The following is a 128,516-nucleotide window of genomic DNA, read 5'->3' as shown; positions in this document are numbered from 1 at the left end:
GAAACTTTTCCACTCTTCAATAGAAAAACTCATTAGAGGTCCGGGAGGTGATGGAGAAATGTATTTCTGCTCTTTTTAGTCTACATTTTGTAAAATATATATCTCTTTTGTAGCCATGCATCAGATGAGTAACGTGCAGTTTTTTCATTTTGGATCATTAAACTTTTGTTTGTGATGACTGAAAGGCAGCTGCTCAATGCAATGCCTGTTTGATAGATTAACACAGCTTGTTTGTCATAAAAACACTTACCAGAAATGCTGTCACTGCATAATTACACATGACTGATGCCTCTTATAATGTATTTGTAATAGTTTTGTGTAGCACTTTGCTTTAAAACACCATTACATTTGTTATTATGGAAGTTCCAGAACACAAAGTCCTAATTAAAGCAGTACAATCATTTGTGGCACTAAAGCGTTCAGATGGATCGATCCTGTAGATTGCTCCCATGCAAGCCAATTAAAGTCATTGAAAGAGAAGAGACTGCTACAGAACGAACTAAACTCTCTTCAGTCCACAAACAAGGACGCAATTCATCTTCAACTCACGGGCATTGTAGTCAAGGATAGATTACTGTTAGAAGGCTTTTGAGCATTTCGTTGTTTTTGAGTTCGCTTAACTGAAATTGTAATATCCAAAAGAAACAAGATTGACTTTTAGTCTTTTTGCCCAAATGTAACTTTGTTTTTTCTTTAAAGAACTGTTCTTTGTTTTCCCTTAAAATCATGTTATCCTTGAAAGGAATTTTCTGTATCATAAGTATTATCTTTTGAATGAAATAACTGACCTCTTCTTTCTAGAGCTTTTACCCTCTGATCATCAGGTTCAAAGGATTTGCAAAAGCTTACTCTTCTTATTTTATACAGACATTTCATTTTATTTTATCTTATTTTATCCCTATACTTACCTGACAGATAAGTGTCTCTGTGAAAGATGGAGTGGTCTGTGCACATCTTACAGCATCATTAGTGGATAAGAATGTGTGGATTAATCATATTCTAATGCAAAACCAGATGTGATACTGTATAGGCTTGTTGTTTACCTTCTAATTCAATGACCATGATAAAGCTTAGTAATTACTATTATAATCTTGCTTTTTTATTATTATTATTGTTTGTCCATCTTTGCCCTGCCTTCAAAAATCACATTCAAGAGATGATGTTTTGATGTATCATTTTGAAAAGCTATAGCTTATTTCTGATGCAAATTTATGTAAATTATGCTTTTTTGATTCAAACCAAAGAAATCATGTTTTCCTCCACTTTATTCAGATATGGTTACTTTTTGACTTTGTATCATCCTGTTAGTTTGGCTTCTTCAGGCCGCTAATGACTGTATTTGTTTTTCCAGAGCAGTTTGCATTAAATTATTCTAATGAACTACAGGTGCAGGTGATGTAAAAAAGTATAATTTATGCATGATATATTTCACTTGTTTATACTGATTCTCTGGTGCTACGGTTAATCTTATTTAGGTTGATGTATGTGTGTGTGTGTGCGGGGCGAGTGTGTGTGTTAAAGTCTGGATCAGGTCAATTTTCTAAGATCGGGTTGTTATTGTGAGGGAAAAAATCTGTTATTAAGTTTATACCATATACAGTGTTCTTCAGTAATGAATTTACAAGTTTGCATGTTTTATTCCTGAAACAGTCTATAATGAATCATCAATTGTATTAACTAATATAAAATGATTATTTGGTAAGATAACTTCCATATGTCCATGTAGATTTTTAGTCGGAAAAGGTGTTTCATTTTTGAAAAGGCAATTTTCATTTCTGTAACTCTTCTTAATTGTAAAATACAATATGACTAAGATTTTTAAAACCTTCATTTTTTTGTAGTAATGCACTTACAATTGACTTAAAATAAAATTTTGTGCTAAAAACACTTTTTCACCAATTGTGCATATTTGTCTGTTGAACTATTCTGTGGAAAACAACAATGCAGTCACTTGTTTTTAAACCCTACATGAGGGGAAATTGGTTTCTGTTGTAGATGACAATATGTTATAGATGCTGTATGTGGATTTTAAGGTGTACTGAACCTTACATGATTATGTCCCAATAAAATCGTCATTCTGGAATAGTTCCTTTTCGTCGATCTGTATTTATAATTATCTTGAAAATGACCTTAAAATATGTAGTGGACAACCAAGTAAGTTAACTCCTAATTTTAAGATAAAAACAATCAAAATAAAACTTTGTTTACCTGCTTGTGATTGTGACTATAAATTGACATAATTGTAAATGTAATTTCAATTATTGAAATAACTTACATTTTTTACTTCGCCCCTGAGATTTTAAGTTGACGGGGTTCAGCGGACAAAAGAGTTCAGGAATCCATTCTGTTTGGTATGCATGTGTGGATTATACTGTAAATGCATTTTAATATATCTGAAAAACAAAGGCCTTCCAAAGACATATGTATGGATTTGTTTGTTTTTTTTTTTTGGAGAAAAGAAAATGTAAGAAAACTGAAGAAGAAGAATTAGGGTGTATGAATACATTATGAACAATGTATTTACTGATATTGTATGAATATGTCATGTAATCTACAAAAAAGTAACTGTAATCTGACTATTTTAAAATGTAATAAATTACAAGTACCTTATTTTTCGGACTATAAGTCGCACCTGAGTATAAGTCGCATCAAACCAAAAATACGTCATGATGAGGGAAAAAAAAAGATATATAAGTCTCACTGGACTATAAGTCGCATTTATTTAGAACCAAGCACCAAGAGAAAACATTACCGTCTACAGCCGCGAGAGGGCACTACATGCTGCTCAGTGTAGACTACAGGAGAACTGAGCAGCATAGAGCGCCCTCTCGCGGCTTTAGACGGTAATGTTTTCTCTTGGTTAATTTTTCTTAGTTCATTTCTCTTGGTTCATGTCAAATTAATTTTGATAAATAAGTCGCACCTGACTATAAGTTGCAGGACCTGCCAAACTATGAAAAAAAGTGCGACGTATAGTCCAGAAAATACGGTACTTTTTTTCTGGAATCTGATTATGTAATCCAGATTACATGTAATCAGTTACTATCCAAACTAACACATAATCAGGCCTCCTGAAATGTCAACATGTAAATTTTCTGTGACTAATTGTATAATATTATGTGGTTTTATCTGCAGGCATGTTTGACAGAAACCTCTTATTAAAGCTTTTCAAGATAAACTGTAGCATGGTGGTGAAAAGCTTTTATTTCATACTGTTGTAGGATCGTTCTGTTGGCATAGCTTAATGTCTGGCACCATGTCTAAAATTGGTCTTTACAATCACATTTGATGAAAAAAAATATTTGTATAAAAAATAAACACTTGCAGAATTTTTATTCTATGGCATGTAGTGGTCTGGAAATGATCGATTATACCAGTTTGTGGCCCAGGAACTCAAACATCAATTTCCAATTAATTTATTAATCTGCGTTTTACTGTAAACCATCTGAAAGAACAAACACATTTACTTCTAGTTTATGTACAAGGTACAACAAAAGCATGTGAATTGGATCCACCATCAGGAGCTGCATCCGTATGTCTCTATACATCTGTCACGTTTGTTTCTCTCACCGTCTGCTCACCATTTGAAGTTTCAGAAATGAACTGGCTGATGATGTCTGTGATGAAGATTTCTAGAAGGTTTCTTTCTTTCTGTTCATGGACCCTTGAAGTTGATAGACTTCTTCCCGCCAACCATGTAAAGAGGTTGAGGCCTAAAGCAGTGTGAAGGATCACAAAGACCAGTGGCGCCCGGAGGTCCTCTGGCTCCAGGGGTTCCCGGGGTCCCAGGCACACCGGCCTCTCCTCTGACACCATCCTGACCGTCCTTACCGATGCCAGGCTTGCCAGCTGCTCCTGTTTTATGAAATCAGATTTGATAAGGGAGAGTTTTGAAAATGTTTCATTGGGTCTTCACTAAGAACTGAAGTGATTACTATGATTAGCGGAAAGTGTTTCATACCTTGAGGTCCGGGTTCTCCGGGAATTCCTGGAATTCCAATTCCATTATCACCCTTGTCACCTTTTTGTCCTGCATCACCTACACAAATACAGTATCATTAGACAGTAAGTCTATCACATTGTGACTCTCCATAGACAAAACACAATCTTACAGTATGGCCCAGCAAATGTATATATACACCGTATAGCACATTTCATATACAACAAGTTTCACACACACACACACACACAAAATAATAATAATAAAAATAAATAAAGTGACATCAAATGATTCATAGTGTATTAAAAACTAAAAGTAATGGCACTGACCTCAGTCAGATAATCATCATCAGCATCAGATAATATTATGGTACTTTATGTTTACATATTTGGTGTGTACCATAGTATTACACTATAGTACAGTAACATTCAAACTTTTAGTGTCAGAAAGATTACTTTTTTTAATGTGTTTAAAATAAGTATTTTATGCTTACCAAGGCTGCATTTATACATTATGAAATATTATTACTATATATATATATATATATATATATATATATATATATATATATATATGGTATTTACCGCCGACTGCACTCACTGTACAACAGCCTCGGCTTGTGAGGACAAAAGAACTGCAATGCTAAACATTCTGGAGGCTGCTACCCTTCAACGACCAGCAAATGATGGAAATCAAGGTGTGCTCGCAGTTTTAGCCTGTAAATTCTGCCTGAGGCCAAATCCACTAATGAAATATCATAAAAACATCTGATTCTTGCAGGGGAATTCAGCTGTGCAAATTATGTGATTTTAAGGAAGCACAGCATACACCATTAGCTTGATGTGGATTGCCTAAGAGGATATTTAAAAATGTGGTCACCTACTCAAACTTCCCATCTTTTTAAAATCTACTAGTTGGTAAGTTGCCTGAATGACTAGTAAGTGTTAAGGAAGCACTGTAAAAAAAAAAATAATGAAATATTATATTCATTAGTATCATTGTAAAATTGCTACTTTCATATTTTTTAATTCATATATATATATCTGTTATTTAAATTTTAGTGAAAAGACTTTGTTAAAGTTGTGGCCATTTTTTGGTGTGTTTTTCAAATTTTTATTAATTATTATTATTATTATTATTAAATATATCTGTCGTTTTTATTTCTTAATTTCAGTTTTAATTTTAAGATGTTTTAATACATCAAGTACATGAAAATGAGAATTGCTGCTTTAGCTGAAATTAAATAAGTTTTAGTGTTTGTATATTTCATTTCAGTTAAAGTTTATTATATATATATATTTATATATATATATATATATATATACCCTGATACACACAAACTTTTTCTTTCTTTTTTCACTTTTGGACTTTATTTATTTATTTATTTTTTCCCATTTAAATTTGGAAAGACTAACAACGATATTTACCATTATTACTGAATGGTAAGTTAACTCAAGGATTAACTGACTAATCAGAAAAAAAAAAGTTTATTTTAGTTTACTAGTTTATTTTAAGCTAGTAAAATAAAATAAACAATTTGCACATAATTATCATAGTCCTCACAAAATCATAGATTATCCATGGTAACACAAATTTGGCAGATTTTGGCAATAAATAAATAAATAATAATACAATTATTTCACTGAATCTAAATACTAATGTCACAAAAAATGAGATGCTATGCAATAGCTAAAGCTGCAGGTAAAATAAAATAATTAATTCTGTTTGGAAAACAGGATATGGAATAAATTCCATGTCTCTGAAAGCATAAAAAGCATGATGCAGCTCATTTAATCTTAAGAATTCATAGGCAATAAAAAACAAACAAAGACATTAACTGTGCTCACTGCATCATCGAGAGACACTAATTGGAACCTTAAAACATGTTTTGGAAAAATCAGAGGAAGTGAGAATCAAACCAACGTACCTTTGGCTCCAGGTTTTCCAGGAAGACCGTAGTATCCTTGAGGCCCCTTGTGGCCCATGAGACCTCTGGGTCCTGCTTCTCCAGCAGGACCTGCTGGTCCTGGTGGTCCAGGTGGTCCCATGAGTCCTGGAGTTCCAGGGGCTCCAATGCCAAGAGGCTTATTGGCTACTTCCTTCTTGTAGGCATCTAAATGCTCTGTTTGGTACAATACAACATTATACGTTAGTTACATTTACCATATATAAATTTATATATAAAAATAATAAAGTCAATGTTTTTGTTTTAAAGTGATTAATAAAGATGTCATGCCTTCTACAAGAGCTGAACAAATCTCACGGATCTTCTCATCATTCATCTTAGGCCCCTATTAAAAGTAAATTGAGGACAACATCAGCAACAACTGCAGAGCAAATATTTCTAAAGATGGAACGTACTGTCATTTCAAAACTGAACAAAGCAATGTTCTCACAGGTAGACCTCTGGGACCAGGGGGTCCTAATAGTCCTCGTTCCCCCTCCAGACCTCTGGCTCCCTGCGGTCCGGTCAGACCCTCATGGCCTGGCTGTCCTGGACGACCGTCAGCTCCTGTAGCTCCTCTCTGGCCTTTCTCTCCACTCTTAGATGACACAAGGAGGAAGGAGAAACAACAACAAAAACTAGATCTGCATTTCTTAAAGGAAATGTGTTCAAGTTTACATAAAAAGGTGAGTTTAAAGTGGAGTTTAGATTTGAAATTTTGATTCTGTATAAATGTCTAAATCTATATATATATACATATTTATTAAGTAATTAACATGAAAAGAATTAAAAGATTACTGATAGATTATCTAATTAATAGATTAGACATGCATTTATATTAAGGGAAAAAATTGAAAATTACTTCATGAGTGAAATAATTTATAATCTATTATTGATTGATTTTCTAAACTAATAGATTTGAAAATAACTTTTTTAGTCTTCTACAACCTAAAACTCCAATAATATATGAGTGTTTATGAAGGCTTACCTCGCCCTTGATTCCAGGAATACCTGGAGGCCCCTGTAAACCATTATTAAAAACCATCAGATTACTGTACACATACTGGTGTATCATAATTAAAGGGTGCAATGGTATGCAGCTATAAATATGACGAACCTGATCTCCCTTCACGCCTGGTTCTCCTACAACACCTGGATCACCCTGCAGAGCGATGAGAGGAAATATAAAATTACATGGTATTCATACAAGTGCAGGGAGCAACAGCCATCTAAACGGTCACTGAGTACTTCCATATTTACCTCACTCCCTTTGGGACCAACAGGACCCATTGGGCCCTTAAAAAAAAAAAAAAAAAAAAAAAAACATGCTCATAAACAGCGAGCAATAATACGTGTCTGTGTTATGATTATTACAATGAACAATGAGCACACCTGGTCTCCTTTATGACCTGTGTGACCCTTGATTCCACGAGGGCCCATGAGTCCTAGGTCACCTTTATCTCCCTGAGGAAATAGTTAAGATAATGAATACTCATGCATGCACTGTAATTACGCTCAATTGAGAAAGTGGTTTAATTGAATGAGTTAGATGTAATTTTATACAAACATGTTGTGTCCCAAAGTTGCACCCTATAATGTATCTGTTCTAAATTAGTATTAGTGCATCATATATCATTTTATATAAAAAAAACTATGCAAATAGTGCATGATGACTGCATGACTGAATTACTGCATGCTTTTTTAGCAAATATTGCCCATATTGTCCAACAGTGACTACTGTATATAGCAGCATTTCTGTAGGTTTTATGAAAGAAAATGTAGAAAACGTTTTAAGACCAAGGAAAGAAAATAAAAATGAATAATTGTATGATAGCAATGCTTAATTTAAAAAAAAAAATCAATTTCCAATAAATCTCCATTACTTTTTAATAATAATAATAATAATAATAATAATAATAATAATAATAATAATAAAACTCTTGTTTTCTGAAAAATTTATCAAAATGAAGCGTTTATGATTAAAACAAGAACAGATATCTGCCAATAGGCTAAAAAAAAAGACTTAATTAAAAGTGAAAAGTTTTCATCCCCCCATTTTTTAAGCATGAACTCACTTTGTGTTAAAAAATCTTAACTTAAGGGTGTTTAGATATCTGTACTAGAAAGCAAAACACAAGTACTGTGGAAGATATCATTTTTTTGGAGAGCATGCAACATTTAATGCCATAACTTTATGAATTTAGCCTTTCGGGTTGGATTTAAGACCCTTTTAGTCCTTCATTTGTGGAAGAGGAGTATCAATACACTATTTTTTTTTTTTACTTGCACAGTGTACCGTCTTTTCCATCTCAAGCAGAGTACACATGTTTGATGCAGAGCTTTAGTATGCAAATTGGGACACAACCATTTAAGTTCCGTCATCAGACCGACAGGTTCATCCATGTGTCCAACCCACCTGGATTCCCTGCGGGCCCACCGAGCCGACAGGACCCTGTTTTCCTGGTTCACCCTGAGGACGGAAGTTTGTTGATTTCTTCAATACAATGTTTAAGAAATTACTATGAATTTGTAGGCTAATCTTTTTTAACCAATGGGGGAAAAATAAATAATAATAAAAGTAATAATAATAAAATTATATATATAAAATGCACATTGAAGAAAAAAAAAGATATTTATTTATATGTTTGTATTATGCTTTTATTACAGAGGCTCCTTTGGCTCCTGGAGTTCCATCTTCTCCTGGTGGTCCAGGTGCTCCCTGTATATAGAATTTACATACAACAAAATATAACAGTATCTTAAATATATATATATATACAGAAAGAGACACACAAAAAGCTGATTTCGTAATACTTACAGCTTTACCAGGAAGCCCAACTGGACCAGTCAGTCCTACAGCGCCAATTTCACCCTGTAAAAGAGAGAGCCATCGCATGTCATGCATCACTGTTTTAAAATTTCAGTGAGTTTCAGCATATATTATTTTTCATGGAAACAAAGTTTTACCTTTTGGCCTGCAGGCCCCACGAGTCCATGTTTTCCTGGTAAACCCTGAATTTGAGATGCAGCATTGTTTAGCCAAGGTTAGTTGCAGATTACAAATGAGTGAAAATCTCTTTGCTTGTTAACTGTATTTGCATTCAGAGTATCAGCAGCAGGAAAAGCACATAATAAAACATATGCACAAGCTGATTAACTTACTGGAATTCCCACAATTCCTCTGACACCGATGGCTCCGGGCAGACCATGTTCTCCCTGTCGAGCAGACAGAAAATAACAAATGTGTCTTCATTTTTTTTATCATTCAACAAGACAGAATCTGCGATATGCATTTTACTAATCAAACTGGCATTATTCAGAATCATAACAACTGTATATTTACTGCAGTGCACCAGGTACACACACTAAAAATGGTCATCATAACTTCACCTTCTCTCCCGGAGCTCCTGGTGCTCCATCAGATCCATGCTTTCCTGGCTCACCCTACAAATAAACAATCTTTATCATCATTATTATTAAAGTTGACATTTCAGATAACTCTTCCAGTAACATTTCATAATAATTATTACAGTGACGCTGAATGTAAAGGTCATTTTGAGCATGAATCTGATCAGTCAGACACTCACAGTGTCTCCCTTGGCTCCAGTAGCTCCTATCTCTCCCGGGGCTCCAATCGCACCCTTAAACAACACATTACAATACTTCAGAAAGAATCAGTAAACATTAAACAATTTTATTGATGGCTTTTTATTGCATAGTGTTTTTGATTAGGGTAGATCACATGGACAACAATAACTCACATCATCTCCTTTAGGCCCAGGATGTCCCTGTCGCCCTCTGATGCCTTCAACACCCTGTTAAGACACACAAATATTATTATATTAAACTGTATAAATCACAAAACTAAATATAGACGGGTTTCTAACACTAAACTGGTTCTTTTGCCATAAATATCAGATGAAGTAAGACTTAGATTCTACATTGATCCTTTGAAACCAGAATTTAGTTCAGAACATTTTGATCATATTATTATTTATTATTTTTTTAATTAATGAAATACAGCTCACGTACTGGGGATCCTGGTGGTCCAGTAGGTCCTGGGATCCCGTTGAATCCAGGAGGACCCTGCAGACATAAAACACACAGGCTAGCTATTATAATATTATACCCACCCTTGTTTTTTTGTCCTGCGTATATTATGCTCACACTTTCAATCTGTGCAATCACCACAGACGTTATTTGATTGGATGCATTGAGCTTTAAACAAATGCAGTTATTATTTCATGCATTGATTAACCTGGAGGATATTGCTCGGTAAGCATTTCTCTGATTTCTCACTCTTTCCTAGTCTGCTTCAGATGAAGATGTTGTAAGTCTTACCCGATCTCCTTTATCACCATGAGTTCCAGGGAATCCAATTGGTCCTCGCTGACCCTGTATGGGAATTTGTTATTATATATTTATTTTTCTTTTTATTACTTGTTTTGTGTATAATGCTTTGCCAATATTGTATGTAAAGACAAACATGCCATTAGAAAACTTTAAATTGAAATTTATTTTCTTGGTCACAGCTGATACTGAAAACACGCCACACTCTATAAAGTATAAACAAATGAACATGTTTTCATACATCATCTCCTGGACGTCCAGGAGGACCTGGCTCTCCAGCAGCCCCTCGCTCTCCCTTTAAAAAAAAAAAAAAAGAAGAAAATGACTATGATGTTTGTTGATTAAAATCTCAGGCGAGCTTGTGTATCGATGCTTCTTGGTTTTATCATTATTAAGATTAGAGCAGTCTTACCTTTACACCTTGGGCACCCAGCAAACCATCCACACCTGGAAGACCTCGATGTCCCTGGCACAGATATTCAGTTTAATAATACACTCATTCATTACAGAATTATCAGTATTAACATAGTAGTAACATTCTTCAGAGAGCAAAATGTATAGCACATTGACTCTTTCTGGAACAAGTAAACTAAACCTATTTAGAAACATTATTGCTAATTTTAAATTTGTTGTTAATCATTTATTGTTTATTTAAAGCAATACTTCAATGTTTTAAATTTTTTGATTTTTACAAATATATTTTGACATTTTTGGAATTTTTAAAAAACATTTGAACTCTTGTTTTAAGAGCTGGAATTAGGTTTGGGGACTCACCTTCATCCCTGGCAGACCAGGCAGTCCCTGCGGTCCAGCTGGACATGTTGTCTGGCACTGCTAACAAAATGAGACACACAAATGCATTAGGTCCATTCATCATGGTTAAAATCGAGAATTCAATATTTTCTATCCAGCCCTACAAATTATAGAGCAGATATCGTGCACTTTGACATTTTCCAAGTTCTATATGTCGCATACTGATTCTCTTTGTGTTGCAAGATCTAGGCCCTTGCCAGAACTTAGGGGCAAATGATTTTTTAATAGTATTGAACATTTCTTGAATGATGATGTGCAGGTTCTGAGTGTCCATGTGAAACATGGATATTATTAAATCTAACGATCACTCACAGTCTCCCCACTTCCCTCAGGGTTCCCAGCACCTTGTGGCCCCTACAGACAGCAGAATGACAGCAGTGTATTTAGATTCAGACACACACACTCAAACAAAGCCCCTTTTAAAAGCCTCAAACGTTACAGCATTCAGAACAGATCTGTGTGAAAGCTCTGCAAAAAAGACACAAAATGTCTTGGAATGTATAAAAACAAAAAGTGAATTTGAATATATAAAAGATAGGTAATGAGCAGAACTTCAAAAGCCAGAATTGGATTTGTGTATCGGTTTGGTAACTTACACGATAATGCAGTATATCTAGTAAATAGTAAAATATTTGAAGTAATCTAGTAATATTTGTACAACATAACTTACTTGGGGGATGGAATGAAAAATATACAAATTTGTCAAGAAAGTTGCAGAAATGTGTCCAAAATGTTACCTTAATATCTCATGGGGTAAACTAACTGTAAATAACAAATACTTGTACAAATAACTGCATAGTCAAGTGTAATTTAGTTCAGTTAAAACAATTATTTTCTGCATTTTCTACATTGTCCAAATTTCTACCTTCTTTTTTTTTTTTTTACTTTTTTTTTCAATAAAAACATACCCTGTGTATATATACCCATGCATTATACTATGCATACTGCATATAGGCACACATTTTGATGTAAATTTGATGTAAATTGAATTAAGCCCATTGCAGTAGTCATTTCTTGTTAATTGCAAGAATGCATTTGAAATATGTTAAATGCTAAATATGTAAGTGGTCTTACTGGTAATCCTGGAGGTCCTGGTGGGCCTGGGAGCCCAATTCCTCCTTTTGGTCCAGGAGGACCCTGGAAAATTGGATACCATAAAGAACACTTTAATTGAGCTAACAAAATCATTCGACATTGCCATGACGAGTTACATTAAGTATGAAAAACTAATTATGATGCTAAATACACAGCAAAGGTGGAATAGAAGCATAAAGAAATAAAGGCGGAATAAAGGCATTTAGGTGTCTTTACACAGACTGTTTAATGCTGCTCGGAGGTGGCATACATGCATTTACACAGCAATGATAACCATTCACTTTGATACTGAGGGCTGAAGTGAGTAAGAACAGGCATAATTTAGTCAGGCTTTTATGGAGCATTACAGTACGTCTTCTGAGCAGTCTTTACACTCTGTGCTTAGCTGTGTAGAGATGCTTTTGTACAGTATGTGTATTAGTGCATCATGTGGTGCTTCAAAATGAATACTGACCTCTGGTCCGATGTTTCCCTCGTCCCCTGGAGTACCAGGCTTACCTGGGAGTCCCTGCATGAGTAAAAAAAAAAAGAGTGCTAAAAAGTTTAAATGTAAAATTAAAATCTTAGATTAAGACATATCACAGTAAGACCAGGTTTTTCACATACTGGAGGCCCAACAGTTTCTGGTCCCTAGAAAAAGAAAACACAAAAGTCAAATCTTCGAAATTAATCATTTGTCTAAAAAAAGGCATTGTAAGATAATTTTTTTTTGTAAGTGAATAGAATCAAAAATAATAGAAAACAATGATAAGACAACACAATGTCAACAGAACATGAACACATTTAGCATTGAAGGATCTGACTGTTTTCCTACAGGAAGAAAAGACTCACGGGGGGTCCGGCAGGTCCAGGGAAACCAGGGAGACCCTACAGAGCCAACAAAACCAAATGTTACCCCAATGAAATTAACTCACAGTCCCATCTGGATTTCACAGTATTTTAATGATCAAAATGACTGATTTTGTGTTGAGAATTTTCAGAATTGTTATGTAATCAGGATGCCACATTTTTTTTTTAAATTATGTATAACGTCTCGGTTCCCTGAAGAAGGGAACGTCGGTGATTGACGAATATGGGATATCGCTTCGATAGACCAATCTACTTCGAGTGTAAACTAAATGAGCCAATGCACATTGGCAAGCAATTATTGCATCCAGCTGCCCCTGATCACTGTGTGAGTATAAGAGAGCAGCAGGTGCAATGCATACCAGTTTTTCGCTGAGGAGCCGAGCCGGGGACCCGGCAGCTCAGCGGCAGTACAGCAACCATGGCGACGGGACGTGGCGTCTCCGTTCCCTCCTTCAGGGAACGAGGGTTACCATACGTAACCGAGACGTTCCCTTTCAGTCGGTCACTCTCGACGCCACGTCGGTGACCGACGAATATGGTATCCCTATCCAAGCACCATGGGTGCTGCCCCTTCCAGTGCCCTGTGCGAGCCGCCTGAAGTTTTCAATGAAAGAAAGCAGAGTTTTCAATGAAAGAAACTTTAGGTCAACTGAATGCAAAGGCTCGAATGGGCCCTGCTGTAGTGATTTAAGCACTAAAGACAGGTCCCAAGAGGGTATACAGGGGGGCTGGGATGGATTTAACCTCCTGGCCCCTCTAAGGAACCTGACGATGAGGTCATGCTTACCATAGACTTCTCATTCATGGGGTCATGGTACGCAGCAATAGCAGCAACCTGGACTTTGAGGGTGGAGGGAGACAGCCTTCGCTCCAGCCCTTGCTGCAGAAAGGACAGCACGACCGCAATCGGGCATCTTCGGGGGTCTTCTCGGTGAGAAGAACACCACTCGATGAACAGGTTCCACTTCAAGGCGTAAGCATGTCTCATAGATGGTGCTCTTGCCGAAGTGATGGTGTTTGCTACCTCTTGGGGTAGGTCACCTAGAACCTCCGCGTCCCATCCAGGGACCAGACATGGAGTTTCCAAAGGTCTGGACGCGGGTACCAAATGGTGCCCCATGTCTGAGTCAGTAGATCCTTCCTCAGCGGAATTGGCCAAGGAGGGGCTGTTGCAAGGAGCACTAGTTCGGGGAACCAGGTCCGCTTGGGCCAATACGGTGCTACTAGCAAGACTTGCTCCTCGTCCTCTCGGACTTTGCACAGTGTCTGTGCGAGAAGGCTCACTGTGGGAAATGCATACTTGCGTAGGTCCCGCGGCCAGCTGTGTGCCAGTACGTCCGTGCCGAGAGTTACCTCGGACAGAGGTACAGAGAACAACTGGCAGTGAGAAGTCTCTGGAGAAGCAAACAGGTCTACCTGAGCAGCTCCGAACCACCTCCAAAACAGCTGGACCGTCAGGGGATGGAGTCGCCATTCTCCTGGGATCATTGCTCGAGACAGCTTGTCGGCTGTATGACTGAGCAGGCCTGGAATGTGAATGGCACGAAGTGACCTCAGAACCTTCTGACTCCAAAGGAGGAAGTGGTGGGCGAATTGGGACATGCGACGAGAGCACAGACCACCGTGTTGGTTGATGTACGCAACAGTCGCAGTGTTGTCCATTCGGACCAGCACATGATTGCCTTGTAAGAGACCTTTGAGACGGTTCAAGGCAAGGTGTACTGATAGCAACTCTAGGCAATTGATGTGCCACTGCAGCTGCTGGCCCGTCCAAACCCCTGAGACTGCATGCCCGTTGTAGGTGGCCCCCAAGCCGGTGGTGGAGGCATCCGTGTAAACCACAGCATGCCTGGAGATCTGCTCTAGGGGCACCCATGCCCAGAGAAATGCAAGATCTGACCACGGAGTGAGGGTTTGGCGACAGGCCGGTGCAACTTGGACCCGGTAGGTCACTCGGGACTCGGCCATAAAGCCAGTGCTGGAGCGGTCTCATATGTAATAGGCCGAGCAGTGTAAGTGCTGCTGCGGCCGCCATATGCCCCAGGAGCCTCTGAAAGAGTTTCAGTGGGACCGCTGTCCTGCTCTTAAACATATTCAAGCAGGCTAGCACCGACCGCGCACGTTCCTCTGTGAGGCGTGCTGTCTGTTCGACCAAATCCAACTCCATACCGAGAAAAGAGATCCTCTGCCGCGGTGAGAGTTTGCTCTTTTCCCAGCTGACCTGAAGGCCCAACAGGCTCAGGTTCCGGAGCACCACATCTCTGTGCTCTTACAACTGATCTCGTGACTGTGCTAGTATCAGCCAATCGTCTAAGTAGTTGAGAATGCGAACACACTGCTCTCTGAAAGGAACGAGAACTGCCTCCGTGACTTTCGTGAAGACACGGGGAGACCGGGACAGCCCGAAGGGCAGGACCTTGTACTGATATGCCAGTCCTTCGAACGCAAATTGCAGAAAAGGTCTGTGGCAGGGAAGGATGGACACATGAAAGTACACGTCCTTCAGGTCGATCGCTGCAAACCAATCTTGGGGACGGACGCACCCGAAAATGCGTTTCTGTGTCAACATTTTGAACAGTAGCTGATGGAGGGCCTGATTCAAAACTCGCAGATCCAAGATCGGTCGTAATCCACCGCCTTTCTTGGGTACAATGAAAAACAGGCTGTAAAACCCCATCCTCATATTGGCTGGAGGGACCGGCTCTATCGCGTCCTTCGCCAGTAGGACTGTGATCTCTTCCCACAAAACAGGGGCATCGGACGCTTTCACTGTAGTGAAGCGGACACCGCAGAGCTTGGGGGGAAGCCGGGCGATCTGAATCGCATAGCCGAGGCTGATGGTTCGCAGAAGCCAGTGAGACGGGCTGGGTAGCGCTGACCAGGCGCTTAAAAACCATACAAGCGGGACCAGCGGAACCACAGCCGTACCCGCAGTGGGGCAGCGAGTTCCGTTGGTTGCTCCACTGGATTGGAGGTGCAAGAGGAGTGGTGGTCTCCAGAGGGTTGGTTCCCTGCGGGGTTTGCCACCACTGTGACCCTCAAACCACCCTCGCTACTGCCGGAAGTGGTTCTCATCTGTCGGACGCCAGAACGAGCCCCAGATCGCGACCGTGGCAACGGAACTCCGCCCCCCTGAAGGTAGCGGAGCCTGGTTCGCAGCTCCGAGATGGTCATATTCCCGCAGTGAGAACATGACTCATCCACGAAAGCCACCTCAGCGTGCTTGACGCCCAGACACGTGAGGCAGCAATTGTGACCATCACCCGTTGCCAGAAACGCACAGGTGAACGGCATCCTTATAAGGACGATCCATCGTCTTTACCAAGACGCACCTGTGAAGCTCTTTTAGAGAAATTTGCTCTTTAGGAAATGCTCTTTTAGTGCTGAGGCGCACAGGGGAATTGGCCGCTTGCAACACGACAGGGGTAGTGCAGCCTGAAGTGTGCAATCCACTCGACACAGGAACGACCGCCGCTGAAGCGCCGTCTCGCCAACACACCAAGCTTCCGAGAGCGTGCTGAACTCGTAGTTCACAGCAGACACAGTTGAGCAGAGCGATACTAACGCTCGGCTCCGAAGCGAAAAGCTGGTATGCATTGCACCTGCTGCCCTCTTTTACTCACGCAGTGATCAGCGGCAGCTGGATGCAATAATTGCATGCCAATGTGCATTGGCTCGTTTAGTTTACACTCGAAGTAGATTGGTCTATCGAAGCGATATCCCATATTCGTCGGTCACCGATGTGGCGTCGAGAGTGACCGACTGAAAGGGAACAATATAGACAGATGAACAGTAGTCATACATAAAAAAATAAAAATAAAATTAATAAAAATGTTTAAAGTGCTCTTTTTCTTTTACAACAAACACATCCCACACTCAATTGTCTCATTCATATCTTTTTTTTTTATTATTATTATCATCGCACAATTTTTAACTATATATATATATATATATATATATATATATATATATATATCAAGTTTTTAGGCATTTTGGATGTTCATTTACACAAAATTATTGTCTCTGTGTAAATTATAAAAATACAAATTTGTCTTTGTGTCATGCATGTGTGCATTACGTGTTCAGTCTGTAGGTATGTGCACAGGTGTGCAGTGTTTCTTTAAAGTGAGCATTGCCAACTACTGGCCTATCATGAATAATATAGGATTTCAGTCATTTTCGTGGATCCTTGTGAACGGGGATAGTTTTGACAACACTATATGGGAAACTTAAAAAACACAAAGGAAAAACTTTTCTATTTTTAATACATCATTGTCTTGAATGTACCCTTATATGTCAATAACTTTAAGTAGTACTGTCTTTTTTGCAAATATTTATCAACAAATCACAAAAAGTTACATTTTATTGACTTTGCATTGTGTTTCAAGATTGCTGAATCACAAAAACCGGAGGAACTGAACTCCATATTCAGTTACCAGGTTTACCTCTTAAACTCTTCACAACATAAATTTAAGCAGAAAGTTACAGAAAGATGTCTATTAGGATCCCTTACTCTTTCTCCCACTGGTCCTCGTGGTCCCATAGGGCCCATCGGTCCCTACAAACATATAAAAAGATCATATAAAAAGATCAATCAATTACCACCATAGTGATTCATTTAGCTCAATGTTAGTGTAAATATAACAGTTCGTATAAAACTGTAAAACAGATTTACAGATTTGCAAATCTGTAAAACATTGATTGCATCACTGGTTTAGGTTGTGTTATTAAGTGGTAAAGGCTATGTGTCTCAGTACTAACCAATGGTCCCGGCGGCCCCTGCAGTCCCCTCTGTCCCGGCAGTCCAATCTCTCCTCGATCTCCTTTACTGCCCTACAACACACACAGAGAAAGACAAAAAACAGCTTTATCATCATTCAGCAGCGACTGCAGCCGTTGCTTATATACGGTGGGTCTATGCTAACTTAATTAGCCATGCAGGACTCCTCTGTGCATCTGTCCTCATCTGATAGGACCAGAGTCAGATCTGAGCAGCGTTTGACCTATTTATGACAGATGATTGTGCAATTCAACCACACTTTCCCTTAATATATATTGACCCAAGAAGCTGGACTGATTGGGTATTTTTCAGATCTGGCAACCTGTAAATGCATTTTCTGATTAGGAGTTATAATACAAAACTTTTTATTAGGTATAACATTCAAGTTCAATAAAGGCATTATTCAGTCTTACTGAATAAACTTTATTTTAGTATAATGGAATTGATATACTACAATATATTTTATAATACAGTTCTCAGAAAACTCAGAAAATCCAGCATCCCAGAGATCTCTCCACTATTATTATGAGCACTTAAAAATATATATATACTCTTTTTTTTACTCAAACATATACTCTTTTGTAAATATATATATATATATATATATATATTTTTTTTTTTTTAAATAAGACCATTATCCTTTTGTATGCTACAAATATTCATATTGTGTTGCCTACTTTTTTTATATACATATTTGACATTTTAGTGTGATTTTTCATTTGAGTGTTTTATTCTATTCTTTTATATAATCTTTTTAGCTTAATATAAACTATTTTTAGTGGTTTATCTTTTAATAGTATAGATTATTATATCACTTTTATAATCTTTATATCTTATACGTATTTTATTTTTATATAAAAAAAATGTATATCAGATTTTGTATCTTATTTGTGTTTTTCAAATATACACACATGTTAAAATATCCACAAATGTTAAAAATCGTTCGATCCCAAATGTTTGACCAGTAGTGTACAATATTGTATCGCACTGGACTTTCTGGTCGCATTTATTTAGAACCAAGAACCAAGAGAAAACATTACCGTCTACAGCCGTGAGAGGGCGCTCTATGTTTTCAGTGTAGACTACAGGAGCACTGAGCAGCATAGAGCGCCCTCTCGCGGCTGTAGACGGTAATGTTTTCTCTTGGTTTATTTCTCTTGGTTCATGTCAAATAAATTTTGATAAATAAGTCGCACCTGACTACAAGTCGCAGGACCAGCCAAACTATGAAAAAAAGTGTGACTTATAGTCCGGAAAATACGGTATATATACATATACACATATATATATATATATATATATATATATATATATATATATATACACTGGTATGTATATATATATATTTGTATATATAAATTTATATATTTATGTATATATGTATATATACCGTATTTTCTGGACTATAATATAATTAATATATATATATTAATTATAGTCCGGAAAATACGGTATATATACATATATACATAAATATATGAATTTATATATACAAATATATATATATATATATATATATATATATATATATATATATATATATATATGTATGTGTATATATGTATGTGTATATATGTATGTATATATATATACATATATAAATATATATATATAAATATATATATATATATATATATATATATATATATATATATTTATATATATATATATATTTATATATATATAAATACACAACCCACAACCCTAGGGTTAGGAGTCAAACTCGTGGTCTAGTGGTTAGAGAGTTTGACGGCAATACCACGAGTTAGGTGCCCTTGAGCAAGGCATCGAACCACCAACTACTCCCCGGGCACCGCAGCATGAATGGTGTGTGTGTGTGTTGAATGCAGAGCATGAATTCTGAGTATGGGTCAAAATATATATATACATATATACATGAAGTATCAATAACATGAAAATAATTATTCAGTATCTCAATTTCGATATGTTTATCTCTATCCCAAACTGGTGTAAATCTTGTTGAGCATGACCTCCGGCAGAGTTTAAGAACAATGTCTTTTTGAAGATGCTGGAGATGAAGATGTTCCACACTTACCAGAGCTCCAGGAGTGCCCGGAGTGCCTGGAATACCCTGAAGAATAGAAAAAAAAGTAAGTCTGTGAGAAAGGACAGAGGTGTTGACAAAAGAACTCCTGCCTTCCTGAAAAAGAGAATAAATCCCTAATGAACTGCAAAGAGACCAAAGAAGACCAAAGAAAGAGGCGTTTCATTAGTCTGTGCTTAAGACTGAACTGATGAAGTTTAAGGAACAGCTCAGGTGGAGATTCACACGTGACTTTTGGTACAGGAAAAACTCTGGAACATATTAAATTAACTAATAAATAAATAATAATAATATGAAAAAAAAAAAACATTTTCCATCATTATATATAATACACATCAGATAGCCAGTGAACAGACTGTTGGCAATTTCTCATATGAACATCAAGAAGTCTTTTAAAAATATGTATTAGTAAAATATTTGTAATAAGCAGAAAGACTTGCATCTCTCCCATCTCTGCCAGGTTCTCCTTGGGGTCCACGAGGCCCCTCAGGACCCTCAGGACCAGGGGGACCAGGGATCGGCTTGGGATCCGGCTGTCACAGGTTGAAGGAGCAAAAGAAGGAAAATGATGGGTAAAAATAAACAAGAACGTTTTAGAATTCATTTGATGATTTGCTTTACCAAATATAATCAATGTTTCACTGAACTCCAAAATCAATAACTGGAAAGGCTGCAAATAATCTCTCTCCCCCAAGGACCATACAAAATTACTTTAACACAACAAAGAATAAAATATAAATCATTGGCTCTCTGCTGCCAACTTCCCTCTTTATTAGCTTAAGCTTCAAGTGAGCTAAGGAACAACACATTTAGAAAGTCATTTGGATAGTTAAGTACAATTCCCAGAAAAATTCTTAATAAAATAATACATTATTTACTTGGTGGCATATAAATACAGAAAAGAGCCTTGTTTTGTTGATTGCAGTAAGTATAGCAGGTAGCAAAGCATTGCAGTAGATTATTTGCTCAAATAATAATTTATTAATTGATTAAAAAAAGAAAAACAAAGTAAAAAATAAAATCAAATACCTCAGCATTGGCATACATCTGAAGAAGCAAGAGAGAGAGAGAGAATTAAGATTATTGCAGAGTTAGTGAAAATGAAAGCCCTTCACCAAAAAGAGAAAGCACACCTGTAGATGGCGCCACAACATGCGGCCTACGATACCGCCCCGCCGGCCAACTCATCGTAGAACAAAGCAAATGCATGAACGTTCACATTAATGCCAAATGTTCACAGCACATATATTAGAATAATACTGCATGTTGATTATTTATGCAGAATTGTAAAAAAAAATATACAAAAAATTTACTTGTACAATTATATTTGCTATTTCATGCTAAAAACAAATTTCAGGGATAGTTCACCCAGAAATAAAAATTCTGTCCTTATATGGGTTTCTTTCTTCTGTTAAGCACAAAAGATGATATTGTGAAGAATGTCGGCAACCAAACTGGTAGCCGTTAATTTACAAAGTGGGGGGGGGGGATGGGGGGCGGGGGTGCCGAAGTCAATGGCTATGCTATTAACTGTTTGTTAACCCCCATTCTTCAATCAATCAATCTTCTTCTTTTTGTTTTCTTTTTTTTTTACCAAACAGTTGATGGTAGCCATTGCATGGAGAAAAAAAATACATATAAACGATGGAAGTCAACGGCTACTGTAAAAATTTTTGGTTACTAACATTCTTCAAAACATCTTTTGTGTTCAGCAGAAGAAAGAAATGCATACAGTTTTGGCAGCTAAACTCAAGAGAGAGTAAATGATGACAGAAATTTTATTTTTGAGTGAACTATCCCTTTAAACCAGCCTCAGGTGGTTTTATGATCTTAGCTAGCAAGGTTTGATCGTTTTAGAGGAGTTTTGAGTGCTTGATGATAAGGGTAGGAGACCAACTAACCACTTTTCAGTCTTTTAGCAGGTAACCCACCTGATTTTTTATGATTAGGTGGTTAAGCACAAAAAAAAAAGACTGTGATTGGTCAGCTTTTCATTTAAGACAAAACGGGAATAAAAGCTAATAGCTAATGATAAAAGCTTAGTTACCTCCGACTGAGGAAGTTCGGTACAGCTCTCTCTCTGAGCTCTCTTTGGGTCACAGTGAATCAGCATCCACTGCAACTCAAACTGAAAAAACACAGAACAATCAAGTTATTTCCTTACTTGACTACATAACTGAATCCTAAACTACAAGGATTTTCTGATTTACATTTAACAGAATTATAGGTTTTCAGTTTTACTTCATTGTAAGATGTGACTGACAGCACTATCAGACATATTTTTATTTGTTCTTTGGAAATGAAGTGACAAGGTGTCGAGGTCCTACAATCTGGTAGTTAGGCTCATTGACTGTCATATCAGTGTGACAGTTACACAGACTGACAGTCACATTTATCACAGGTAGAGACTGTAACAGGATGTGATGGATTTCACAATAACCGTGACCATCAAATACAGTAGAGATCCACTGCAAAACCCAAGCAAAAAATAAATTAACCCTTCCAAAACTTCAATCTTAGAAAGAATTAACCATTTCAAAACTTCAATCTTAGAAAAAACTAATACTTTCAAAGAGAGAATTAACCCTTACAAAACTTCAATCTTATAAAAAATTAATACTTTCAAAGAAAGAATTAACCCTTGCAAAACTTCAATCTTATAAAAAAGTATTACTTTCAAAGAAAGAATTAACCCTTACAAAACTTTAATCTTAGAAAAACAAAAACTAATACTTCCAAATAAAGAATTAACCCTTACAAAAATTCAGTCTTATAAAAAATGTATACTTCCAAATAAAGAATTAACCCTTGCAAAACTTCAATCTTAGAAAGAATTAACCCTTCAAAAACTTAGAAAATAACTTCTTAGAAATAACTAAGGTTTACATTTCAAACATTTCTGTTAAAAGCACACTATTCACATCATAATGGATAATTATTATTAATAACTCACTAACTAAATAAATAAATAGCCATTTTTATACATGATTTACATGCAAATCTATTTCATACATATACAAGGTTTTATATGTAAAACCTTTTAGCGCACCTTTAGGAAAGTTACATATTTTAGCAAATATTGAAGAATGAACTGGTGACTCTTACCACTACAGAGGTGTTGGGATCAGAATCCAGTCTTCCGATCAGAGTGTCTCCCTCCGTGCTGACATAGCCTTTCCTCTTGATGGGTTTCTGGTCCACCGGTTGACAGTCCACGTAGAGCGTCACCAGCTCCTTCTCCACACCAACCATCACTTTGTGCCATTTAGTGTTGAAGAGGACAGAAAGGCCTGGGAAGGTGACGGTCTGCACGTCTCCTTCCAAAGTGGTGAGGAAGAACTCCAGGGCCTGCTGGTCTCCATTCAGACGCATACCTGCCTGCTTCAAACCGTCTTCATCCACCACCTGCCAGATGTTCCACACCTTGTTGATGGTGTTCTTGATCATCCGAAAGGTGGTCATGAAGGAGTACTCATCCGGGAAACCCCTTGGAAAATTCAGCCTGGTGGGCAGCAAATATGGATATATGTTGAAAATATGTTTATACTTTAAAGTAAAATATATAGCAAAATGAACAAAGTGTTAAATAAATAAAAGATGAATAAAACATTAATTTCTAGTGAAGAAAAACGTTCTGAAACTGGTTTTACATGTACAATATGTACATATGTTTGTATATATATATATTAATCTAAGTGAATATTGACTAATGGACTGTGGTTTGGTGGCAGTTATAGGATAGGAAATAAAATAAAATAATGAGCAAAATAAATACAAGATAGAAGAAAATAAAATACAGTGTGAATTGACCTTTAAGAACATTCTAGTGATGAAAAAACAAGGTTCTGATACCTGTTTTAAATTTTAGACATATTTTAATATTAATTATTATTGAGTTATGATCTGTGACCGGGTTGTTTTAGTGAAACTAAAATAAACTGGAATTAATAGTTCCAAATGAAATAATAAAAGAATTAAATAAAAGATAACAAATGGTAAATTTGTTACAATCATTCTAGTGATTCATTTCAAATATGAAAAAAAATGGCTATTTTAATAACTAGTAGCAAGTACTGTACAATTGTGGAGCATTTCTCAAGAATTGCAAGAATTTCTAAAAAATTCAATGCAAATTCTTACACTATTTAATGTTGCATTGATAGGTTTTTAAACAAAACTACTTCTGCAAATTCATAATGAAGTTACTATCTTGTTACGAAGCATCTTTTTATAAAATGGATCTATTACCGGTAAGAATAGTAATTCACCTCCATTACTGTCTGGTCATCAAGGGAATAGCCCTGCATTATGCATAGAGCAGATCGGCTTCAAGTTGCTCTGAGATTAAACTATGAATGCCAAATAGATCAGAGCCAATTCCACTTTCATCTTCAAAGCCTGTGTGTTGTCCATGAGTTATTTCAAAGGGACGGTGCTAGCTTTCATTGCACTGTGTTTAAGAATCAGAGGCCGGGCTGTAGACAGTGACTGAACACCACAGCATCTGAGAATCAATTACCTTGTCCGGTTTTACACGCACCCTCTCTGGGCTTGACCCGTGTGGCGTTTTAATGGGCAGAGGTGCTCTGTGGGAGATGTTCTTACAAATGAAGCTAGAGCGCCCTTTAAGCAGCTTGTAAATGGATCGAGGCAAGGCCAAAAATATGGAGTTTCCTGTTAGCTAGTAGAATAAATGAGGGCCACTGTTTGGAATAATCTCTGTCTCAAGAAATCACTTTCTCCAGTTCCATTTGTAAGCCATGCTCTCCACAATAGATATTAGCACTTCAAAGTCAGACACTCAGAGTCCATTTCAAAATTTGCTGGGTAGTATCAGTTAGATAACGATTTCCTTTTTGTTACAGTAAAGTTGGACTCTATTAATAGAGATTAGTGTTATCCTTGTCTTTCATGTTCATGCTTGTTTTACAAAGATGCATCCCCAGTTGCAGTCACATTAAACTATTTAAAATGTAACATATTTTCTTTCAACTGCATTTAAATGCAGTTATGTCCACAGTTAAGTGTCTGAAAATTTTACGTTCAGTTCACACTTCCTCTCTCACATCAAAATCCACCGTTATATCAGTTCAGAACTGACACTGAATATTTATTTGTAAATGGTGCTTGACCTGCATATTCCTCTCCTGATTCAGACTGGATGACTTTTTTTGACTGGAGAAAACAATATTATGGATAGACGACTCGCACTTTAGAGTCATATGTCGACTTGGACTTTAAGTTTCAAATTTAGATTTTTAGTTTTGGTTTAAGACTTTTATTTTTAAACTTTTAGTTTATAATCTGACCCAATAATTCCTCCATATAGCTGGAAGCAATGGTTTGAAGTTAAAAATGTCAAACACAACTTTTCGCCTCACAAGACATTAATAGATGGACTGGAGTGGTGTGGATTACTTTTGGATTATTGTGATGTTTTTATCAGCTGTTTGGACTCTCATTCTGACGGCACCCATTCACAGAGGATCCACTGGTGAGCAAGTGATGTAATGTTATATTTCTCCAAAGCTGCAGATTTTCATTTTTGGGTGTACTATTGCTTTAAGCATATGAAGTAAAAGTAAAAGTGACATGTAGCCAAGTATGCTGTCCCATACTTGGAATTTGTGCTCTTCATTTAACCCATCTACGTAGATGCTCACACAGCAGAGAGTAAAATAAATAAATAAATAAATAAAACAAACCCTTTACAACCAAACTGAAACATGACAATTTGTGTCAGCGAAACTGATTGTATGGGGTGTCTGGGTATGCAGCGTTCTGCTTGAGCGGATCTGCATGGGTTCAGACAAGTCAGTTTTTGCATTATTAGAAGCTGACTGTTCAGAGCCTGATAACACCTGTCTCTGACCTGTAATAATGTAACACCTGAACAAATTCCATTTATGTCAACAAACTTATGCGTGTGTAACATTTCTAGCTTTAGTTCATGAAGTGCACTGATACACATAAGATGTAAGTGAAGTTATATGAAGTTGTATGTGTGTTTCATACCATTTAAACATGTAAATAAACTATAGTTGTATAGTTTGGCGAGCAGTCAGGTTTATTGTTACCTGGTTGGGATCTGGAAGTTGGCCTCTCGGTCGAGTCTGTATGCCACCTGGAGGGGTGTGGATCCTTCTACCTTTCTGACGCCCCTCATGGGTATGACATCCAACTGAAACTGTGTGATCAGATCAAACCCTGCCACACACAAATACACTCTTTAAATACTCAAAAATCCTGAAGCAGCCATAATGGAATTTCTATTACAAGGTAGAGTCAATTCTGATCAAATAAGTGTTCTTTGTGCACAATGTATATAATTTGTTTTTCCAGATAAGATCTTTAGGATTGTCTACAATGTCATTTTGTAAGATAGATAGTTCAGACTGTCCAAATCTGAACCAAAATTAGCCGTTTAGACAATTTTCTTTTAATTTATTTAAAAAAAAAATTATCCAGAAAGCTTAAAACCTAATAATTTCTGGAACAAAATCTTTTTAAAAGTCTGTCCTAAAGCCTAAAATCTACTAATTTCTGAAACAAATACAAAATAAATTAGTTTTTGCTGTCTGTTTTAAAGCCTAAAATCTAATCATTTCAATTGCAAATTGTAAATGCAATTTACAATAAATCTCATTTGATTCTGATTATATCCGTATTGTAATACAAATGCCATTAGCATTTGTGAGAAATTCATGCAATAAATGATTTAAACCAAAATTAATATGCATTTATGTACATATCCTGTCCAAAAACATGCATTAGGTCTCTTAACATCTGTTTACTTAATTGCATTTGATCTTGCTTACTCCCTGTTTCCAGTCTGTGCACAGAGCAGCACATGTTTGTGATTTGAGGTTGCAACCTCTGCATTATTTGTTAAAAGCTAAAAGAGTCACAACCAATTAAGATCTTGCTGAGTTAGAAGTGTTTCCACTGCAGAAACTGGCTGGCCAGAAACCAAAGTTTTATTTGCCTCGTTTGAGATCTAAAGATGTCTTAAAATAAGGCGACTATCAGCCTCAGCATCTTTACCTAATAAAACAAACAGTGTTGTGCTGCTGCGTATCCTGCATACAGAAAACTACTATTTATAGGTAAACAATGATTGAATGAAGAATGTTTTTAATGATAATAATGCATAAAGGATGGTGGTTAAATATTTATACTAACAGTCATGAGAAGTGCTCTAGTGTGCAGATATATTTTTTAAAATAAAAGTGCTGGACATCTTTTAGATAACCAAAAGGTTTTAATATTGGATATGTGTACTGCATATATATATATATATATATATATATATATATATATATATATATATATGCAATTTTTTATACCATGCAATATGTATAACACATGCAATCCTCAAAAGTCTTTATTTCATGCACACATATGATGAAAAAAGTTCACATTATGTTTTTCAGAGTGGCTCAGTTTTACCTGGAAGGTCATCTTGTCCATTCTTCATGGTTGGGCACACTGTGTCTCCATCTAATCTGTTCAAATCCAGCTCTGAAAAAATCATAAGTGACATGAGTGTCATTTCAGGCCTGTCTGCAGTGACAGATCACCAGAGAATATGCTCAGATTGTAAAAGAGGTGATGTTCACCCAACTTATAACAGAAGGCCAATTGTACCACAAACACATACCTTTTACAACATAATAATAATAACAACAAAAATAATAATAGTAGATTTTTCATTCATTTTGGTAGTCAAATGAAATAAAATATCTGACATAATTTTCTATTTCAGATTTAATTATAAAATGCTAAATAAATATTATATTTGGATTTTAATTAAATTAAATATACCTAAATGATAAAAGCTTGAAATAATGTCAATCATAGTTAGAATAGAGATAGCATACAGCAAATTTGATATTTTTTATAAATACAAGAGACTCTTGAAAAATATTAGATACAAAATGATATTTTAAGTTGTACATGCATTATTTAAATATAAATAAAATACATAACTTTTCACATTTATTTGCATATTACTATTTTCGTTAAGCTAATGAATGCAATGCCATTCAGCGCACTCAATCTATATGATTTTCTAACCAAAAGAGGGAGTCATAATCAGCGCAAGCATAATTTTAAGGCCATACAGTATGTGCACGGCTGAATATAAGACATGATAAATGTGTCATAATTACAGAGAGGAAGTATTTTGTAGATGTTATGCATTATGGATGTACTGTAAGTGTACATGTGTGGGCCTGCAGGACAGCTTGCAGAAGGTCAGACTGACAATCATCTGTGCTCATTTGTATTAATCTAATGTAAGTTCACAACGGGAAAACAAGTGTGACACTCCATCCATCACAAGGACAGTTTCCTCCCATGAACATTAGATTTCGGCTCTGTGAGTCAAAAGAGGCCAAAACTGCAGTGCAGGAAATCATGAAATAACGGACGTGAGAAGGTGGAGGGGCTTGATCAGCTGACGCAGCGCTTTTCACAGGTAAAGTATGAACAGACACACTCACATCTGGAACTTCTTGAAAGCCTGAAATAATCAGGCACTTGCGAGAGGTACCAGAGTAAAAAAGGCATTCTCTTGAGTTTTTACAGTGCTGTTTTTCCGGGCACAGAGACGTTTGGGAGCACTTTAAACCCTCATATCCTCTTGTGTCATTTTAAAACCACCCATTAGCGTAAATGAGGGACTAAGCCGAGACTCCTACCACAGTTTTCATGCAGTCGCTTACACACACGTTTATACTAGCTGGTAGACATGTACAGTGATTCAATGAGGACCACACACTGATCAAAACAAAACAACTGTAAAGGTCACATGACAGGGGTTAAATCACTAGAGGTTGGTTTGGTGTTATCGCTATCGCTATCGCTATATTAGACTGATTTATCCAAGTATATCAAGAGTCGTGGTACTATTTTTAAGTCAAATGAAAGTATATTTGTCATAATTTGGGTCTATTTAAATGCTCTTTTGTGCTTTATTAGCATTCAGTAAAACGCACACATTTGTTGAAAAGATGAGCTTATTTCTTCAACTGAACAGATTTGGAGAAATGTAGCATTCCATCACTTGCTCACCAGTCGATCATCTGCAGAGAATGGGTGCCATCAAAATAAGAGTCCAAATAGCTGATAAAAACATCACAATGACAATAATAATAATAACGTCTTGTGAAAAGCTGCATGTTTGTAAGAAAGAAATCCAACAAGACATCAGCTTTAAACTGTTATTTCTAATAGTCCTCAACCCATAATATTGCTTTCTCATCTTAATCAGGAGAGAAATACATTTTAAACATATATGTTGGAGGATTTTGATGAGGACAACAGGAGATGGACTTTTTCCACTGGAAGAAGCATTATTATTGATTATGGACTCGCATTTTGGCCAGAAGAAACAGTTTGAAGTTAAAAGATGTTAACAGATGGACGTGTTTTTATCAGCTGTTTGGACTCTCATTCTGACGGCACCCATTCACTGCAGAGGATCCACTGGTGAGCAACATTTCTCCAAATCTGTTCTGATGAAGAAATAAACTCATCTACATCTCGGACGGTTTTATTGATTTCTCATATCCGTCTGAGATGCATTATTGCCTGACAAACCACAACAATGACTAAAAAACAGGAAAGAGAAAGGCATTATGGAATGAGTAGCATTGTAATTACATTTTAAGACCAGTTTAAAACTCTGGGACGCATTAAACACCAACCATTCTTTTGAGAAGATACTCACGAGCGAGAGCCGGTGCACAGAGCAACACGAAGACAATGAGACGTGTTAAACACCCTGCCAATGTCCGTCGCCAGACCCAGCTCCTGCCAGAGACAGACATCATTTAGACTCACAAAACATCATTATCATATAAAACTAGCACATGTTGCCAAATATTTAGCACTTAGGAAGAAATAATGTAGAAGATGAACATCTAAAACTATCACAGAGCAATGCTGAGAGCGAGACAGAGACACTGAGCCACCTGTCTTCTCTAGCATCCTCATGTGTGTGTTGTTTTAAATTGGCTAGAGAGGCACAGGACGGAGATACTGTGCTACAGTAATGATGAGTCATTCTCTTGGGTCAGAGGTACAGACACACAATATGCACCATCTATCCACAGCATCACACATACACCTAACCCAGTCCGTCCATAGGACACATAGAGTCATTCCACTGACTGGACTTTTGCAAATATTATGCATACAATATTCTGCTACCGGACAGATTTCTGAAACAGATGCCCTGAGAATACACAGCAGTCTCTGTAACAGCACAAACCAATCGGCCTACCCATCAGTCATTATGTGTTTGAGTTTCCTGACATTAATTCATTACAAATATCTGCCTCAAAAGAAAGACTGAGACATCAGAACTTGTCATGGATGTGATTAGGCGCATGTCAAGATCTGAATGACATCTTTGAGTCAATAATAACTTACATTTCAGTCTATTTCTCACACAAATGTTCAAACATTTAGGGTAATAAACAATAACATTGTGAAATAATATTACAATTTAAAATAGCTGTTTTCTATTTAAATATATTATAAAATGTCATTTATTCCTGTGTTGTCAAAGCTGAATTTTCAGCATCATTACTTCAGTCTTCAGTGTCACATGAAATATATATATATATTCCCCCAGGATTCTTAAAAGGATAAAAAGAACAGCATTTGAAATCTTTTGTAACACGATACATCTTTACTGTCAATTGCGATCAATTTGTTGCATTTTTAATGAATGAAAATTATTATTTTTTTAATAAAGAATATAAAATCTTACGTAACCCAAACTTTTGAATGGGATATAATGCTCTTATAAATACATGTACAATGCAACTCACATACACCCTGTTAGGACTGTCAAAATGATCCTCTCTCTCAGCGTAATCTCAATCCCTTGACAAATGGTTTTGCTTTGCAAGCAATTGTTCTATTATACAAAAATAACAGCTTGTATTTTTCATTTTCAGCTGTTGAGGGAGAAGCGTATGTGAGGGTGACAGAGCAATGAAACACAATACAGATAATTATACAACTTCAGATCTGTGATGTTCATGGTCATTAAGAGAAATAAATGAGAGAATGTGCATATGAAGGGAAACAATCCACTATAATGTGAAAGTAGAGAGTTTTGTGTGAGAGTGTGTGTGTGTGTGTGTGTGTGTGTGTGTGTGTGTGTCTGTGTGTCTCACACATATGGCAGTGGCCCCTGAGCTGTGCTGGCTTTGGTGTGTGAGCCAGATTCCCTGGCAGCTTTCCTGATCACTCACAGTGTCTTAAAGTATCCCCAACCCTCCCTCTCTTATATGATAGTTATGGCTCTCAAAACTGATTTTTACAGAAATAAAAATTATTAAAACTGAAACCACCTAGAGACACCTATTTGCTATGATAATTTCTATATATATATATATATATATATATATATATATATATATATATATATATATATATATATATATATAAATATATATACACACACACACACACACACACACACACACAAAACTTGGAGAGAAAACTATTTCTAGACATCAAGATGTTACTTTGTGATCATGGTTAGTTCTGCAAACACTTTAAAATGTTCTTTTCAAGGACTATAGTGTAAAAAAGCATTATCATAAAATAAGTAAATAAATAAACACTGTGAACATGAGCCATGGGAGTATCATTTAACTAGATAATATGGTAATCTTTTAATACTTAAATTTATGAAATTAAAATAAAAAAATGTAAATTAAATGTATGCATTTAGCAGACGCTTTTATCCAAAGTGACTTACAGTGCATTCAGACTATCAATTTTTACATATCATATTACTTAGTCCTAATATCCACTATGTACTATTATGCATTATATTACATATTAGCGTCTCGTACATATTATCGGTATTGTCGTCTGAGACCATCTGCTACTGCAGGTTTCTCTGTCTTATACAGTAGTGGGTGAAGCTCAGATTAGGAAGCAGGGCTATCTAAATCTTGGAGTTGATCCTGCTGACACACTCGTAATCCATGTGGGGAGGAATATCTTCTCCCACTCAGCCATCATCAGGCACAAACGTATTAGGGAACGCTCTGGAAATCACAAGCTGCTGACAGATCATAGTATAAGAGATCAGCAATCAGCAACAGTGTAAAAATACCAGGAACTCTGAGTGATTTATACAGCATCTGACTCACTCAACATGAGCATCATCATTTCCACTCATAAAAAGCTAGTAAATTTATCTGTGAAATGTATACACTTTCTTCCTTCCTTATACTTTTATGCTTATAAGCAGGTAAAAATAATTACATAGAAAAATGTTGAGTAAATTCCCTTACAAAACTGTGGCATGCAGTCACAGATCAGATGGCAATATTATGGTACTTGTCCAAAAAACCATTAACAAAAAACATGGTAGTACCGTGGTACTTATTTGGAAGTGCTATATGAATATGGTTTGTGGATAATGTTTGTGGTATACCATTTATTAATGTTCTGTGCAGTGTTCCTAAACCCTTTGACCATGGAATTTACATAATGAAAAAAAAAATTATAGTGCTTTTCACTCGCAAAAAAAGTAATTTCAATATATATATATATATATATATATATATACACACACACAGGACAGGCCAAAAGTTTGGACACACCTTCTCATTCAAAGAGTTTTCTTTATTTTCATGACTATGAAAATTGTAGAGTCACAGTGAAGGCATCAAGGGCTATTTGACCAAGAAGGAGAGTGATGGGGTGCTGCGCCAGATGACCTGGCCTCCACAGTCACCGGACCTGAACCCAATCGAGATGGTTTAGGGGTGAGCTGGACCGCAGACAGAAGGCAAAAGGGCCAACAAGTGCTAAGCATCTCTCGGGGAACTCCTTCAAGACTGTTGGAAGACCATTTCAGGTGACTTCCTCTTGAAGCTCATCAAGAGAATGCCAAGAGTGTGCAAAGCAGTAATCAAAGCAAAAGGTGGCTACTTTGAAGAACCTAGAATATGACATATTTTCAGTTGTTTCACACTTTTTTGTTATGTATATAATTCCATATATAATTCCAAATGTGTTAATTCATAGTTTTGATGCCTTCAGTGTGAATCTACAATTTTCATAGTCATGAAAATAAAGAAAACTCTTTGAATGAGAAGGTGTGTCCAAACTTTTGGTCTGTAATGTATATATATATATATATATATATATATATATATATATATGTGCATAACTGTAAAAATATATTTACGACAAAAAACTCTCACAAGCTGATTAACTGAGGAGCTAACATGTGGCCTCATGTGTTTAACTTTTTCATACTGCAAACAAACACACTGAAATATGAAGAATATAATCAGATTTGTGTTGGGATATGTGATTTCCCTGCTAGGCAACTGCTGTTTTCCTGAGCAAACCAACTGCTGTCTTTCATCCAGATGTTGAGGGAAGTTCCTCCTCAACTTTCATCTAAACTATAATTACAAAGGCGCTTAGAAGAAAAGAAAATCTTAAATGAAAAGATTGTGATGGCGGAAACATTTTATCTTTATGGCACAAACAGAGAACAACCTGCCTTGAAAACTCAAAGGCAAAAAACACCAATAGAATAACACAAAATGCAGTTAAGGCTCAATTTAGGTCCTAAATAAGTGTATCACACACCTAATGCACTAAAAAGGTGCAGGTGCAGGTCTTTTAAATTCTATGCCAAATTACGTTCCTCACAGCCTGTTTTACAAAGCAACTCATCAGAGGGAAATAGTCACACCAAGGTGTTTTAAGATCTTTTCCATGTTTTCATAAGAGTCACCATTTGTTTGAGATCTTACCTGCTCATGCTTAGGTGAGGAGCCATTTTTTTCTGTCCCTCAACAGGGATGTAAGAGTCTAGATGGATGCAGAAGTTTTGTCCTTTGGCCCAGAGATGCGTCGTCCCCCTCCAGTCCTCTCCAGGGCCTCTCTGACTGAAGACGACCTGTGCATGAGATGCCAAACTTTTAGGACACATTAAGGGTTTTTTGCAAGGGCAACCTGGCTTGGTTCCTGGTGCCTGATTGGCTGGAAGAGCTCTGAGGGGTGGTAGCAAGGCTTTTTTATGACTGATGTTTAAGGGAGACATTGAGCCTTGGGCGTTACGAGCACCTTTTTTCATTTCTGCAGCTAATAACATATGTGGAGCTGCGGTAATTCTGCTAATGGGGAGCCCTACTGCAGAGAGAGCCTGTCATAAACACAGTTAGATTGTGTGTATGTGATGCTGGTTAAAAAAAGTATTTAACATCCCACCTGGTTGACAAACATTATTCAGAAATCATACAAATGTGTGAATAAATCTGGGCTTATTGCACTGAGGTTGCACATACAGGTAGAGTAGTTGATGAAAAATCTGGGAAGGTAGTGTTCTTTAAAGGGTACATAACATACACAGTTTCATCTAATGTCATGTTAATCTTGAGTACCTATAGAGTAGTACTGCATCCTTCATATATCCAAAAAGTCTTTAGTTTGATCATATTTATAAAAGAAAAATAAAGCTTTCCAATTCTCTCCGGAAAAAGCCGAGCTCCTGGAGGCGTTATGTTTTCATACTGATGTTTCTTGTTGTTTCCATTAACCTATATTCACTTATGTGCTGATTTCCAACACGACTGAAATCTGATGCAGTTGTATTTACATGAATGGGGTCTTTTATCACAGGGACGGCTCCATGTTTTAAAAGCAAAAGATGTGCAAATCCAGCGTCGACTTGGGCCTTGTGTATAAAACATTCGTCACTCAAATGACCAGAACACACAAACGCACTTGATACACTCCGTTGCTGCCCTGGATAAACAAACTGCATCCCCTGTTCATGTAACGCTGGGTTCTTTGAGAAGCTGAACATGGTAAACTTTCCCTCACATCCAAAAACACACTTATTTTGAGACATTCTTGAACAAATCCTATGCAGCGCTACCGACGATTTCCCAATGAAGCACGTTGATGGGTGTCTTGTTCTCCTCTGGTCGACGTGTGCGCGGGCGCGCTTTTCCGAGTTAAATGCTCATATAAGGACTTCCACTATCATCTACGTCATTAAATCCACGATCTAAAAAAAAACAGTAAGATTTTCAGCACAGAGATTCTCAGTCATTCTTCTAAATTATTATTTTTTAAACTTTGGCCCTGTTTAGCATTAGAATCCATCTCTTTAACACTGTGAACAACTCTGAATAAACGAAACACTATTGTACCCCCCTTTAACAAGGCTTCAAAAACCAAGGTTTTCCAGTGAACATGTAGGTTTTTTTTTTTCTTTTTTGATTATAAGGGGAAAATTAAATTAAAGCTAGGTAGCTAAAAGCATAAACAGCTGCTTTTATTTAGTTTTTAATACATTCAAATAAGCAAATGTGAGCATTGTTTGTCCATGCAAAACTCACTGCAATGATCTTTTTACTGGCTACTAGGTAGGGTTGCAAAGGTGTGAAAATTTTCCGGAAATTTCCAGAAACAATCCAAAATTTCAAAAAAGAAAATCTGGAATGTTTCTGGAAATTTTCCACCTCTTTGCAACCCTTCTACTAGGCCAAACAAGACCTGATATTCTAGGATTTAGATCTAAGTCTATGGCTTTTCACTGTTTTTATTACAACTCACAAAACACATAAGTCCAGTTGCACAATATGATATATAATACATAAAGTTGCCTTGGCAACCACCATTAATTAACTAAACTGACAAAATGTCTGTATATTGTCACACTTATAATAATCGCTTTAAATGAGCTTCTGCCTAAAATTAATTCATGTTAGCTAACTGCATGATTCTATTATTTTGAACTGTTCATTTGTGAAATTAACATTACTTGGACACATTCACATCACTCTAAATTGTTATGCAGATGCATACAATTTCTGTACAGCTGCTTTGAAATTATGTGTATTGTGGAAGTGCTATACAAATAAATCTGAATCGTATTGAACTGACCAAAATATCTAATAAAAGAATACAAGCAGAACTAAGTGCTGAAATTCCATGGTGCTTTCAGAAGATTTCAGTGGGCACAGGTTTCTGGTTGGAGCCACTGATGATCACTAATGCTGAAGGATGCTGAGAGAAATCTGTCAGATGGGACGTAGTGAATAACAAACCTAAATGTATGTCCAAAATATGGGCAATTTAAGCAATAAAAGCAGAAAAAAATAAATAAAAAAAAAATAAAAAAATATTAGACCCAAAAAGCTGAGGGATAAGAAACGCAGCAGCGGTGCCAATATTTCTCAGCAAATGGTGACTAACTGTGAGGGATGTTGAGGTACATCTAACAGATGGGAAATACTGCATACTGCAACCAATAAAGCATTTGTATGTTTATATTAGATTAGTCAGACTGGTTTTTGCTTTACTGTCCTTATTGGATTATAAATAAAAAGACTATTTAATAATAGACGAGACACAGCAGAGACTTAAGAAATGCTCTCAAAAGAAAAGGAGATTGTAAAGTCACTGTAAAACGACTGTGAAATCGATCTGTGTAGACTTGCATGAGCTCCCTCACTATTAAGGTCTTGCCTCGCAGCTTCGCCCTCATCAGAGGAGGATTCTGGGGAAGTAAATATTAATGACATCAAAGCTGGTTTATGAAAGTGACTTGCTCACAGGCATGTCAGCCACAATGACTTCTGTTACATCAAATGTGATTCATACCTTATGAGAGGACTTCAGGGTATCGCCGCAGGGCCAAGATAGAATCTACATTTCATCTTACAGGATATTTAATTCAACACCACCTTCATTCACTCTTTCAAAACCAGTTTTATCTGTTATAAAAGTATAAAAGACTGTGAAAAGCCCTTAAAAAAGTTATAGCACCAGCTTAAAACAAAGAAATGCTGAAGCATGCATCATGTCCTCATAAAACACACGTTCAGACTGTCATGAAACATCTGGATAGCTGGTCTTTAATTAAAGATTTTAGACACCAGACAAGAAACTTAAAGAATGTGTGAACACTGCAAAATTAATGTGTCAGACTTTCTTCTCCTGTACCTATAGGGAGACATAGAAGAAGCAATGCTGCTATTACATGTGTGGTGGTGACTGAGAGCATGTGTGGTCAATCAGTCCAGAATGACAGCGCCTGAGGATAGGATTGAAATAGAATACTGGCATACTGCGTATGCATATTAACATGTAAAAGGTATGCATTACACCGTGACAATATAAACTACTGTTCAGTGTGGGGTAAAAAAAAAAAAAAATTCTTTATCTGATGACAGACGACTGAAGGAGACCTGTTTGAAGCAGACATTTCCATACAATTACCCCCCAAAAAACATGTTAAAATTGCATTGAATATTACTTCCACACTGGTAGGACAAGTTGCTGCAGTGCATTTTTCCAGCTGTGTACTGTGCATTTCAGCCCATATTCTATGTATACAGAAAATATACATATAATTTACAGCATATACTAAATATGACAAAAAGGGCAAGACAGCACATGTAACGTTTGAGGGGTCATGGTATTTGGTTATGTTTCTGCAATAACACTAACCTTAGCATTTATGGTTTCCTGTGTGCAGATACAATTAGGAAGATACCGGTTCAAGACCAGATGTTACAGAGTTTACATAAGCCAATCTGCACACCTGCACAGTCTGCTACTACTCAGAAATGCAGAGTTATTGTGAAACTTTGAAAAACACTCCAAAGTATGTATATACGGTACTGTCTGCACCGTTACAGCATCAATATTTGATCGGTACACACAGCGGGTAAGGTGACATCCACGTTCACTGGCCGAAACAGACCCGCATGCTTTTAGTGTTTTAGTGCATAGCACACACACTGTTTGTTTAAACCAGCAATATGAATCCAATGAATGCTAGTTAACTTAAATATGTAATCTGATTATGAATAGCAGAGATTTAACAGTCACAGGCAGGTGATCCAACCTCAAATTATAAATCTATTATTTTAGGTGCATTTATGTATTGATTGGTTGATGGCCCTGCTTAATTTAAAGCAGCTTAATTAAATATCAGTCCTAATCTTAAACTGTAAATGCAGAGACACATTTAGTGTGTTAAACAAGGGTAAAGCTGACTTATCTCACATTTATTGACACTGACGTAAGCCTGTACGCATAGTGCATCTGAAAACACAGAGCACACATCCATCACTTATTATCATGCATCCAGCCCCAGCCTCAGAAAGAGAGAGAGAGAGAGAGAGAGAGAGAGAGAGAGAGAGACCAAGCAAGTGGCGCTGCAGCACTTAGGCAGATTGGACATCATCACTGGAGGTGGGAGAACGCAAACATGCTACCGCAGCACGCAGGAGCTGAATGATCACCATGGCAACAACAGCATCAGCATCAGTACCAGAAGCAGCAGCAGCAGCCGTGAGCCGCTAATGTCCGTGTCAACACTGAGACCTGCTCCGGCTCTCTACACACACTCTCTCCCTCTCAACTTAATGACATAGGATCAAAGCGGGTGCGCGGATCACGCCTTTAGGTTGTGCAGCAGCGCCGTCGCACAGGCAGGTAAGGTGACGGATGTTTACGCTCTTTCTTTGTTATTGTTCATCAGTGTTTGGCTCAAATAGACTGTGGACATGCTTTTAACTGGTGTTTCCTAATGACTGTCTGGTAGGTTTGGTCTTTAAGCCGCTCTTAGATGGACAGGCAGGGAAATATTCCATTATCCGGCATAAATCCCTGTTTGGAGCATATTGGATGCATATTCTGCCAATGCAACATGCCAGCCATCTGGCTCCATCAGAAACACCCAGCACTGTATTTCTAAAAGACAACAACACATTTGAAGCATGTGACATTAATGTTGACTTGAACAGTATGCCGTGTGCTGGACACCAAGGTTTGGAATGATTTGATTTAGGTGCATGTACACTAATTCGCTTTCTGCTCTGTTAGAGGGCTACTATGATGGGTCAGACACAGTTCAATCAAAACCTGAAGGAACTGTTTAGGCATATGAATCAAGACAAGGATTTGCATGATGCAGTTTTGTATTACAGTGAGGAGAATTTGTGGTCTTCCTTCATGTATTTGATTGTAAACATCTCTTCTAGCTCTCTGAGAGATTTCATGTAATGAGGTGTTTCTAGCAGGGCTGAACTGACAAAAACAGCCTGCTGAAGACTCAAGAAACTCCAGCTTACAGGAGCTCACTAAAACCACTGGAGTTTTACTCAGGAGTTATTCAGCATGGGACTATTTCACAAGATCAACAGATCTAAATTCTTCTAAATGCATAATCCGAGCTGAAGAACTGGAATGGCGTGTATCTGTGAAGGTCAATAAATTTGACATTCACAGCGTCGTCTTGGCAAGCTGGCTTTGGATCTATTATTCCAAATTACTCATCTTGTGTAGAGGAGACTTAAGAATTCAGCTCATGGCATTTGACTCAGCCTGGCATTTACAGGCGATGTGAAATCTGGAATAATCGGGACTGTTAATGAGCGCTGCAAATAATGTAGTTGGACCGTATAGATAGTGACATTCAAGTGCAAAGTTGCTAGTCCTGCAGGGGCCTGAACGCTTCTTGGCATGTTTAACGGATGGGTCCTGGGCTTGCCGGAGGACACGAAATACCCCAGAGGCTTGCATGCTCTAACCAATGTGATAAAACAGCAGATTTTCCAGCAGACTTCCGATCGGCCAGGTCTGTCCACACTGCTCCAGGCGAAATGTACAGGATGATCTTGTGGAAATGCTGGGAGAAAGAAAAACAGACGAGTTTAGTAATTGTAGATCATCTAGAAAAAAAATCTACCCTTTTTTTTTTTAAGAATCATATAAATGATTTAAGAATCATTTATATGTTTGGCTTTAGAGGTACAGTTGAATTATTCTGTGCCCTGTGATTTAATGACAAACCAAACCTCCCATCTCACCCAACTCCACCCAGTCTTCTGTTTGTATGTACCAAAGTAGAAGCTTGTGACCTTTTGAGTGTCACAGCCAGCTTACTTGGGAAAAAGACTACACTATTATTCCATACTATTATGTAGTCTACTATTTTGGAAGGAAATAGCATGCATGAATGTACTGTATGTTGACAAACTACAGCATTAAATGTTCCAGTTTAACAGCATTATTCATTGCCGTTCCTGCCGACTGTATTGTGTCAGCTGATGTGTGCCGTCTAAAATGTTGTTGGATGTTTCCTGAGCAAAGTCAGCAGTTTTTTAAGCTTTTCTAGGCTGAATCACTGAACAAGTTGTTGCATATTTGTCTTTCTTGCCATGGCCATGTGGAGGCTAAGGTAAATTTATTATGTTTGGTTTTATTCTATATCAGTTATATTCCTGCATTGTGAATTGATTAATTTTTAAAGTACACAAAGGCTGTGCTGTATTAAAATACATTTTAATGGATTTATAAAATATATACATCTCAGAAATATTACAATGAGCTCTGAGTGAACAGGAAAACACCATGGAACCTCTAAACTGAATGGAAGAAAGCATTTGACTTACCAAACGGCTTTCTCTCTCTCTCTTATCTGTGTGTGTGTGTGTGTGTGTGTGTGTATTTATCAATTTCAGCCATGACTCAAATTTTGACATATTTCATTTTTGACAATCAATTCATTTATTTATTTGTATTATTCATTCACGTTTTATTTATATTTAATTATTATTTGTTATTATTAAAAAACGTGTGTAGTATATATATATATATATATATACATATATATATATACATACATATATATATATATATATATATATATATATATATACATATACATATACATATATATATACATATATATACATATACATATACATATATATATATATACATATATATACATATACATATATATATATACATATATATATATATACACATAGATATACATATATATATATATATACATACATAGATATACAAATATATATACATACATATACAAATATATATACATACATATACATATATATATATATATATATATATATATATATATACATATACATATATATATATACACATACATATACATATATATACACATACATATACATATATATATACATACATATACATATATATATATACATACATATACATACATATACATATATATACAGTGTTGGGAAGGTTACTTTGGAAATGTAATAGGTTACAGATTACAAGTTACCCTATTTAAAATGTAATAGTAGTGTAACTTTTTTAATTATTTTAATAAAGTAATGTAACTAATTACTTTTGAGTACATTTTGATTACTTTTATAAATTTCTAATGAATGTTAATTTGCAACTGTTAATCATCTTCAACCATTTTACACCATGCAGGTTTAACCTTAACAGTAGTGCTCAATACTGTCAGACTTCCATCATTCTTCATCACCTGAATTAAGATGATCACATTTGAACACATCCACCACACAATCAGACTTTAGTACTGCCTTTTACTTTGAGATTGATCTGAAGTTCAAAGCAGATTTAAAATCAAAAGAAATAGTTTATAGATACTGTTTTTGAAACCAAATCTTTGCATAACTACAGGCATCTAACTGCATCTAACAATGGTTTGGGGAAAAATAGTTAATAAAAAAATAAAAGCATATACATCAACTCAAATACGGTTATCTAATAAGCATGTGTCCTATTTTGTGTTCTAAACTCCTGAAACATTGGTGTCTTTCTGAAACACTGCTGTCTCTTTGTATATGATATGATGATAGTTTCTCAAAATAAGTAAAAAATGCTCATGAAGTGACTGTTCTAGAGATTTATTTCCATGAGGGGCGGACTGGGAAAAAAAATAGGCTGGGAAATCTCACACTCATACACCCACAACCCATTCTGAAACATGGACAACCCTATTTTTTTTTTTGGACCTGACATGAAAAAGATTTGAATCCTTAGGTTGGGGACATGCAACGTAATTAAGAGTTCTCTCCTGAACTGCACCTTCACTTCCATTATCCACCCATCTCTCTCATGACTTTAATAGTAATTTAAAAATGAAGATTTTTATTTGACTTTTACCATGTTTTGTAAGTGCAATTTTGTTTTTTTGGCAAATTAATTACCACTTGTATTTATTTTTACTACAAATTCCATAGTTAAACCACGGTTAGTGCCATACCATAGGCTACATTTATTTTCCTAAGGGTTGTGTTTTTGTATCCACTAGCTCCCCCTAAACTTATGATAAAATATGATGATTTGTCTGCTAACTTACTACTGTAACATTACAAAAGATAATAATGACGTCGTTTATACAGTATTTTGAGTGATTGCGAGCAATGTGCTGCTGCTGCTTGACTAAGTAAACAAAGACAAAACTACAATAGCATCTTTACAGATGAAACTGACCTGCACCTGAAACCCTGAACAGAAGTGTCGCTTCTCTGCTCCAGCTGTGCGCTTACACAGTTCACTCTGGTCTCTATCTCTCGCATTGATTACTCTGAGTCTGATCCGAACCGTTCGGCGGAGGCGCGGAGAGCACGCGAGCCCAACCATTGCCAGTCACGACTGACCGATTCATGATTTATTAGAGATTTAATTATCGAATGGCGGATTCGGAAATAATCGCTTTAGTATATTCGGCCTGCAATTATACAATAACAATATTAAAGTAGAAGGCCAAATCGTCTGCCAGGCCACCGGGTATAGTCCCGGTATTCCCGATGTCCAGTCAGCGCCTGATTTCCACAGACAGGCAGAACGTGCAGGATTCATATTCAGTCTTTTTGCGGCTTAATATTCACAGACATCAGTCCATATCGGGTTTTGATTCAAGTGTACTGACCTACTTTTGATTTATTCGTCCAAAATGCGTTATAGGCTGAATTCCATTTTTATGACTGGATTCTACGAATGTGTTTTCCGCGTCTCGGAGATTATGGGCCATATGTCTTAGTGAAATTTGGGAAAGAAATAAGCTGTATGTGGATGTGTGTAAATATTCAAATGTAATCCTCTTTGTAATCGTTACAATTTTCATAAGTAACTGTAATTTAATTACTAATTTTTTCTTAGTAACTGTAACTGATTACTGTTACATTTATTTTGTAATTAAATTACGTAACTCCGTTACATGTAACTAGTTACTCCCCAACACTGTATATATACATATACATATATACATATACATATACATATACATATATATATATATATATATATATATATATATATATATATATATATATATATATACAGTACAGACCAAAAGTTTGGAAACATTACTATTTTTAATGTTTTTGAAAGAAGTTTCGTCTGCTCATCAAGCCTGCATTTATTTGATCAAAAATACAGAAAAAACAGAAATATTGTGAAATATTATTACAACTTAAAATAATAGTTTTCTATTTGAATATACTTTAAAAAAAATAATTTATTCCTGTGATGCAAAGCTGAATTTTCAGCATCATTACTCCAGCCTTCGGTGTCACATGTAACATCCAGTCTATCACATGATCATTTAGAAATCATTCTAATATTCTGATTTATTATGAGTGTTGGAAACAGTTCTGCTGTCTAATATATTTGATGAATAAAAGGTTAAAAAGAACTGCATTTATTCAAAATAATAAAAAACATTCTAATAATACTGTATATATTCGAATAATATATTTTCTTTACTATCACTTTTTATCAGTTTAACACATCCTTGCTAAATAAAAGTATTGATTTTATTTTAAAGAAGGAAAGAAAGAAAAAAAAAATTACTGACCCCAAATAACTGACCAGTAGTGTATATTGTTATTACAAAATATTTATATTTTAAAAACATAGCTTCTTTTTTTTTTTTTTTTTTTTTTTACTTTTTATTCAGCAATATATACATATATATATATATATATATATATATATATATATATATATATATATATATATATATATATATATACATTTTCTTTATTTTCATGACTATGAAAATTGTAGAGTCACAGTGAAGGCATCAAGGGCTATTTGACCAAGAAGGAGAGTGATGGGGTGCTGCGCCAGATGACCTGGCCTCCACAGTCACCGGACCTGAACCCAATCGAGATGGTTTAGGGGTGAGCTGGAACGCAGACTGAAGGCAAAAGGGCCAACAAGTGCTAAGCATCTCTCGGGGAACTCCTTCAAGACTGTTGGAAGACCATTTCAGGTGACTACCTCTTGAAGCTCATCAAGAGAATGCCAAGAGTGTGCAAAGCAGTAATCAAAGCAAAAGGTGGCTACTTTGAAGAACCTAGAATATGACATATTTTCAGTTGTTTCACACTTTTTTGTTATGTATATAATTCCATCTATAATTCCACATGTGTTAATTCATAGTTTTGATGCCTTCAGTGTGAATCTACAATTTTCATAGTCATGAAAATAAAGAAAACTCTTTGAATGAGAAGGTGTGTCCAAACTTTTGGTCTGAAGTACATTTTCTGAAGGTGAAGAACCTCCTGACTTTTTGTTAACAGTGGGGAAAATATTTATTTAATATTTATTTTATTAAGTTCACCCACTTACAAAGAAATAAAGGGTCTGTTATTTTTATGTTAGGTTTATTTTAATGGATAGAGAAAGAACACCAATCAAACATCCAGAAAAAAACACATTATATAAAGGTAAGAAATGTATTTGTATTTCAGAGAGTGGAGTAGGGGTTTGATCCCCTACCAACCAGCAAGAATTCTGGCTCCCACAGATTGGTTATGTGCCCATGTGAAACACAGATTAGTCCTGTCACTTTAAGAAGTTACTCCTAATGTCAGCTCGTTAGGTGTATAAGACACCTGTCCATACAATCTGTATCTTCCATTCCAAACTATCTCACCACCACGTGCAAGACCAAAGAGCTGTCAAAGGATGTCAGACACAAGATTGTAGATCTGCACAAGGCTGGAATGGGCTACAAGACCATCAGCAAGAAGCTTGGTGAGAATGAGACAACTGCTGGTGCGATTATTTGGAAATGAAGAAATACAAAAACAACATCAATCAGCCTCGGTCTGGAGCTCTGTTCAAGATCTTGCCTCATGGGGTAAGGATGATCATGAGAAAGGTGAGAGATCAGCTCAGAACTACATGGGAGGAGCTTGTTAATGATCTTAGACAGTTGGGACCACAGTCACCAAGCAAACCATTGGTAACACACTATGCCGCAAGGTCCCCCTGCTCAAGAAGGTGTAGCACACGTGTCAATTAATATTGAACTTGTTACTAATATTCACTATAGGCCAGTAGGTTCGACTATGGAGGTGTAATAACGACAACACTGGTTAAATAATAAAGTAAATCTTTGTATTTAAATGAATGATTGGAAGTAATGGTTGATATAAAATAAATAAATAAATTGAAATAAATTAAATAAACAATTTGTGACAGTCTTTTGATCAATATCAAACCACAGTTATATGGATTCAATTCACAATCAATGAACAATTTCACTTGACTCTGTTCGTTCAATTAGTTGGATATACCCTCTAGGCTATAAGAATATCCTAAATTACTACACCTTCAAAATCAGTGTCAAATACAACCCTATAATCCTTTACAAATGGTCACAATTGTAAATGTTGACAACTCACTGAATCACATTCAACAATAAACTCAACCGAATTGAACAAAATACAAACAAATAGTTCAGTAGCCAGCAGCTCAATGAATCAGTTCAAAAGGTTGTTTGAAAAGTTCAGTTCAAGTTCATTTAGAGGCTCAGATTCAAAAATTCGTTTCGGAAGATTCAATCCAAAAGATTCGATTAAAAAAGATTCAGTTCGTAGAATCCAAAGTTCCTTAGAATCGTAAAATGATTCTATAGTTTCAAAGAAAAATCTGTTGTGCAGAAAAATAAAATACTCTTTGAGCAGTCTTTCAAAAACAAAGCTCAGTCCTGTTTAGAAAAAAACTATCAGGCAATCAGAACTTTCCTACCCGAATCCACATGTGTTGATTTGAACTCAAATTTGAAATCATTCAATGTTCATCTCACTGGGAAGGCTCGCCATCTTAGATCGTTGCGCCGAAATGAACGCAGTTCCAGCAGGACAAAAAAACCCGACCAAATCCAAAGAAAATAGATCATATAAATGTCTCTTTTTCAATCCTCTCTGTCGATCTAAACTTTTACAAAAAGTTATGCTGCTGCTTGTCTCGCAGTAACGCAGAGAATGTAAAATGGCTTCCCCCATACAGAACTAACGTGGTGGGGCGGGACATCAACAATAAATCTCACGTAATTGGACAATCATTAAGATGTCAATCATCACACTGAAATGCGTTTTTTTTGATTTTATCATTTTTCTTGCACTCTTTAATAATTTCTGGTTAGTTTTAACAACTCTTTATTTAATTCCTTTTTATAATTAATTTGTTTAATTATAAAGGGTTACATTCTCCCCTCTTAAAGATAAGCAAGTCTCTTTGCGTTTTGTCCTTTACTTGACCCTTCAGTAACTCTTGGGCAGCACTAAATCAGTTATAGGTATATCAGCAAGACTCATTGAATTAACTACTGCCTCACTCAATGACTGGAACAAGTTTTGGACTACTGAGGTAAGGGGATTACCCAACTGTGGGTAATGGAATTTCTTTGGAGGTTTTTGGACCCTGTTTGATCTTCTTAGATTTTGATCTACACTTGATCTTGCATATGCATTAACTGGTTCTGTTTCTTCTTCCAGATCTTGAGCATCCGTGGATATATTTTTTTCCTCCTCATCACCAGTTGGATCGGATGAAGGTAAGTATCCTCCTCCAATTTCATTTCCTGTTGGTATAGTTTCTTGTACGTCAGGATCTGCAGGTTCATACATTTCTGTCACCTCTCCTAAACTTTCATCCAGTGGGAGACTGTTAGCTGGACCGTTCACAGTCTGGGGTAATTCTGTTTCATGAGGTAGTTCTGGCTCCTGAGGTAAGTCAGATCACTGAGGTAAGTCTTTTTCTTTCCCATCAGCCGCTTTTGACTTCGCGGTGTCATATGCATAGATAATCTTTGTTTTTCCAACAGGAATTCTACTGAATATGCAAATTTCATCCTCTGAATCTGATTGTTCCTCATTTAACAGTTCTCTCTTTCTTTGGCTTTGTGTCTTAGGCTTGGAGATGCTTACTGGGTCGGGAACACTCTCCTCAGAAGAAGTAAGGAAACCACAAGGTAATAATAGATCCCTGTGCAACACTCGTAGAGGAACATCCTTATCTTGTGGACGAACTTTATAAACTTGCAGGTCTCCTACTCGTTCCACTACTATATGGATAGTAGATTCCCACTTGTCTGCGAGTTTATGTTTTCCCCTGATTCGGACGTTCCTCACTAGGACTTTATCTCCCACTTCAAGAGTTGACTCTTTCACTCGTTTGTCGAATCTGTCCTTATTCCTTCTTGCAGACTTTGAAGTGTTTTGAGTGGCGATTCGGTAACTCTCCTCAAGTCTGGCTTTGAGACTTTGAACATATTTGGAATGCGACTCATGGACAGGTTTTTCTACGGGTAGCCCAAAGGCTAAATCGACCGGTAGTCTGGGTCGCCTCCCAAACATGAGCTCATAAGGCGTGAATCCAGTTGTCTCGTTTTTTGTGCAATTGTAGGCGTGCACTAATGGTTTCACAAAGTCGTGCCAATGTGACTTATCCTGTTCCTTCAAGGTACCCAACATGTTTAGGAGTGTCCTATTGAAGCGCTCAACGGGATTACCACGAGGATGATAGGGAGTTGTCCGTACCTTGTGAATTTTTGCCATCTTGCAAAGCTCTTTGATGAGTTTGGATTCAAAGTCGGCTCCTTGATCACTTAGTATCCTCTCCGGGAAACCATAGTGGACAATGAATCCATCCCAAAGGCACTTAGCCACAGTCCTGGCTTTCTGGTTGTTGGTGGGTATGGCGACCGCATACTTGGTGTAATGGTCCGTCATGACAAGTACATTCTGGACATTACTTCGGTCTGGTTCGATGGAAAGAAAGTCTATACAGAGCAACTCAAGGGCCCGTGTAACCTGGATGTTGACCAAGGGGGCAGATTTCTCTGGCAAAGCTTTCCGCATCACGCACCGTTCGCAGGTCTTAACCTTCCTCTCAACATCAGCACTCATCTTTGGCCAATAGAAGCGAGAACGGACAAGGTCGAGGGTGCGATCTACTCCCATGTGGCCCATCTGATCATGCAGGCTCTCCAGCACCATAGCACGGAACTTAACAGGTAACACCAATTGGTAAGTTGTTTGATCATCCCACTGCCGTCGTCTGTACAGAATTCCATCTTTCAGTTCCAAGCGGTTCCACTCCCTCAGCAACAAGGAAATGTCTGGACATTCATACATCACTGCCCGGCACGGCATTTGACCTTCTTCCAGGTGACTGATGACTTGGTTCAGAATCACATCTTCCCTTTGTTCACGTTTCAGGTCTATGTCAGTTAAACCGGGTACTGCAGACTCATCTTCAGTCAGGTCTTGAGTAAAGCAACCAGGAATTGCATTCTGCTCCATTGCCAGGGACTCCACTAGAGCATGAGGAGTTTCACATCCTTTCTGAACCAGATGCTTGTCCCACACAGCTTGTACAACAGCACAGTCCATGACAAAACCTTCATCTCCACCCAGATGCTTGGCGGCGAATTGCTGTATCCGTTCAAGTTCCTTTTGTGATACCATGTCATTTATCAACTCGCCATGGGGACGTCTTGATAACCCATCCGCATCTTGGTTTTGCTTCCCTGATCTGTAGGTCAGATCAAAGGAGAAAGTAGCTAACACTGACAGCCAACGATAACTTATGGCATCAAGCTTTGCGGAAGTTAGGATGTAAGTAAGAGGATTACTGTCAGTTATGACAGAGAAGTGATAGCCATACAAGTAGTCAGAGAATTTCTCGGTCACTGCCCACTTTAAAGCAAGAAACTCCAACTTATGGGCAGGATATCGAGACTCACTTCTGGAAAGACCTCTACTGGCGAAAGCTATGGCTTTTTTCTCCATCTTGCTCCTGATATAATGCAGCGCCAAGACCTATGGTGCTCACGTCTGTGTGGAGGATGTAAGGTAAGGTCGGGTCTGCAAAACCAAGCACAGGTGCACTAGTAAGTTTGGAGATAATTGTGCTGAATGCTTCATCACAAGCAGTTGTCCATCGGCTCCCAAATGACTCTTTTGGGTTAAAATAGCTTCCTTTCAACTCACTGTTCATGGTCTTACAATTCAGTGGGGCATAACCAGCAGTTAATTCATTTAGGGGTTTCACTATCTTGGAATAATCGCGGATGAACCGTCGATAGTATCCCGAAAATCCCAAGAATGATCTAAGCTCCTTTAGGTTCTTTGGTTTTGGCCAGGTCTTAAGAGCACTGATCTTTTCAGGATCTGTCTGGACTCCTGTCTCCGAAATTATGTGGCCAAGGTACCGGACTGAAGTTTGGAAGAACTTGCATTTTTCTGGGGATAACTTCAACCCATACTCTCTTAGTCTTCTCAGTACTTTTAGAAGCCGTTCTTCATGCTCCTCAGGGGTCTGGGAAAACACTATTAAGTCATCAAGGAACACCAAGACCTCTGTGAGATGTAGATCCTCCATACACTTTTCCATTAATCGTTGGAATGTACTTGGTGCACTGGTAATTCCTTGAGGCATCTGATTAAATTCCCAAAATCCTAAGGGACAAGAGAAAGCAGTTTTGTACTTGTCAGACTCCTCCATTTCTATCTGGTAGTAACCAGACTTTAAGTCCAGGACAGAGAACCATTGAGAACCTGTCAAGGCTGAAAAAGACTCCTCAAGGTTCGGCAAAGCGTAGGAATCCTTCACAGTTTGTGAATTAAGCTTCCTGTAATCCACACATAGTCTTACGTCGCCATTCTTCTTACGTACGACTACGATTGGGGATGCAAAAGGAGACTCAGATTCACGGATGACTCCTGACTCTTTTAACTCTTGCAAATGGCGTCTGACAGCAGCCAGGTCATGAGGATGGATAGGGCGTGCCCTTTGCTTGCAGGGAGTTTCGTCAAACAGCTTGATGTGATGCTTTACTTTGGATGTTCGTCCAAAATCAAGGTCATGTTGCGCAAAGACATCAGACATATCACTGAGCTTCTTACTGATCCTATCCCTCCACTCTTTGGGCAACGGTGAGTCGCCAAAGTCAAAAGTAATCACTGCTTCCGAACAGCTCTGACCAGCAGGTACAGATTTCACCTCGCGTTCTTGAGGGATGATACTCTCGATGGCATGCATTTCAGCAACCACAGCATTTGGCTGCAGGACTACATCCCGATGAGACTCATTCCGTAGCTGGACATTCAGCTTTTGCGTTGGAAACGATGGCACTTGAACTACACCTCTTTGGAAAAGAACACCCCCAGGAAGGGAAGAGTTTGATGGGGGCTCCAGAAGAACACATTCATTAGTGGTTAAGCACTCCACATTTGCTTTTCCACAGAGAGCAACTGTCTGCTGTGCTGGAATGACGACGGGCTCCTTGCTTTGTAGTCTCACCAGTCCAAGGCATCCATTGGCATTCTGTTTATGCCGTAATTCCAGAGTTTTAAGCACAGCACAGTACCCGTATCGTGGAGAATGGTTTTCAAGGATATTCAAGTCAGAACATTTAGTATACAGAGAATCAAGCGTATTCATTCCGATTAAGACTTGAGATTGTTTTTCAGATTTGAAGTCAGGAACGACTAGTGCCAGTGTGGAAATTTCAACCTCAGATCCGACCATGTCTTCTGGAAAAGTTATTGGAATTTCTACATATCCTTTGTATGGAACTGGCTGACCATTTGCTCCAGTGACCTCAAGCAGAGGATTCAGGGGCTTAATGGGATGATTAATCAAACAAGCTTGGTAGAAGGACCAAGGAACTGTGGTCGCCTGCGACCATGTGTCAAGTAAGCAGTGACATTCAGTACCTGAAATGTTGACTTGTGCTGTACACTTGGATCCGACCAGACGATGAACACGGAATTTGTGGTGTGGAGTAGATTTGTGGTGTGGGCCTGAGTTTATTCTGGGGGGACTACTTTTAGGTTCACTAGTTCCAGTTTGTCCCGCAACTGGAACTGTTAGGCGTTTAAAGAAGCTGTACCGACATGACTGCTCTCTTGATCCCACTCTTGTTGCTTCAACCGCAGTTCGTTCCTTTTCTTTTCAACTAGCCTGGGGTTCGGAGAATTTTCACACGTAACAGATATGTGGCCATCTTCACCACATCTGAAAGAGTAACCAGGGCGTGGTCTGGATTTCGTGACAGGATCACCGGTTGACTTGAACGCTTGTTTGACAAACTCAGGAGTGGTGAAAGAGGGTGATGTCTTATGCTTGGGTTTGACAGTCTTTCTGGGCTTTGGAAGAGTCAATGAAGTTAACTGTTCCTTTAACTCAGCTATTTGCTTCTTCAACTCAGCAGTCTCAAACAACAACTTTGACTTGTGAGGGGATATGCTTGCAACGGCAGTATCTTGGCTATAAGCATGAGCAGATCTAGGTAATGTTTGTGGTTTCTGCTTAGAAGCACTGATGTGGCTTTTCATGCGCACCCATTTCTGTGCACTCTTGCCTTCTCTGGTTCTAAGGGAACGTAGTAAGTCTTGGAACTCGATAGGGTCGTCTCTACGAGTTTCGAGACGAAGCTCAGCAATAAGGATGTCATCCCAACAGCCTCTGGGAAACTGCCGCAGAAGATGATGGTTGGCCTCAGATGATTTAATCCCACCTCCTCTGACTGCCTTGCTCAGAGCAACTTGAAGCCTTTGGAGATAGCTAGATGCTTTCTCTCCCTCATTCTGAAATGTGTTCATGAATTTTGAGAACAACTCATCACCATCATCAATTGCACCATAAGCTGCATCAAGCACATTAAGGTAAGCTCTGGGAGAAGCACGGGGCCCTAAAGACTTGACAATATCAGTGGCAGGAGGTAAGAGACTCTCCATAATTCTCCTTACTCTTTGTAAGTCAGACACAGAAGGGTCATCAAAGAGTAATTCAACATTACAACGCCAAGTGTCATAATCAGATTCATTATTGGGCTGTGGAACTCTGCCTGAGAATGGACGGAGCCTAACTACAGCAGTGGATGGAATTGTTGCAGCGACTTCACTCTTAACGATATGCTCCACAATAACTTTCTGCACCTCAGCAGGATTGAGCTGAATGTGACTCATGGTACCTGACAACTGTTTTTCAGACCTTGGCAAGTCATCTTGATCAAGTGTTGGATCATTGAGAATGGAACGAGGACTCTGGACATTCCTCTTGGAGGCATTCTGCTCTTTAGTGGAATTTAACTCATCAAGCGCAGACTCATCTGCATCCACCTCATCTGGAATTAAGGAGCTTGAGATCTGAGAGAGTTCTTCTCGTAGCAGAGCATTGAAGGATTTTCCACTTTGCTTAGCAATGGTTCTCAGGGTGGATAAGTAAGAGGTTGTGGCACCAAAACTCTCCTCACAAGAGTAGACACTGCTCAGGGCTCTTATCTGGTAGGTTAAGCTTGGGTCGCCTTTATCTGTGTAGCTAAAGGGTAGCAAGGGACTTATTGATTCAATAGCTGATCCATAGTTGTACTCTACAATGGAGTGGCCATGGTACTTGGACTCAGGATCGTTAATGGGAAGGACCCTTGTGATGGAACCATGACGTTTTAGAAGATCAAGGACCTCTTCATCCTCAAGAGTGTTAATTGGTCCACTTAATAGAAAAGCATTTGAAATTTTTATACTTTCCTTCTGTACTATTTCCATGTTCTCAAGGTCAATTTACTTGCCACACTAATAAACTGATTTGAATGTCTCTTTCGTCTATTTTTGCTCTTTGGATGTTAAGTAGGAGTAAAGCTATTAATTACACCTCCTGGCTGGCTCGCCACTAATTATGTAGCACACGTGTCAATTAATATTGAACTTGTTACTAATATTCACTATAGGCCAGTAGGTTCGACTATGGAGGTGTAATAACGACAACACTGGTTAAATAATAAAGTAAATCTTTGTATTTAAATGAATGATTGGAAGTAATGGTTGATATAAAAAATAAATTGAAATAAATTAAATAAACAATTTGTGACAGTCTTTTGATCAATATCAAACCACAGTTATATGGATTCAATTCACAATCAATGAACAATTTCACTTGACTCGGTTCAATTAGTTGGATATACCCTCTAGGCTATAAGAATATCCTAAATTACTACACTTTCAAAATCAGTGTCAAATACAACCCTATAATCCTTTACAAATGGTCACAATTGTAAATGTTGACAACTCACTGAATCACATTCAACAATAAACTCAACCGAATTGAACAAAATACAAACAAACAGTTCAGTAGACAGCAGTTCAATGAATCAGTTCAAAAGGTTGTTTGAAAAGTTCAGTTCAAGTTCATTTAGAGGCTCAGATTCAAAAATTCGTTTCGAAAGATTCAATCCAAAAAATTCGATTCAAAAAGATTCAGTTTGTAGAATCCAAAGTTCCTTAGAATCGTAAAATGATTCTATAGTTTCAAAGAAAAATCTGTTGTGCAGAAAAATAAAATACTATTTGAGCAGTCTTTCAAAAACAAAGCTCAGTCCTGTTTAGAAAAAAAACTATCAGGCAATCAGAACATTCCTACCCGAATCCACAGGTGTTGATTTGAACTCAAATCTGAAATCATTCAATGTTCATCTCACTGGGAAGGCTCGCCATCTTATATCGTCGCGCCGAAATGAACGCAGTTCCAGCAGGACAAAAAAACCCGACCAAATCCAAAGAAAATAGATCATATAAATGTCTCTTTTTCAATCCTCTCTGTCGATCTAAACTTTTACAAAAAGTTATGCTGCTGCTCGTCTCGCAGTAACGCAGAGAATGTAAAATGGCTTTCCCCATACAGAACTAACATGGTGGGGCGGGACATCAACAATAAATCTCACGTAATTGGACAATCATTAAGATGTCAATCATCACACTGAAATGCGTTTCTTTTTGATTTTATAATTTTTCTTGCACTCTTTAATAATTTCTGGTTAGTTTTAACAACTCTTTATTTAATTCCTTTTTATAATTAATTTGTTTAATTATAAAGGGTTACATTGGCACATGTACAGGCCCATTTAAAATTTGCCAAAATCATCTAAATGATTCAGAGAAGGCTTGGGAGAAAATGCTGTGGTCAGATGAGACCAACATTTAGCTCTTTGGCATTAACTCGACTCGCTGTGTTTGGAGGAAGAGAAATGCTGACTGTGACCACAAGAACACCATCCCTACAGTCAAGCACAGAGGTGGAAACGTTATGCTTTAGGGCTGTTTTTCTGCTAAGGGTACAGGACGACTTCACCGCACTGAGGGCAAAATTAACGGGGCCATGTACTGTAAAATCTTGGAAGAGAACCTCTTTCCCTCAGCCAGAACACTGAAGATGGGTCATGGATGGGTCTTCCAGCATGACACTGACCCCAAACATACTGCTAAGGTAACAAAGGAGTGGCTCAAGAAGAAGCACCTTAAAGTCCTGCAGTGGCTTAACCAGTTTCCAGAACTCAATCCTACAGAAAATCTGTGGAGGGAGCTGAAACATCCAAGTAGCCAAACGACAGCCAAGAAACCTTTAAGGATTTAGACAGGTTCTGAAAAGAGGAGTGGACCAAAATTCCTCCTGACCTGTGCAAACCTGGTGACCAACTACAAAAAAGGTCTTATCTCTGTGCTTAACAACAAGGGTGGGTGTGTGTGTGTGTGTGGGGGGGGGGGGGGGTAGGCTATACGTTAAAATAAACCTACTATAAAAATAAAAAAAATATAAGTATTTATATAATTATAAATATAAGTAGCTTAATTATTATTAAGAGTGTCCCAATTTTGTTCAAGTAAAGTGCCATTAATATTTGCTATGTTCAATTACAAACACACAGGCTCAAATAGACATATGCACGCGCACACACCCAAACACACACACAGACAGACGGACACAACCTGACAGGCCCATAAGGCTCTTCACTCTTGCCAGAATGAAATCATACATCACTCACAGCAAGCCCATGGTCTGTAGAATTGATTAAGCACACTAGTCAAGCTAGTGTCTTCAGTCAGCAATAGATTTATGACTGCAAACAAACACACACTTACACAAAAATATTGAATATAGCTGGAAGTGAACTCTTTGAAATGAGGGTTACAATTCCATCATTTTGGCAAATCTCTGAGAAATTTGAGTAATTCAGTCCCACTGCATTCAGTGCAGTGAACATTTAACAGTCCAAACACACAGAGAGATTCATTTCACAGACTTCTTTCTGCTGTGTGTGTTTATTTCCATTAAAGAGGTAGTGAACTCAGTTAAACCAATATAGTTTCATCATGTTATACCATTCCGTTATCTAAATATAATTACACGAGTAAATCTTACATATATGGATCTTGTATAGCATCAGTCAATCGAGCAGATTAGTCAGGTTCTTAGTTTCTTTCACAAACTATATTTGATTACGTTTATTTGGCTTATGTTTTTACTTTAATTCATTTTGTTCTATATTCGTTCTAATCTGTTTATTAATTTATCAAATACATTTACCCAAAGCAACTTAATATTATTCTGTTATATTCTATATGTATTATTTAGCAGAAGCATTTACACAAATAACATAGTATTATATATTTATTTATTAAGCAGATGAATTTACACACAGCAACTTTATATTATTCTATTATGTTCTATTTTATTCTATATTTATTTACTCATAACATCATGCAATTTACTTTGGGTTATCCCTTTTAGGCGTTTGATTTTACCGGAAACTAAGGGGACAATTTAGCAAATGCATTTACACAAATTATCTTTTTAGAATTCCATTGTTATATTTTATTTATATTTAATCATTTATGAAACGCATTTACCTAAAGCTATTTTTTTTATTATATTTTATTCTATGTTTATTTAGTATATGCATTTACTTATAGCAACTATACATTATTGAATTGTTTTGTTTCATTCTATATTTATTGACTAGATGTATTTACCTAAACAAATATGATATTTATTAATTTAGCAGATGCATTTACTCAAATCAACTTTATATTATTCTGTTATATTCTATTTTATTCTATATTAATTTATTTACTACATGCATTTATCTAAAGCAATTTCATGTTATTTTACTATATTCTATATTTATCCAACAGATCATTTTACACAAAGCAACTTTATATAATTCTGTTATGTTCTATTTTATTCTATATTCATTTATTTACTACATGTATTTACCTTTTCTAATGTAATTTTAAGTTAGCTGATGCATTTATCCAAATAATTTTTTTATATTTAATTTTATTCAATATGTATTTCGTATGTGTGTATACATATTGCAACTTCATATTGTTCTATTGTTTTGTTTAATTTTATATTTATTTATTTACTAGATGCATTTACTTAAAGCTGCTTCATGTTATTCTACTATATTCTATATGTATTCATTAAGCAGGTGAATTTACCTAAAGCAGGTTTCCTCCAATGCACTGCAGAGTTTATCCCCAACCCTGATCAAACTCACCTACCTGTGATTTTCTTACGATCCTGAAGATATTGATTAACATGCTCAGGTGTGTTTGATTAGGATCAGAGCTAAACTCTGCAGGAAAGTGGATCTCGTGGGCCAGATTTGAGGATCCCTGACCTAAAGCAACTTTATTCTATTCTATTCTTAGGTACAAATGTCTGCATGAGTACTGCGTGTTTCAAATTATGCATTGGTACCCACAATGTCCTCTGCTTCTGCTCCAACAGCTGCAGAGGTCAGTGCTCTCTGGCCCGTCTCGAATGGGCTCTCTGGATTTTGAATAGGGCAGTGAAGCCAACACGATGGAACATTGTGTCAGTTAACGCAAGGGCAGCATTTCAAAGGAAACATATTTTTCATTTCTTAGCATCAGCTGCCAGAGGAAGGTGACTGCGGCTCCAGAGCTGTTAACCTTTAGCCGGCATACCGAGCACTTAACCACTGAAAATAGCCATCTAATTCTACGCCACACTCGTTCAGTTCCCGCCTCTTTATTATTTCCTTTTCCCACTCCATCTGAACGCCATTCCCATCAATATTTCATCAACATTTTTGTGCTCCCCATCACATCTGACGGTGGATTTCCTGTAGTTTTCCTTACTACGGCTCATGCGGTTTTGAACCATTTTAATCAACTCTGTTTATTAATAGGAAGCTGTCACATGGCGATGCACTTACTGCTACATGAGAGGATGCAAAAACAGGGATTTGTGTTATGATTGAGCTCTTGGAATTCTTCTGTAAATACTGTAAAAAAAAAAGAGTGTTAGGTACATTTATCTGATGTATTTATTATTATTATTATTTATTTGTTTACCTTACTACAGTACAGAAGAACTACAAGAAGTAAACAGTGTTTGAAACTTTCCCTGCTTGTCTAAACATCTAGCTGACATCTGCCTCAGCCAATAGTGTTAGAGTTTTCAGGATAGCAGTTTTATTTTATTCTGGTCATTATTTTTATCAGTTGTGATGCTAGTGGCTCCAAAACAAATCACTTCAGCTTTTTTGAAGTTTTTAATAAATATTTTTTTAGTAAGCTCTAATCTAGATTTTTTTTTTCTTTAAGAAATTGTAACAATTGAAAATATAGATGACAGTTCAGTTCTTGTAACATGGCAATTATTCTGATATGATCTTTTTCCATTATCAGGAAAATCAGATAGATACAAATAAGGCGAAAAAATAAAGCCAATGTTTCTATTATATAAACCCCTAGGAGTTTTTGCACTGCAACATTATTTTCAGGATAATTAAGCAAATTTTACCCCTCATTTCTCATTAAAATAATGAGTCGGATATTGCCTTTCTCAGCATTTTTAAAGATGATTGTCATTGCTGTAATATACTCATTTATTTATTAAAGAAGAAATATTGTTTTCCTATTTTTTCAATTAAAATTTGTTTTGAACGAAAGAAAGGAAGCATAATAAATGCTGACATAATGCATACAGTAATATATATATATATATATATATATATATATATATATATATACATGTATATACACACACACACACAATAACTGGACATTGATCTTGGATGAAGGCCTGTCTGTTTTTTACTGCAATAAAGACAATTTGAAAGAGAATGAGTAATAAAGATAATGAAGGACAAACAATCAAAGAAAGAGGCAAAAAGACAGTTAAAATGTGAATGCTAATAATCAATTCTGAGTATTGCTCTCTAAAACACTGATTCTGGAAAAGAAAATATGCTCCTAAATTCCAGCCATTCCTCTCACGTCACAGACACTGGACTCACATCACAACCTGTTGTGTGAGAAGAAGCCATTAGATTTGATTACTGCCACACACTCACACAGGTTCAGCCTCAGCTGCGGCATCTCTTAGATGGATGGTGTCATAAATATGATTTGGGATCACATCCAGAAATGCCACTGCTGTCATCCGTCTTGGAGCCGCGCGTTATACATTGGTTTGCCACAGAGCAGCACATCGGGATCTCAGAACAAATATTCTCTGGGATGAGTCACAGCCTGAGTAATTAGAGATAGCGTCTCCGAGTCACATGTGTTCATCCGGCTCTTGAGTCACTGGATTGTGTTCATTGATGTTACCACGGTAAACACACTCCCTCACAATTGGCAAACGGCTCGGCTGACAATGGAACCGCAACACAGAGAGTCCTGAAAGAGAAATGCATTCTGAGTTAGATAAGACAATGCAAGCCTTGATGTGTTCAGCTGCAAATGAACATTCCTCTGTCTCTCTAGGTGATGGAATAGATGATGTCGGAAGTACAGGGCACTGTAGAGTTCTCGCTGGAGCTGCACAAGTTTCACAATGTGGATCTCTTCCAGAGAGGGTAAGACTGTATTCTTCTGTACGTCTAATGAAGGCTCTGTTACGTGTCTGTTCTCTAAACAGCCAGATCAGGAAGGGCACATGGTAACAGGATCACGTATAAAAACCAAGAGCCACTTAGAATCAGTTTAATTGTCACATTCCAGGCAAAGCTGACAATATTAACTTTTTAGTAGATATATGGATGACATAAGTATTCTTTGTTAAAAAACGCAGTAAGAGCAGTAATATTGTAAAAAAAATATTATTACTATCAAAATAAATATTTTCTATTTGAATATATTTTAAAATGTAATTTATTCCTTCGATCAAAGCTGAATTTTCAGTATAATTACTCCAGTTTCACATGATGAAATCATATAAATATGCCGATTTGCTTCTCAAAGAAAAATTTCTTATTATTATCAATGTTGAAAACAGCTGTGGTTCTTAATATTTACTGTTATATATATATTTTTCAGGATCATCTGATGATTACAGTCCTACAAAAGAACAGCTTTTGTAACATTATACATGTCTATACTGCCACTTATTATCAATTTAATGTATAATTAAAGTATTAATGTAATGCAATGCAATACGTTTACAGGAAAAGAAAACGCTGCTTTTTGTGCAATTTCATACTTTTTAAAGGTGAAGCGTATGATTTCTGAGCCATTAGTGGTAACACACAAAATTAGAAATCTGTCTGAGCAGTCTGATTGGCTCATACATATTCACCCAACCAATGGTGTGAATTTGGGGTGGGGCTATCTGTTTGACCAATAGCAGACAATAATTTTATTTGAAAACAATATATTTGGTACCTCAAGTTGTGCAATAAAATTACACACTTTTCTAAATGTGGATCTTACACCAATTTTAGGATGTTTAATATATATATATATATATATATATATATAAAGACTTCTATAACTGGCATTATTCCCATACATACATGCACAAATACAAACTATTTCTTGAAGAGAGAATATTTAATTCTAATAAAATAAAGACATTTACATATTTGTTTAATGCCAATTATTTTGAAAACAACCACCATACTAATGTCAATGCAACCATTGTACACATTTATCTGCACAGAAAACAGAAAAAACAAAAAGTTGTCTGGGCTGCAAATGTCTAAAGTCGTGTTGTGTGCATTGTAGACAGCCTCTCTGACTCTAAAAGGAGCATTGCTTGTTTCGGTGCATCTCTTACTTGTGCCGATTGGATGTTTTCATTTACATCTCCCTGCTAAGACCATGAGATGTCACATGAAGGTGTTTGTTTCAGTGGAATGGTAGAATAATGACTGAGTTTTGTTGTTTTTGTACATTATGTTCCTGTCATTGGTTAAAGTCAAATCAATCACAGTCAGCAGGTGAAGTCTACAGGGAATTCAATGACTTTTCAGGTCACTGATTTTTAACTAAGCAGCATACAGGGATCTGACTAGGAAGTCATTTGAGATTCAGGGACAAAACTGTGCTTCCATGACCTTTATGATTCTGCTGCCATTCTGTTTGGTGCTAGTCCAGTGTTTGAGATTCAATAACATTGGCTTGTTATGTGCACGCCACCATTCAAAAGTTTGGGGCTAATCACTTTTAATGAATACAATGCATTTTAGCTTAATAAAAGCTTGTTAAAATAAAAAATAAAAAATCATATGTAAGTATATATTACTAAATATAAAACACATTAAAAATATATACATTAAATATATATTAATAGTTAGTGTACTTTTTAGCGTTACTACTTTTTAGTGTACAAAAAGGTGATTAAAAAGAGTAAATCACACGATTTTACTTGGATTCTTTTCATTATACTTCATCTAAAATGTAACCATCTTAAGGTTAATTGAAAAACAACCTTCAACCACCAATTTAAAGACAACATGAAAACATGTTTTATCCTATCTACCGAATTTAATAAATGCTCCTCTTTTTATTGTAAAAAATGTTGGACATTTGATGGAGGCGAATAAAAAATGCTATTAGTCATAATTCATGTTAATTGTGGGTGTTAACTGTGTACATTAGCATTTAAGCATAGTTTATAAAAAAAAAACATTAAAACTGAATGAAAATTTAACTACTAATTCAACTTAATAATTTTATAACACAAAAGGATGGCAGCGGAAAGTTCTTGTTGTCTTGAAGAACTGGGTAGTGCTAATGCAAAACTTGCAAGTTCAATAAAGTTTCTGAAAAAAAAAAAAAACTAGAAACACTATAGAGACTCCCAAGGCACATCTACAGTAGACCCCTGTCTGTCAGTAGATCTAATGCAGTATTAGCTCTCTATCCTCCACTGTTTTCCTGACAGCTGTGTGAAGAAGGGGTTGCGATGGAGGTCAGACATAATGTTGAGCTCAACCCATCTGCTCTGAGATTAAAGCAAGGCCATTGGCTGAAACATCAGCTTTGCAGAGATTTGTCTGGCCCTTCCCCCCTCCATAAAGCAGAAAACTCTTGTTTGAAATAATCCCCACAAGACACACACTACACTCTAATAAACTGTTTGTTTTTAACAGCCCCTGTAGTTCCTGCTTTAAAGAGAAGCTAACAATAGAACAGAGCCGACTGAACAGATAGATCTTTAGCCTATATATGTCTGATGGAGCCAAACAGCATGTGTTATACTGTAATGAGCCCTGAGCATCTGTTTGGGAATGAAGGACTCGCTGGGCAATGGTTTACTGGTGTGTGTGGTATTGGTTTAAAGAATGTGTGTGGATTTGATGAAACAGAAAAGAACAAATTCAATGCAGATTTCTTATATTCAACAAATCACTGACATATGACATCTAACATAAGCACAAATGTATACTAGCTGAAAATGCTAATTTAACGACCATGAAAAAGTCTTTTCAAAAAGGTTCTCCATTAAACTGAACTTACACCGAAATTTTCAAGCTTTTAAAAGGACACAAAAGCATCATAAAGGTATCATTAAAGTAGTCCAAAAATATATATATATGGGGAAGTCAAGGCCTAGTGGTTAGAGTTTGACTCCTAACCCTTAGTTTGTGGGTTCGAGTCTTGGGCCAGCAATACCATGACTGAGGTGCCTTTACCAAACCCCCAACTGCTCCTCAGGTGCTGCAGCATAAATGGCGGACTGCTCCGTGTGTGTGTTCACTGCTGTGTGTGTGCACTTTGGATGGGTTACATGCAGAGCACAAATTCTGAGTATGGGTCACCATATTTGGCTGTATATCATGTCACTTTCATATACTATATTCCAAGTTTTCTTAAAGGGACAGTTCACCCAAAAAAAAATGTAAATTATGTCTCCATTGACTTACACAGTATGGAAAAAAAGAGGAGAGAAAAAAAGGAACAATGGAAGTAAATGGGGACAATCAACTACAGTATTTGGCTATGCATATTGCTTCAATATCTTTGTTTTCTTTTTCTGTTCAGAGAAATTCATACAAGGCTGTGATTTAATAAGTTGAGTGATTTTTTGAAGTCATGTTCAGTGCTCTGTACATTTGTGAAGAACAAAACAAAATGTTTCTCAAGGCCCAAAAAATATCCTTAGACTCCAGAGGGTTAATTAGTGCTAAATAAATTTACTAAATTTATTTTAACTGTGTTCGGAATCCATTTGCATTGACTTTGTTAGATTAACTAAAACTAACAAATGTATGCATTTCTGAGTAAAGAGAAATACATGAAAATAAGCAAGATATATATATAATTATATATATTTTTTTTTTTATTATTATTATTGTTTCCACTGCACTGACATTAACACAGTTATGTTCACTGAATGAATTATCTAACACTACAGTCATCATCCAACCATCTTACAACCTAACCACAAGCTCTACTCTCCAGCACTATGATTACTACAAAAACTTAAACAACAGCAAAACATGTTTTTTTTTATTCAGCAGCGATCTCATGTATTTCAGAAGTTTGTAGCTTGTTTAATGCTGTATACTTGTTTAACATGTGCTACAGACATTTTAGCAGGTGCGATATCATTTGAAGCTTCTGCTACAGCATATGCTACACACATTTTAACATGCAGTGTAAACAGTCTACCACATTACATCGCATATCATGCAGATGATTTGTTTTAGCATCCAATCAAATGGTCTGTAGACGTTTCGGCATGAATTGCAGTCTTGTTTAGTACATGTCATAGATGCGGTGAAGCTTGTGGATGTTGTAAATATGTTTTGATGTGTACTGTAGACATATTTAGAATGTACTGTCAACATACTGTGTAGATGTTCTTGCCAAGCTCAGGATGACCCGACTTAGTTCAGGATCTCCAGGGAGCTGCAGTATGATCTGTGAAGTGCTTCAACATTTAACATGCATCTGCAATCACTTCACTGGCAAAGGTGACCTTTGTACAATCCCCCTGATGGAGTATGGGCTGTCTGAACATGCTGACGAAGCTTTCACATTTCATTCACCATCATTATTTATGATTTAATAGAGATTCACTGCATTAAATTTTACACTGACTAGATCAACGGCAGTTTGTTTTGATCTTGGTCAGTGTAAGTGCTATAGGAACATGCATTATATCCATTATTTATTGCCATTTTGTCCTGAAAGGATTAATAATTCAGGCACATTTGAAGAGGACTTCGCCACTACGGCAGGGAAGAAAATGCCAGTCTTTTATTTTGTAACACAGGTTTGGTTGTTTACATGAGTTCAAATGACCAGATTTCAGAAACATTGATGGCATAAATGTATATGAAACTGAACAAATGTGTTCCATCTGTAATGTGTTCGGAGTTAATGATATAAATTAACATTTTTAAGTGAACTATTGCTTTACACAAGAAACAGTTAAGCCAAAAATGGATGGTTTTAAAGAAGCCAGTTAAAAGGACTTTAATTGTTATACATTCCACAATTTCTAAATTTCTTAATATGTCCAGCAACTTTTTATCATGTGTTTAGTCTACTCAAAAATGTCCTGAAGCTGGTTGCCTTGAGTTTAGGAGTTTCTCATTGCAACTGGACCATTTTAAAACCACCAAACCACCTAGAATTATTATTATTATTATTTTATTTTCTCAGACCCAGTGTTATTTGTGCTGTTGATCGATTGTTTAACTGCTATTTTGTATGATGATTATTATTATTACAACTGATTTGCAATCCAGTGCCATTTCCATTTTGTAATCCGTGAATGTAATCTATATTAATTGAAAACTTCTCTGTCGATTGCAGCTTCTATCAGGTGAGGGCAGGGCTGCGTGTGTCCTCTCGGGTTCCCCACAGAATAACTGCCACAACACCTGGATACACAGGTGAGAACCTCTCCATATATCCACGTGTGCAGCATTAATATGTCAAACAACAACACATCTAGTCAGTTAGCAATGTCAGCTTGTGTGTCTAGATTCTTTTATTTTATTAGATTAAATATTTTTAATGGTGGTGGTTTAGATTCATGATGCATTATCTGAGAGAGGTTTTTAAACTCTACTTTGAGGAGCTGCATATCTAAATTCATTCCTAATTTAAACTAATTCAGCTTCTTAAACAACAATATTTGAAACAATTACTGTCAAACATTAAATCGCTTGCTGTAAGCAATGTTTCTGTTATTACGCACAATGCATTTGTTTGTGAGTACTTGTTTTGCTGGATGCAAAGTGATATATGATACAGAATAAACCACTTAGATAGAGATAAGTCTTTCTGAAACAAAAACACAGCCTTTAGAGTACACAAAGAGAGAGAGAGAGAGAGAGAGAGAGAGAGAGAGAGAGAGAGAGAGACAGAGATAGAATTTACTATCTTCATTCAAGGCTCTTTTTTCAAGTCGGACAAATAATCAGTTATGAACTAAAATATTCTGACACTTGCTTTCAAAGTCAAATACAGATCAATGACCCCTTGATTACAAACATAGCCACTCTATGTAATTTACCCCTTTAATTGTGTCTTGTTCTGTGTCTAACTTGCATTCTTCACATTCTCAGCAGCACACATTCTGTGCTCAAAACATATTTTATGCTTATTTTTATGGAAACCTGAAGTCAATCAGCGATACGGATGTTGTGTCAGGTGAAAATATAGTCTGTTTTTACAACACTGACGGCTTCTTCAGTGTCAAACACAGGTTACCTGCACATACACACACAATTATCAGTGTACACACTGCTGTTATAACACCATGCTCAAAAGATCCAAAATAAGTATTTTTGAAAGACACACACTCTAAACAAAAAAAAAAATCATAAAACATCTACTTCAACACTAAATTTTCTTTGTGATATCTTACCAAACATAATTTTGAAAATAAATCCTTCTATTCACCCTTGGGACTACTGTTTACTTCCCAATTTGCATTCAGTTAGTGTGCTGCATGCTTCTGAAAGTGACACTGAAAGTTTATTCAGTGAGGCCCCAGATACTCATCTGAATTGTGTGATTCCAAATCAAATACTGCTGTCTGACTGACATCTCTTCACCATAATGAGCTTCTGGGCAGACTTTCATCCTCTGTTTACGTGAGACGTAACCCTAGTTCCTCAAGGGAACGAGACGCTGTGTCGAACAACACTTTGGGGAACGCGCTTAGCGTGAGCGACTATGAATATCGTGTGTAATCAGTCCAATGGAAGAGCGTGACGTCACAGGCAGGGTGACGTAAGCGAACAGGAAGCTATGAAAGCATGTGCCGCGCAGCTGGCGTCAGCTTTGAGTACCAGCAAGCACCGGCAGGGGTGCCGGGGGTATGGCTCCGAGACGCGGCGTCTCGTTCCCTTGAGGAACTAGGGTTACATACGTAACCTAGAGAGGTTCCTCTTCATGAACTCGAGCTGAGTCAAACAACGCTTTGGTGAACGAGTACCAACGCAGCCAGACTACCAAACCCCTGCCTAGTGTGTATCCGAAAAGCACAGCTTAGGACAGGAGGACAGAAGCGCCTGGAGTGACTGGCATGTCTAGGCCATAGAATTTAACAAACCTAGAAGGCGTGGACCACCCATTGCAGATGTCCAGCATGGATACACCTGCTAGGAAGGCCTTGGAGGCCGCCATACCCCGAGTAGAGTGAGCCTTGGCTCCCGAAAGCGGGGGATGACCAGAGGACTCATAGGTGGCGTTGATAGCCTCGACTATCCAACAAATAATAGTCTGCTTAGAAGCAGGAGAACCCCTCTTGGGGGGACCGTAGCATACAAGCAATTGGTCAGTTTTTCTCCACAGGGCAGCTCTGTGGACGTATGTGTCCAGCGCTCGAACTGGACACATACAATTTAGCTTTGCTTGGTCGGGCTCCCAAAAGGGAGGAGGACAGAAGGCCTGCAGCACTACAGGTCGTGGTGTAACAGAGGGAACCTTAGGAACATGTCCCGCTCGAGGGTATATGAACGCTTTGGTCATGCCAGGTGCAAACTCAAGATAAGTGGGGGCCACAGAGAGGGCCTGAAGATCTCCTTCTCTCCGCAGAGAGGTGATAGCCAACAGAAAGGAGGTTTTAAGTGTAAGATGTCTGTCTGAAACATCGTTAATGGGTTCAAATGGGGGTTTGCACATTGCCATCTAACACCACAACCAAGTCCCATGGGGGAATACGGGACCGTACTGGAGGTCTCAGCCTCAGCGCACCGCGGAGGAAACGTGTAACTAGGGGGTGTCTTCCCAAAGACTGGCCATCGAGAAGGGCGTGGTAGGCCACAATGGCCGCCACGTAAACCTTCAGCGTGGAGTGGGTCAACCCTGCAGAGAGCCTGGCCTGTAGGAACTCCAGAACTGTACCGACTGGGCAGTTTGCTGGGTCTAGCTGGTGGTCTCTACACCATAAGTTGAAGACTTTCCACATCAGGGCATACAGTTTCCTCATTGAGGGAGCTCTGGATTGGAGGAGGGTCTCAACAACCTCAGTTGAGAGACCAGCTGCTAACAGTTGTGCCCCCTCAGGGGTCACACCCACAGCTTCCACAATTCCGGGTGAGGGTGAATTATCGTGCCCTGCGCCTGTGAGAGTAGGTCTGTCCTGATCGGTATCTCCCATGGAGAGCCATCGAGGAGCGAGACCAGGTCTGCGAACCATACTCGGCCCGGCCAGAACGGGACTACTAATAACAGACAGACCCCGTCCCGGCGTACTCTCGCCAGAACTCCCGGGAGCAGAGCAATGGGGGGAAAGGCATACAGAAGAAGCCTCGGCCAGGTCTGTACCATAGCGTCCAGTCCCAGAGGAGCTGGATGAACTAGAGAGAACCAAAGGGGACATTGTGATGTCTCTTGAGTCTGAAGCCTCCATTCCCCGGGCCTCGGCCCCTGCCTCGACAGTATGTCTGCTCCCACATTTAGTTTCCCAGGAATATATACTGCTCTTAATGAGAGGAGTTTGTTCTGGGACCACACCAGGATCTGGTGCGCCAGCTTGTACAAAGGGCGCGAACGCAGACCTCCCTGGTGGTTGATGTAAGAGACCACCAATGCACCAACACATGGTGACCCCTTAGGTCTGGGAGGAAGTGCTTCAGTGCACGATAAACTACTAGCATGTCTAGACAATTGATATGCCATGTTAGATGGCGACAGCTCCGCAGACCACCGGCAGGGTGGCCACTCATGACTGCACCCCAGCCGGTGAGAGATGCACCCGCCGCTAGTATTACATGACGACAAGGAGCTCCCAGCACCGGGCCCTGATTCAAGAACCAAGGTTTCTTCCTCATGTCTAAGGCACGGAGGCAGTGCCGCGTGACCTTGATAGTGCGAAGTAGATTGTCCCTCGGGGAAAATCCCTTGGTCTTGAGCCACCACTGTAGGGGTCTCATGTACAGCAGGCCAAGAGGTATCACGTTGGACGCAGCTGCCATCAGACCCAACCATCTCTAAAATTGTTTGACAGTAAGTGACTGGCCTTCTCTGACTCTCTCGACTGAGATGAGGATCGACTCAGGGGGACAATCGTGCCTGCATCGCGGTCGAAATCCCATACTACGCCTAGATAGGTGGTTCTCTGAACCGGAGAAAGTACACTCTTCTTGGCATTCAGTCTCAAACCCAGCTCCCCCATATATGCGAGAACGACATCTCAATGCCGAGCCGCAACCTGCTCTGACTGAGCTAAAATCAACCAATCGTCGATATAGTTGAGAATGCGGATGCCCTGCATGCGCAGGGGGACCAGAGCCGCGTCTACACATTTTGTGAACGTGCGGGGTGAGAGTGCAAGGCCGAAGGGAAGTACTCGATATTGGTAAACTTCGCCCCCGAAAGAGAACCTCAGAAACTTCCGGTGTTGTGGAAGGATGGATATGTGGAAGTATGCATCTTTGAGATCTATTGTGACAAACTAGTCCTCGGACCTGATCTGAGCTACAACATGCTTGATTGTGAGCATTTTGAACTTCAATCTCATAACTGAACGATTTAAGACCCTCAAGTCTATAATCGGACGCAACCCTCCCATCGTTCTTTGGAACTATGAAATACCGGCTGTAAAATCCGGACTCCCTGTCTTGAGGAAGGATCACCTCGATGGCCTTCTTCTCTAATAGGGTTTTCACTTCCTATTCCATAACCAGACCCTGCCTGTGGCCGACTATCGTCAGGATGACCCCGTTGAATATTGGCGGCACAGAGCTGAACTGAATACGGTAGCCTTTTTCTACTGTGTGCAGGACCCATTGAGATACATTTGACAGTAGTTTCCACGCTGCTAAATAATCTACTAAGGGAATCAGTCTCTCGAGACTGACTTCTGGTGTAAGAGGCCCCAGCAGGGGCGGCGAGCGTCTCAGCCCCGCTACGCGCACGGGCGGAAGATACTGAGACTGATGCTTGCTGGGGACCGCTGCGCCCTGGAACACTGGCAGGGTTGGCAGATCGGCCCCCAAAGGGTTCTGAGGCGAGACGGGCACTGTGTACTGCGGTGTGTACCGCTCTACCCCAGCAGAGGCTGCCCTCTGAAACCCTGGGCTTTTGGCGTCAGGGTTTCTTGGCAGAGGACTTCTTAGCTTCTATGACTGCCCTAAGATCTTGTTTAGGCTTAGAAGACCTCGGCCGAGAGCGTCGCGTCTCTGTTTCTGGGCCTCGCGATGCGAGGAGCTAGGGTGCGGCTGGGGCATCTCCCGCCCAGATGCCCCGAGAGAGCAACAAGGGAGGAACTTATGGAATGCCGTCGCTTGTTTGCGGGCCTCCTGAAACCTGTCAACGACAGAATTGACTACGTCGCTGAACAGGCCAGTCGGCTGAATCGGGGAGTCCATGAGGCAGACCCTGTCCCGCGCTTTCATATCGGAGAGGGTCAACCATAAGTGCCTCTCTGCAGCCACCATAGCTGCCATGGACCGCCCAATCGCTCGGGCGGTCTCCTTGGTGGCGCGGAGGGAGAGATCAGCGGTCCTTCTTAGTTCTGATATATCATGGGACTTCTCCTCTCCCTCATCTAGCTCTTTAAGCAGGTTGGCTTGGTACGCCTGTAACACCGCCATGGTGTGCAGACACGCACCAGCCTGACCTGCAGCCGCATACCCTTTGCCCACCAAAGCCGATGTTGTTCTGAGTGGCTTTGAGGGCAATGCCGGGGCCTTCAGAGACGGTGCCGCGCCGGGGGACAGATAGCTTGCGCGCGTCTGTTCCACCCGGGGCATCGCTCTATAGCCGTGCTCTCCCATCCCCACTACATTGCCATAGTAGTCAGACGAGGGGATGTAGAGGCGGGTTGAAAATAGGCGTTTCCACGACCTGGCGATCTCATCATGCAGGTCGAAAAGAATGGAAGGCCCCGGCTGGGAGGTGGCTGACTCGCGCGCAGGAAGCGTTCATCGAGCTTGCTTCGCTGCGGTTCGGTCGTTTTTTCGGCGGGCCACTCAATGCTTAATTTGGCCACCGCGCGAGTAACCACCTCCAAGTGCTCCTCATATTGCGGCGAATGGGGTGGCGAATCCCTGTCTAAACGACTCCACATCGACCTCCTCGGAGGAAGTGTGGCGGAGCGTCGATCCCTCTCCCTGGGTGGAAGGAACCGCAGAGCGTGCTTCCAACTCCAGGGATTGGGCGCCGGATCTGGCGGAAGTGGAAGGAGATAGGGACTTGCCCGTCTCCATTCCCCCCACCAAATCCACTTGCGAACCCCACGAGTGCAGGTACCGCGGGGAACGCTGGCGAAGTCCCCCTCTTCGAAGAGGGCCCTCCGGGAACGAAGCAGCCGCACCGACATACGCTCACAGTGCGGACAGTCGGCCCCCTCGAGAGCCGACTCAGCGTGCTTCGCTCCCAGGCAAACCACGCATAAGCTGTGTGTATCCCCACCCATTATATATCGCGGGCAGGGAGGAACACACAACCTATAACGTGATTTGGAATCGCCATCAGAATGCTTGGATTTCGCCTTGCTCTTCGTTATGACTTGGAGCTCTAACTGGACAGACAACAGTAAATAAGACTCACAAGACAAACAAGTGACATTCACACACAGAGCGCTTGCTGAAAGACACGAAGCTGACGCCAGCTGTGCGGCACGTGCTTTTATAGCTTCTTGGTCGCTTACGTCACCCCGCCTGTGACGTAATGCTCTTCCATTGGACTGATTACATACGATATTCAGAGTCGCTCACACTAAGCGCGTTCCCCAAAGCGTTGTTCGACGCAGCTCGAGTTCCTGAAGAAGAACTTTTTTTTCTTTTTTTTTTTGCTTATTTTTTTTTTTTTTAGGCTTGCTTGTAATTCTGGTATTTCTAAATAAAAAGACACATTATAAATACTGCCATTCAACAGTTTGGGGTTGGTAAGATTTTAAATTCTGTTTTAATGCTCACCAAAGTTGCATTTATTTGATCAACAATACAGTAAAAACTGTAATATTGTATACAAATTCACTTTTTAGACCTCCACTGACTTAAAATCTTGTCCCCCCAATCACTGCCATTATAAAGCATTGAAAAGCCATGACAATTTTTATTATAACTCTGATTGTATTCATCAGAAAGAAGAATGTCATACATCTAGGATGGCTTTAGGGTGATTAAATCATGGGGTAACTTAAATTTTTGGGTGAACTAACCCTTTTGTTTAATTAATCAAAAATCTTACTGACCCAAAACAAAATAAAACCATGGTGTAAGTGATAACAGCTTTCTGTCATGTCCCTTTTAAATATTTCTGTTCATTCAGTTGCTCATTTTGCTCAGGACACAACTCTGTATAATGACATGGGTATGACACAGGTATTACAAGGAAAGGGTGACTTATGACGACATAACCCATGTCCCCATTTTTCAAAACGGTTATAAATCATACAGATGTATTTTTTTGAGAAAGTAAAATGCACAAAGTTTCCTGTGAGGGTTAGGGTTAGGGGTAGGGTTGGTGAAGGGCGATAGAATATACAGTTTGTACAGTATAAAAACCATTACGCCTATGGGATGTCCCCACTTTTCACAAAAACAAATGTGTGTGAGTATGTGTGTGTGTGTGTGTGTGTGTGTGTGTGTGTGTGTCACACACGAGTGTGTATTTGGCAGCAGAAAGCCCATGGCCTCTGTCTGACATTGAGTCTTGGTGCTGCTTGTTAGACTAAACGCCAGCAGCGGTTTCAATCAAACTCACACACTCATTGGCATCAGTGGCCATTTTGGATCTGTCAGCCATTCTGGCTCTTATGAGATTTCATTTTCAGTTTCAAAATGTCATCCAGACAACTGGCTGCCTGACTAAACTGACGTGCTTCAGCATCTTTGTGCTCTCCACTAACGCAAATGGTTAAAATAATACAACAATGCAACCAAAATCTATGTGGTGTTGTGTCTTACAAATTCTTCCTCATCCTGACCTGTTTAGGACACTTCCCACTTTGTATTATAACCAGAGAGCTCAACGTTCTGCTAATGAAAAATGCATGCGAATAGAAAAATCACCCATAAACCGAAAACATCTTCATCAGTTTGACAACACATGCGCTGTAAATTCTCACAACACAATCAAAGACAGAAATGCGCTGTAAATACTCATAACAAACATATACCAAAACGCGATGTAAAGACAGAAAAGCGCTGCAAATTCTCACAACTCAAACAAATACAGAAATGCGCTGCAAAATTCCACAACAAAAATACAGAAACGAGCTGCAAAGAAAGAAACATGCTGAAAATTCTCACAACACAAACAAATACAGAAACACACAGCAAAAAAAGAAACACACTGCAAATACTCACAACAAACAAAGAAACGTGGCTCCCTTATTACATGTATAGTCTACATGTATTCATTAGAAGATGCATTTATAGAACAATTATACTTATGAGAAATGTTGCATCAGTATATACATTAGAACAATACAGCCAGAAAAATAAGCTTCAGAGTGTGTGTGTATATACAGTATATAGTAGGTCTAGTAGGTCTATTAAAAATAAATAAATAAACACTACTGTCTCATAGTATAAATATATATTTGTTTAAATTAATTTGTATTTAAAGTACTACATTATGTTTAAAACATACTTTAATATGAAATTTAAAGGGTCAATTAGCTAGATTTCTTAACTTTTCATGACTGTATTCTTTCTGGGTTGAAAATTTTAATTGTTGTTCTACAGCTGCTTCTTTGCTGTTAAACCTTAAAACTTTCACATACCGTTTCAAAATATATTGATATAATTTTGCAAATGTAAATGCCCAGATTTTTTTTTATTCAAAGTTTTTCCAAAATATCAAATATATACAATATACAAATTTTGTCTAAAAGTGTGATTTTTTTCTTTTTTTACATTGTTATTATCTCTTTCTTTCTTTTCTTTTTTTTTAACAAATGGCTTCGTAAGACATGTTTATGGGTGAAAATAAACAATGCATCATGAATATCTGTAGGTCTACTTTCTCATGCACTATATCCTATATCAAGTCTTCTGAAGTAATATGATAACTTTGTGTGAGGAACAGACTGATGTTTAAGTCATTGAGTGTGGGCCGTTAACTGGAGTGAGATAGCTTGAGAAATCAGTCTGATTTGTGACTGAATCATTAGACTACTTTTGTGAACTGCATCAAATTATACATCAATAAGATCAAACTCCAAAGAACGATCAACAATCCTGAACACAAATCAGATGTTGCAGCTTCTCTCAAAAATGTGCAAAGGAACGTCTAAAGTCTTTAAAAAGTCTTATATGTCAGTTTGTTCTTCACACAAATATATAATGATTAGGTCATACAGACTACTTTTGCAATCATTTTTATTGTGTAATTTCATTATCTTGCAGCTAGAAAGATTTTAAAAATCATCTTAAGTTTTGAGTGAATTCTCTCTTTAAAAGGTATAGATTATCCATTATGCCGCATTAGAGTGCAGGGCTGTACATTTCCATACTTCTGTCAGATGGCTAGAAATAGTCTCTCTAACATTTTCATTAGAAACACACTGACCTGATCCATCATCTTTTTTCTGGGTTTCTGACTCTTCCTCACACACACATACACACTCCCCAGGACTCCTCTGGCAAGATCAGACTCTATACTGTATGACTCTCTCTTTGTGTCTCTGGGGCATGGGCACACTGCAGAACTGTTTTTGGTGACACGCAGAGAGGAAGAAAGTCATAGAAAGAGAGGTACAGACAAAGGCAAACAGAGAGAGATGGACGCAGTGGGGTCTGACCCTCACCGTTCCACTCAGCACCTCTCTGACACACGCCATCATCTTCTCCGCTGAAGAGAAACCCCGCTGAGATGCTGTCATTCGTCACAGATGAGATCTCTGTGTCTCTCTGGCTGGATGTGGAGCCAGTGGCCAACGTTTGATGCTTACGGCCTTAATGATGGTTGTTTTAGTGTCAGGTTAGTGAAAAACTAGACCCGGCGTCAGTCTGAATGTCTGGAATCCATGGCAGCATTCATTGGCCAAGGCCCGCCTATGAGGCCGTTTGACCGACAAGTCAAACAGCCAATCACAGTTCGTTTCATTCGGCGTCATGTTTTAGGGCATGGAAATCATGCCACAATTACAGAGCAGTGTGTGAAACTCTCAGATGTATTATAAAGATTATAAAGATTCTATGCCATGAAATTAGATATTTCACATACTTGAGAATCCAGCGTTTAGTTGATCTTGATAAGCGCTCGTCGTCGCAGTCGACCCAGAAATCCTGTATAATTCAACCAATCCGATGACGACTTCGACACTCTTGAAGTGTTTCCACTTTTGTGTGCAGTATTCATCAGACATTCAGCCAACAGTCCGTGGGTGTGAGGTCTGAGACTACTGAAAAATGGGATGAGTAATTCTGGATTTGATGGACATTTCATGATTTTCTCTCCTTAGAGAAGCTTTCATTGCTCACATGTGGCTCTTTTTGTATGGATTTCTTACATGCGGCTCCTTAAACTTTTCTCAGATGTTTCTGCTGAAAATTGAACTGGAGGAATGGGAAGAGTTTGTAACCCATTGAAATAGGTTACAAATAATCTGTGGTCATGTTATATTGAACAGTTTGCAAACTTCAAGGTTAAAAATGTAATGTAATGTAAAATGTAAAAAAAAAAACAAATAAAAAAATAATGTTGTGGTTGTATTTTGGATGTAAACATATTGTTTATATATCCATATACACAGGCTAATAATAGCTGGCTAATATGTTTTTCTGACTACATCATTATATACAGTATTTACTATATGCCCATACTATTAGTTTAAAAATTAAATAAAATGTTTTACAAATGTTGCAGTCTGGTCTAATTTTCACAGTAAAAAATGCTACATTAAATGTTTGAGGCTACTTAAGAAATCTAAATTTTATATTTGTAAATGTGGTTTCTAAAGTATTTTTGAAACATTGCACTACAACCTTATTTAACAAAATTATTACATTACAAATATTGTACTGTTCTTTTGTGTGTGAGTGTGGTTTCTAGAACATTTTTAAAAGATTGCACTGCGACATTACTTTAAGCAAAAAAAAAAAAAAAAACTACAATAAAATAAAAAAATAAATGACATTTATTCATGAAATTTTCTTTATGCACTTTCTAAAATATAAAAAAAAATGTTACACCATAAAACAACTAACAAAAATTCTAAAAAGAAAGTTTCAAGTGTATTTATTTATGTGTTCCTGTAGCTCAATTGGTAGAGCCCTGCGCTATCAAGCGCAAGGTTGGGGGTTCGATTCCCCGGGAACACATGATATGTAAAAATTGGTAGCTTGAATGCACTGTAAGTTGCTTTGGATAAAAGCGTCTGTTAAATTTAATTTAATTTATTTGTATAGCGCTTTTTACAATACAAATCGTTACAAAGCAACTTTACAGAAAACTATGTTTCCACAATATTTAGTAGTAGCTTATAAGTGGTGACTGTCAGTTTGTGCACGTATGACAGGATTTTTAGAAAAATTAATACAAGACGTAGTCAGCCAGAAGATGAACATTATTAATATTATTAATAATTAATAATTATTAAATGATGCAGTCACACTTGTAGCAATATTTGTTAGTTTCTTTTGTTGATTCAGGGTTAGCATCATCTGGGGTCCTCTGAGGGTCAGCATCATCTCTTCTCAGGTGTTCTGAGCATAGCTGCTGATCCAACAAAGTAAGATTAATTAGTTTACCCAAGCTAAAGAATAAGAATGCACATTTGATCAGATGCAACTACACTCACAATTTGAGAGATACATTATTCGAATGCTTGGCGAAAAAGATGCGTTTTAATCTTGATTTTAACAGAGAGAGCTCTACCTCCTTTAGTGGACTTTGCTATCCTAGGAACTACCAAAAGTCCAGCGTTTTGTGACCTTAGGGAGCGTGATGGATTGTAACATGGTATAAGGCTAGTTAGGTACACAGGAGCTAAACCATTTAGGGCCTTATAGGAAAGTAATGATAATTGGTAACTGATACGGAACTTAATAGGTAGCCAGTGCAGAGACTGTAAAATTGGGGTAATATGATCATATTTTCTTGACCTGGTAAGGACTCTAGAAAGTCCTTGTTTATTGAAGAAGAAGGACAACCACCTAGAAGTGCATTACAATAGTCCAGTCTAGAGGTCATAAATGCATGAACAGAAACAGAAAAAGAAACAAAAAAAGAGAGAGAATTGTTTTTGTGTGGTTAATAAAATATTTGTAAAATGCTGCACTACAACGTTATGTAACTAAATACAATAAAATAATATTAAATGACTAAATACTGTGTTTGGAGCTGTGTCTAAAATATTTTAAAACATTGCACTACAACATTACTTAACTAAATAAAATAAAATAAAATAAATAAAATAATAAAAAAAGTATACAGTTTTTTTTTTTGGAATGGATTTCTAAAACTTTTTAAAAATTGCGCTATGACATAACTAAATAAAATAAAATACCACATTGTACTGTTTTGTGTGTGTGTGTGTGTGTGTGTGTGTGTGTGTGATTTAAAACATTCCACTGCAATATAACTAAATAAACTAAATCACAAATGTTGTACTGTTTTTTTGGAGTAGTTTCTAGAATATTTTTATAACTGTGCACTGTGAAATTACAAAACAGAACAGAAATGTAATGTTGTATAAATGTTTTATGCTTGGGCAACCCAATGTCTTCACTTGATCTCCATCTAGGAGCTAGGACACTATCTAGGAGCTGCAACTCAGATATGCAGTATAATAATAGTATCTTTAGGCCCTGCTCTCTGACAGCATAAGTATTTTCATTTAATGTTTACTCTCTCTCCAATTCTAAAAGCCTCAAACACACAAAATCACAATCCTGCCAAACACTGTAAGAAAATAAGGTCTGTAAACATCAGACTGAATATGAATGGAACATCTACATTTCTCTTTCTGCAGGGAAGCGTCACCGAATGTGCTTTGATGTTCACGCAGTGGAGAATCTCTCTCTTGAGATGCTTTGATATGAACAGCAGAGAAATAATCTACCTTTTCTTTCTCTCCGTCTGTCTTGCTCTGGGTAGGCGAGTGCAGTTTCAGCAGTGCAGGGGTTCATGATGGTAGTGTCTTCAGCCGGATCTTTCAGATCTTGTACAGGAATGAGGAGGTGACCCTGGAGGACCGTATGAACTTCAGAGTGCACCTGCTGCTGGACGGGGAGAGGGTGAGTGTCCCGCTGCTCTGACAACATAAGAGAGGAAGAGCCAGGATGGCAGCTGCAAGGTTATAGGTTCAAATCCACCAGAAAGAATGAGTACATGTTGGAATAATTTGAACTTTTATACCAAAGGTACATGCAGAGGTAAATCACATATATTATAGTGTTGAAACTTGACTACATTAAGGTTCAAAAGTCTATTATGCTCACAAAGGCAGCATTTATTTGATGAAATATACAGTAATGTTATCAAACATTTTTACAATTTAAAATAACTCTTTTCTAGATGAAGAATTGTCATTTATTCCTGTGATGCAAAGCTGAATGTTCAGCATCATTACTCCAGTCTTCAGTGTCACATGTTCCTTCAGAAATCATTCGAATATGCTGATTTGCTTTTGTACATTTCTGATTATTATCAATGTTGGAAACAATTGTTGCTTATCATTTTGGTGGAAATGGCAATATTATTATTATTATTATTTTAGGATTCCTATTATCAATGTTGAAAGCAGTTGTGGTACTTCAAATTTTTATGGAAACTGTGATACATTTACTTATTTTTTTTTCAGGATTCTTTGGTGAATAGAAAGATATTTTATTTGAAACAGAAATGTTTTGTTACACAGTAAAAGTCTTTACTCTCCCTTTTGACCGATTTACTGCATCCTTGTGGAATAAGGTATTACATTTGTTTAAATATAAATACGAACGGTCTACGGTATGTTATGTTGGCAATGTACTAACTTTTTCCACATAAGAAAAATGAATATGTGTTCATGTAAATCGTTACCAAATGTAAATTTCGAATGCCATCTGTCAAATTGCCATTTGCATTTTTCTTATCTACAGTATTAACAGAATTGACAATCCAATATCAGTATGACCAAATCCAAGATGGCGCCGCCGAGTCCAGTCGCCGTCCAGGTCGCTCCGCTTAGATTGTGTTTTTATTTACTTTTTTACCTACTTTTGCTTTCTCTTTTTACACACATAACCTCTGCACTGATCATTTACGACAAAGAAACACTTTTGGACATTGGACACCGCTTCACCGACCTGTTTCAGGACACTTTATCCTCCAACCCATCGTGGCCATCTTAGATTCTCCGGAACGCTGAGATGAATAATGGCCACCTGAATAACCACCTGAGGCGACGGATCACGAAACACTGCGGGAAACGCGCTGGGATTCGCAACAGACTGAGGAAAAGAGCTCACAGTCCTCCTCTACCAAGCATTCTGCTAGCCAATGTCCAGTCTCTGGAGAATAAGATGGACGATCTTAGAGCCAGGATAAGTTTCCAAAGGGACATTAGGGACTGCAACATCCTTTGTTTGTTGGAAACATGGCTCACGCCCTCGGTCCCAGACGCTGCTGTAACGCCGTCTGAAAACTTCTCTATTTTACGGATGGACAGGACAGCCGAGGCTGGCAAATCCAAAGGTGGAGGAGTGTGTTTCATGATTAACAAGAAATGGTGTGACCCCAGGAATATCTCCACTCTGTCTTGCTCCTGCTCGCCTCATCTGGAACATTTATCCATCATCTGCCACCCATTCTATCTGCCCCGGGAGTTTTCATCGATCATCGTTACTCCTGTTTACATCCCACCACAAGCAAACACCGGTTTGGCTTTGTCTTAGCTTCACGACGCGCTCAGCAGCAACATCAACAAACATCCTGACGCTGCTATTATCATCGCTGTGGACTTTAACAAAGCCAACCTCAGGCAAGTTATGCCTAATTTTTATCAACATGTATCCTGTCCAACCAGTGGACTGAATACACTGGATCATTGCTACACATTGCTACACTTTAAGAATGCCTACAAAGCTCGCTCATTACCGGCTTTCGGCAAATTGGACCATGCCACCATTTTCCTCACACTGGAATATAAACAAAGTCTCGTTCAAGATCCCCCGGTACAGAGGGTGGTGACGCGATGGTCCGCCCACTCAGAAGCCATGCTACAGGCGGCTCTTGATGACGTAGACTGGGACATGTTTTGGACAAGTTCATCTGACGTCAGCGAGTTCACGGATGTAGCATTTAGCTTTGTAAACACGCTAGCTGAACAAGCTATGGATACAATAACTATAAGGACCTTCTCTAATCAGGAACCGTGGGTGGACAAAACAATCCGTGCAGCAGTAAACAAACGTGCTGCTGCTTACAACGCTGGTCTTCTGTCGGGAAACATGAGCGAGTACAAAGCATCGTGCTATGCTCTCCGACGCACAGTAAGAGTCGCCAAACACAGATACAAGGAACGCATAGAGTCACATTTCCAGCTAAATGACTCCCGACGCATGTGGCAAGGACTAAGGACCATCTGTGCCTTTGGAAACAAATCCCCTGCAGAGGTGAGAGCAGATCCATCGCTGGTCGACGAGCTAAACACTTTCTACGGCCGCTTTGAAAGCAATCTAAGCAGTGCGAGTCTGCCGATCAGCACGTAAGGAAGCAGCAGCCAGAGCAGCGATCATCATGTGATCACCGTGTCGGAGGACGAGGTTCGGAGTGCACTAAAGCGAGTGAATGTAAGGAAAGCAGCCGGACCTGATGGGATTTCTGGCCGTGTTCTGCGGTCCTGCGCTGAACAGCTCGCTGGTTTGTTCACATCCATTTTTAATGAGTCTCTTGCTACATCGGTGGTTCCCACCTCCTTCAAAAAATCTGTCATCATCCCTGTGCCTAAGAACAATAAACCCTCTTGTCTGAATGACTATTGTCCAGTTGCTGTCATGTCAATACTCATGAAAGTCTTCGAGGGACTGGTTAAAAACGTCATCTGCTCCTCCATCCCAGATACTTTAGACCCTCTTCAGTTTGCCTATCACCCAAACAGATCCACTGATGATGCCATCTCTCACATCCTGCACTCTTCTCTCACACACATTGACAGCAATAACGGGAACTATGTAAGGCTGCTATTTATCGACTATAGCTCAGCTTTTAATACTATAGTCCGCATAAAGCTAGCTTCTAAACTCATGGACCTTGGCCTGACTTCTTCACTCTGCAACTGGATTCTTGATTTCCTCACTGGAAGACCTCAAGTGGTGAAACTAGGCCAGTACACCTCCAATTCCATCACCCTGAACGTAGGAGCCCAACAGGGCTGTGTCCTGAGTCCCCTGGTTTACTCTCTCTACACACATGACTGCGTGTCTTCGCACAGCTCCACATCTATAATCAAATTTGCTATTGATACTGTGGTTCTGGGCCTCATTCACAACAATAATGAGACCGCATACTTGGATGAGGTAGAGAAATTAACATAATGATGCCAGGACAACTGTTTCTCTCTGAATGTGAGCAAAACTAAAGACCTGATTGTAGACTTCAGGAAGAGGCAGCAGCAGCCCTATACTCCTCTTATGATCAGCGAGACCCCTGTGGAGAGGGCGAGCAGCTTCAAGTACCTTGGTGTAAACATCTCTGAGGACCTGTCTTGGACTACATACATTCAAACACAGGTTAATAAAGCCAGACAAAGACTGTACCATCTGCGACAGCTGAGGGAATTCAGGGTTTACCAGCAATCCTGAAAACTTTCTATTCAGGGGCTATAGAAAGTGTATTGACTCAGTGTACCTCAGTGTGGTATGGGAACAGCTCCAGTCAAGACTGCAAAGCCCTGCAGAGAGTTGTGAGTGCATCTCCGGGTCTGCTTTCCCCTCTCTGCAGGACATCTACCTCAAACGCTGCAAAAGCAGAGCTGTTAAAATCATCAAGAACTATATCCACCCCAGTAACCATCTTTTCACTTTGCTGCCATCTGGTAAGCGCTTCCGTAGCCTGATGGCAAAAACCAAGAGGAAGAGTTTCTTTCCCCAGGCCATATGGCTCTTAAACTCAAAACCAGCCTCTTAACATCTTCATGTCTCCACTTAAAGTTCACTTTATCAGTAAGATATTCTTTATTCACTACCTCACATTGACACACTGACAGTGTCAACCTGTTTTGCACATTTGCCTCTTGTACATTCCTGTGTATCTTAATATTTAAGACTACAGTATAATGCACATATGCACATTGTACATCCCTGTGTATCTTAATATTTAAGACTACACTTTCATGCACATTATTTTGCGTTCTATATTTAATTCTACAGTATACATCTTTTTTATATTTTATTCTTATATTTTTACTGTTTACTTTTATTTCATTCTTTCATAGCTATATTTATGTATATTTTCATCTGTGTTGTATTCTTTAATAATTGCACTGTCCATGGAGCGGACCTAACTCACATTTCACTGCTGGTTACATATACTCTATATAATTGTGTATGTGAATAAAATCTTGAATCTTGAATCAAATATATTGAAGAAAACCAACAAAAAGAAAGCTACACTCTTCAAAGAATGTCTTTACCTTTCACAGCACAGTACCATATAAAAATATTATGACCAATTGTGCCATACTGCCTCATTTTAGATTAAATATATGAAATGGGTATGAGAGCGGCAGAGAGACGCAGGGAATTGTGGGTGAGGAGAGTGTCTTATCAGATTTCTACGGCCATCTTTCTTATTAACCTTGAAGCAGTTATCTGTGGCTGCTCTCCTCGCTGTCTCTCCCTCTCAGATAAGACTTCTAAAAATAGCTTCAATTTCCCCAGAGTGTGAGTTTAATCAATCTGTGTATCAATAATTGTAGCAGCCCTGTTTGTTTTCAAACATCGGCAGAGTGCGGCGGTTTCTCAGAACAGGACGGAACCTTCTGTGTAAATCACATCAGGGTTTGTTTCTAAAGGAGATCTGAGGGAACAGCACAGGCTAAAATCATGTTTTCATTTGAAACATTCTTCATCTCATGTTTTCATTGAGAACATAATGGGTTTGCACATGAGAGCACAAATAATTAATGTGGTTCTGTTTATTCAGACATGATCACAAAGATTCTGCAAATGGGAAACAATAATGTAATGTGAGGCATGTGAAATAAAAATGTAAATACAAATAAAATAAAAAAAGCATGATCACATAAAGAGGCCAAGATTCATGTGGTTCTGCACATAGGAAACAACATTGTTGAAAATCATGGAAAGACATGATGAATAACAACACCTCAGGACAGGTCTGCTAAAAATGTTATACTTTTTTTTCGCTAGATGGACAATAAAACATTCATGGAATAACCAGCCATACATAAGGATCAAAATGCAGAGATCATAAAGACAGAATCCAATCACCCAAACACCCCGGCAACCGCTCAGAACATTTTAGCGGCTACAAAGCAATAGTTTCATGTTTTTTGACTGAAGTATTTGACCAGTTGACAGTTCATTAAGTGCCCTTATTATGCCATTTCATGCAGTGAGTAATGTAGTTGTATGAGAGTATAAATGATCTGCAAAGTTTTTAATCATTCAAATTTGGCTGGATAGTTAATAACATCTTTCTGAACTCAGAACACATATTTAATATTGCTTTACACAGACTTTAAAGTTCTGCGGTTAGCTGTGATTAACAGGTATGTTGACTTCTCTCTAAGGTGGAGGAAGCTGTGAGTGAGGTGGACGTCCAGCTCAAACTAGATCTGCACTTCACTGACAATGAACAGCAGTGAGTATCTCACCCTTTTTTCCATCTTATTCCATCTCTGCATCATCACTTCTTGTGTTCGGAATGGCTTATACTATTATGCTATTTTTGCAGCATATGGTCAGAATATTTTCAGTATGCAGGGAATGACATTCTTATTTACCTAAGTGTATATGTTCTGCTTGTGTATTAAACATTGAGTACTGCCTCCCACAATGCAATGCACTTGATCTTCCATGTACAGAGTGACAAATGAAAAAGCAAAATGATTTTTAATGCTGCAGACCACATCAAATTGAATTCAAAAGTTTGGGGTCGGTAAGATTTTTTTTTATGTGTTTTTTATGTGTGAAACAAGGCTCTTATGCTCTCAAAGGTTGCATTTATTTGATCAAATGTAAAAACTGTAGTATTGTGAAATATTGTGAAATAACAGTTTTCTATTTGAATATGTTTTAAAATATAATTTATTGATGTGATGCAAAGCTGTATTTTCAGCATCAAGATTACTCCAGTCTTCAGTGTCACATGATCCTTCAGAAATCATTCTAATAGTGATGTGACATGGGGCCAAGTATGGTGACCCATACTCAGAATTAGTGCTCTGCATTTGTCCCATCCAAAGTGCACACACACAGCAGTGAACCCACAGACACCATGAACACACACACAGAGCAGTGGGCAGCCATTTTTTGCTGCGGTCCCCTTAGAGCAGTTGGGGGTTCATACACTCCCCCCACCATAGACGGAGGGTGAACCAACTCCAGGGTAAGGCTAAAAACAGCCAAATATATTAACAGGTTGGCCACCACACAGCGTGTGTCAATGTGCTCAGAGCGCACACTCTTCAACAGTACGCAGATATGTGGTGCACACTATATCACTTCATTATAAATAACCCGCAGAAGAAACTTTGAGTATAGGCTACAGACCTCGTTCTGTTGTCAGCTAAGTCATGAAATCACCCGTTGCGATTAAAACTGCAAACTGCATGTACGCAGAACACAAGAACGTCTCCAAAATGTATGTACTAAAATATATTCTGCAATTCGAGTTTACCATAAGGCACAAGATGAAATGTATTTTTTTATTTGTAATTTAAAGCACAAATAAATGTGAGCACAGTGCACTTATACTAGAAAATATGCGAAAATGAAAATGCATAAAATAACTAATTTTATATTCTGGCATTTATGACTGTTGACTGTGGCCTTAAAAAAAAAAAAAAAAAAAAAGATCAGTACGCATGCCTCATCCAGGAGTATGCAATTTTGGAGAGCAAGCATTTGGGAGTTTCTAGAAGCTGAATAAACAATAAAGCTATAGTGAGCCCCTTTCTTAAAATACCTGGAGGTGAGGAATAATACAAAAATTGTCATATTCACCCAGTATTACTTGATTTAATTTACAAATATCTCAATTACAGTTAAGCAGAAATTAATTGTACTCAGCTGTGTTTTAGACATTAAAACAGTCCAGTACATTATAATCAAACATTTTTATATTGAAATAATGAAGATTTCTGTGCCACCCAAGACTGGTTGCTGGCCCCTCCCTGGCCACCCCTATGAAAAATATCCTGGCTTCGCCACTGTGTATTAAACATCATAAACACGTCTTTTTTGGCAAGAACCAGACATGGGTGTCATGTAGGGTAAATACATACATACATATACAGTACAGACCAAAGGTTTGGACACACCTTCTCATTCAAAGAGTTTCCTTTATTTTCATTACTATGAAGTTTAAGCATCTCAAGATTCAAGTTATTCTTATAGTCATTGTATCGGCTGATTTTCTCAAAAACCAAAACTATCGTTATAATCACTAAAGCTGTATAAACTGTGAAATGAATCTCTTGTACATACATCTGCGCTTAGCTTTGTTGTTTATGATGAGGGAATTCGCAAGACTCCGGAATTCAGCCAGCGAACGCGCACAGCAAAACTGATGAGTTTAAGCGATGACTCATCTGAACGCTTCTGTTTTGCCATTGCATTCCTAAGCTCAAAAGAATTGTGTGTGATTGGTTAAAATGTGCAACACTGTGAAAACGCCCAAAATAAAATATGGCGCAACATGAGAAGATCTTAATTTAATGCTGCAATTGACGCTGTCTATTCATATTCACTTTGTTAGCAACAGACGTAATAGATTATATTATATAAGGCTAAGCCTTCCCCAGCCTCACACACGCTCCGCCTATGCCCCCCACCTACAATCCCTGCCGGTATGAGACTCGAACCCGCAACCTTTTGGATTACGAGTCCAACTCTCTAACCATTAGGCACGACTTCCCCCATTGCTGATTTGGTGCTCAAAAACATTTCTTAGAATTTTCAATGCTGAAAACAGTTACAAAGGTGCAGTAAATGATTTGTTTACTGCACATTTAATATTTTTTGCGAAAACCATTACTCTTTTACTTTTTTTTGCCACATTTGATTAGTACGTCCTAGCTAAGTACACTTAATAATTTCTTTAAAGAAATAATAACACTGACACTAAACTTTTGAATGGTATTGTGCAGTATATGCCCATAATGAAAGACTAGGCTTCTCCATACTGTAGTATATACGATTTATTGCCAAATGTTTTTTATAATAATAATTTCACAATAGTATGTCAAACAGAAAACGTTATGCAGTCCATCCAATATTGAATAGTATCTTCACATTTGGCAGTGCGATGGAACAATGTCAACAAAGACAATTTAAAAATCAACACTATTGCTTCCTGTAGGTGAAAATGGAAGATGATCAAACAAACTGAATTGTGTATTCCACACAGCACACTCCATTCAGTACATTTAGTCAAATGTAGTAGGTCATGTAGTTATAACAAACATACAGGTGACAACAACTCACTGAATTAAACATGCAACATAATGAGGTTGTGTGACAATAATACACTTTGCATACACTTTGAAATATTTGCATATTATTTCACATACTATTAAAAAAAAATTGTTTGCAGTTTATACATACACTATATACAACTATTCTCTCCCTCCTTCCTGTCATCTGCATGATCTCTTTGTCTGTCGCTATTTAAGGAGCTGAGGTGAGAGAGTTTGCAAGAGCTTAAAATACTCTCTCTCTCACACACACACACACACACACACACACACACACACACACACACACACACACACACCTGTCTCAAAGCAGCACAAATGAGAGCAATTACTTGTGCCTCTTACCTGCACCAGAGCCCCTGAGCTCAGAGTGGCACCCCCGTGGGCCCCGTGGCCCCTGAGCTCTGCAGGGATGACAGTGAGGCGAGCTTTTTATCTGCACTCTGTGTCCATCTCCTTTACATCCTCATGTTCTCTCTCCTTCTCCTAAGTTTTCTTTATTCAGATCTTTTTCTTTTTCTCTTGCTCTTTTTCTCTGGCTGCCACATCTTAGTACAGTTGTGCAAACTTGAGACAATTCTACCTAACTTGTTGATGAATGAATGAATGAATGAATGAATGAATGAATGAATTAATGAATGAATTAATGAATGAATGGAATGTGAAGACTAGTATGACTGTGTCTTTCTATAACGTGTGCTATCTTGTGTTTGTGTGTTAGGTTGGCGGATATCTCTTCAGTGCCTCTGATTAGCAGCAGGACTTTGGGATTGCACTTCCATCCACACCAAGGCCTACACCATCATCTGCCCGTCATGTTTGACTATTTCCACCTGTCTGTCATCTCCGCCTCGATCCATGCCTCCTTGGTGGCACTGCACCAACCACTGATCAGGTGATCAAACAAACTCCGCCCCACCAGTGCTCAGCCTATCAGCGGTTTAGGGCACTTTACCATAGCTTCAAAATTTATTTTGCTGATTTGTTTTATTATTTGTTGTTTTTATTATTGTTGCTTTGTAATATAATACATTTATTTTTATTTGAAAAAAATATATAATAATATTTGCCTTAATCAACTAATGATTAAATTATCCAAATTAAATTACATCAAGTAATAATAATAATTATTATTATTATTCTATGTAATTTAATCATTAGTTGTGTGAAAGCAATTTTTTTTTTCCAAATAAAAATAAATGTATTATATTACAAAGCAGCAAAAATTTAATTATTATTGTTATTATTAATGAATTATTATTAATTAATGTTATTATTAATGAATTATTATTAATCATTATTATTATTATTATTATTATTATTTATAGTTACTAATGACTAATATTTTAGTTTAAATAAATATTTATTAAATAAAACATTTATAATAAATGTAGTTCTCATTCGCATTCACACTTTATATAACCCAATATGACTGTATACAACAACAACAACAACAACAACAACAATAATAATAATAATAATAATAATAATAATAATAATACAACATCACCAGTTATTTTATGTATAGCAATTTTTTTTTTGATAATTTCATGATTAATTTAGCAAGGCAAGTATTATTTATTTACATTACATACTTTTTTTCTTTTAATAAATATTGAATTAAATATTTTTAATTAAATTAAATTACAAAGCAAAAATGTGCTTGTTAGCATGGTCACATCAAATTGCCAGCTTTTCTGGTTGAATGGTGAATACTGTGTATAGTCTGTTGGATCTGTACCTGTTGTTCGTAGGAGGTGTTACTGGCAGGATGTGATGTATTTTCACTGCCGTAGATCTGTTCTTTAATAGTCAGCTTTTAAAGTGCTAGATCGTTCTCTGACCTCTCCTGAAAGTAAAATTTTCAAATCCGAAGTGTGTGTGTTTGTAAGCTGTTATTGTGTAATGGTTTTCAGAGAACAGAAGCCTCATTAGTTACAAATATTTTCAAGACTGACTTTTACAAACTAATCAGGCATTTGTGTGTCTTTGGGTTTTCCATGAGGACCAGCAGGAATTGTTTTGACACAGATATGTTGTACGAATGATCATCCATGCCTGGATAATGGAATATCTTTTGAGCTGTTCCCACTGAGATCCCTTATGATAATCCAGTTGGTAACAGCTGCACACACTGATCACTCCACAAGTACTCACAGCCTGTCATTTGTCTTTCTCTAGTTTCGCGCGCAGTGGTAAGGGGGCGTGGCTGGGTAAAGGCTCTCCAGAGAGTAAAGCTCCACCCTCTGCAATGTCAGTGGAGAATATGTTTGGGGCGGGATATTGCAAACCTGTGCCAACAGAGGTAACCACATTCATCTAACATGATCATCATAACTCATCATTTTGCATATGCGCATAATCACGAAACGTTTAAATGACTGTACTGAACTCGATTTTAATTTAATTCAGTCCTGCTATCTCACATCTAACCTGAATGCTGATAGCACTGAAACTGGTCTGCGATGCTCTTCTGGGCTTGTAGATAGTTCAAGTCTTTTTATTTTTTTTCTGACTGGATGAACGGAGAGCTTTCTCTTGCCTGTGGAGATTTCCATTTAGGCAGGAAATCCTAACGAGGCTGCTTGTCTCCGTATGGGTCCTACGTTAACACCCCCCCTGCAGGGCACTTTATTAAGTACAGCGTTTCTCTGGAGGGAGGCAGCGTTTGATCATCGTAACAAGCCCAGCTTTAACGGCCTCGAACATGAGAGCAAGCATCTCTCTCTCTCTCTCTCTGCTTTCTATAAGGACTACTACTTTACAATGAAGGACATAATGTGCTGCTTTTCACTCTGTGACATAAGATAAGGTTATCAAGCTTATTAGGTGATAAGTTAGTTGCAAAAGCAACATATAGTTAAACCAAAATGTATCTAGACACTTAAAAAAAAATAATTCACCCCAAAATAAATAATGTACGCACCTTTATTCCAAACCCCTTTAGCTTTCTTTCATCTGTAGAACACAAAAGAGAAATTTAGAAAGATGTTTTCATTATTAAATGCATTAGATACTATTAAATTTATGCAAAACTGCATTTTAAATGATACAATTCTGAATCAAACATCAGCCTTTAGTTCAGTGAACAACAACTTCAAAGTCAATTTAGAATAAATACAATTTTAAGTAAATTTGAATTTTATTCACTCATTCTCGGTTTACTGCTGCAGTTGAACCAGATCAGACTGATTCCTAAACAAATCATTCAGACTAGTTTTGTGAATCAGATGATTGACTGAAAAGATTCAACTCATACAAACACTCTTTCGTGAATTGGACATCAATACTTCTCTAATGAGGTTCTGTATGGTTTCAGATTTGCATGAATGTATTTCTACACATGTTGACCGCAAACAGATGACACTATCCCACAGTACAACTGGAACATTTACTCTACCTTTTGCACACAATTTCTTACATTCAATTTGTCTCTGTGAACTATGACCTATGTTGATTGTATGTGAGAGAAATATTGACTTGTGTATTTTCCAGCTGTCACAGGTACTAAAATGTGAGAAATGTCAGTAGAAAGCATCTGTTTGAGTCAAAAGGACATAACTGAATGTAGATTACAAAGCTTCACACATATAATGACAGCGTTCAGCACTCTCTTTACAAACATACACACAGATATTACACAGTATACACAAGTATGCAAGTAAAGACATAATAGAGGCCCAACAAACTCACAATCACCCCTACATCAGCAGTTACAAGCCTTTGCTCCAAACATTTAAAGCATCACCTGCGTTTTCTGTTAATAATAAAATTGTACATTTAAAAATAACTTGTATTTAGTGTTTTAGATTCATAGAAGCCTGTGTTTCCACACTAGTATGAAAAGGTAACAAGGTACTGCTTTTGACATTTTATTTTATGACACTTTATTATAGTGAAACTTTACAGACTCTACAGATCAAATGTGTGTGTCTTTAATAAATAATAATTTAATTTCAGCAGGGACACATTTAATTGAACAAGAGTGACAGTAAAAATATTTATAATGTTTCAAAAGATTTTCAAATTTCAAATAAATGCTGTTCTTTTGAACTTTCTGTTCATCAAAAAAGAAAAGAAAACATGTCTTATGGCTTCCATTAAAATATAAAGCAGCACTACAGTTTTTAAAATGGATAATAATGAGAAATGATTCCTGAGCAGCAAATCAGTATATTAGAATGATTTGTGAAGGATCATGTGACACTGAAGTCTGGAGAAATTAATCAAATATAAATCGTAATCAAATAGAAAATAGAAATTGTAATAATCTTTCACAATTTTACTGTTTTAACTTTATTATGTCGATTTGCTTTTACCGAGAAATGTGAAAATTGCTGAAAATACATCAAAAAGACATTATGTTAAAAATAGACATCCTATAAATGATCTTAATATATACAACTATTCTCGATGTAGTTATGAGTTCATATGTTTACATTACGCTACATTAGATCTGTGCACTTCCTGTCGGCGGGATGTCTCTCGTTCTCCATATGCGAGTGCCACGTATGCACACTTCTCCTATTTTACTGCTTGGAAACTGACTGAGTTTAAAGTTTTACTCTGTGTTTGATCTTCATCTAATTATTGAGCTTCGGGCTCGACCAAACAAATATACAGCTGCTGCTCATAACAACCACTTCACACAAATATGATATCAGATGGACAGACAGACAGGCAAGGTGTCTTGAGGAATTATATATTTCTATTTTCCTTGTTCAGAGTTTAGCTACCTGGTTATGTGTGTGCAGAAGTAACAGGGAAGAAGTGTGACACGCAGTGAAATCTGACCTCCACTCGTATATCCTGTGTGAATGTATGTTTGTTTACAGGGCAGTTTTTACGTGCCGTCGGAGAACTGTCTGCAGAGAGCTTACACGTGGCACCGGCGCATCTGTAAACTGTTGCTGGCGGCTCAAAGATCTCTGCGCTTCTATTACACGACGCTAATGAAGGAGATCCCTCAACTGCAGCACATAGAGATGGGTATAATCACAAACTCTTATGAAACCCAAGTTCCCTGTAATCATTTACTCACCCTAATGACCTTCAAAATCTATATGGTGTTCTTTCTTGGGAAACAAAAAGCACACAGTTTTCATGAATTGAAAAAAAGGACATAAAAGAATCCATAAAAGTAGCTAAAACAACTTTGAATCCATTCGATAGTTGTTGTTGTTTTTAATATTTCTATTCAACACAACTAATTTTAAAATTGATAATAAGAAAAGTTTCTTGAGCAGCAAACCAGCATATTAAATTGATTTCTGAAGGATCATGTGACACTGAAAACTGGAGTAAAGCTGCTAATGAAATTCATCATTGCAGGAATAAACAACATTTTATTTATTGATAATCTCAGTCATGCTTTCACATTTAAAGCCTGACTTATTCACTGTGGTTGAGAGAAAAACAGAGCCAAGATTTGTTTTACAGTTGACAGCAACATGAGTGAGTAAATAAGAATTTTATGTATGAATTAAAGTGCCCCTTTTATGGATTTTTGAAATCTATCTTTCATGCAGTGTGTAACACAGCTCTAAGTGAATGAAAACACACTGCAAAGTTTTAAATCTAGAAGTGCACCGTGTATAAAGTTATTGTCTCTCAAATGAGTCGACTCTGAATCATTGAAACGAGTCGTTTTTAAAATGAATCCCAAGCCGTTTCATGTTGACATTAACATGAAACATTAGCATATTGCCCGCCCACTTGTTGGTCTTTTTGCTTGGTCTGAATGAAAATGCAAATTCATTCTTTGCCACTAGCAAACAAACAAAGCTTTATCAGGCATCAGGCATGATGAAATGACAATGAGACCAATCGACCAATTACCGTCACGCAAAGGAGGGGTTTGGAAAAATGAATTGTTTAGCGAATTGTTTGGGAGTTGGCAAGTTAGCAAGTAAGGTAAAAAAAATAAATGCATATTATAAGACAATAAAAGTTTTTTTGACCTTGCATAAATTGCATAAGTTGTTGGGGTACAGAGCCCTGCATAACATGACATGCAAGAAAAAATAAATAAATTGTGTGCATGGTTTAGTAATTTGTTTCCTCAATGTATTGTACTAAAACCTGCACATGATTACTATTTTATTCCCTCAATTTGCTAAATTGTGTGCACAATTAAAAAATGGAGGGAACAAATTAATAAATCGTGCACATGATTTACCCTACTATTTTTTTCCCAGCATGCCATGTGCGAGACTCCGAAGTTATGAAGAAGTTGATGAACTGAGATACGAACCTTTTATTTAATTGAAATGACATATGATTTCATTTCATTAATGGGGCACTTTAACTTTAAAGCAACATTGAGGAGGAGCAGGTGAAACTTAAATATTTCTATGACTTAACACAAGCATATAAATGCTAATAAAAAAATGAAAGTGAATAGTTTTAGAAATTAAAAAAAATAATAATAATAATTAAAATGGTCCTTAAAGAAAAGTATGTAACTCTCTCCTTATGTTCTCATTTCCAGAGGACCTTCCTTTTGAAGAAACATTAAACCAGCTCACCACTGAACTGCAGGTTTGTGAAACAATTTACTCATGAAGTTCCTGTAAAAACACCATTAATATGATGATGCAGGTAAAACACCTTCACAATAATAAGTATTGTTCTGTGGCTAAATAAGATTGATTGTTTTAACTCTCTCTCTCTCTCTCTCTCTCTCTCTCTGCAGTTGCAGAGCGGTCATGAGAAGGTAGCAGAACAGATCAGTAAAGATCTGACTCAGCTCTGTGCTCAGCTGTCAGCTCTTTGGACACAGTTTTTGGAAGCCACGGTTCCTAATCCACATATCCGCTCACATCTGGCCCAGGAGCACCACACACTCAGGGTGAGAGAGGTTTTATATTGGGCTGGAAAGTCCTGGACTACATTTCTTGTTGAATATCATGATTCATTTAGAAATATGTCGCATTTGAGAAGTAAAATGAGTTGCAAAGGCTTCTTGAGCATGTTAGGTCTTCTTTTCTAACCCTTGGTCATGAGATCTTGCTACAAATGGTGCTAAAGCCTGATTTGCAGGGTGAATTTTGACAGTGTGACAGTTTATTTTTACTTTATGAAATGCACAAACAGCTCATTTAATAATTATGGCAACAAACTAACATGAATCCCTGATTACAAACAGTAGAAGTTTCTAGTTAGTTTCTAGTCAGGCTGATTTAAATTATTGTATGATAAATCCTGGAATAAAATGGGGTTCTAATACCCAGCCTGAATTACCCAGCAACCCTCACAACGCTGCATTCTCTTGAGCAAAGTTTTATAAGTAGAAACCTCATCTCTCTTGATACATATAGTAATTCCACCCACAGGACAGCTGAGCTTTTAATTACAAGAGCTCTGAGTTATTATAATGATGAAAAATATGAAGAGATGAATCCAATTGATATTTTATCATTGGCATGGTTTTATTTCTCTCTCATACGTAAGGTTCCTTTATAAAATATTTCTGCTCACAGTATATATATATATATATATATATATATACAGTGTTGGGGAGTAACTAGTTACATGTAACGGCGTTACGTAATTTAATTACAAAATTATTGTAACTGTAATTAGTTACAGTTACTACGAAAAAATGAGTAATTAAATTACAGTTACTTATGAAATTTTTAACGATTACAAAGGGGATTACATTTGAATATTTACACACATCCACATACAGATTTAACTGATTTCTTTCCCACATTGCACTGACTATTCTGAGACATACCGCCCTAATAATTTCCGGGATGCGGAAACACAGTCTGGTTCGTAGAATCCAGTCATAAAAACGAAATGCCTAACGCGGACGGAATATCCCACATTTTGGATGACTAAATCAAAAGTAGGTCAGTACACTTGAATCAAAACATGAAATCGACTAGTGTCTGTGAATATAAAGCCCCAAAAATGCAATATATGACTTGCACATTCTGCGTGTCTGTGGAAATCAGGCGCGGACTGGACACCGGGAGAACCGGGACAATTCCCGGTGGCCTGGCAGCCGATTTTGCCCCACTATTTAATATCATTATTGTATAATTGCCTGCTGAATGTACTAAAGCGATCATTTGCGAATCCGCCATTTGATAATTAAATCTCTAATAAATCAGGAAGTGTTAGTCATGACTCGCGCGCTCTCCGCGCCTCCGCCAAACGGTTTGGATCAGACTCAGATTAATCAACGCGAGAGAGAGAGAGAGAGAGAGAGAGAGAGAGAGTGTGAGAGAGTGAGTGAGTGAGTGAGAGAGAGAGAGAGAGAGAGAGAGAGAGAGAGAGAGAATAGAGTGGACTGTGGAAGCGCACAGCTGGAGCAGAGAAGCAGAACTACTGTTCAGGGTTTCAGGTCAGTTTCATCTGTAAAGATGCTTTTTTGTCTTTGTTTTTTTATTTAATTAATCAAGCAGCAGCACGTTGCTCATCAGTCATCACTCAAAATACTATATAAAGGACATCATTATTATCAGTTGTAATGTTACAGTAGGAATTTAGCTGAAAAATAATCAGATTTTTTTTATAGGTTTAGGGGGAGCTACGACAGACAACACCACAACCCTTATGAAAATTAACGTTTTAATATTTAACTATAAATCCAGAGAAAATGGTTACTATTGTTTAACTGTGGTAACCAAAAATGTAAAATTATTTTACAAATGTATTTATTTAAAAATAAATACATATCCATTTGCAAAAAAACAAAAACAAAACAAGGTTATTTTACTTTTATATAGGCTAATAAAAGCAAGGTTAATTTTTGTAAGGGAAAAACATGACTCGTGTACAGTATTAGGATTTTTCTATAAAGATATTGTAGTATTGTAGAGTATTGTATTGTAAAGTATAGTTTTGTTCAATCTTGAGTATTAAAGTCATGAGAGAGATGGATAACAGGGCAAAATAAAGAGACTGAAGAGAAAAATGGAAGTGAAGGTGCAGTTCAGGAGAGAACTTTAAATTATTTTGCATGTCCCCAAATTAAAGATTTAAACCTTTTTTTATGTCAGGTCCATACAAAAAAAATAGTTTTGTCCATGAATTTGTTTGTGTGAGTTTGAATTTTCCAGTCTGAATTTTTTTCCCAGTCCGCCCCTCCTGTAAATTAATGGCAAAGACATGGTTTCATTTACTACACATAGGCCTACTGAAGCTCGCAGTGTGTTCAACCTCTGCTGCCTCAATATAGGAGTAAACGAGCACATAAACACAATTTCTAGAACTGCTCTGTGTCACTTCATGTGCATTTTACTTATTTTGAAAAAAAACTATCATCATATACAAAGAGACAGCAGTTTATAAAAAAAAACACCAATATTTCAGGAGTTTATTACACAGAATACGTCACATGCTTATTAGATAACTGTATTTAAGTTGATGTATATGCTTTCATTTATTATTCTTTAATTTTCACAAATTTAGAAAAGTAATCAAAAAGTACTCAAAAGTAATTAGTTACATTACTTTAATAAAGTAATTGAAAAAGTTACACTACTAATCTTGTAATCTGTAACCTATTACATTTCCAAAGTAACCTTCCCAACACTGTATATATATATACTGAATGTGTGTGTCTGTGCAGGTCAGGAGATTTTCTGAAGCATATTTCTTCACTGAACATCCCAAAGAGTCCTCACTCACCTTTCAGGAGGACCTGTGAGTCTTTTATTATAGTATAGTCTCATTCTTTCTCTTTTAAACATGTACTCACATATACATAGCTATGTAAATGGAGAAATAACCTTAATTATTTTAATTAAATCTACTGTAATTAATACTAATTAATAATTAATAAAAGAAAAGTCTGAAACTGCTGAGTATCTTTCATGACAGTATCAACAGACATGCACAGGTGGCCACAGAGATGCGCAACTCTGATTACCTGCTCCAAATGCCTCCACTTCCTGTGGAATGCCTGGACATCGACGGAGACTGGAGCAGCCTGCCAATCATCTTTGAGGACAGATACGTGGACACGCCCTGTTTAGGTGACAACAAGCAGTGACCCTGTTTAAAAGAAAGCAAATGAATGAATGAACAAAAGAATGAGCATCTAAACAAACAAACAAGCAAACAAATGAATAAATGATTGAGCATTTGTTAAACAAACAAATCACAGAATGAATGAGCAAACCTATAAATTAACAAAAGAATAAATGAAGAAACTAAATATTTAGAACTTAAAACTACTGAATCAGTGTACAAACAAATACATATATGAATTGCTATATAAATGATTGCATGAACAAACAAAATGAAAGGCCATAATAATTAATGAATAAAAACAAAACTTTGATCATTTTAAACATACAAATCACTGAAAGAATGAACAAACTTATGAATGGACAAAAGAGTAAATGAACAAACAAAACATCTAGAATAAATAAACAAATAAATATAAGAATTGATGTATAAATCAATAAACAAATGAATAAGAGATCTGAAAAACGAACAGAACTAAAGAATAAACCAATAAGTGAAAAAATGAACAAGCAAACAAATAGCGAACAAAGACAAATGTATTATTAACAGACTAACAAATCAATGAGAAACAAGTGTAAATGAAGTAATGAACCAACAAACTAACAAATGCATGAACAAGAATCCCAATGTTAATTAATGAGTTAACTCAAGAATTTAAGAACAAATTATTGAATAAATGAAAAATAAACCAATCAAATTATTATTATTATATTTTTTAACAATCAAATGAATCAACAAATTAATAGGTCAACTGAACAAACAAAAATACACATTTTAAAGTATCCTCAAGTTTTTATTAAACAAAAAAATATAGTTGAGCACTTTTCTCTTTCTCTGTTCTAGACTACAACCTCCATGTGGAAAATCAGACTGTCTTAAACTCTCAGCCATGTCCTGAGCCAACAGGGTTGAAAGATCAAACCATCAGTCCGGTTGAGGAAACACAGGACACCAATTCACCAGCAACACCCCCTAATGAACCTCCCTGTGAAGATTACATGGACTTGCCCACATACATGGCCCTGATTGGCCAGCAGGAGGACTGCATCACTGACTATAAAGAGACCGGAGCTCAAGGAGAGACTCTGATTGGCCATGTGGGAGAGACTGATATTTATAGAAGCGAATATATCATAACCTCAGATTCAAGAACTGATTCTGTTGATAAGGCCACATGCCAGTGTGAAACTGAGGAAGGATTCAATGTTGACTGTAGGTCTGTAGACAGCGATGAAGCAATAGATACAGATAACCTTGAGAAAGGTAGTTGCCAAAAAGAAGCAGTTGACTTTGTTGAATCTGATCGTTCAGATCTTAAACAAACAAATGTTACCCAAAATACAGATTTTAATACCGTACAGACTTTGCTGCTTGTTCCGACGGATGCTGAAGAACCTCCCAACCTCACCAGCCTTGACAGCTTTGAGTTCTTGCCCACTCATAACCATGACAACCATCTTGAAACACCAGGCAATTCTGGGAGTCTTGGCAACGACGAGCCACAGTCAGTATTAGATAACAGATACATTGAAGCACCTGCAAAGGATTATGGGAGCAAGGATACATCACCAGCTAATCTACTGAACACCAACTCACTGGGAACCGACACTTTAGCCACGTCCCCTACTCGTAATGTTCTACAACAGATCCGTCGCTTGTCTGAAACCCCACCCAAGGGCATATTCTTGGGCGGGGCTAAGCTAATGAACCGCTCCTCCTCCGTAATCTCAGATTCTGGTATTGAGAGTGAGCCAAGCTCTGTGGCCTGGACTCTGGAGGGTCGAGGAATTGTCGGAGGGAGTCGTGACATCTTGCAGAACTTGGCACAGCGTCAGCCGGCGCATCAGAGGTCTTTGGAGGGCCTACAGATGGAAAGTCACGGCAGCCTTCCTACGCAGGCCTCTCTGACCTCCATAAGCTCCCTGCCTTATGAAGAGGAGGAGGAGAGGCAGCTCAATACTTTGACCAAATCCGCCTCAGCACCACAGATCAGCAGTCCTGACGACACAGAGGAAGATCATAAAACACCCAATCAGGAGAAGTTCACGAGTCTCAATGATGAAGCAGCCAATAAGGTTAAACGGAATATTCAAGGCAATTCTAGGGAGGACAGAGAGGAAACAACCAATCAAAAGAAAGGGAATGTTTGTTCGTCACATCAGCTAAGGCAGAGTGAGGAAGCAGCCAAAGAAATGAAGCAGAAACTTCAAGGGGTTACTAAAGAGGACAAAGGGGAAACAACCATTCAGGAGATAGACGTGGATGAGTTGTCCAATCAGGAAACAGCAGATCTTGAATTTGCTAATCCAGTAATGTTACTACACCAGCAATTTGGGACACTCAGTGGTGTTGAAAATGCCACAGTGGAGGAACCAACTGAAAACTCAGACAAATGTCAAGCAAACATATTACTTGAAGCGCATTCTGGTCTAACTGATGACACCACAGAGATCTGTAGCTGTGAAAATGAAAATTGCGAACACAAGGGGGTCCTAGAATCAAACATATATCAAAAGGGCCCCGATGACATCAGTGTCTGTCACATTAATTTGAATGAATTTGAAGTAGTAAGTATGGAGAACCTTCCAGATCCACCAATCAATGCCAAGAGCAGTTACACAATTGCTGCCAATGAGAAAGACATGCCTGCTGATCTCATCATGCTTCCGGTCAATGAGAGAGAACAGCAGGCTGTAGAGGGGCAGAGCCGAGCCAGTAAAGAGCCAAGTACAGGTCTGGCATTCGTGAATAAAAAGGTGGTGGAGGTAGTCAACCTGTCTGTGTCATGTGCTCCCACATGTCTGCCCTTCTCGTCTGTGCTACGTGATTCACCATCGGTTAGCGGAATCTCCACACGCCAGGCCACCTCCCCCATTACCCATCAACCCCTAGGCTCATTTGGAATAATTTCCTCCAACTCCTCATTCGGCACTGATCAGGAAATCAATGAGAGAATGATTAAGTAAGTTAATTTTGGTTATTCACTAATATCAAACAAAATGTATATTTTAGAATTTATATTGTGACGAGTGGGGCGGGGCCGAGTCCCACGGAGGAGATGGAAGGATATAAAACAGGAGCGATGACATTGACGGACGAGAGAGGACCAGGCCTGGATTTTAGTTTGTGTTTTGATTTTGTTTGTGCGCAGCAATCGGCCGTGAGGGGCTGCTGCGCTGTTTTGTGTTTATTTTGATTATTAAAGTTTGATTTGATTGTCCACCGGTTCCCGCCTCCTTCTTCCCGATGATTATGAAGTTTTAATGCGTTACATATATATTTACATTTTCTTACCAATCATAAGGAGGTACGAACATATGTACAGACCGAATTTTCAGCTTCCCCCTTTTTCTTTTTAAAGTGCTCTTGATGCATAAGATGATCTGTAAAGTAAAAAAAAAAAACTAAAGTCTCACGCCCTCTTAAACCGGTTCATTCTAACATGCCCCTGCGTCTATGTCACAATGTGGGAAGATTTGCATAATCCCCTTTAAACAGAACTTGAATGTATTGCTCACTGAATTATTACAGTTTTGCACTGTTGTCTTAAAGCTTCTATAAGGAAAAGGAAGCCATGCTGAGGGAGCTGGTGTTTAGAGGCAATCTCTACAGTGACCTGCCTTACCTCGCCTCCGATCATCCATACTTCCCTCCTGAGGAAGACGACACAGAGTTTGAGGATGGGATCCACCTCGTGGTGTGTGTCCATGGGCTTGATGGTAAGCGTTCAAAACTTGAAGAGATTTGGATTCCTATAGATCTGCCAAATATTTAAGGTGTAAAAAATAATAGCTGCATCTGTAGTAAATAGTTTTGTGTGTGTGTGTTTGTTTTTACCAGGAAATAGCGCAGATCTACGGTTGGTCAAGACGTTTATAGAGCTTGGGCTGCCGGGATCTAGACTGGATTTCCTCATGTCAGAACGCAACCAGGTAGAACATCCGGACCAATCAGCACCGTTGTTGAACTGTATTCAGCCAATGAATTTAAATAAATAAATATAAAAGATTTCATGGTTTATAAATGGAGAAGCAAAAAAAAAAAACATGAACCAGTGAATAGAGTGAAAAAAAATGAAATCAAATTTTCCACTTTTTTTCTGCACAGATCGACAATATTTTTTTTAGCTTATTTTAGCATGCATACAACAACCAATCAGAAAGCTACAATGCCCCTCAACAACCAATCACAACTATGGTTCCAAGTATAAGTTTGATCAGCTTTCTGTTGTCACTGTCATCTTCTGTCTCTAGACGGACACCTTTGCAGATTTTGACACCATGACTGACAGACTTCTGGACGAGATAATTCAGCACATCCAGCTGTATAACCTCACCATCCATCGAATCAGGTTTATAAAAACACAACCTCATTAAAACTCACCATCATATTGATATTATAGCAGCACAACCCCAGTCAATATCAGCATTGCATTAGAGCTCAAACTATGAGTCTGAACAGATGTAGACATTCAATTTTATGCCATCTGAATCCAGATGGAATAGTTACAAAATCAACCAGCAAGGTCTAAACTAGGCCATGTTAACCACCCTGTTAACTCTGACACTATATGACTTCTTAAAACCCTGTGATCACACACATTACACAAAAACACGAAACACAGACTAGCATGCCCCCTTGTGGTTGGGCAGTAGATACATCTGGATAGTCCTTTGGATTTGTCCTTACATCTGGACAGTCATGAACAATTTAACAAATGTATTATCTTTAGCTGCTTACGAAATAGTATGTTGTAGTCAAGGTTTCATTCAAAATGTTTGATTCAGATATCAAGTATGGCATGGAGTATAAAGCTTCAGGTTAAAGATATGCTTTTAGTCAGTAAACACAAAGGTGAATAAACACAGTAGTTGAAGCGTAAAAATAGCTCCTGGATGGCTCCACTGATCCCACTAGAAATGCATAAATTATACTTACTATTACCACAAGATGGCAGTAAATTAAAAGAAAGTCTGTTTGGCATTCAGAAGAAATAAAATCTGAAGATATTCACATAAAACGCTGGAAAATATAACAAATATGTCTCTTAGTTCATATAAAGCTGTTTAATATTAATTTTACAGTCTTTTAATTATTTTTGAATGCACTTCTGAGTCTTTGTTCGTTCTCTGAAGTTTAGAGTTTCAAATGTCTTTTTGAAAGCAAATGGTAAAAAGTTTCATAATGACTCAGAGATTTAATTAAAGCCGTAATTCCTTAATGCAATGTAAGAATAATTTGCAAAGAAATCCTCATTTTGAACTCTTATTTTCGGAAGGTTCAATGCATGACTTTGTTGTTTGTTTCTTTTTGCCAGTTTTATCGGACACTCTTTGGGGAACGTCATCATTCGCTCTGTGCTGACCCGACCCAGATTTCGCTGTTACCTCTGTAAACTGCACACCTTCCTATCCCTGTCTGGACCCCACCTGGGAACACTGTATAACAACAGCACGCTGGTCAGCACAGGTACACACACAAATACAGGCTACACTATTGTTCAAATGTTTAGGGTCAGAAATATTTTATTCAAGAAACTGATTTGTATTCATGTTATAAAAGACTTCTATTTCAAATAAATGCCGCTCTTTTGAACTTTCCGTTCATCAAAGAAAATAATCATATTTTAATGATTTCTTAAGGATCATGTGACACTGAAGAGGGGAGTAATGATGCTGAAAATTCAGCTTTGCATCACAGGAATAAATTACATTCAAAAGTATTCTCAAATAGAAACAAGTTATTTTAAATGGTAATAACATGTCAGAATATTACTATTTTTACTCTATTTTTTCTCAAAGAAATGCAGCCTTGGTGAGCAGAAGAGTCCTAACAGCCCCAAACATTTAATCAGTAGTGTACTGTATATGCAGTCTTTCTAGAGTTCATCGTCACCATTTCCTCAACTTGATGTCGTTCTAACCCACATGACTTTCTATCCTTGTTCTTCAGGTCTGTGGCTAATGCAGAAACTGAAGAAGTCTGGTTCCCTACTGCAGCTCACATTCAGGGACCACACTGACCCGCGACAGACCTTCCTCTACACACTCAGCAAGAAACCAGGTGGAGACACATGGAAAGAAGAGCAAGGATGAACACAAAAACATACACACATACCCATGTTTTTTTACTTTCTTTGTCCAGGTCTGCAGTTCTTCAGGAACGTTGTGTTGGTGGCCTCTCCACAGGACCGATATGTGCCCTTCCACTCGGCACGCATTGAGATGTGTCGGACGGCGCTTAAAGACAGAACCACAGGTCTGTTAGCTCAAAGACTTCCTGTTCCAAACCAGAACTTTTCAGGACAATTTAGCAACACCCTAGCATCCAACTGAAACACTCTAGGATCAATCGCCTCAACTATTAATTTTTACATTTAAAATACAAATAAACCCAAGATTTTTTGAAAGGAAACTGTGATGGGAAATTAAAGGGAGAGCAAGAGGGAAAAGAGCGTTCTTCATTTTATGAGACTGTCACCTCTGAGAGTGGCGTGCCGCTCTTTGACAGGTACTTTTCTCTCGGATTGAGAGACAGATTAGAGAAATCAGCGCCCCTGTGAGTGTCATTGTGACAGTCGAGCGAAGGATACACTCTCTGAGCAGACACACATTAAGACTACGAACACATAGAACAATGGAGGATGCCTTGAAATAGAGACTTCGAAATAAAGACTGTTTAGATCAATGCATAGCTAGCTGCAGACCGCAAACAATAGCAAGAGCTTTCACAACATGGCAAGTTCCAATCAGATTGGTAGGCTTTCCAAGAGTCTGTGTGCGCAGGTTTTTATCAATCCACTTGGAGATGAAGTCATGTTTACGAGTTCTACAGTTTAATTGCATCAAATCTTTGAAACTGAAAAATATGCAAGACTATGGCATGCTGCTGATTGATAATAATAATAAATAATAATAAAAAAAGAACACAAGCAAAAATCTACAATGCATTTACAATGGAAGTCTAAGGGGCAAGGCACTGTACCAGGATAAACGTTACATACAGCTTCCAAAGTATAGCCACACAACTTTAGTTATTAACATGGTCTGTGTAGCTGGTTTCCCTTCTATGTTTTGCAAAAGTCTTAAAAAGTCTTTTATATAAATTTATTAAACAGACAGTTTTCATAAATGAACCAAAGATGCATATATTTGACCAATAATTCAAAAACCGTAATAATGTGAAATAGTATTACTGTATTTTAAAATTATTAGTAATGAAATGGCTGTTTTGTTCTTTAGTGTGTTGTAAAAAGTAATTTATTTATTTGATGGCACAGCTGAATTTTTAGTGTCTCTTGAAATCACCTTCAGAAATAATTTTAATATGCTGATTTTATGCCCAAGAAACATTTTTTATTATGAAAAAGCAGTGAAAGGCAGTTATTTAAATATTTTATTTTTGTGATATATATTTTCAGGATTTATTTTAATAAAATAAAAAAATTAATTCTATTTTATTTTTATGATGCATATTTTCAGTATTCATTTAATGCAATTTTATTTTAAAATTTGTATATACAGATCTTTAGTATTTTTAATTTTCTTTTTTACAAAAAAAAAATTTTGATTATTTTATTTTATTACAATTTTTTCAAGAATCTTTGGTGAATAAAAAGTTCAAGAACAGCTTTTATTTGAAATAGAAATATTTTATAACAATATAAAAGTCTTTTACTGTCTGTTATTAATATGTCATAATACATTTTATATTTAGTAATTTATATTTATAGTTTAATGTAATGTGTTATATTTGCTTTCTAACAGGTCCAGTATATACAGAGATGATTAATAACTTACTCCAGCCATTGCTGAGTGCTCCAAATTGTCGTTTGATCAGGCAGAACGTGTTCCACGCATTACCGAACACGGCCAACACGCTGATCGGACGCGCGGCTCACATCGCGGTGCTTGACTCTGAACTCTTCCTGGAGAAGTTCCTTCTAGTGGCCGGGCTCAACTACTTCAAATAGCCATGGTTTCCAGATGACATCATGCCTTGAGTTGGGTGGGAGAGCCAATCAGATTACATGTCATGTCAGCCAATCACGTTTTATTTCAGAGTCATAATGAGCTCGAGAATTTTTTCAGTTCAGTCTTTGGATGCAAAGAAAAAAACAGAATCTGAATTCAGACAGTAAATATAAAGTCTGTACAGAAAGAACATTGTATACTAAGCAACTAGAGGAAACTAACAGCTGGAGGCCTACACACACCTTAACAAAGCTTTATGACATAGTAACTTAACACTAATTAATCCTAACTGGAGAGTTAATTATATGAATGTAAATTTGGTGTGTAGCTGGTCTTGTAACAACTGCCTTGGTTCTTCATTCCATCAAGTCACCCAATATATGTTTGCTGCGCCGTTCGTAACTTGAAGAGGTCAATATCACTGGCCTTTATACTTGAGTAAATTCAGTCATTGGCGTTTGAGTTTTTCATTACGAGAACACCTCAGTGTTTTCATGTCTCTTTTTACTGAGTCATTCTTTTATAGTTTGTGTGTTTCGACTGTTATGTTGTGAAGCGAAAGTCTCACTGTATAATATGCCAAATCCATTGGGGTTTATGTATTGTGATGGAATACATTCTGTCGGTTTCCCCTTAACCATGTTCATTAGGTGCACAGAGAACATGTTCTGAATGTATTTACCATTCCAGCCTTAACTATCAAAAAAGTGAGTATTTCTAAACATCTTCGATCCATAATTTCATTATGTTCATTCATTTTAAATGGTTAGTTCACTAAAATGAACATTTACTCACCCATTATGTCGCTCCAAAGCTGTGTTCTTCTTTCTTCAATGGAACACAAAGGAGTGTAGCTCCAAAGGTGACAATAATATGATCAATCATTAAAGCTGATTTTAAAATGATACATTCATGTAAGACATTTTTCAAATTAATTTGCTGCTGTTCAGCTGTTTAAATGAGCATCCATAGCTGTCATTCAGGATGACTACATATTCAGGATTGGGTGGGCTCAATTAAATGGAAAAGAGGTTTTGCTATCACATTTACTAGAAAATATATTTCCTTACATTGTTCTCTTGTAAAATACTCTTCTGAATATTAAGGAGCCATTTACACAACAACGTTTTCAGCCAAAAACAGGAAACTTTTTATGCATTTTAGAGTTTACTAACGCTTCTTCAGCAAAGTGTGGATTTACTTTACCAATATTACAACCAACAGCAGAGATGCATCATATACAACATATAATCGTCACTTCCCTACAGGTACTGTTTAATCACAAGGTGACAGTGACAACTACTGGCCTGGCATACGTAATAAAGCATTTTTAGCCATTTTCGCAGATATGTGTAAGCGCAAATCGTTTTGAAATGTTGTCAGGTATACGTGAAACTTTTTAAAAATGCAAGGTAAAAAACTTTTCCATATTTTGATTACATTGTTGTAGTGTAAACGTAGCCTAAGTGGCCGTTTACACAACAATGTTTTCAGCCAAAAATGGGAAACTTTTTATTCGTGTTGCCTGTTTGTTTACACAACAACAGCGTTTTGGGGACTGAAAATGCAAATTTTTGAAAACGGGATTCAAAGTGCAAGCAAAGTTTCTTTTTTTTACTACATCGTTGTCGTGTAAACGATGTTTTTCGTGGTTATTAAAGAATACTTGTATGCATGCCAGGGCTGCATTCATTTGATCAGAATGCAGTAAAATAGTAAAATATTATTACAATTTAAATAAATTTAATTTCTATTTTAATATATTGTAAAATGAAAATTATTAACAAACAAACGATTGTACAGGTGCATCTAAAAAAAGTTATTTAATTTGAAAAGGCAAACTTTCTTATATTCTAGAATCATTGCACACAAACTGAAATATTTTAAGAGTGTTTTTGTTTTCATTCTGATAGTTATTACTTACAGCTTAGGGAAAATTTTAAATTCAGTATCTCAAAAAAAAAAATTACAAAATCTGAATATTTTCTAAAAGATTTCTAAAAATTCTAAAAATTTACAAAACAGAAATATTCAAAATCCCCAAATCAGTTTTAATTATGTACTAAAATCTTGGTTGGGGCTCATTTTGCATGAATTATTGTTTCAATGCAGTTGGAGACCAGCATGTGGCTTTGCTGAGGTGTTATTGAAGCCCAGGTTGCTTTGACAGTGGCTTTAGCTCCTCTGTATTGTTTGTCAGATGTTACTTATCTTCCTCTTCACAATACTCCATATGTTCTCTGTGAGGTACAGGTCAGGTGAGTTGGCTCGCCAATCAAGCACAGTAATATCATGGTCAGCAAACCACTTGGAAGTGGTTTTGGCACTGTGGGCAGGTGCTAAAGTCCTGCTGCAAAATGAAATCAGCCTCTCCATAAAGCCTGTTAGCAGTTGCAAGCATGAAGTGCTCCAAAATCTCCTGGAAGATGGCTACATTAAATTTGGACTTGATAAAACACAATGGACCAACACCAGCAGACGCCACAGCACCCCAAATCATCACTGACTTCAGAAACTTCACACTGGATTCTGTGCCTCTCCAGTCTTCCTCCAGACTCCAGACCTTCATTTCCAAATCAAATGCTAAATTGGCTTTCATCTGAAAATAGGACTTTAGAGCACTGAGCAATAGTCCAGTTCTTTTTCTCCTTACCCCAGGTGAAATTCTTCTGATGTTTTTTTTCTGGTTCAGGCTTTTCCTGACAATCTTCCCAAGGCTGTGGTCATCCCTGTTGCTTGTGCACCTTTTCCTACCACACTTTTTCCTTCCAGTCAACTTTCTATGAAAATATTTTGATACAGCACTCTGTGAACAGCCAACCCTTTCAGCAATGCCCCTTTGTGGCTTACCCTCTTTTTTTTTTTTTTTGGAGATACTGATTTATTTATTTTTCCTAAACTGAAAGTCATAACCATCAGAATAAAAAAAAAAAAAAAAAAAACTCTTGAAATATTTCACTTTGTGTGCAATGAATATAGATTATAAGTTAGCTTTTTTAAATTAAATTACAAAACACTTGCTTTTCAGCACTGATTCCTTTATTTTTTTTTTTTTTTTTTTTTCATTAACATATTTATTGCTTCAGTTAGGAAGTGTTCATTGAAAACCCCATAAACATCAAGGGACATATCCCAGTGCTTATGGTGATTGCAGCCCTGTTGTGTTTGTTTTATATATTTTATAGTCTTTGTCAGTTAGCAAATTGCCTGTGTTTTTTTTTTCTGGTCCATTTTACCTCTGTACTCCACTGGAGGAACTTATTTATTGTATTGTATCACACTGGACTGACCTTGAATTGATCTCTTTGTGGCCCCAGAACACTTAGTTTTCCCATTAAGTTTGTCCTTCAGCTGTCTGCTCCTTGAGGGTGACACCAACATCTCACACCTCAGGTTTTCACCTCCTTCAGCATCTTTAGCTCTTGTTTTCGTGTAAGTCCTGGGTCTCATTCTGCCACTGTCAGCAGCATGTGACTGCGTTTAGATCAGCGCCGCCGTGTCAGCAGAGTTAGAAGATGCCCTTTCTGTCCCTGCTGAACATTTAAGTACAGGCTGACTGACGCTTGATTAGTCGGTAAATACACTGTCACTGTGATTGTCCCTCATTTAACTCCGCCCCTCCGTACACATAACCATGTCACGTGACTGCTTTTTATACCGCTGAAGGAGCCTTCAGGCATAATGCTCCATTACCCACCATGCTCTGCTGCACTGAGCTTGTTTGTTTGTTTGCTAGCTAATTTGGGCTGATGGCAGAGTTTGTTCACACATGTCAAGCATACTAATTACGGAAACAGAGCTGATCTGCAGTGTGAATACTGACCAAGGGCAAAAGCAGGTGTCTATGTGTGTAAAATACTGTCACACAGATGCTTTAAAAACACCTATTCGTCTCACAGAGGCATTAAGAGAATATATATATATATATTTATTTTTTTATTTATTCATTTATTTATTTTTTTCATTTTCCCACATATCAGTTTCACGAAAACCACTAGCAAAACATGTACTATAATATATTAGAAATTAGTATGTTATTTGCAAAAATACACTGCTACGTATAAATATCTTTTCGTGGACAAAGAGGCTTTTTGGTTCCAGATTCATTTCACGAGCCAATCAACTCCCAGTAGAAAATCCTGCTTTTTCTACCCAAATAACTCTCATTCAAATCAAATATTTAGGATGTGTGTGTGTGTGTCTATAAAGAGGCAGCTTGTCTCCGTAAATGTTGGGTAAGAAGTTTTTCATTTAGAGACATTTTTATGCTATGAATGTGAAAAAAAGATGAAAATGTATTCACTGTGAGACCGTAACGTTTTCAGTTAAGTTTGATTTTGTTTTTCCAATATGTATTTCACATCTGTGCCAAGGATATTCAGATGTTTTTTTTTTCTATGTTTGCTTTAATTACTGAAAGTGTCCATTGTAGTAGCTTATGCCCAAATATATAAATAAGTATATATTCTGTGTACATTAAGAAATATAAAATTATATTATGATCAAATTAAGTAGTACAATAAATAGTATTCTTCTTTTAAAAGCAGAGTTTTGTTACTGTTCATATTGTGCGGCAACCAGATCAGCAAGGCCTACACTGTACAATCAATCACATTTTGTGATAATAAAACATAACACCAAATTAGTTAAACGATCTTTAGCAAAACAAGGATTAAATAATGTAGCATGTTATAAAATGGATGAACTGTATACTGACCAATCAAGTATTCAAAAGTACAATATAAATTACATTACTTGAACTACAATAAGCCACTCAATACCAATGTTTTACAGTGATTTTGCCGCTATTAAGTGGGATTTATTTGCATAAGAATACCTCTAACCTTCAGTGGTTTATTGTACAACCAGTATTGTATAAAGCACTATACAAATAAAAGTGACTTGACTTTATTCTATATATCTGGCCTCTATATTTATAACACTGTAAACAAAAGCGTTTAGTTGCTACTAGCATTTTCATCCTATCAATTGTTAAATAAAGATTAGAGCTTAATAATAAAGACCTCAATAACTTGACCTTGAATTGAAGAAGGATTACACAATTCATAGCACTACAGCAAGTACGCAACATTCATTTCATCCCATAACAAACACAGAGAGATTCCCAGGTAATAATGAGACACAAACCCGAAGGCTCCCGGCGCAAAACATTGTAAATCCTCTTAAAGGTCTCGTATGTTGAGAAACAAGCGTTTTTGCACAGCCGCCAAAGCCATCAAACCAATCAAAGCCTGCCAAAATGTGAGTCCCCTGCGAGGAAAGTCCTCAGGAAATATGTTCACATCCTGGCACACGTTTAGAAGAGTCATTTTTCTTTTCTGTCAGCCTGTTTGTCATTTAACTTAAAGATTTGGCATAGTCTGCAAAGGAGATTTGCGGGAAATTCAGCTCAGAATCGAATCAATAAATCCGCTTCCTCCCACGACAGCAAACGAACGGGCCCTCAGATGGCAGCCATTGAGATACACACTGATACAATAAAACCTTTCATTCATCACTTATCGAGCAAAAACAAGCACAAAATGAAATAAAACAAAGACAGTGAATCCCATTTACCACTGGCGTTTTAACCGGGTCACGTGGATTTTGAGAATGGTGTGGCGCCGGTCCTCTGGGAGCAATGCAATTCTGATTATATCGGTCCATTTTTTTTCAGTGTAGCCTGTGGGCGGAAATTATTTTTACCATTAAATCCATCACAAGCGTTGATTGAAAGAGTATTCATTAGTTTGCGCTGCAGTGTGGGAAGCAGCTGGTCATTATTAGTCCCTCTACAAGCTTTTTCAAGGAAGCCATTGTCAATAAACGAGAACTCAGGCAGGAGTAATTAGCATCCTAGAAATTTAGAACAAACATTCCCATTTCCCAGGATTCTTTGATGGATAGAAATTTCAAAAGAGCAGTATTTATTTGAAAAGAAAATCTTTTGTAACATCATACATTACAAATGTCTTAACAGTCATTTCAATTCATTTAATGCATCCTTCTGAATAAAAATGCCAATTTCGTTCGACAAAACTCCCTCAAAAACTGACAAACCCACAACTTTTGAGCACTAGTGTATATTCAAAGTCTTCTGAATCCATATGATAGCTTTTCTGTGAGGAACATGTTGGAATTTAAGATGTTATTATAAAAATAATTTGTATGTATCATATTTCGATATACATAAATATGAATGAGATTGCTGTTTCAGTGAATAGCAGCTCAATAGTACTTCAGTCTGTTCTTCACTTGGCGACTTGGATGAGTCACTTTTATGGTGCTTTATGCCTTTTTTTGAGCTTTGAAAAAAATCACGATCGAATTTCAGGCTACATTTCTGGCTAAGTTACTCTCTTTGTGTTCCACAGAAGAAAGAAGATCACACAGGCTTGAAATTACATGAGGAATTTCATGTTTAGCTGAACTATTCCTTTGAATAAATGTTATAAAGCGAAAGGTTCAAAATATTTTTTAATAAGCTGTTTTCTGGAAGCAAACAGATGAAGTCTGCAGGTATGAGATGACTTTATTTAAAACTTATTCTGCTCCATGACATACCTTCACACAATGCTACTCTTCAATCCACGCACTCACAAAAGCCTGACATTCCAAACACAAGACAGAAGTTTGACAAGAAACTAAACCCAGCGGAGTCACAGCACACGTACTGTAGCTTTTAAGGGCTTGTTTTTAGGAGACAGCTGAAGACATACAGTGCATTTATCAAAAATGATTGTGGCCACCTGTGCTTTGCAGATGCACCTGCCTTATGAGCACTACAATGTCAAAGCAAAGTGTTGATGAGTGGCGTTTGCAAAGGTGAGAATCAGTATTGCTCATGCTTTGGGTTAGAAATTTGAAATCAGCAGTTAGGCATAAAATCAAAGGTTCTTTATTGGCATCGAGGGTGTTACAGAACCTTTAATATCTATAGAATCTTTCCACTGGACAAAAGGTTCTTTATAGTGGAAAAATATTCTTTACATTTAAATAAATTCTACATACTAAGAAAAAAGTGGTTTAGGAACTGTTCAATGAAAGGTTCTTGGGCCAACCAAAACTGGCATCAGTGTAAAAAAAAAAAACCCTTTTGGAGTTTTTATTTTAAAAAGCAGGCATGAAACAAACCTCAAATCATGTGGCTTTTTGTGGAGTTATTGTGCTATTAGTTAAGTGACAGTTACGTTTTTTTACAAAAATGTCAACTTAGCAGTTTTATTTTGGACTATGGTATGTGGTGTCTAGCTAAACCAGGCTTGTTGGATCAACAACAAACCAGCAACCATGAAGGGGAGTGTTGATGGCACAGTGGATAAGACAAATGCCTTTGGTGTGAGATACCTGGGTTCGAATCCACTGTGAGACACCAATGTGTCCCTGAGCAAGACACTTAACCCCTAGTTGCTCCAGAGGCGCATATATATATATATATATATATATATAGCAATTGTAAGTCGCTTTGGAAAAAAGCATCAGCTAAATGAATAATGTCAAGATGGGTTTTCTGGAACATCATGGCTGACAAGCCAAGTAGTTACCAGCTTGGACTTCCAAAAATCCAGATTCTTTATTGGCATCTGTGGTTCCATGAAGAATAAAGATTTTTACATATATCTACAGGTTCGACATTATTATGCTCAAAAAATAAAAGGAAAACTATAAGATAATCAGAACCCATTGATAGACTTACTTAACAAGGCACACACATCAGGTATTAGATATAAGATAGTCTCTCAGATATACAAGTGTTTGAAAAATGAGTGAAAACACACTCCACAACTTCAAATATCAAAACAGAAATGGATGACAGAGAGTGAAACAATCTTTACTGATGAAGAGTGCTCAACTATATGTACATTTCAATGGAAATCAACTAGCTCTTTAAATTGGAAGGAATATTGCTGGAAAAAATATTATTAGATATTTTAGTATAAAATACAGTAATAACTGTGGATGTAATAAAACAAACCATTATCATATATTTTAGGAATGTGCACATATTCAAGAATACTGGAAAGAAATACAAGAGGCTCTTAAATATATTGTTTAGAAGATACATACCTCTAGAAAGCAAATAGCTGTGTTTTGGCTGCATTTGTCCAGATATAGTATACAATAGATAATAAATACCTGATGGGTGTGCTTTTGGCAGCCAGTAAGAAAGCACATGTAAATGGTTAAAACAAGAGAGACCTACTGTACTTTAGATAATTGGAAAGAAGTGACCATAGAGATTTATATGGGAAAGATCACTTTTTTCATTTTTTTTTTTACATTTAATTTAAAGGAGGAAAACTGAGGAAATAGGTTCAATATGTATCAGAACGAAGGTCTGATTTTGCTGCTATAAATAAGTAGAAGATTATTAATGTATAGATGCAGTGCATCAAGTGAAAAAAAAAGAAGTCCCAGGGACAGCAAGCACTGTATAGATGGATATATGTATATAATTTATGCTTATGTGTGTACATATACGTACTCTGTTTAATATCTACATATATAATAAAAGTCATTTGAGGTGATTCTGGATGGAACTGAATTAGGACACATGTTCTATAATATTCTCAAATATTGAGTATAAGTTCTATTTAACCAATTAACACATTAGGTAATTGTACATGTCTATGTGTTGTAAAGACACTTAGATGCATGGATGCATTGAGCATTGTAACTTGAAATATGCTATATGAATGTTCAGAATAAACATAAAATAAAAAATAAATAAAAATATGCAAATGTATTTACCCCATCTTGCAGTCTTGTTCTCTCTTTTAGTTTGTATCGCTCCCAGACAGATAACCGTTCTTGGTGTTAACAGGAAGTCGAGTCATCTGCCTCATTACCTGGAGAAAGCCGTTAAATGGTCCTTTATCAAACGTGATAGCTGCTTTCCTGCAGGTAGAGAGAAGTGGGCAGACGTTACTGGAGATCTGCGGTCAGTCTTTCGCTGAAATGAGATCACAGCTTATACTTCACATGATTTATATTAAAGGATTGTCTAGGTTCAAAATATATTCGTATATTAAGCTCTCAAATTGTTAAAGATTTCTATTTCAAATAAATGCTGTTCTTTTTATGGAAGCATATGGGTAGCATTATTCAATTTGGAATGTAATATGCAAAATGACAATGCAACATGTAAAATGACAATGCATTTCTGTATTTACATTTACATTTTCCAATACATTTGTGCAACGTTTGGTGCAAAATGAAAATGAAAATTAAATTACAGAATTTTCATTTGCCATTTCATACACCAGTTTTAATATGTAAAATGAATACTAATTTTAACGCTTTATAAGTTGCAAAATTAAAATGAAAATGTATTACAGAAATGATTAGATATGTCTAACATGTTCAAGCAAAAACTGTGGCAAAATGATCATTTAAATGCTATTTTTCTTAAATGCATTAACACTCACAGTCAAGACACTTACAATTGCATTTTCATTCAATGTCCCGCAATGAATGTAACAAAATTCAATGTGCACATTGAAAATGCATTCCGAGCCGATCACGTGTCCGCCCCCTCCCGACACGTCAATCACTGCGTGAACAAGGCGGGGCTTGTAGAAGGTCAAGAGACTCAAATCTCAATTAGAGGATTCAAGTGAGAGAACATGGACAAGACAGTTGGTCCGTGTACGTTTTGATCATTTCGGTTTATGGCTTCAATATTTCATTCGCACTTGTGGGCGGAGCTGAAACGCTCCTTTTATCTGATTGGTCGAATCGCTCCACCTTCAGCTCGGTCTTTTCATTCTTTCAGGCAGAATAAGAGTCAGTGCGAGTTAAGCACTGTAATGTCCGAAACTACACTCACTGTTAATTAGCATAATATTTTAATCAGATGTAGCTGGGCACATAATTCGTGCTGCTGCGACTTGCAAGAGACCCCATTAAATTATTTCTAGGTTGTATACTGTATTGTATAAATATTGTCCCAATGATAAAAACAGTGCAAATAGTTCTGTCTCCTTGGATAACAGTGAAGTGGAAATAAATATAGTTAAATTTATGAAATAAAATTAAATAGGATTTCTTGGGAAGGTAAGTCTGGCCAGTTAAATTAAATTATTTCTAGGTTATAGTATTGTATAAATATTGTCCCACTGATAAAAACAGTGCAAATAGTTCTGTCTCCTTGGATAACAGTTAAGTGGAAATAAATATAGTTAAATTTATGAAATAAAATTAAATAGGATTTTTTTGGGAAGGTAAGTCTGGCCAGTTATACAGCAACACGAGACAGACTGAAGAGTCTGAAGATCTGAGCTGAATTTGGTGAAACATTAAAGTTCTAGTCTGTGTCAATTACTCTCATAATAAATAATAATAATAATGTTACCCGTAATTTTCGTTATAAGTTGCATCAGTCCAAAAATACGTCATGACGAGGAAAAAAACATATATAAGTCGCATTTATTCAGAACCAAGAGAAAACATTACCGTCTACAGCAGCGAGAGGGCGCTCTGGGGTAGGCTACAGGAGCACTGAGCAGCATAGAGCTAATTTTACTATTTTTATTTAGAAATGTAACTATATTAATTTTTACAATTATTTATTAATGTCACACTCCCACACACGCATACCTAGTGCCTTATGACTTAAAATATGAGAGTGGTAAATGTTACAGACATGGAACTGTTCAGTCTATTATTGATTTTTATTTCCACTTCACTTTTATCCAAAGAGAGAGAACTATTTGCACTGTATTTATCAGTGGGATAATATTCATGCAATACTACAACCTAGAAATAATTTGCAGGTCTCAGCAGCACGAATTATGTGCCCAGCTACATCTGATTAAAATATTATGCTAATGAACATTGAGCGGTGGTTTCAGACATTACACTCTGAAACCACCGCTTCACTTGCACTGACTCTTATTCTGCCAGAAAGAATGAAAAGACCGAGCTGAAGGTTGAGCGATTCGACCAATCAGATGAAAGCAGCGTTTCAGCTCCGCCCACAAGTGCGAATGAAATATTGAAGCCATAAACCGAAATGATCAAAACGTACACGGACCAACGGTCTTGTCCATGTTCTCTCACTTGAATCCTCTTCTTGAGATTTGAGTATCTGACCTTCTGCAAGCCCCGCCTTGTTCACGCAGTGATTGACGTGTCGGGAGGGGGCGGACACGTGATCGGCTCGGAATGCATTTTCAATGTGCACATTGAATTTTGCTACATTCATTGCGGGACATTGAATGAAAATGCAATCGTAAGTGTCTTGACTGTGAGTGTTAATGCATTTAAGAAAAAAAGCATTTAAATGATCATTTTGTTTTAAATGATCGTTTTTGCTTGAACATGTTATACATATCTAATCATTTCTGTAATACATTTTGAATATTACATCCCAAATTGAATAATGCTACTCATATGCTTCCATATCTTTTTGACTTTCTATTCATCATAAATGTTGTTTTCCACAAAAACTGTTTTCAACAATGATAACAATAAGAAATGTGTCTTGAACAGCAAATCAGTATATTAGAATGATTTCTGAAGGATCATGTGACACTGAAGACTGAGTAATGATGCTGAAGATTCAGCTTTGCATCACAAGAATGAATTACATTTTAAAATATTATAATACTGAAATATGAATCAAAATATATGTAGTAATGCTGTTAATAAAGCTTTTATTTGTTTTAAACCAGGATCATTTCCTATATTGAAATATCTTCTTTTTTTTACCCTAAGGTCAATTTCTATGGTTTGGAAAGAGCTATAAAGATGAAAGAGATCTTAGGTCACATAATCTTACTTCCCCATCAGCTTGTTCTTGGAGAAGCAACATGTTTAGCGTGTCTGCCTGGGCTTGTCACGTATGATGGATGTAGAAATGCATCCCAGACTGAATGCGAGCTCCTGTGGGAGGACACAGACGGGCCCCGGAGCCGTGTTTCAGGGATATGACGGATCTGAAGGAAACCGCAGGTCTGCCTCATACTAAAAATCTAAACCTATAAATCATCTAGTAAAGACAAAATCCATCACACAGAAAAGAAAAAGAAGAAAAATGATGTGGAATGATTAACTTTCCCAATATTTAGGATTCAGTCAGTTATGAGCAATATGATAGTGATTTGACATTTAAAAGTTTCTAATAATTAGAATTTGCAATGTATTAGGATACGTGCAGTTTTATTAGCAAATTAGAACTGATCAAAAAATAATAATTCTCCAGTGTTCAGTTTCTAAGGTGGTTTCATACCACTAGATGGCGGTCAGTATCTCTACGTCCATGCTGAAGTCCAGGCAGAGGGCGCTGACCTCAGTCCACAGAGAAAAATCTAGACACACACACATATTCACAAATAAATAATAAATTGGCAAAAATGCGAGAATTTGACATTACAAATGTGGATCGGGTCACAGCAAGTCTAAAAGCTGAAAAGAAAATAAATAAATGTTATGAATGTTAGAGTCACACTGTCATATCTCTGAAAGCTTAAATACATGTCATACACCACAAGCCTCAAATATCTCATTCTATTTAGTTTTCAGCAAATCCTCTCGTCAGTATTGTGCCATGCGAGTGGGCGCCAGTTTGACCTCTGGCTGCGTATAGGTCACGTCTCTGGTTTGCTGACATTCGTAATGAAAGCTGAGAGCATTTCTAGGCATCAGCGAGGAGGCGAGCGCACAAGGAATATCGATCTTCAGACATTTAACAATTTTCCCGTAGCTGCCTCTTTCCAGCAGAGATGCAAAGGATTCTCCTTTCCCATTCCCACCTCCAGACGCTAGAACAGGAGCTACTTTTGTAACCATGGCGATATCTTCCATCGTCTTGCGGGTTTGTACTTCACAGAGTCGTGCGGGTGAAGCTGGACTACAAGCTAACAAAATGTATATGAAATTAATAACAGTCACTCAAATATTTGCATTGCATCATAGTGCACAAACAAACATCAGATTGAATTAATATATACATATGTGCTTTGTATATTACCTATAACTGTACTATAATCACAACATGCTCACTTTGCAAGCAAATATGAACAAGGATAATAAATGTTCGTATATGTTAAATATTAATGACATTAATATTTATCATATTTATCAAATTTAAATAAATATTATTTAAAAATAAATTTAAATTAAACATTTATATTTTTATAGTTTATGCACTACCATTTCAAATGATAAGGCAGCATGCAGATAAAAAAAATACAGTAAAAACAGTAGTATTGCGATATATTAGTAAATAAATTTCAGTTTACTGTTTAATATATTTTAAAAGCTGAATTTTCAGCAGCCATTTCTCCAGTCATCTAATATGCTGATATGGTGCGTAACAGAATTATTATTTTTTTAATATATATTTTTTACAATAGATTTTATACAAATAATAATAATTTTTTCCAGTTTAATTTTGGTTAAAAGTTTTACTAATTTGTTGTGTTTTAGTCCTTTTTATTCATTTTTTATTATGTCAGTATAGTTTATTTTAATTTTAATTGTAATTATTTTACTTAAGCTAGACAAAATTTAGAAATGTTACTTTGGAAACTAGCTGAAATAAAATAAGTTATACATTCATATACATATCTCAGTTAACTTTTTTTCTTCTTCTCAAAACACCTGTATTAATCTGGTTCAGTTCAGTAAAAAGAAAAAAAATAATTTAATTATATATAAAATATATATATTATATGAATTTAGATAAATTATAATATACATATATATATATATATAATTTCAACCCAGCCTTTAAGCATCATATTATTGATTTGGTGTCTTAAGATGAATGATCTCCTAAAAGAGCAGTGTGTTGGGCTGTAAGGCATTTGCTGATGTGCTGATTATGAAAATTATCTTCTAAAGTGCTTCATATTTTCAAGGTCAGCGGGCAGTTTGGAGGACCAACGAGCCACTACGACTGTTGAGCTACACCCACCAATCAGCTCTAAACATGCTGCTGCTCACCCATAATATTCCTCTTTCTTTGTCTATATGCTAGAGGTTAACATGTCCTCTTGTGTTCTCGGATGAAAGGAGGACAGAGACTGAGAAATGGAGAGGCGGAGGCGAGAAAGAGCAAAAGAGACGATGAAATGGAGTGTAAAAGAGACAGTTGCCCCGAAATCTTGACCCAAATACAGATTTGTCTTCACAGAAAGGATTTGAGAACAAAACAGCGATTTTAGCAGTGTTTTCACACCGGGCCATCCTGAAAGGCTTTTAGGATCTGTGCACGCAGGCTGTGTAAGGAAATGAAACAGGATAAATGTGTGAATCTGTCCTCTTATGAACACCAACCATCTGTCGAAAGGGCCTCTGGTGCCTTTAATGGCTTCATAATGCTGCTAACAGAATATAATATTTGTTCTGATCTTTATACGGGCCATTCATGTTATGAAGTACTTTCAGAAGTAATTAAAAAGGAATATGCTTGTTCTAATAAAGCAAGTATTTCAGTAAGAGTGCACACAGATTTTATTAAATATAACTTATTAAAAATATTTAAATATTTTTACATACACCGAAAGGAAATAAATCTGATTTTGCCAGGATGCAAATAAAGAGCTGAAGTTTGTCATTGCTCTGTTATTCAGAATCAGTTTACATGATCATTTTGATATTTTATTATGTGACACTGGCATGGATCATGTGACACTAAAGACTGAAGTAATGATGCTGAAAATGCAGCTTTGCATCACAGGAATAAATATATTATTGAAATATATTAAACTACAAAACAGTTATTTTAAATGACAGAAATATTTCACAATATTACTGTTTTTACTGCATTTTTAACTGAATCCAGACTTTAGTAACAAGCAATAAATAAATAAATAGTTAGACTATCAATCAATCAATTAATCTTACCAAAGCCAAACGTTTGAAAGGTATTGTTTATTATGGAGACATGAAATGTACTGCATAACAGGAAAATCCATTTTAAGATGGATTTTAAGAAAGAACATAGAAAACGTTTGCTATACTGTATGAGTTCACACTGTAAGTGATTTCCAACAACAGTGCATATTTTCCAACGACTTCCAAATTTTTGGAGATGTCATGGCCTAATGGTTAGAGCTTTGGACTTGTAATCCAAAGGTTGTGGGTTTGAGTCTTGGGCCGGCAGGAATTGTAGGTGGTGGGAGTGAATGTACAGTGTACTCTTCCACCTTTAATACCATGACTGAGGTGCCCTTGAGCAAGGCATCAAACCCCCAACTGCTCCCTGGGTGCTGCAGCATAAATGGCTGCTCACTGCTCTGTGTGTGTGTTCACTGATCTGTGTGTGTGCACTTTGGATGGGTTAAATGCAAAGCCCGAATTCCAAGTATGGGTCACCATACTTGGCTGTATGTCATGTCACTTTTTTCATTTTCACTGAGAGATGATCTGAGGTCACATGAACAGCAAAAACCAACAGAAATGCAGAAAGTGAATCTGTTCTACAAGACTCCAAAATCACATTAAGACATTGAGTGTGCAACTTCTTTCATCAACACGATCTGCTTTGTCTTGTCATTGTTCTTATTCTCCTCACCAAATGACATCCAAATTTACTTTCAATGGCATTAAAATCCATGATGGTCACATTAAAGCAAAAATCTCTATTCTCTATAAATATATTTATATAGTATAATAATTTATTAAATTGCGATGCTCGCAACTGCATGCTGTATAAATTCCCAAGTGCATCACGTCTCGGGAGTCTCATGGTTTCTTTTGGAATTTCTTATTCTGGATTTAGGGAAACTTCAGCAGTGATTTTAAATATGAAATCCCATAATCTCAGATAATCCCAAGAGATCAGAGCAAAGGGAAGCAATCTTAATGCTGTATAGCGACTGTTGATCCTTGTAACGTTCTACACAACAACATTAAACGCAATGTGTATTATGTATTATGTATTACGCAAATGGACTAAACATTATGCAAAGCTGTCAATAATTGCGAATGAACGGACAATATGATCTAAGAGTCAAATCTACACTGTAATGTACTGTACAGCTGGTCAAACACACCAAAGATGATAGATATTTTCTTGCTAAAACTGTATTTTATGACAGATTAACCTTGATCCAGGACATTCTGAGATTATCTGCTCAGAGAACGATACATATGGTGCATTGGAGCATCTCATCTGTCTGTATATTAACTGTGAAATCTGATCAGCGGATAAAGCCGTAAGACTTGTCTCAGGTTGTGCTGACCTAGGTTCATCTTGTCAGTTGGGACAGGGTTTTGTAAACTCCTCTCTTTGAACTCTGGAGGAGTTTCCCCCAACACATCAACATCCCTCCACCATCCGCTTTAGCACACTTCAAAATTTACCGACAGTGATATGTTTTCCTGTACCTTTCCATCACTCGTGTTCAGCTTTCTATTCTGAAGTCAGCGATAAACCAACTGAAACATGGCATGCTAAAACACCTAGAGCTGAATCTGAATCCCCTTCTGCTCCCAGACCCCTCAGGCGGACCTCAGGCCTCTGCTCGACTCCCACTATAAGGTCCGACTCAAATAATCCCAGAATTTGTTTGACCATAATGGAAAAATCTAAAACGTCTGTCTGTTTCCTTAGTGTTACTTACAGTAAGGCTAGACCATATGACTTCTGAAATCGCTTGCTGATGTATATTCCTTCTGCTTTTAATGTCTTTTTTTTTTTTTTAAGTCAGGCTTCATTTACTATTGCCCATGGGGAGCTGCGTTATACACTATATACTTTACACTACCATAAACATGTATGGGGTCAGGTACAGTAGATCTTTTTATTTTTTATATATTTCTTATTTTATTTCCTTTTTTAAGAATTTAACACTTATCCAGATAGAATGCATTCAATGATTAAAACAATTTCAAAATTGATAATGCTATAATGTAAGAGATTTCTATTTCAAGATCAGTATCAGTTTGGTTCCACTGCAACTAACTGATAAAAAATATTGTTGATCATATGCATGCAAATCAATGATTATGACATTCTTATGCGCGCAAATCAATGATTATACCATTTGTATGCACTCAAATCATAGATTATTCCATTAATATGCTTTCAAATCAATGATTATGAGATTTATATGCATTGAAATCAATGATTATGGCCTTCATATGTTTGAAGACTGATGATTGTGCTGTTCATATGCACCCAAATAAATGATTGACTTTCATACTCCATGCACACAAATCAGTTATTATGTGGTTCATATGCACTCAAATCAATTATTATGTTGTTCATACTGAATGTGCTCACATCAATTATTATGATTTTCACGTGTGCTCAAATCAATGATTGTGCCATTCATGTGCATTCAAATTAATGATTATGCCATTCATATGCACTCAAATCAATGATTATGTCATTCATATTGACTCAAATCAATGATTATGCCATTCATATGAATTTAAATCTATGATTATGCCATTCATATGCACTCAAATCAATTACTATGCTGTTCATTTTGACTCAAATCAATGATTATGCCATTCATATGCACTAAAATCAATGATTATGCCATTCATATTCATTCAATTCAATGATTATGCCATTCAAATGCATTCAATTCAATGATTATGCCATTCATATGCATTCAAATCAGCAATTATGCCATTCAAAGGTATTCAAATCAATGATTATGCCATTCATATGCATTAAAATCAATGATTATGCCATTCATATGCATTCAAATCAGTGATTATGCCATTCATATGCACTCAATTCAATGACTTTAATGTTCATATGCACCTAAATTAATTATACTGACATTCATACTCTATACACTCAAATCAATGATTATGGTATTCGTGCGCTCAAATCGTAGATACAATAATTGAAATAATATTGTTATTATTGTTATATATATATATATATATATATTTATAATAATAAATCGGACTGCTCTTTGCCATGCAGATGATTACATTTGTAAAAAATCCCACAAATTTATATCAAAGCAGGGATCCAAGCTAAGCATCCACCTACTGTATAGCAAAGCCTTTGCAAACAAAAAACAAAACACATTTAGTTAGTTTTGCACAGGCACCATTCTTTTCAGAATATGTAAATATTTCATTTATTTGATCCATTATTTATTAACAGAGACCGTATAGTGAGGTTAAGAGATGATTGGGGAGAGAAATGGAGAATAGAAACTGGGCACGATGTGTATTTCTCACGAGTGCCACAGCTTAACATACCTAAAACACATTTGATAACTGCCAACACAACAATGGTGTATAACTTTAAAAAAAATTTCTATAAATTGCATCCCTGTTAATTAAAACATGAAAATGATTAATTTTTCTACTCACTCTACACACTTAAGTTAATTAACAGGTTTAAAGATTAAAAAACTCTAAACTGTTCCCTTCTAATTTTCGTGTTAATGAACAACAAAGAGGCTGCAGTTAATTCTGCATATGTGAGGCTCCCTGACCGACCCTGTTAATTAAACAGGACCTTAGTGAATTAATAAACTGATTTATTGAAAAATGGGTTATTCATTCAGCAGCGAGATGGATTTAACTCTCAATTGACTGTGAAAAAAATCCATAAAATAAGTCATTTGCATGTATCACTAACTTTTGAGTTAGAGCTGAATTAGAAAATCATCCATTCATGACCTCGTTTTTGACATTTCGCATTTGATGGAGTTGTATAATTATCAGTGTTTTATGCATTAATATTAAGTAGATAATTTATAGTTCATTTCAGCTCTCAATCAAACACGGCTCTTAGGTTCAGTCTGGTTTCTTGAGCCCAAAACTAAGCATGCTTGCTAGTCAAGCATTATTATTACTAATGCTCAGAGTTTTAGCTCATAGAGATTTGAACAACCTTCTGAAACTAAGCAACTTTGGTGCATAATGTATCCCACACCATTTGAGCTACAGACATACTGTAAATGAGATCTTAAATAATGAAAATTATTTAAGTAATAATTTTAAATCTAAGTGATCAGATTTACTATTTTTCACAAAGACGATGATAAATGAGCGAAGAAAAACAAATCCTGTAGATTGGGATCACAATCTTATAGAGTTTAACAGTCAGATTTGGAAAGTGAAAACACCATCAACAAAGTGTAACTTACAAACCTTTAACAACAAACCTACCGTGGGCTTCAGGGTTCTTAATCAAAGGTGCATTGTTTGTATTATAATCTTTTTTTTTATAATCATGTTTAACAGCTGAATTTATGGTGAAAATCTACATCACCCATAATGCTGTACAGAAATTCCACAAATCAGAGACTCATGTGTCTAGCTTAGTTGTCAAAATACTAATTATATTATAAGTAATAATATATTTGCAGCATTGGAGAGTGACTAGTCACATATTAACGACGTCACATAATTTAATAACAAAATAAATGTAACTGTATTCGGTTAAATTCAATTGAAATACAGTAACTAATGAAAATGTTACAGATTACAAAGTGATTCACTTCATAGCTAGCTGACTTGGTTCATGGCCTAAAATGCTTTAGCAAAGACTTTTGCTATTCCTATGGGATAAATTAATAGAAAAATACTTCAGGAACCTACACTGCTGAAAAAGTGGGCAGTTATGCACTATATGGAGAGCATGCAGAACACCCTTTCAACCGCATAGCAATGCCTGTGATTGTAAATGATCTCTTAAAGTATTTTAAAACAACAGCCTAGATGTTATAAAAAAAAAATATATATTTTTTTTTTTACAAAAATGTCTTTTGCTCGAAGGTTTTCTACAAAGCACTGTAGCGCGAAAGACACTGAAGTCTACAGAAGAATGAATGTGGTGAAAAGGAAGTAGAAATAAACCTGAATGATGGAAGGTGTCGAAACAGACTCAGATCACTGTCTCAATATCAACAGCAGAGCTGTCACATCTTACTTTATAACAGAAGATGCCGCCAACCTTGCCAGCTCCCTCTTTCATATCAGCAGAGATGTGGAACACCGTGAGCCGCAGATGTGCTGAAACCATGGGAAATGAGAATTTATTCAGGTAGAAGCATCAAAGCAGAGTGTAAGCTTTATTATTTCCCATTCAATTCATCCTGGAAGGAAAAAGAGAGGGGGAGAAAGAGAGGCAGAATTCCCACAAGGACGACTAACGAAGACTGGAATGAAGGAAGCACCTGATGAAAAGGTTACGGCGGGTTCTGCATAGTGCGAGACGGACAGGCGGTCCCGTTTAATCGCAGAGGAACGCTCAGTGGGTGGACGGAGAAACCGTGGGAGTGTTTGATCAGGAATCTCAGGTGATTATGAATAAAACAAAGATGTACTTCTGCTGTGCACAGCGGACATGAATCAAAAAGACTCTGTGGTTTCTGGAGATTATACATCGCTCTGAATTTGCTGGTAACGTCCCATGCTGAAGGTAACGGCTCACGCTGAATGATGGCGATGTGTTTATCCCGCACGCCGACTTTGATGTGGACGTTATGTCAAAAGGCCTAATTCGACGAGGCAAAGTCCCTGACAGGTGTGGACTTCCTGTGGGAGAAACAACAGGTTTAATTAGCGTGAGATGGAATAGAGCAGATGTTTGGGATATATAGCACAAACAGACCCGATCGCAAGCAATTATTAACCCCTGCAGAACAGGAGTGAATTTAGCATTAGTATGGGGTGTGATGAATTATTAAAGAAAAACACACGGGAAATGCCTAGAGTGTTAGCCACGGGGTGAGATGGTGAAATTAAGAGCAGTGTGTGTTGAGGAATATGATTTCATCATAGCTTTATTAAGCCCAGATATTCATTAATATGGTCACAACCAAGATTTACTGTAAGGGCTCGAATTGAGTAGGGATGCGGGGGATGGCATCTGATTGTGCTGTATGTGTGACTGTGAGGGACTGAGAGATGACAGGAGAGCCGACATTATCCACTTTGCAAAAACAAAAGAGACTCCAAAAGCATTCACTGCGCGATGAAGCCTATTAGAATACAGGTAAAATAACCTTATAATTCAAGCAATGATGTATGAGTGTTCATGATTTTATATTCATTGCACAAAGCAAGTACTGTTCTGAATATCAGTAGGCCTACATACGCGAGCACTTATGTGTTATTAATTGTATACAACAGTGCATAGTAACACAGTGTTTCATTCCTTGAATGAATCAGTTTTTGAATGAATCAAGTGAGCCAGTGATTCAACATCCCATTCAGATGGACACTTTCCCTGCATCCCAGTGTGCATACTATCCATCTCATCTGCCCTAAATAGTATTGTAAATTCCTAATATCACATAGCGCAGGCTTGTTTCGTTTCTAACTGAATCATCTGTTTTGAATGAATCGTTTGATTTGAACGATTCAATAAATCATTTATCAAAACAGGGGCTTTCAGCCACATACAGGTGGTTTTATTGTCATCATTATTTATCCATGACAGGCCTAAGCCAGCCAAGGTTTCAGCAAAAAAGCACATTTTGCAAATATTGCTTATCAATATTGACCATAATTCCTCCCTTTCCTGACCAAGAGGAGGGAAAAAAGCTTATACATAATGGTTCATTTAATAAGGCTTATTTTTCATTAAATAAGTTAAATCTAACGTTACATTTCTTTGAATTATGCCTTCTATATATTTGTATTTACCTCAGCTTATGGGAAAACTCATAATTCCTACATCATCATGTTCCTATGGAAAATATATACATAAATATATACACACACACATACATAGATACATACATACATACATGCATATATATATATATATATGTGAATAGTGCATTTTCAGCTCAGTTCTACATAGCACACGACCCTGTAACACACTGACCTGCATTCTAGGATATTTTTCATTGTCACACAGTACACAGATGTTCAGACGACAGCAGATGAAGATCACTCAAGTGAACCATGTCAGTATAATTCAGACCTACCGATGCAGCCAACTGATACACACCTGATAACATCAATGCAATAGACCACAGCCACACGCAGACACACACTCTTCATGTCCTACAGGATTTCAAGAGAGCAGGAGGGGAAGAGGACTGAAGGGAAACCTTCCGGGCATCTAACACCTGTGTGATGTTTTCGGAGAATAGCAGTGATGAGGAAAAGCAAGAGCTTTAATTAGTGTTTGTGAGAGAAGAAGACCTGCAGCATATGGATAAGATTTCACAACCATATGTTTGTTTTTAGAAACAGTGCTAAAAACAGATGTAGCTCATATCTCACTACACAGAAAACGCCTCGTTGACACATGCCGTTCTCTCCACTCTGGTTCCAGGCTGTTCATGAGATTCAATTTCTCCCCACCGACCCTCTTCAAGATAATGTTCAGGAGACCATGTCCATCACTGGAAAAGTCTCAAGAACTTCCACAAGCTCTTTTTTTTTTGAATCAGAAATTGCTTTGTTGCCAGATATGATTACACATACAAGGAATTTGTTTGGTAACTGTAGCTTCCACAGCACAAACAGATTACAGTGACAAGACACAGATAATAAAAATAGGATAAGAAATTAGGAAATAATAATATAAAACATATTTACAAATAGAACATAAATAGAAAATATGTATGAAATGAACAAATTCGGGGAAATGTGAACAAGAAGTATGGTGTTTTTTAAATAAATAAATGTATTAGTAGTGTTGTGTATTACACGTTTATTGCCAAGTTAACTGTTCATGAGACGGATTGCCTGAGAAAAGAATCTGTTCTTATGTCTGGCTGTTCTGGTGCTGAAAGTCATAAAGAAAATCTATCTCATAATACAGAGACAACACTAAAATTATTTTGCTGATGTGTTTTTTATTTCTGTCTTTTGAGCTCAAGTCATCATGGAAGATAAAACGCTTTAAAACGCTTGTTTATTTCACCATCACAGACTCACTAAATACTGTATGTTTGTGTAACCCTGCAGAGATAAAAGAACTGCTGAACAAGAAAAAATATATACATACTGTATATGGAACATTTCGCTCTGAACTCACAATGACAGCTCTGTCAATGAAGAAAGGGTATCTGTGAACGAAGAAAAAATCATTACCAGATGCTGTGACAGAGCTGTCAGGTGAAATGTATCGTGGGTAATACTGTAGTGTGAACTTTCCACTGGCACTTAACTGAGGGAATCTCACTGTGTGACGCTGCATGACTGTGTCATCCAGCAAAACTCTTTTTATAGGAGCATAAAGAAATTAATAATGGACCATTCAAAGGCTTTCTTTTTTTTCAGGGTGAAATGTTTAGCCCTTTCACATGTACCCGGAAATGATCCACCAGATATAACGTAGTTTAACTGCTTATTTGGGATTTAAATAATTAAACATACATATATATTTTCAGTGAGCTCCTGTTTAGCTCTTTCATAGATATTTTTGCTCATGCATAACTCACCACTATGAAGTTTTGGGTGTTAAGGTGCACTTGCTAAGGTGCTTCATTGATGTTTTGGTAATGATTTCTTTCAAAGACACTTGTTTCATTGTCTACAAGGCAAAAATGAGAAGTCTGACCACACAGCTCTCCTCACTAAAGGGCCTTTCGCACCGCTTTAGTTCCAGAACTAAATGTACAGTACTAAAGTACTGGGAGGATTTTGTGCAAACTATTTCCCAGTACCATTTAAAGGGATGCATTCGCACTGACTTTGTGTACGAGGATGTGATGTAAGCCGGTCGACAGTGGTGTCATTTGTGCGTGACGTTCAACAACGTCAAAAAAGAAGAACGTTAACAACAGGAGGATGGAGGACGCCTGCTCCGGAGTAGCAGCTAATTTGGTTCTCGAAAAAGGCAGTCCGGTACTAAAATCGCACCCAGTTCCTGCGGTGCGAAAACACCCAAAAGTGGGTAGCTCCACAATTAGTTCTGTTATTACGAAAAGGTTCCTGCGGTGTGAAAGGCCCTCAGAATGATGTGAGAACTGATGTAGAGCACAAATGCTGCAGGACGACTTCCACAACATAGTTAATTTTTAATACTTGTGTTTTCAAAGACACCATTGCTCAAATTGTTCTACTTTACTTTAATTCTAAACCCTAAATGTCTGTTTTAGACTTACCTTTTGTTTGTTTGTTCAAGACTTCTGAGCAACACTTTCCCTCCAGCTCAAACCTTTTGTCCAGATTTCGTCCAAACTCTTAGGAGCTGCCTCGCTGTTTATCATCATGGAATATGATAAGATGCTACTTTGATGTTTTGGTAATGAGTTATTTTAAAGAAAATATATTTAAATATACATTGCTTTATGTGAGTATACTCTATGCATGAAGGTAAAGTAGGATGTCTACCCAACATTTTTTAACACTGGGCAATAATATTGTTATATATTATACATATTTATCTCCTGATTCATTTTTTACTGGAGAAAGTAATATTATGGATAAAGGCCTCATACTTTAGCCAGAATAATTTACGTTTAATCATTCAACAGACACTTTTAGACATTTTATGACTTACAAATGAGGACAATAGAAGCAGCGGTTTGAAGTAAAAACATCTTAATGATGGATTTGTTTCTTACAAACACACAGCTTTTTGCTTCACTGGAATTGTGTCGATTACTTGTGGATTATTATGATGTTTTTATCAGCTGTTTGGACTCTCATTCTGACGGCACCCATTCACTGCAAAGGATCCACTGGTGAGCAAGTGATGCAATGTTGTTCAAATTTGTTAAAAAAAGGAGGAGACAACTATCCATTCATCATGACTGTGACTTGATTTGAAATGTCATTCAATATGCCACCCAAATAGCATTGCTAATTCCAGTGGAGATTGATTTTACTGTAGCTTGTTGCTAATAACTCTATTCTGTTAGTGTAAAGGATGTAATGCTTAACCGAGCTCATCGCAATGCATTCTACAATCTACAAAAGACGTATACAATTCTAACATCATATATACGCAACTCAGGAAGAATAAAAATATTTCCATCCAAAACCAACTTCAAATGGATTTTTATGACAGTGTTTTGACTTTCTGGATGCAATGTATAAGTTCAAGTGGCTACAAATTCACCTTTTGCGTTTATAAGAGTGCAAAAGAGAGAGGGAGGAATTAAAAAGAAAAGATTTCATAGAGAAATTACCTCAGTCAACTCACCTATATTTCCTATTTTAAACACTAATATACATCATCATTCAAACTTACAATATTTAAATTAACCCTGTCAAAACAGAGCACAGCAAAATTAATTTCTTATTAATTAAAACCGAAAGAGTTGTTGAGAGTCGAGTCAGAGGAAACACAATTAACAAGCATTTCCAACGCCCAGCATTGGCAGGCAAATAAAACACAATTATACCAGCGTTAATTATTCATCGGTAGGAAATAATGCTTGAATTATCCTGCTTTAACCTGACTACTGCTTAATTGTGTTCCAAAACCTCGTTATCTCCAAAGAGGTAAATATGAATGTGATTACAACTCATCAGCACTGGTTTGTATGGCCTCTCCAGGGCTGAGTGTCATCAATGTTTGTTAGGTAATGAGCAGTGATTGGTATGAAATTACTTCTTCACCTCGTCTGCCTTCT

The 128,516-nt window shown here is 37.2% G+C and overlaps 2 protein-coding genes and 1 long non-coding RNA gene across 4 annotated transcripts; 1 reads left to right on the top strand and 2 right to left on the bottom strand.

Moving 5' to 3' along the window:
- Nucleotides 1-2,430: 2,430 nt before the first annotated feature.
- Nucleotides 2,431-33,840, bottom strand: LOC132103987 (collagen alpha-1(IX) chain-like). The gene is made up of 39 exons (XM_059509117.1): nt 33,646-33,840; nt 29,571-29,653; nt 27,287-27,358; nt 25,915-26,044; nt 22,943-23,339; nt 21,885-21,965; nt 20,867-20,884; nt 20,278-20,370; nt 19,829-19,864; nt 17,754-17,825; nt 17,506-17,550; nt 12,975-13,010; nt 12,750-12,773; nt 12,598-12,651; nt 12,123-12,185; nt 11,361-11,402; nt 11,010-11,066; nt 10,648-10,701; nt 10,477-10,530; nt 10,227-10,280; nt 9,918-9,971; nt 9,647-9,700; nt 9,473-9,526; nt 9,276-9,329; nt 9,048-9,101; nt 8,853-8,897; nt 8,704-8,757; nt 8,551-8,604; nt 8,302-8,355; nt 7,278-7,349; nt 7,146-7,181; nt 7,003-7,047; nt 6,874-6,906; nt 6,337-6,483; nt 6,177-6,231; nt 5,868-6,062; nt 3,962-4,039; nt 2,994-3,855; nt 2,431-2,606 (listed from the first exon to the last, which is right to left on the bottom strand). Exons 1-38 carry the CDS (start codon nt 33,822-33,824, stop codon nt 3,656-3,658), a joined length of 2,982 nt encoding a protein of 993 aa, XP_059365100.1. The 5' UTR covers nt 33,825-33,840; the 3' UTR covers nt 2,431-2,606; nt 2,994-3,655.
- A 4,221-nt stretch (nt 33,841-38,061) lies between these two features.
- Nucleotides 38,062-103,507, top strand: fam135b (family with sequence similarity 135 member B). Its single transcript, XM_059509114.1, has 20 exons — nt 38,062-38,347; nt 58,555-58,646; nt 63,838-63,917; nt 76,534-76,673; nt 82,175-82,245; nt 85,803-85,976; nt 87,263-87,386; nt 89,917-90,070; nt 91,572-91,621; nt 91,776-91,931; nt 94,665-94,738; nt 94,916-95,070; nt 95,909-98,027; nt 98,618-98,784; nt 98,906-98,997; nt 99,319-99,416; nt 100,383-100,534; nt 101,018-101,128; nt 101,210-101,323; nt 102,832-103,507. Exons 2-20 carry the CDS (start codon nt 58,567-58,569, stop codon nt 103,035-103,037), a joined length of 4,317 nt encoding a protein of 1,438 aa, XP_059365097.1. The 5' UTR covers nt 38,062-38,347; nt 58,555-58,566; the 3' UTR covers nt 103,038-103,507.
- On the bottom strand, nt 90,110-101,720 carry LOC132103985 (uncharacterized). 2 transcript variants are annotated; one of them, XR_009423499.1, is made up of 4 exons: nt 101,546-101,720; nt 101,183-101,304; nt 94,965-95,089; nt 90,110-90,156 (listed from the first exon to the last, which is right to left on the bottom strand). It is a non-coding gene; the product is annotated as an uncharacterized LOC132103985 (long non-coding RNA). The 2 variants fall into 2 exon arrangements; XR_009423498.1 differs by having other exon boundaries at nt 101,197-101,304.
- Nucleotides 103,508-128,516: the final 25,009 nt, after the last annotated feature.

Source organism: Carassius carassius, chromosome 25 (genome assembly GCF_963082965.1).
Source record: "Carassius carassius chromosome 25, fCarCar2.1, whole genome shotgun sequence".
NCBI lineage: Eukaryota > Metazoa > Chordata > Actinopteri > Cypriniformes > Cyprinidae > Carassius > Carassius carassius.
Note: the sequence above shows the minus strand (reverse complement) of the source record. Positions and strands in the feature narration are given on the sequence as shown.

Excerpts from the sequence above, each read along its gene's own strand:
- LOC132103987 (XM_059509117.1), bottom strand. The coding sequence starts at position 33,824 with ATGTGTCCTAAAAGTTTGGCATCTCATGCACAGGTCGTCTTCAGTCAG. Across the intron at positions 19,865-20,277 it reads CTGGCAGAGATGGGAGAGAT|GGTATTCCAGGCACTCCGGG; the intron begins GCAAGTCTTTCT and ends TCTATTCTTCAG. Across the intron at positions 12,652-12,749 it reads CAGAAACTGTTGGGCCTCCA|GGACTCCCAGGTAAGCCTGG; the intron begins GTATGTGAAAAA and ends TTACTCATGCAG.
- fam135b (XM_059509114.1), top strand. The coding sequence starts at position 58,567 with ATGATGTCGGAAGTACAGGGCACTGTAGAGTTCTCGCTGGAGCTGCAC. Across the intron at positions 82,246-85,802 it reads TTCACTGACAATGAACAGCA|GTTGGCGGATATCTCTTCAG; the intron begins GTGAGTATCTCA and ends TTTGTGTGTTAG. Across the intron at positions 100,535-101,017 it reads CAGCACGCTGGTCAGCACAG|GTCTGTGGCTAATGCAGAAA; the intron begins GTACACACACAA and ends CTTGTTCTTCAG.